Genomic DNA, 113,885 nt, shown 5'->3' with positions numbered 1-113,885 from the left:
GAAAATTACAATTCTGATAACTGCCTTTTTTTTTTTTGCAGTCCCATCACACTGCTAATTCATATTCCATTTCCAATCTATTTACTATTCCAAAATAGTAAATCAAGAGCCTTGATAGCACAGTGGTCTACGCACCCTGTTATTAACACAGCTGCCTGCAATTTACTGCTGGTTCGAATCTCTCCAAGGCTCAAGGTTGACTCAGCCTTCCATCCTTTTTAAGGTAGGTAAATTGAGGATCCAGTTGGTGGGGGCAATAAGCTGACTTTGTATAAATATACAAAAGTATGAAGGCTATTGCTTAACGCATTGTAAGCCGCCCTGAGTCTCCGGAGAAGGGCGGCATATAAATCAAATTTAAAAAAAAATTGTTTTCATATCTACTGCTACCTGTTCTGTACCTGTGCCTTGATTTTTGTTTTTGAAGTATATAAGTTTTTGATTTTATAAGACAACTGTGACCCATTGGGTCGTCCTTTGAGAGAAAGATAATGCAGAATGAACATTAAATTTTAGGTTAACCATATTACCCCAATGCTGGATGGTCCCATGATCATTAAGAAGGGTATATATCATAAATATAAAAATAATTCTAGTGGCAGATGAACTTCAATAAGAAATCAATATTTACTTCCTGAACAGATGAACTGAAAGACCTCAGGTGGGCAAAAAAAGCAGTGGGAACAAGAATGACTTCTGACTTCCTGCTGGTTTCCCATTGACTTCACTTATCAACTGGCAGGGAGCATCAGCATGATTGAGGAGATGCTGCAACAGCTAAAACTTTGCAAATAAAACTTATCTGAACATTGTGGACATTTCAATACTATCAGAGTCATAAATCCCAGATTTTTTTTTACCCATTCTTTAAGATAGTGGGTTTCAGATACCTTGATTCAAAAATTGTTGCCTTAAAGTGTACCATTAGTGTTAACTTGAGGGTACGAACAAATAAACAGTGAGAATTTTAGCAGTATATAATTCTGAACCCTTACCTCTCATGCAGAGGTGGCTTCACATAATTTAACCGGTTCGCCCACATGTGCACTGTGTAAAAAACACTGCAATTCGCTCGAGCCATCCACACCAGTGGTGAGTTGCCCCGGTTCGCACCGGTTCTATAGAACCGGTAGTAAAACTGGCAGGAGGCTCCGCCCACTGACACTGACGTCATCAAAACGCTTCTGCACATATGCAGAAGCGCTTGTGGCGCCATTGCAAATCGGTAGTAAAAGTAAGTAGAACCCACTCCTGGTCCACACATGTGTGCAGTGTCAAAAAACACAGTGATATAGGATGGGATTGCTCCCGCAATTACCAGTTCACCTGAATGAGTCCAAACTGGCTGAATCCCACCCCTGCTCTCATGCCTTAACTTTCTTTTGCATTTGATTTCTTTCTCTAGTATATTCAAACTGCTTTTGAATATTTTACAATATTAGGTATCCTACCAAATTTTGCACTACCTGAAAATCCAATAGTCATTCACTTCCCCTCTAAGGCACGGTAAAAATATTAAAGACTGCAGGGCCCAGGCACCTCTTTCTGCAGTTTGATAAGGGACCATTAACATGCTCTCTTTAGGCATGGTTTTTGAGCCAGGTATGCATCCACTTGATTGCCTTGCCAACTAGCCTTCACATGACTAGCTTGCAGCCTTAGCCCAAATTATATACCAAGAAAAGTTAAATTTATGCAACTAGTAAATTTTGAAAAATTAAGTGATAAATGGCTTGGGCACCATCAATCCTAATACTTACCTATCTGGATATTAAGACCTGCAAAATGGGGAGACTGAGGATTCCCCTTGTTTCAACAAATACCTGAGCAAACACCCCCTCCTCTGTCAATCATTCCTAGATTGTCCCTACTCTGCTTTTCCAAAGGCTGTTTAAAGAAATCATTTATATTTATTGCAGGTTTTGGCGGATAATTTCATTTTAAAAATGAATTTTGTTCATTTTAATAATGTACTATTTTTTTAAAATTGTCATCTTTTCAAAATAGGCAGTAGAATACCTTTCTATATAAATAGCATACAATATTTACATGTGTCTGCTTTAGTGCATCATTTGTTCTTTCTTTGTGACAAATGGAAATATTTACAATGTACAGAATTATAAATAGAATGTGTGTCTGTCATAGTTTGTTTATATAGTGTGTGTGTGTCTTAAGAATTTCACAAACTCTTGTCTGATACACAGACATGGACATGCCCATAGTTCTACTCCATAAGTAACTTTATGCTAAGCACTGAAAAAGTGTGTTTAGCGAGCACAAGTTAAAGGCAAGTGAAGAGAAGACAAATCTTACCAGATGGGGTCATAAATATTTATCTCCATTACTCACATTGGAGAATTCAGTGAGTCCTGCCCACAGTCCCTTCTGCCCTGATCACCTCCCATTTGGACTATTATAAACCTCCTTCCATGGGGTTGACTTTGAAGAGCATTTGGAAGCTACAGCTGGTACAAAATGATTTGGGAGATGCATTGATTGCCAGTTGGCTTTTAGGTGTGATTCAAGGTACTTTGCTTTTAGAAAACATTGCAAGTGTGATGTTTCATTTCCATCACAAGAACCTTTAATCCTTTAATCTTAACACTTGAGAGGGGTAAATACATGCTTCAGATGAATGAACTCAGTACTGTAGATCTATCTTTCAAACTTTCACTAGATGGCAGCAAAGGCAATAAAATATTTCTAATTGCATTCTCAAGCCAGGGCAGTTGTATAATTCTGATCCTGATTCTTAAAACAATTGACAATATAAAGTTGGGTATCATTAGTTTATAGGCAAGTTTTCAGTGGTTTAATGTAAATGTTAAAAAAGTACACACACTGATCTGACCCTTCCTTCCTTCAAAGCACTAACTGGAACTACCCATTAAGAAAGAAAGAGAATCACAGTACAACAAGGCCTCCAATGCCCAATTTTCACAGAGAGCCCAGAAGGACACTATGGTCAGTGCTACTGAAGACCACTAAAAGGTCTAATATGACCAGGAAGAGCAGGGGTGGTATTGACTTACCTTCGCTACCAGTTCGCAAATGTGAGCACGTATGCACTCGCTTTGCTCGCACGTGACACCTCTGCACATGCGTAGGACCTTCTGCGTATGCGCAGTGTGTCAAAAAAGGGATGTGATGGATGTTCAGGCGGGTGGGCAGAGCCTCCCGCAGCCACCAATACCGGTTTTCCCAAACCGGATTGAACTGGCTGAATACCACCACTGAGGAGGGAATACTTCCCTGGCCTAGTGGAATAACAATACTGCCAAGTATGAACACTATCTGAAAAAGGTCCAGATAATCTGCTTCCTCTATGACAGGGGTGTCAAACTCATGGTCTGCGGGCCGGACACGTCATGTGCTGGCTCCACCCCTGCCTGGTTTAGTGAAGGGGGAAAAAGTCCCGATATGTCATGTAATGCCACCGTGACGATGCGAGTTTGACACCCCTGCTCTATGACCTTGTATAGTTTCCCCCACCATCGTATCAACAATTGAGCCTCTGCAGCTCAACCACTAATTTTGAGGCCCACTCAGTGGTGGGATGCTCCTGGTTCGGACCGGTTCACAAGAACCAGTAGTAAAACCGGTGGGAAGCTCCGCCCACTGTCCCAGATGTCGTCATTGGCGATCTGCGCATGCGCAGGAGCGATCCTGTTGCGAACTGGTAGTAAAGGTAAGTAGAACCCACCCCTGAGCCCACTGAATAAGCCTGGTGTGGTGAGTAATGTGATGCCTGCAGGCAATGTAACCCATATGATTCTCGCAGAAAATAGAAGAAATGATTTAAATACCTAGCTAAAATGTCTAAAATATTTTGAGATTTTAATTGTCTCCTGAAATTTTGCAAAAGTCTAGATGAAAAAAAAAATCATCTTGTGAGATTGAATAATCGCATGAGATTTTGACTATTTGTTTAAAAAAATAAAAACAAATAAAAATAAAAATGTACATGAACAACCACAGTGATCCTTAAAATTCAGGAGGCAAACCATTTTTGTGGCAATCCTAAAATATCCATGTTTAAATGGGCCTCTTTAGACTGCATAGGTTAAATTGGGGGTGGCATCCAGGAAAAAAGAGGAATCCTTATAAAATGGGTCCCTTCTGTTATAAAGTCAGAAAATGGTGCTATTCATTCAGGTTTTTTTTTATTGAAAAAGTTTTTCAAATACAAATTCCCCCCCCCCTTTTTTTCCCCTCCTCCTCCCTAACCCCCCCTCCCCCTCCCCTCCCCTTGTGGCTTCTTCATAATAAAACCCAAATTCATAACACATTTTATAATACTTTACCGTCCCCTTACTCCATCCCCATATGCTGACCCTTTCTTTCTAATAATATTATCATATCCCCCTTATACTATACATTTCAAAATGACATTCTACTATAACATTATATAATAACTCCTAATTTAGCATAATAATATTATTATATCTCCCAGTTTAGCGATTTCTGCTCATAATCTACCCTTTTTCTACCCCCACATACATATATCTCTTAAATCAAATCTTTTATGTATATTAATATAACATTTCAAAGCAACCTTCCGCTATAAAACTATATAATAAATCCTAATTTAACATTTATTCAATTCATAGTCTACCCATTTCCTTCACCCCCATCGTTATATCTCTTAACTCAAATCTTTTACATATATTCATATCTAAACATAATATCCCTTTTCTTAAACTAAACAATCAATAAACTAACCTGTCTCCACCCACTTTCCTACAAGACTACCATACTTAATAATTCGTAATATCTTTATTCTTCTGCCCACACCACTAAAAAATATTCCCTTATGTAAATAAAATCCTCTTAAAAAAGACTTTAAGCTTGTAATCCATATAATATCTTCTGTAATGTCTTTCAGCTGGATTGTAAACTCCATCACCCATGTTAGGGTAACATCACATCCTAATTCTAACAGTATGTTCGGTATCTTCAGTTACCATCTGCCCCCATCAATAGCAAATATCTTCATTAAAAACAACAACAACAACAACCACCCGAGTGACTTTATATTTGTATTCCATATAGTGTCTATAGAGGTGTCTTTTATCCAAATTATTAATTCCAACCACCGTAATAGGGTAACAGCCAGATCATCTGCGTGCCCCAATTCCATAACTCTCTCGCCTTGTAGCTCAGCATAAACGTAGTATATTTATCAAAGAGTCCAAAAAAAAAAAAAAAAGATAGTTCCAATCATTTCAGTTTAAGGCCCTTTTCACATCCCAAAAGTACAGCACTGCAGAAGTCTGTCACTCTCCTCAGGATAATATTGCTGAGCACATTGTAAGCCGCCCTGAGTCTTCGGAGAAGGGCGGCATATAAATCAAATTAAAAAAATATATATATATATAAACCAATACTTCGCCTCAACTATCTTTTCATATATTCAATCATCTCTTAAATAACTGGCATTACACTGTTGTTTGGTTTAAAAGTTTAGTGCTATTCATTCAGTTTTAATGCAAGCAAGGTAAGGGCAGTGATTGGGTGCTGCATTTCCTTTCTCACCAGTATTCGCACTTCCACTTTGTGGGTGGGAAAAATAACTTTCACTCTTAATGTTGTTATATAGGTGTATGTGTGTGTGAGACATAAACCTGGGCATCAGAGACTTGGCACTGTTCCTGTTTTAGAGGGCATGGGACAACTTGCAGCAGCCAACTCACTATGGCCAACTCTCCGCTGGATAAGTGGCTATGGCCAACTCGCCACGGTATAACTTGCTGTGGGACAATTTAACAATTCTATTTAATTATTTAAAATAAATAAAAAAATATTTTAATTTTTGCCACTCGCATTTCATTCTGTCCCTCCTTTTGCATCCTTTCTTTGATATTATTGTAAATCTTGTACCACAGCAAGCTATCCTGCAGCGAGTTGGCCGTGGAAAGTTGGCCGTGGTGAGTTGGCCATGGCGAATTGTCATAGACCCATTCTAGAAGCTATTATATACTGTTGATAGTTTAATAACCATATTCAGAGCAAAATAAATATCCTCTGCCATCTTTCAAAATCACTTATGTAATAGGTGTGGAATTGCTCTCCACATGGACTGCCCTTATTCTAAATAAGTACCTACCGCTATTCCAATATAGCTTTAGATATATGTCCGAACCCCCCTCACCTGTTTGATTAGGTTGGTGGCTCAGCAAAGGGCACAGGATGAAGCAGGAGGGAGCATAAGAAGAGTCCGCTAAACTTCCTCCCTTTCTCTTCGTACTCAGGTGCCCTCCTTTTGTTGACAGATTGCTAGGAAGATTAATTGCAAGATTGCTATAAGTTTGCTGTTCCCTTCATTGTTGCTCCTGTGACATGCAATGGGAACAGCAGGAGAGAGTGAACTTTGTGATGATCTTACCAATGATTTGTGTAGCTAATATGCTGCTATGGAAGAAAGAGCTGAGTTGGCAGAACTGAGGCAGAGAAGGTAATCTTTCAAACCTCACAAACAGCAGCTGGAAACAGTCAATGGTGGATCACCATTAAATTTAAGGCTAGCCAAGTATTCAGGCAGCTGGGACAGAAAGGACTTTTTAATCATTAGTAATCAATAGCAATAGAAATTACTATCCATTCAGCACACCCCAGATCAGAAGCCTAAGGTAGCCATCTCACTCACTCACTCAGACGGTGAGGCTGGGCCTGCAACAGTTCGCAAGCAGAGTGCTGAGCTAGCTGTTTTATCTTTCAAAAAAGCTCCCTCAGGGCTACACTGCCATCTGGTAAAAGTGTAGATTCAACCTGCTTCCTGCGTCTTGCCCTCCTGATTTGCTTCCTTGTTTCATTATGTATCCCAGAGTTATTCAGAAATGCCAAATGCTTTGAAGTAGTTATTGTGGGTTTTATGAAGTATTATGGGAAAGATGTCTTGGCAACAAATATCCATGATTCTTAATTATATTTTTGGATGCGGGCAGTCAGAGCAGATATAAAAAGGAAACAGGAACAGATGTTACAACTCTTCTGGGCTGGTACTAAGCAATCTACTAAAAGGCACCGTGAAGGAAGTGGAAAGTTTCCTAGAAAAAATAAATATTGATTAGCATCTCTGCCCTGGCATGACTAAGAATCTCTAAATTCCAAACCAGGGGAAGGATGTATGTCTTGTTATTGTGAAACTTCAGCTTTCCAATAACGTTTAGGATATTAAAGTGACTATTCTCTTCCAGAGAATTTTGGAAGGTTTTTCATTGCCTGACATGAATGTTAATTCACCCTGCAGAGGTGAATGTTGGATCTTAGAATGCAATGCAAAATCCAAATGACTGCCTATCACACTGCCCATAGTCCCTACCATTCCAATATCTTGTGTCATATTGCATACAACCTGAGCGTGCAATGGTAGGCCCACATCCTTGGAATGGAGCTTCATTGAATGCATAGGAAGGATTGTGCTCGGAAAGGATGATTCATTAAGTGCAGAAAGGAAGGAAAGGGGGAGTATGAAGTATATCAGGAGCCCCATTATTGTTAGTTTCTAAATTCCAGTTGTCCAGTATTCACATTTGTATTTAGCCATGGTGGCACAGTGGTTAGAATGCAGTATTGCAGGATAATTCAGTTCATTGCAAAGTTCCTGACCGGCTCAAGGTTGACTCAGCCGTCCATCCTTCTGAGGTTGGAAAAATGAGGACTCAGATTGCTGGGCGCTTTGTAAAGCACTTAGAGAAGGCTGTAAAGCACTGTGAAGCAGTATATAAGTCTAAGTGCTATTGCTACTTACCTTTAAACTAATGAAGCAGCCATGCTGCCTTATGGTCAGGTAATATGAGCTGCGGTGGTGCAGTGATTAGAGTGCAGTACTGCAGGCTACTTCTGCTGATCACCGGCTGCCAACAGACTCTCACCAGGCTCAATGGTGACTCAGCCTTCCATCCTTCCGAGGTAGGTAAAATGAGGACCCAGATTGTAGGGGGCAATGTGCTGACTCTGTAAACCACTTAGAGAGGGCTGTAAAGCACCGTGAAGCAGTATATAAGTCTAAATGCTATTGCTATTGCTAGTAGGATGAATTATTTTAACATTTTAATGCCAGGATTCATGTCCATTTTTTGTCATGGACTCTTAAATTAGACCTGCCCTCCCAAAATGTATTGTCCTCCCTGGTGTGAGAGCAACACTATATGAAGAATATGATTCTGTTGAATATGGTAAATAGCCAATTCTATATTCAGTCTTCCATCCCTCCTAAAATAAAGATACTTCCTTGGGAATTCCCATTGACCTATTAAATCTGACTGAGTTACCCTCTTGAAAGTGGGGAAGGGAAATGCAGTAAAGTTGTCACACCATGGCTGTGTTGTGGCTAAGGCAGAAAACAAAAACTAGTTATTTTTCCACAAGAAGTGTAGCATAACATTGTTAGGCAGCCCTGGAGTAACAAGGACATTTTAGTTCTGAAAGAAAATAGCCTTATTCTGCAATCAGCACTGGGGAAGACAGACAGCCATCTCCCATTTGATGCCTCTGCTTTTGGTGGTCTTGCTTAGGGATTGGGAGAGTTGAAATCCAGCACATTTGAAAGGCACAATTGTCCTTCCTCATCTGGATCCTCCCTTAGACATCTGTGATTGGGGTAGCACACGGGTGTCAAACTCGCGGCATCACGTTGCCGTCATGTGATGTTGTGTGATGTTTTCCCCATTCGCTGAGGTGGGGAGGGCATGGACTGCGTGTGGTGCATCTGGCCCACGGGTCGCCAGTTTGACACCCCTGGTGTAGCAGTAGCTTTTAGGTGCACCAATCTTCTCAAAGCTGATGTTGTCCAGGCATGGTACATTATGTTCAGCATTTTGTACAGAAATGTAACCAATTTTAGTGTGAGTTTTACTGACAATTAGGCAGGATGAACAAGATGCTATTTTTATGAGGAACAATGAGAATTATTATGATAAAAATGAATAATCTCCATTCTCTCGGTCTTATCTTTTTAATTTATATCTCTCTTCTTCTACTTCTCAAACTGGCTGCTTTCCTAACACTGATTTTATATTGTTCTGCAGTATATACTGTATGCAGGTAGTCCTTGATTTACAACCACAACTGTGACCAGAATTTCTGTTGCTAAGCAGAGCAGTTGTTAAGGGAGTCATGCCTAATTTTAAGACCCTTTTTTGCCATGGTTGTTAAGTGAATCATTGCGTTAGGTGAAGCTTGTGGTCATTAAGAAAATCCAACTCCTCCTATTCCTTGTTGGAAGCCAACTGGGAACATCACAAATGGGGCTCACATGATTTTGTGATTCTGCAACTGTTGTAAATACATGCCAGTTGCCAAATGCTGGAATTTTGATGATATGACCATGGGGATGCTATGATGGTTATAAGTGCGAGGACTGGTCATAAGTAATTTTTTTACGTTATTTACTTAACTTTATGTAACTTTGAATGGTCATTGAACAATGGTTGTAAGTCAAGGACTATCCGTACTTCATCCACTAGGGGCATCCTCATCTTTTATCCCAGCTTTCCATGTTTCAAGCAATCTTTTTGTTTCACAAGACATATCCCAAATCTAGTTCATTGTAGATTCATATCTTCTAATAATTGAAAAGTCCTGCTCTCAGATTGCATTTTCCAAGCAATTCTTCTGTAAGCTCCTCTAAGCCGAACAGCATCTTTTTCCAATTAACATACATGGGATAAGGCTGCATATCTGCATTTAAGGTAACTTAGCTTATTGTTTAGCAGTGAACGGTCTTATACTTTCCCCCTTTTTATATAAATAACACTGTTTCCTCAGTTATGGCAAGATTACGGAGAAAGCATAGCCTTAAATGGTTACTTAGATCATCCTTCTCAAACACGATGCCCTTCCATATGGGTTGTGCCATGCTGGCTAAAATTTCAGGGAGCTGCAATCCCACAAAATCTGGAAGGTGCTAAGGTTAGGATGGCTAATTCAAATTTGGTGTCTCTTCAATGTTTCTCTTCTGCTTTGAACTACTATAAAGAGTCTAAGGAAAAATTATATTTATATCATAAAGTCCCTGGAGAAATACATGTAGTAATTTGGTAGTACTTAGTTGATTCCTGTGTGTGTATGTGGTTCATGTGTGAGTAAAATGATCACTAACAACTTCCACGGCAAAGATAATTTAAATCAAATTATAGAATATGTGACTGTGTTTCAGTTGAATATGTATTAGTGTCTTGATTGCCTATTGTACTGAATAGGCATGATAACATCTCTAATTACATGCTTATACAGTATTCCGTTTTTTCCATTGTTTGCTGGAGGCATAAAAATTCCCTTCCAACCTACTGAAAATTAGACCTGTTTTAAGCATCCAAATACTCATTTACTTCTAACCACAGAAAAACAAACCTTAGCACTTTGGGGATTGTTCTTTGTAACACTAGAGAGTCACAGGAGGATTCGTGGATTTGTGTGGGATGCTTGCTTTTAACCTGGTGTTAAAAGCAGGTTAAAAGCTTTTCTTTTGTACCGTAGCATTATATAAAACTAGTGGTCTTGGGTTGTTCGAGAAATCATAGGTTAAAAATCCAGTCTTACCTTGAACCCCACCACAGGTGCTTATTAAGGGAGAGCATATTGCTTTTCCATGGAATGCTTTAAGAAGAAAATGTCATCAGCTGATGTATAGTTAAAGCTAAGACTGGATTTTTAAACTATATATCACAAAAGAAACTATGCAAGAGGGGAGGGTCATAGGGTAAATGACAGAATGTGATAGACTAACTTTACCTCTAAAGCTCAGAATTCTGAAACATTGGATTGGCTGAAAACCAGCACATCGTTCAAGAGACCCTTGAAAAATGTGGAGCCTTGTTGCTAGGCACAGATGTTGCTATGATAAGAATGAACAGTGTGCAGAATCTGTGGTAGTAACACATCCCGTCTTGTTGCTAGGCATAAATGTTACTAGGGCAAGACAAATGGGAGAAGCATAGTAACTGGAGTAGTCTAAAATTCATATTCATTTGCTGAGTGACTTAAATGTTCTGAAACGGTTTTTTATATGGGGGTTACAGCTGTCTGACAATGCATGTTGAATAAATATCTTGACACCTATCAAGATCATGTTGTGGCTACTGCTGTTGTCAGCATTGGAATATTTTTTTTTAAAGGCAGGTTTCTTTTTCAGAAATCCACACCTCATTGGCTAAAAAAAGATGCATAGATAAATAGATTACAACAGATATGACAGTTTTTAAATGACATTTCAAGCTTTGGGACTACAGTTGCTACTACTGCAGTTGAAAATTAAAATAGTTTCCAGTCCTATTACAGCATTTCTTCAAAATAGTCGCATGATATGTATCAAGCACAGGAAAAAATAAAGTTGTTTAAATTCAGAGGTTTTTTGACTGAACTATTGCAGTAAATTCTGGAGACACATGATTTGCCTCTAGCCATTTAGTGAACTTGGGTTAGGTGTTTAATGGGCTTTAATGGTGAAAGATCAGTGGTACCATCAAAGAATAGTTTTAGCTCAAATTCCTGTGCCTATTCAGCTGGATGGAAAGGAATTGTTTATCACATATTAAAGTAAATACAAGTAAAGCTCATTCCGTCTCAGAAGAGAAAGAGGGAGGGAGGGAGGGGTGGTTCACAAGTGAACTTATCCAGGGGTGAAATCCAGCAGGTTCTGACAGGTTCTGGAGAACCAGTAGTGGAAATTTTGAGTAGTTTGGAGAACTAGCAAATACCACTTCTGGCTCGCCCCAGAGTGGGGAGGGAATGGGGATTTTGCAGTATCCTTCCCCTGCCACACCCACCAAGTCACACCCACCAAGTCACACCACGCCCACCATGCCCTACAAGCCATGTCCACAGAACCAGTAGTAAAAAAAAATTGAATTTCACCACTGACTTAATCCCTTTCACTTGGTTGAAACTGGTATTAGTCATGAACTAGAATAACTGATGTGTGCAATTCTGGAATAGATTAGTAGCAGTGATCCAGGATTCTGGAAATACCAATTGAACACTCTTAAGATAATCAATTTCTGATGCAATTCTTCTTTGGAAGCAGTTTGGAGAGATCCTAGTGAAAAAAAGCCACAGCTATAAAAATAACATGTAGGCCTAACTCTTCCTTGTTATTTCTAATTCTGACAACAATTTTATTCTTTTCATTGGTTTTGTGGTTTTCAATGCTACATACTGAAGAACCTCATGAGCTGCTTTTGATTAAGTCGCATAAGTTCTGTTAATAATTTATTTTAACAATGGCAGATCATTCAAATCACCATTCAGACATAATCAATTTTATTTTGAACCAGCATAATTGCTGAAATGTTGCCAGCAAATTTTCTGTGAAATAATAACAAATTAAAAACAATAGTTTGTGTATCCATTATGTCCAAAAGCTACTATGTGGACATAAAATTAGGATATAAGCAACTCAGCTGTTTCACACATTTCATGCAAGTAGTAAGCAAGATACAGAATACACATTTACACAGTATAATAGTTCAAATCACAAGATACCATCTTGGAAACGATCCACACTCAGTACATTTATTTTTGTTGTGACATACTATAATAACAACTGGTAATGAAAGATGCCAACTCCTGAAAAATAAGTTAAAGCTTATGTATAGTAATAAAAATACATATTTACTAAAGAGATGCCAGTCTCGGTTGTGAAGTTGCTGATAGATTATGCAAGGTACCATAGCACCAATAGCGATAAGTACATCAGTCAATAGATTTATAGATCAAGTGATGGACACTGACTGGCAGATATTTAAGAAGCTATATTTTAGGCAGAAACACACCATGTTAAGCAATAATTTGATTAATCATGGCTTGCTTAAACCACAGATGGGTAAATTCACACAACACAGGAAAAGCCATGTGGCAGAGGCCCCTTCTTAGTTCAGAAGCAAGAAGCAGGAAGCAGTCAAGCAGGTTCAAGAGTTAAGCTCTCAGGGCTACAGCGTTTTAAAAAAACCCTTTGAAGCTTCTGTCTGTCAAACTATAAATCAAATTATACCATCAAGAAAAAAGATAAGCCAGCTGTGGAGTCCTGGCCTTTTGGTCTTCCCTCTTCAAAGAGGCAAGTCTCAAATGTCAACCTCAGCTGAGGAAGCCCCTGTAGATAGGTTTATTTGCTTGTTTTTAACTTTCCAGCTGGCATTCCTCTGAGCCATGGTTAGCCCTCTTTAAAGGATGAGGAACTTTTCCTATAAGGCCTGAGTGGAAATCTCCTTGGCTGAATGACATTATATGACTGTAAACCACCTAGAGTCACTTTGGCAAGATGGGCAGCATAAATGTCATGTAAGTAAGTAAGTAAGTAAGTAAGTAAGTAAGTAAGTAAGTAAGTAAGTAAGTAAGTAAGATCCCAATCCCCCAAAAAGTTCAAAGGCTGAAACAGATGCTGAAACAACTGACACCACAAATGACTCTTCATTCCTGGTCTCTTTTATGGAAGAACCTGGCTAGGTGGGAAAACTTTGGTACAAAGGACAACCGCCTTATTCAGGCAAAGCACTCCATGCCTCCCCAAAGTTGCAGTTGATTTCCTGATGGAACCAATTCCTTGCTATTACTGGACTTCAAGTGGGAAATATAGTATATACTTCCCCTTCCTCCTGTGAGAAAAGCCAGGAAGTTTTTAATTCTTTCCATGAACTTCTTCGGAGACTCTTAAGCAGTAGATAATAGCCCTCTTTTTTTAGTACACTCTGCCCCCCCCACCTCCCCATACCAGTATTTCTCAGTGGAGCTTTCTCAGGTTGGATGATCCTCCCCAAGTCCCATGTCTTTTACATTCATCTTGAAACAACTGGCAAATACAACAGGGCTGCAAGCAACCGTCAGTGACTATATACAGCCATGGATTCACAGTATGAAGAGCAATCTTCCTAGCCCATTCTAAATACCCTTTTGAGATTGTTATTGCCTTCATTGGATTGATTTCAAGGTTATAATAGTTTGTTGGTTATTCATTGTTAGGCTTTGTGCCATATTTTGCTTTTTGATGTTCCTGTTCACTGCCTTGCTGAATCGTGGAAACAAATAAATAGGAAAGGTTCACGGTCTAGACTCTGTTTTTTATTTATTTTCCACAGTGTATCAGTTGCTCCAATTGAAACTAACCTTCAGCAGCATATAGTTCCCATCTTTCCAAACTTACATTGAAATGAAATAGTTAATAAAGGAAGAAAGTAATAATAATCCAAAAAATAATCAACAAACAATATGTAAAAACTAGAAATAAACACAGAAGCATTATGGTAATTTTGATTATGTTTGTTTGGTATTGTCCCAAAGGTGCTTTTTCAAGAGGCAATTGGAATTTCTGCTTTTTCTTTGAAGACGTTTTGCTTCTCATCCAAGAACTTGGATGTTCTTGGATGAGAAGTGAAACGTCTTCAAAGAAAAACCAGAAAGCCCAGTTGCGTCTTGAAAAAGCACCTTTGGGACAACATTACCTGGGTGACTAAGAATCTCCATAGACATTTGTTTCATATTGTACTGACCAATGAGTGAAATAAATACAAAAAAAAAGTTTGTCTGCTTTGTCAAGATATAAAATAATACTTTAGACATTTTATGGAAATACTCTATTTTCTTTAGTGGGGGGAGCAAAAATGGAGAGTAAATTGAGGATAAAGGGCTGAGATTAGCTATCTGTGAACAGAAATATTAGGAAGTGGAATATATGGTGTATCAACTTAATGTATTTATGGTCTCTCAGTCTAAACTCAATACATGAGGTCTTTCTTGAATGAGGATAATTAATTACTGTTGTCAAGAAAGAAGAATAGATCAAAGACCAATGAAAGAAACAAATGCAAAGAGTGACTGCATTTGATGGTTCTTCTAGAGAAAATAGTCCTTCAAAAGGCTCTTTAATGCCTCTGGGCTATTGAGCAAGACTTCTGCGATGTCTGGAATTCATTTAACCAAATTTGAATTACATAGCTTACTTGTTTATTTAGCAGTTTATGATTGGTTATATCACTACAAACTTTTTCAGTAAATCAGCTTTGTTGTTCAGCTGAACAAACTGTGTCCACAGTTTATAATGATCCATTTTCTTTATTCATTAGTGCTAATAAAAGCTTTGAATCTGATTTTTTTTCCTAGCACTATTCCCTTGGTGTTCTAATACCCCAACTGCAGACGTGTTTTACCTCTTCACTGGAGCTTTGGTGCAGCAAAAGTTTTATCAGTTTGTAATTGTCAGACAGTGAGTGACTCCCAAGTGATATCCCTTCCTGGTAAAGAGGTACAAATTGATTGTTAAACAAACTGCTTGTTTCCTGTTCTGGGAAGAAATACATAACCTCTGACAATTCCCATTTGGAGAAGGTGAATCCAAGAGACTCTGTTGACGGCTGGTAATAACATATACAGTTGTACAGAAAGGATAGACAGAACAAAAGCTTCTGTTGAATAAAAAGCTAATTTTCATTGCAGAATATATTAACTGCATGTTTCTGCGCACATCTATTGTGTGATGTATTTGTTAGGCAAATGGAAAACCATTAGTAAGCACTGAACAATCCTCTACCAAATATGAGGTTTAATGCAGCTTCTAGCTTTAATAAATAACTGCCCTATTTTGACTCTGTATTTTATAAAATCATGGTTCCATACCTACAAAGTGCAGACTCTTAGATTTTATTAGGTTTATATATCTACATGGGTTATACAATACGGGAACAGACCATGGATATCCACCAGATTTTCTGCCCATTCTGAATGTTTTTTAAAAATCAGTTGTTTTTAAATTAAAAGAAATAAGAAGGCAGCCATCTAAATCATCAGATTTTAGTCTCATTTCTATTCAGCTAGATGCAAAATGGATCCCTGGGGTATCAGACCTTAAAAATGGTGGATTGTTACAAATGATGCTTGTTTTGGGAGTGTGCCAGTCTTCCCAGAAAAGAAAAGAAAAGAAAAGAAAAGAAAAGAAAAGAAAAGAAAAGAAAAGAAAAGAAAAGAAAAGAAAAGAAAAGAAAACAGTGAATATAAAGTGGAAGGATAACAAGCAATCTATGGAAATATGTGAAGTTGAAGATAGGAAATTCTACAGTTTGGGGGTTTTTTTGTAAATTATTTGTGATGGGTCATATTCCCCCAGGACAGGCATTTTATAATAGGGCTTGTAATGTGCTTCCATAATTCTTGTGCCTGTGTGTGTGCCTTCCAACACACACACACACACACAAACACACACACCACCACCACCATCACCACCCTGGTCCCAAATGACCAATTACCAGTATATAATTACATGCTATATAATTCTATAACCCAGCATATCTTCTTCACCTTAGCCTTGGGAGCTTATTGGGCAATTTTCAGCCAGTCAAAATATTTCAGCTAAACTTCCTGCAGAGGTGTGTTATGATGGAGAAAATTCCTGAAAAAAGAAATACGATATGAATCCAGCTACAAATAATCCAATCTTCAAGCTGATATCAAATGGGTAGCTAGCATTGTACTCTCATTCTGTGCAGAATTGTGCAGTTCCACACGAGGACTTTGCATCAGTTCGAAGGTGGCTTTGGACCACTATATTCTCATGACAATAATAATGGAATTCAGACAACATATTTCTGGTTCAACTGCAGTGTAGCTGAAACCACAAGGAACCTGGGTTTGTGGGGCAGGGAAAGTATGTTTTATTGAGTTTATTGTTTTGTCTTACCTTGAGCAACCATGGCTTCATTTCTGCATTGGTGGGAACTCTTGCCTTACCCTTCGTTAGATTAGGTGTTTGCAATTTAGGCAAAACAAGGAAGGATGAAATTGATAATGCTTTGTCTTCTTTCCCCTTCTCTTGGATATGGGGGAGCCAGCAACCAAGCCACCAGGCTGCTATTTTTGAAAACTTCTTTTCCTTCATTCACTTTTCTGTAAGATAAGAATATTTGTGTTGTTGCAAGGGCTATAGCTATTTGGGCTAGGGCAGTGCTTTTAGCTCTTTCTTCATGACCATTTCAAGCTGGCAAAAATGCAGATAATCGTGGAGCATGCAGGGTGTCTGCCTGGGGAGGAGGGATCCAAAAAGTCATGTTGGTGGCTGTGATTGCATCATTTGCAATCAAGAAGATGGCAATGCCATCTTGTGTGTTCTTGACACACATCCAGACAGACTCCCCTATTTTGATGATTTAGGAAGTGGAAATGGTGGTAGTCTGGAAGTGTTAGAAAAGATGAGTTTCTTTTGTGTTGGAAATAAAATGGAATTCTGGTTTGAAGAAGTTGAACATTATTGTTCTGCTACATTATGTTCCAAGTTCTACACGTGGGAAAGAAGAACATGCGCTTGGTATGCATAACTCTACTGAGAAATGAATTAAATCTGCTAGGTAAAATGAGAACTTCCTCAGATACTTGTTAGAGTTAGAGTTGGGAGTTAAGGATGGGAAACCTGATGTTTTCATATGAAGTTGAGGCTGGTATCTTATCACTAGTAATGAAATAAGACTCAGCTGCCCATCCATTTCTTAAGTTATCCCTAGTTTACTTATCAGTTAACAGACAAAGTTAACAGGACTTGAAAATGGATTCTTCTCTACACCAAAGCTGCATTATTTGAGACTCAGTGGGTTCAAGTTGCAGTGAGGCATGGCCAATTCCATCAGGATCATCACATTGAAGCATTTTAGAATGGGGCTGTGTATGATGTCTAATCTCTGTACTAATGGCTATGATATGCAATGCCCTTAATCATGGGTATCATAATCTCACTGCATGTTGTCTCCATGCAAACAATGCTAGATTTTGCTCAATGATAACCAGGCCTGCTGATATGGGTAATCTGTGTATCTGAGATGAGATGTTAATTCAAAATGGCAGCTAATCTCACATGTAGGTATTGCATATCATAATTAAGTCATATCAAACTCTGGATGAGCTGCCCAAAGTCACTTGGCTGAGTTGGGCAGCTATAGAAATTGAATAAACAAACAAACAAACAAAAAATAAATACTTATTAAGAAACTGCTTCTTAGAAGAGACTGTATAAGGCAAACCTTTCCAGTAATTCTCCTATAAAGAACGAGACTTTCCTTACTATTGTCCCAGCATCATATACTGTAGTGAGATAGTTAAATTATGTATTGCCTGAATCAGTCAGCCCAGAGCCTCCAACAGTTTCCATGGCAATAGCTCTTACAGGGAAAAGCAGGCTAGGCTGGTAATAAGCATTCTGATAGAAGGAAAGGAATTTAGTATATCCACGGTGGAGTCATTGTGTCACTATAGAGTAATAATAAGATTGGAAGATGGAAATATTCTGCCTTCGTAAGATAGACAACAACAATGGAGCTTGGTAGGAAGAAACAAGAGAAAACAGATCTATATTTCTAGCACTTTAGACATTGCTAATTAACCCAACAATTTTTTGCAAAGGGTTATAAATGCAATAAATATGATTATATGTATAAGGCAGACAGAACTAAAACTACACCACGATAATAAGACAAAAGTTACTATCCTCAGCAGTAATAACAGGCTCAAATCAAGTAACCATGCTATCTTTATGAATAAGAAAAGCTTTTGCAGACCCCTTTGTTAGAATAAAAGGGAAAATGGATAAGCTTTTTGCCCCAAATGGGTGTTCCATTATAAAGGCAATATCACTAATTAGCCCCTTCTTGTTAGTGATAAAACTACTTGAATATTTTAGATAAAGGATCATAAGGAAAGTTCCCTCAATAATCTTAGCGGTTAATGAGGAAAGGAAATAGAACAAAGCACTTTTTAAGATTCACCAATCATGGAAGGTTTAGATCAGGGTAGGTCACTATTCAGTTTGGAGGCCTGAATTTCACTCTGCTATTGTTTCCAGTTCTTCCATTATAACTCAGAGAGAAATTGATCATATATTGTGTCTACTGGATGAATGGTCAATGGATGGAGAGGGGGAGGGAAGTAGTCTTTATTCTGTTCTTTTCAAATTTTCACATTGAAAATCTTCCAATACTGTACTCCCAGAGGTAGAGCGGCATGGTGGCCTAATGGTGAAGATGCTTGCCTCCCATTCAGACGGTTGAGAGCTCAATCCTAGGTAGTGACAGAAGTTTCTCTCTCAGGGTACAAAGAGAAAATATTTGCTACAACTCATGTAGGCATCAGGAAGGGCATCCGGCCAGTAAACTCTCAGCTCCATTCAGTTGCCCCGACTCTACCCTTAATTAAGAGTTATAAAAAGAAAAAAAAAGTTGTACTCACAGAGGTTGGAGGTTTTTAAAGAGATGCTGCTTCCTTCACAGTTTAAAGTAAACTGCTATCTTGAACATCTCTGTAGCCCCTGGAACATCTGTGTGCTCCAAGTTGGGGAGGGCTGTAGTAAATCTCAATTCTTACTTTCCCTAATTACCCCAGTTATTTTTATTTATTAGGTTTATGCCCTGCCTTTTCTCCAGGAGCTCAATGCAGCTTACATAGATATTTCCCTTCATTGCCTAACCCAAATATCCAATAAGGTAGATCATGCTGACACTGACTGGTCCCAAATGACCCATTATGTTTCTGTGGTTGAGGATGAGCTTGAACCTCAGTCTCTCAAGTGCTAACCAAACACATTAGCCACTTTACCCACACTGGCTTATTAAGCTTTACCCTCTTCATCTTTTTTTTCCTGGAAAAAATATTTAAATTGCAAGCTGTTTTGGACTAATAAAGATAATTGCCTTAATATAGATATGGGATTTGTGGAGGGATGTGGTCAGTACGATCCCCTTGCTTTTTATCTGAGTCCTGATAATTGTTCAAAGAGTTTGGTGGTTTAGTAGGATTTGAAAAAGGGGATAAATAATAAATAAATAATAATAAATAAATAAATAATAAATAATCTGCACTTCCAGGATTCATTATATTCTCTCCAAGTGATTTCATATAAACTGAATAACATGGAAATCAAGAAGGAGTTTTATATTACATTAATAGATGACTTCCCCTAACAAAATGTTTAGACAAAAGGGACAGAAAAAATACTCAAATTTTGGTCTCGAGACAGATGAGTTCAAACAAAACTGAACCAAACCCACAACAACAAAATCAGACTTTCTTCATCTTAGTTCATTCACAACTATCTGAAAACTTTTAATTTGATTCTGAAGGATGGTTCCCAAGAAATGTAGGAGCAAGAAAAGACTTTTAAAACACAGACAATGTTTACATACATGACCCTACTATACCTGACAAATGTCAAATACAAATTATTTTTGTGGGAAAGAACCTGCTTATTCAGTTCAGGGGTGAAATGCTCCTGGTTCGGACCGGATTGTCTGATCTGATAGCGATGGTGGTGGGTGGTTCGGAGAACAAGTAGCAAAAATCCCTCCCTCCCCCCCCCGCCTATGCCCAGCTGAGCCGTGCGATCATCAGAGGCTTTTTTTTTTTTTTACTTTTAAAAGAATTTTTTCTACAACCTCTTTGGCCAAAGTTGTTGTAAAAAAATGTTTTTAAAAAGCTCTGATGATCCCAGCTGAGTTGCCTGATCGTCAGAGGCTTTTAAAAACATTTTTTTTACAACCTCTTCAGCCGAAGCAATTGTAGAAAAAATGCTTTTAAAAGAAAAAAAAAGCCTCTGATGATCAGGCAACTCAGCTGGGATTGTCAGAGCCTTTTAAAAGCATTTTTTTACAACCTCTTTGGCTGAAGAGGTTGTAAAAAAAATGTTTTTAAAAGGCTCTGACGATCCCAGCTGAGTTGCCTGATTGTCAGAAGCTTTTAAAAGCATTTTTTACAACCTCTTCAGCCAAAGAGGTTGTTAAAACAAATGCTTTTAAAAGGTAAAAAAAAGCCTATGATGATCACAGATGAGCAGCATGATTGTCAGAGGCTTTTTTTGAGTGATCAGCTTTTTTTGAGTGATCAGCTGTGGCGCGCAATCTTTTTTTAAAAAAAAGATTGCGCGCCACAGCTGATCACTCCCCTCGCGTGCTGTTCTACTTACTGCATGCGTCCTTTTGGTGTGCACTGCGTGTGTGCACCTCACATTTGGTGCGTGGTGCGCACTACACATGCGCAGCCAGCGAACCGCTAGTAAACTGGTTCAGATTTCACCACTGATTCAGTTGGAATTTTTCTTCTAGGGAATGTGCACAGAGTTTCTTCCCAAAAAGCAACTCCACCCAATGAATGCAATTCCTTAATGATACTGCATCTTATCTGACTGTATTGCACATATTTGCATAAGACAAAGAACAAGCGGTTTTGTAGGTGCTTATGAATACTTGCCTATTTTCTGAGATTAAACTGCATACCTGTAGTGGCTCCAACACACACAAATACATATAATAACTGGATGCATTTGTGCATATAGGCAACTGCACATAATTCTAGCACTTGCTCACTTGACCAAAGTTTAGAATCCTTTCTTGCTGCAAACATTTGCAAGGATGTTAATTCGGCCTCTTACAAATGCCAAGTGAGACCAGAGATGCACGATGGTTGCATAACACAACACTTGACCCTTAAGCAAAAGCTCTTCACAGGCTGTGATGAGGGACTCTTAGAATCACATCACTTACTGTGTCTTCTGTTATGTTGGTTCCTGGCATATTGCCACCATTAATCACTTGACTTCTTTAATTAGGTTAGGAATTCAGGGAACTGAAGACTTCTATTCCACTTACCCGGGACTAAACCATATTGAACCTTAGTGGACCTTAGTTCTGAGTATATGCTGTATATATTAGATTGAGTATTCTTAAAATTAGGTGCCGTGCGAATACAAACTCCGTGCTGGCCAAAATATGACCTAATTTCCTATTTTTATCTTTTAATGATGGAAAGCATATGGAAAGCACCAAAAGCATGGAAAATCATTAAAACACTTATGTTTTTCATATAAAGTAAAATGCAGCCTTTTAAAACTTAGCTTGTTAAAGATCTGAAAGATTTGGCAGATTCAGAATTGGGTACAGGATTATTAGGAAATCCCAAGGCTGTGGTAGAGTTAAAAGATAGTAATGTTCAATCACTTCTGTAATTCTTGCCAAGAAAACATCGTGGATCTCTCTAGGTAGTCACTAGGAGCCAATTTTGACTTGAGAGTGTTTTTAATCTTAAGAAAGGTACCTGGGTGGTCAGCAGAGCTGATTGAAGGCCTAAGGGAAAGGCGATATTCTTTCCTCCCACTGCATATACCACCAGGCACTTTGAATCTTTGATACTATCCAACTTCTGCTATATGCCTAATGGTAGGAGAGACTGGAGAGAGAGAGAGAGAGAGAGAGAGAGAGGGAGGGAGGGAGGGAGGGAGGGAGAGAGAGAGAGAGAGAGAGAGAGAAGGGAGGGAGGGAGGGAGAGAGAGAGAGAGAGATCGATCAATATTTCTTCATTTGTAGTTTGTAGTTTACTGAGAACCATTTGGTGGGTACAATTATAGAGAATGGGAATTCTCTATATGGGTATGAGAATGGGAAGAGCTAAAGAGATTTTTATTTTTTCTGTTACTGTTTTTTTGTCTCTGATACCTCTGTCTACATTTTCTCTCTCTTACGTCTCTCTTTTTTTAGATGGAAAATGCAGCTGACCTAATATTTGGAAAGATTAAATTAATCAGTCAATCAAATTTAGGATGATAATCACATAAAGTTAAATAATGAGCTGCATTCATAAAAGGTTGGCTGTTTTCATCTCAGACCTAGATCTACCTTAGATTCTGGTTCTAGTTTGCTAATACCTTGTGTTTTCCCTTTGTTTCTGGAAAAGGCATTCCCATTCCAGTGTATGTTTCAAGCAGGACCGATTTCTAGTCAGTATCTGGTGAGGCTTTCTGAAATATATGTTATATGTTTTAAAAATCAGTGCGGGACAATCTTTTCCCCACACCTTTTTTCCCACCAAGATATGATTTTCACTCCTAGTCTCTGAAGAAACTTGAAATCTTCCAATAAGCCCTGACTCATCATTGAGCTATCTTTAAATAGGTCCCAATCAGGGTTTAAATGATATTCAAACAATTACTCCATGTTAGGAGAAGGTCAGGGGATCATGGAAAAAAAGCTAACTACATGGAATTTAAATTACGTTTCTCTTTCATAGTGTTCTAGTTTACCTTCACTTATTAATGCTGTTTCATTTGGATGTTTAAGGAGAGAAGAATATGAATCTGTTTTCTTTCTCCTTGAATGCAGGAAGATACATAAATTTTAGATCTGGAGTACAGATTGTCCAGCCACAATACTGTTACATTTTGCTCCAAATATACTTCAATTTTTTTTCAATGGATTCATTTGCTATTCAGAAAACAGTTTTTAATACCATGTGTATATGTGTTTGTGTGTGTGGATATATATGCAGTGGTGGGATTCAAATAATTTAACAACTGGTTCTCTGCTCTAATGATTTCTTCCAACAACCAGTTTGCCAAACTGCTCCGAAAGTTAACAACCAGTTCTCCGGAAGTGGTGGCTGAATCCCACCACTGTATATATGTATCTGTATCTGTATCTGTATCTGTATCTGTATCTGTATCTGTATCTGTATCTGTATCTGTATCTGTATCTGTATCTGTATGTATGTATATACTGTGTGTGTATGTGTGTGTGTGTGTATATATGGAAAATCAATTATGAATGTATATAGAGTGCATGTAAACTTCATATTTTCCTTTCAAAATCATGCAAGAATGCATTCCATTCTTTTTCCTTGTAACTCATTATAGTAATCCATTTTGAAGAGGAAATTATAACAAATACGTTGGCATGCTTAAAAATATGTGAATTTTATAGTCAATAAATAAATAAAAAGTAGTTAAATCTCTTTCCCCTCATTATTTTTCCATTCGGAAACATTAAAAAACCTGCAGTACCTTCTATATTTATCAACAATTGTAGTGTACTAACTAAACTGAAAAGTTCCCAGATTTGGATGCAACATTGTAGATTTATATTAACTGGGACCAAAACTTCCTGCTACGGTATCTAATGATACACTGACACAAAGTTGAGAATAAGAGGACCAAGGAGATTATATCCCTTTTGATATACTGTACCTGAAAGGATTTTTATAGAGGGTCATGACATTGCCTCCAGAAGTTGTGGGTGCTTCAATACTGGAAGTTTTTAAGAAGAGATTGGACAAGCATTTGTCTGAAATGGTATAGGGTTTCCTGCTTGAAAAGTAGGTTGGACTAGAAGACCTCCCTGGTCCTTCCAACTCTGTTATTCTGCTCACTTTTGTCCAGAGTACAGAAAATGGAAGAATGATTTGAAATTATGGAAAAGCATAGTCCAACATTAAGAAAAAAAACTTAACTGTTAAATAGTTGTTGGCCAATGGAGTTGATGGAGGTAGTGAATTCCCTTTCATTTTGATACGTTCAATGAGAGGCTCAGTTGATATTTTTATTTGGATCCCACATTGAAGAAGGGTTAGTGACATAAATGGAGGCCTGGCCTAACTCTCCTCTTTTAAATTTTTAATTCGTGATTTTATAAATTGGGTGTTTTAATCTGTGTTTTGGCCAAAATATTTAATAATTTTAAGGGATTTTTAATATTTGTATTATCTGTATTTTATCTTGGCTGTTCACTGCCCTGAGTCCTTCGGGAGTAGGGCGGTATAGAAATTTGATTAATAAATAACGAATAAATAAATAAATAAATGGCCTCTATCTACTTCATAATTCTAATGTCACTAAATACCATGTATCCTAGGATAGAACACAATTGTGCCATCTCTATAGATTCAGGACTTGAGAAAATAGCTTGAGAAACATAGAGTTCAGGTAAGCACAGGACCAAATCTTAAGAAAAATAGAAATGGATAGAGATTTTAAAGGATTGTGAAAACAAGATTTTAGAAGCTATAGATGGGGCCAAATAATTGCTTCTAATGCTTGGAGATTTATTGTGGATTGTAGTTCAGACAGACTGGAGTGCATCTTTTGAAAAAGGCTGCTTTATGTGAATCTTCTTTGTCTTTGATGGTGATGGTTCCCATTTAGGTGGAAATAAATAAGACTGAAATACGAGTGCCCCGCCTTCGTGAAAACTATAGCAACCTTAATTAAATGCAGAATAAGTTATTTTTGGTTACCTTTTCCTATTATCCTGTTTGCATTCATTTTACTTTACAATAAGTGGCATCTTGTTATGAGAATTTGTACTCTGACTTATGTTTATATACAGTGCTAAGACATCTGGTGTAATGCCCAAGTAGATGTTATTCTTAATTCTTTGCAGAATGGGAGACCATAAATATTCCAATTTGCTTTCTAGCGTTCTCTTTTGGCTGCCTTATTAAAGCTAAGAAGGAAATAAAAAGATCAGAACTTATTCTCCTCAGTAGCCAACACCCAAGTAAGCAGCAGCTACCACCAGACAAACAATCAAATAGAAAACAGTACCCTAATCAAGAAAATACCAAGGAGACAAACAATCAAGCAGAAAACAATATCCCAATCAAGGAACAAGTAATGAGAAACCACATCCCCCCAACATTGGCAGGGTAAACTATAGTATATAAACAATCTGGAATCTATACTCACCAGTGCCAATGATGTTACCTAGTCAGTGAATGAAACATTTGCAAGTAAACAGCCAAGCTTAGAAAGCACCAAGGACTTCATGGTTCAGCCCTGAGCTATATATATATTCTCTTATGTGTTTCTGACACTATGCAGGACTAGCTGAGAGGGAGCTCTGTCATTTAAGTCAAGCTTTGAATGGAATCACTCTGAATGAGAAAAATGTGGTTAGTTAAAGAGGATGATTCCCTCTAAAAGAGCATATGTCTGTAATGTATTGTTTTCTATAGCCAATGCCCCTAATTAATTGCTACAGATGTAAGGCTCTGTTGGCAAAGGTGCCTTCTTCGGAGAAGTGCATGTCCATATACTTTGATCTCTGTTGTTCACATCTGCATGGCAGATGTAGGTAAATGGTAGTCAAATGACCTCACGCATAACACATGTTCCATTTCTGATGACATGTTAAAACAACAATGAAAAGAGGCAGATCCTGCCATGCAGTTAGGCCTGAAGAGAATTGCAAAAAAGAACTCAAGGAAAAATATGGCACTCACATTGCCCCTCTGAGGGGTATGGAATAAACTTAAATCCTTTTTCTCTTCCCTACCCAAATGGCTTGAGATGGAAATACGCAAGATAGGGGTTTGTTGCTGAAATAGCTGATACAAAAGCTATTCCCAGCTGCTCTTTTACACCTGTGGGGACACAGGAGAAAATTGAAAAAAACTGAACAATCTTTCCACCAAAATACTAATGTCAGACTGCAGGATTAGCCAGTCTTCTGCTTCTCTGGTTAATGCTATCTATTGACAGAGGACTGCAATAAGCAATATGCAGTTATATCCAATTTTTGAAGACCAAAAGGTAGAACATTTTGCTTCACTTTGTACCAAATATTCATCTGCTTACATAGGCAGGAAGTATTGTGCAAGGTAGAGGTTGTTCCTGTTGATCTGTGAGCTTAGACTGAAGCACACTTTTTCTCTATTTTACAAGTCTCTCCAGTTGTCTTGGTATTAAGTATTGTATGGAAAACTAGGCTCCTGGGACTTCTAAACTCCACTTAAGCCTATACTGTGGCATATACCCTGTAATATATCTGATATCAAGAACTTTGGGGACCACAGGGTGATATTCCTGCATTCTCAAGCTATTTTCTTCCACAATCTCTTCTCAATAAAACTCAAACTGTAAAATAGAAATAACTAAATGCACAGATAAAAATAAATAAATACCTGCAACTGGGAATTGCTTTAAGACTATCTTTTCCTGAATCCTTCACTTTTTCCATAACATTAGAAGTACAGATGATTGTATATATTGCATTTAAGCAGCCACGAGTAAGGAAGGCTGAGATTATGGAACTATATTAGCACCAAGAGAAGGTCTGTGATGGTATGCATCTGCAATGAGTAACTGGATTAAATATTGAGGGGGGGGGGAAATATAAAATTCACAATTGAGAATTATCTCCAGAATTCTTCATCAGGCTAGAAATATATATATATATATATGTTTAAAATGGGGAACAAGAAAGATCTAATGCATCCAGATCTATTTTTGATCTTGAATCTGAAAGCAAAATCTGAAGATTTACATACAAAGAGAACTGAGTTGCTTCTTATAAGTCAGAAGTGCTTGGATGTAGTGCTTTCTGTTATTTCGGGTTCCAGATTCATTCTGCTACTGGCTAATTGGCCCATTTGCTACCTGAGCGGATTTGAAAATGATTTATTCCAGGTACTGCCTTTTGGTCTCCAAAGATCGGATATATCTGCATGTTGCTCAAACTCTCCCTGCCACACATTCCCAAACAAACATGGAAATGTCAGATAATTAATATTATTATGGAGAATAAGGAAGTCAAACTTATGAAGTTCTCCATTAACAGCAGCTCTAAATCGTTCCCTCTTTTTTATGCTCAACCCCAGAATTAAATCTTGGACTTCCTCCTCATTCCATTTTGAGTCAATTGACGTATAGTTGCTCCTTTACAGGCCTTGAAGGTTAATGCCACCTGCCCCTTAGTTACAAAATGGTATTCTCCATTATTAAAACTGATTATTCCAACTCCACTAGCTTCAACTTTTATAATGGTAGAACTCAATATCTGGCTAAATTCTGGATTTTTCTATTTCTCTGACCATCTTTTGTCTTTTAATGTATCAAGCCAAGGTAGCTGTTTCTGGGCCCCATTTTAATATGTCAATGGAAGGATAGTTGCTATTATTAGGAAAAGGGACATACTATGACTCTGAAAAAAGATAGGAGAATTACTTAAAATGATATGGTAGAAGAGCTCATGTGTTAATAGTATTTGAGTGGCTGGTGAACTCTGCACAAATACGATTAGGTCAAAGATGATTAAGATACTATTCAGCAGGATAGCTCTCAGCCATTCACATGGGGTGGTACTGTGTATGCATAACATATCTAGTACTGAGAAGTACTTTGGAACACCTGCTTTATGAAATGCTGACTTGACATTTTATCGCAGCCTTTATTGCAGTACAAGGGTGCTTAAGAGTGGACGCTCTCAGTTCTTGAGCCTGATGTTACAATTTAGTTTATAGATTGCTATTCCAGCAAATTGAATACTGGATCAGTTATCAGTCATACACATTGCACATAAGTTTTAATAAAACGGGTACAAACATTTGTTTAAGTACATACCTAGTCTTCATTTTGTCCATTTTCTTGCCAAATTATTTGAGGTAATCAAACAGGGGTCATGATTTAATGACCTTACAGCTGTTAGCTACCACATATCTACAAAAGTTGAGCTTCACTCATTTGAACTTGAACATGTTTCTGTATGGTAAACATAATTTTTATGAATTTATTCTAGAAAATAAAATATATTTGTTTTATGTACAGTGAAGACTAGATGTTTACATGTGACTGAGCCACATTACTGTTGCTCTAAAAATATGTTGCCTGCTTTTCCAACTGATGCACTCCTGTACTGTGACAAGAATAGTGATAATTGAGCAAGTATTCTGTGAAAGTGCATTTTGCCAGGTCGGTCCTAAAATAAAGAAAATCTTTTTCAGGATAAGCAGATGGCTGATGTATAAGAAAATGAAAGTGTTCGAAGCACTTTGTGCTTCAACAGCAAACACTTTGTTCCATTTATAAACACCATACTCCCCCCCCCCTTTCCTGCCTTTTCTGGCCAAAACTACATGCATCCATTATTGCTGACCATTTTTTCCTCTGAAATAATCATGTAGTTTGAAGAGATACTGTAACTAGTCTCTTTACAGATCTTGTTCAAAATATTTAGGAGAATAAAGCAAAAGAGTAGATTGTACTTTCCTATTCCACCCCTCCATTCTGCGCATGTATAAAAACTGAATGACTGGACAGTTGAGTATGATTTAAATAATAATCAGAATAATATTCTCCATATCACCCACAGGCTATAGCAGAATAGTAAATCCACAATCTTGTTACCCATCGCCTTGTACTTTTCTTCATTCTCTCCATCTTCTATCTGAGGTAGTCATTTCAGTTTGTTCACAGGCAGCTGTAATTTTAGAGGCTGCCAAAATTCTCCATGCTGACTGAGGAATTCTGGGAGTTGAAGTCCATATATTTTAAATTTGCTAAGGTGGAGAAACCCTGGATTAGAGGGTCAAGCAGGTGAACATACTTTCTTTCAATTGCAACTCCTCTCACTTTTAGATACTTGCTTTTACTACCTGCTCTGGCCTGCCTATCAAGAATTTGAATCAGTTGATCCTGAATTTATTACAGTTGCAGGTTGGAAATTTGACTACAAAATAAACATCGCCACCCCAAAAATGAAAGGCTGAACTGACGTATCCTGAAGCAAAACCATCTGTTATGTTGTATCGGGTGACGCTGTTCTTGGGATCCTGGAGAATTCTTGAAATTACCTGACAGTAAACAATTCTTTTCCATGATTTCCCCAGTACTTATCCAAAGCCAGCTGTCTTCTGCCAGTTTCACAAACAGTGAAATAGTTTCACATGACTTGCAAATAGTCATGTACTGCTTCTTCTATGTTTGCTTTTCTTTGGGAGGGTGAGAGAGATAAAATTATTGGAAATATTAATTGGTTGTTGAAATTCACTGAACAGACACTTGCGGAAGGAGTTATACAAGTTGGGAGGCCACTGCCTTTTTTTTTTTTTTTTTGGTAATGCACACTTGGGATATTTGAAAAAACTCACTGAAATTCTAAACAGTAAAGTGCAGTGTTTTAAATCCATCTGGTGGCTCAAAGTCAGTGACATATCTAGCAAGGTGTAGGTTGTACTTTCATAAAATGTTTATTTTTATTTATTTATTTATTTATTTGTCAAACATGTATAAGATAACAGATATAAGTATAAACATGTTTATGAGTACAGGAAATGGATACGAATAAATGGGGACAGTAGGACGGTAGGCACATTGGTGTGCTTATGCACGCCCCTTACAGACCTCTTAGGAATGGGGTGAGGTCAACAGTAGACAGTCTAAGGTTAAAGTTATGGGGGTTTGGAGATGAAACCACAGAGTCAGGTAGTGCATTCCAGGCATTGACCACTCTGTTATTGAAGTCATATTTTCTGCAATCAAATTTGGAACGGTTTACCTTGTGCGCTTGTATATTATTAGAATAGAATAGAATAACAAAAGGACCTTGGAGGTCTTCTAGTCCAACCCCCTGCCCAGGCAGGAAACCCTACACCACTTCAGACAAATGGTTATCCAACATCTTCTTAAAAATTTCCAGTGTTGGGGCATTCACAACTCCTGCAGGCAAGTTGTTCCACTTATTAATTGTTCTAACTGTCAGGAAATTTCTCCTTAGTTCTAAATTGCTTCTCTCCTTGATTAGTTTCCACCCATTGCTTCTTGATCTACCCTCAGGTGCTTTGAAGAATAGTTTGACTCCCTCTTCTTTGTGGCAACCCCTGAGATATTGGAACATTGCTATCATGTCTCCCCTAGTCCTTCTCTTCATTAAATTAGACCTACCCAGTTCCTGCAACCGTTCTTCATATGTTTCAGCCTCCAGTCCCCTAATCGTCTTTGTTGCTCTTCTCTGCACTCTTTCTAGAGTCTCAACATCTTTTTTACATCATGGCGACCAAAACTGAATGCAATATTCCAAGTGTGGCCTTACCAAGGCATTATAAAGTGGTATTAACACTTCACGTGAAATTGATTCTATCCCTCTGTTTATGCAGCCCAGAACTGTGTTGGCTTTTTCGCAGCTGCTGCACACTGCTGGCTCATATCTAAATGGTTATCCACTAGGACTCCAAGATCTCTCTCACAGTTACTACTATTGAGTAAGGTACCACATATTTGGTGCATTTTGTGCATTTTGTTTTTCCTCCTTAAATGTAAAACCTTGCTTTTTTCACTGTTGAATTTCATTTTGTTAGATAGCGCCCAATGTTCAAGTCTGTCAAGATCCTTCTGTATCTTGAGCCTATCTTCTGGAGTGTTGGCTATTCCTGCCAGCTTGATGTCATCTGCAAATTTGATGAGTTTCCCATCTATCCCCTTGTCCAAGTCATTGATGAAGATGTTGAAGAGCACTGGGCCTAAAACAGAGCCCTGGGGTACTCCACTGCATACTTCCCTCCATGTAGATGCAGTTCCATTGAGGACTACATGTTGAGTGCGATTGGTCAGCCAGTTACGAATCCATCTGGTGGTGATGCTGCCTAACCCACATTTTTCTACTTTATCTAGTAGTAGGTTATGGTCTACTTTATCAAATGCTTTACTGAAGTCCAAGTAAATTATATCGACAGCATTCCTCTGGTCCACTATTGTTAACTCAATTTTTAAATTACTTAATAATTGTGTATTATCGTTAACTCAATTTTTTGAGCATACCAGGTTAATTGAGCCATCGACTAATCTACATAAGGGTTTGTGCTACACATTAGACTAAAATGTGGCAATGGTTAATCTTTAGTTCAGTGTAACATACAAACATACACTTTCCTGAGATATATTCATCTCATTATCTTCAAAGTTAAACCTTGTCTGCTCTGCAATCATTATCTAGCTTTGATGTGCTTTTCATATGCAAACAGTAGATTCCCTAGCTTCATTAATTATTTTGAGGATAGGATTCACATTTTTTCACATAACATAAACCAATCAGAGCCAAGATATACACATGATAATTTGTAGTTTTAAAAATTGGGATTTTTTGGGGGGGGGAGGCAGGGAAAGGAAAGAAAGAGATAATGGGAACTGAGCATGCATAGAAATGAATTTAACCATTTCTTCTTCAAATGTAATCTGGAAGAAAATCCTATTTGTGACTTGAAACTTTATTTTTTATAATTTGTGGATGAGATAGTGGAAAATCCTTCACTGATGCCAAAAATAGCTTTTGGGAAAATTAAAATACATTCTTCTTCATGGTTGGGTTCAAACAAAGCATTAGATTGGGAATGCATTGCTGGGCATAGCAAGATTGGTGAGCAGAGCAACTGTGCTTGTTAACTTGGGTTTATGAAGTATGAACACATCCCAGGTGTACTTTGACTGAACTTTGTTTTGTGTTAATCCATGGTACTAGTGGAACTAATGGTTCTAGGGTCTCATCTTAGCTTTTATATTATCATGGATAACTCTGAACACAGGATAGGCAGAGACAACCTCAAGTGCATGATTCTTGGTGGCTCAAAGCAGTAAAAACAAAAATACATACAGAAATAGAACAAGAAATAAAATACACAGCAGCCAGAGAGTCATATGATGGCCTCAACATAGCCAAAAAACGTTCCTGTAATAGTCTGTGAGAATGTCCTTGAGAAGGCAGGAGTGAGGAGCTGCAGGCTAGGCGATGATCAGATAAGAGGCAGCTTTGCCCACAGAAGGAATGGGGGCATGGCAAGCATGTTAGAAGGGACTGATTTAAAGCTTTCACAACATCATGCAGACAGTCTGAGGTGGGGATATAAAACTGGGTATCACCAACATATTATTGTTAATGATATCTCTCCCCAGACCACTGGATCAGCTCACCCAGTGGCTTCATGTACTGTAGATGTACACTGGGAAATTTGTTCTTTCAGACTCGCAAAACTGATGCCAGCCCGCCCAAGTAAACCAGACAAGAAACATGACTAGATGAACTAATTTTACTTCATTGTAAGGTTACATTCAGTGGTGGGATTCTACCGGTTTGGACTTGTTTGGGCGAACCGTTAGCTCTGACTTTCAGCCGTGAGCGAAACGGTACTCTCTTTCTGTGAAGTGGGCCCACCTGCCCGCCCCTGTGTTATACTTACCTAAATTTCTGCTTCCAAAGCCCAGCTGATCAGGGCGGCAGAGTGGTTTGCAGCTCCTCAACTGTTTTCCTTGCTCTCAGCAACGCGGAAATTCAATTTTCTGCAAACTGCGCCACTGAGGATTCCTGCCTCTCTCGTCTGATTGTTTCTTAGGCAGAATCTCTTCCCTTCATTGTCCAAGATGACATTCCACTAGATTAAACAGGAGGGGAGAAATTACGGAAGTCTGCAGCACCCTAAAAGTAGAGCCTTGGTGCTGGGCCATTCCCTAGCATTGACAGTGATTTGAACTGACCCTGGACAAAAGAGAAGAACCAGAACAATAGTGTTCTGCCTACCTCCAATTCCCAAAACCAACCCAGAAGGATCTCATGATCAATGATATCAAAGGCCACCAAGAGCTCAAGATGAGCAAGAAAGGGCATCTCCATCCTGCTCTTGCCAGGAATGTGATCAATGATCTCAGTCTCATACCCAGGATGCTATTGCATGCACAAATTCAGAGGTGGGGCTTGGATTATGGCGTTGGGGGTACTATTTTGCCTGTTTGACCCCCCCTGCAAATGCCATTGAACCTGTAGTAGACAAAAACATTTTCTAGAATGTGCTATTTTATGAATAGTTAAAACCATAATAAATAAGTGTTTACAGATTTCTTCAGCAGAGCATGCTTCATTCGTATAAAAAGCCAGCACTGCCGTATTTTTCCAGCATTAAATTAAAAAAAAAAAAAAAACCTGCCCAGGAAAAGATTGGTATGTTCGCTATTTTGCTGGAAGCTCATCTCCCTCTGGTGCTGAAGTTAACATGTCCCCCTTGTATTTTAAAAGGCAGCTATTCTCTGTACATCAAAACAACTCCAGTATTGATTATGCAAAAAGTGGTATCATGTTATCGGGACTGGAGAAAGAATGAGAAATGGCACCAAAGATAAAATTGACCGGAACATACTTTATTTCAGATTATTAATACTTTCATAATCATTAATAAGTAACTGTTAATAAAAATATCAACTCCAGATTCATGAGATGGTCTTTCTGTATTTTTATAGCCTTGATTTGTTAAGTTATAAGACAATGTGGAAAATATGTGTCCCTAAAGGTTTTGCTGTCTGAACAACATAGAGAAATGAAGTTTATAGCTATAAGATACTTAAAAAAGAACAGAATGTTATGAATGGTACCTAAGCAACATCTGGAGGACTATACCATCCAATCCAGATATAAAAGTTTGTGTGATGCTCTCCATATATGCATTTATTTATTCTGTTAACCCATGGTTGCCCCTCACTGTATAACTCAGGGTTGTTATACAAACAAAAAAACAGCAAATAATAAACAAACATTAGAACATGCCACATCTGAATTCATATATTCAATCAATTAAAAACAGAGTCATATAATCTTTTGACTCAGCGCTTGTTAGTTTATGACTTCAGTCTTTGCCACAAAACTTTGTTAATAAACATATGCATGAAAATGCTGAAAGCACAGTTAACATATAAGGACCATCACATTAAGAAAGCTTGGCTTATAGCAATATCTTTTGGCAATGTTCCAATTATGCATTAGATTCACTCAAGCAGAGTAAAAATTGAGATGGATAAAGTAGTTTTTCCTTTTCTTTAAATTTGATTCTTGTTGTGGGAGGTCGCCCATCCTAGTCATTCTGCTCTTTTCTTATCATCATAAATCAGTGATATATCCAAATGGTTTCATCTCAACAGTTCATGTTTTTTCAGAGGGGACAGTTACTAAGGAAGTAGTTAATTGATCGGCATTAGAAATTAAGATGTTTCAATTTCTAGCTGTAAATACAGGTAGTCCTTGACTTATGACTACAATTGAGCCTGGAATTGAGCTGCAGCATCCTTGCAATTGGTCGTAAGGATGGGCAGATTGCCAAGTGCCCAAATTTTGTTCATATGACCGCAGGATGCTGCAATGACTGTAACTTTGGGAAGAGATCATAATTTCGAAAAGTCATGACCATATGGTCGTAAGTCAAGGAGTAACAGTAGTGGCAAAATTATAGCACCTAGTTTCAAAGCCAACATTAGCTAATAATGCTTAGTGGACCAATATTTAAGTCTGAGGCAATATGGCAGATGAAAAGTGTGATTTTAAAACCAATTTGCAGCTGTATTCCAAGACAACTGTGTTACTGCCAGGTCTTCTGACGCAATGATACAGTAGACAGATCCATTGATTGCTTTAGTGTGCTTTGCCAACAGCTGCTGTGTATAAATCACATGACTTCCTGAGAAACGCTGAATGCCAGCTTTGATTTACACTTTGAGAATATAACATTTTTGAGGTACCCAGCTACAACTGTTAGATAGCAACATTTCTTTCCAAGATAATTATTCCAATATTTTCCTAGAAAAATGGGCTTCATATTACCGGTATATAGATAACACAAAATTTGCTCGTCCAGAAGTTGCATCTTATATATGTTGATATGTTATTCCAGTTTTGTTCTATTGGCCCATTGTCTATCTTTCATGTATTGCAATTTTAACTGAACTCTTGGATAACATTCTACTTAGAACTGAAAGTGGACAGAAAAATGTATGGCAAAGCAACTGTGAAACTACACTGTGATTTCTTCATGCACTGATGTTTTTGTTTTGTACCACTAGTGGGGAACACAAAGAGTAACTGCCTTGCTAAGTGCACAATAAATCATACAGGACTCAAGTCTATTCAAGAGACCATGAATATTGGCTCTCTCGCGTTTTCTTTGGGAATTATTCATATAGTACACGGAGGACATTAGTTCCCTCGCATTAGTTCCACCACGACATTATGGGTGTTGAAGTAGAATATATCTGAAGCATTGGGGAACTGTTTTAACGTGTCTCTTTGCAAAATGGTCTGTTGTGAGGCAAAAAATGTAAGAGCTCATCTGAAAGCATTTTGTTGCTACATATTGGGTCTTTGAACTAATTATTTGTATAATCATTTCTGGACTCAATATAATGTCTTCCCCCATCCCCACTTCCCACTGAGGCTCAGTTTGAGGCATTTGGTTTGGGGAAGGTTTGAAGGAGATTTTGCATAATAGAAATAGCATGAATCCTTAGAAAAAAAATAGGGAACATATATGGAAGGCATGTTTTTCTGCTGAGCAAATTTTCAGCACAGGGGAAAAAACAACAACCATCTAGACCAGCGGTCACCAACTGGTGGTCTATGGACCACTGGTGGTGTGCAAGAAAATTTTGGTGGTCTGCAGAAAAATTATTTGCATTTTTAATATTGCATTAAACCAGGGGTCCTCAAACTATGGCCCCTGGGCTGGATACGTGCAATGAATGTTTGTGTTGCTGCAGAGAGTCTCTCCTTTTGGGGTCTTTTTGTGTGGGTCGGAGGGGGGCAGAAAAATTCCAACTTGGGATCTGTCTCCTGGTGAGGGGCTTTGGGCGAAGGCTGGAGGGAAATGCCACTGATGGCAAAGAACTGGAGGGCCTCATTCCAGTGGGACCGCATCATGGCCTGGAACTGGCTGACCATCACAGCCCACTGAGCCTGCAGGTGCCAGTACCTGGCCTTGCACTCCTGCAGGTTTTCCCTCTGCTTGGAAAGCCTATGCTCATAGTCTTCACTGAGGACTTCTGCTAAGCCTCCTTCTCGGTCAGATCCAATTTGAACTGAGCCAGCTGTTTTGCCAACTCTTTCTCGTGTGGCTGCTTAGCTATAACAACTGCTTCCTGTTGCGGCCCTAAGGAGCCCGGGCTGGCAGGTGAGGAGTGGGTGGGAGGGGCGAGTAGAGTCCCGCAAGGCAGCTCTCAATGTGAGTGACATTGAGTTGGCCACACCCACCCAGTCACATGCCCACCTAGCCATGCCCACCCAGCCGGTCATTAGGCAGATCATATTAGTGGTCCGCGGGATTTAAAATTATGAATTTAGTGGTCCCTGAGGTCCAAAAGGTTGGTGACCCCTGATCTAGAACCTCCTTTCCCCTTGCAGAAATACACTGCTCAAAAATAATAAAGGGAACACAAACAGAAGACATCCGAGATCTGAATGAATGAAATAGCCTTATTAAATACTTTGTTCGTTACATACAGTAGTTTTGTGTTCCCTTTAGTTGTTTGAGCAGTGTATAAACTACTGTATGTAACGAACAAAGTATTTAATAAGGCTATTTCATTCATTCAGATCTCGGATGTCTTCTGCTTGCGTTCCCTTTATTATTTTTGAGCAGTATAGTTGAACATTATTGCATCCTACACGCACTAGCCATTCCCTCCCTGGTCTTCTGTGCTACTCTGCTCACAAGTAGGGCACTGTCTTGCCTCAATTTCCAGCTGCTGAATGTTTTGATTTCTGCGGGGAAAATTCAATCGTTGTTTTTTTTCAAAGACAGGGAAAAGCGTTCTTTCCTCCTGGGATTAAAAAAAAAGGAGAATACCGTGGCTTTGGGGTTTGCTTGAGCTACATTTCTTATAATACCGATGTGCCTGACCACAAACACGCTCAAAAGCCCCGATCTTTTTTTTTTTTTTTTAATCGTTCCGACCTCCGCCAGACAGAAGCTCCTCATTAAGGGGACTTTTCGGGCTTTCAGGGGGCTACGTGGTGGTGGGTCCAGGCTTTGCTTCCAGGAGACAAAAACGGAGTCGAGGCGCTGCGTCCTTTACGGCATTTCTCTCTAGTCTATCCATCTCGACCCAAGATCGAGATCTGCCCCGTCGGCCGTCCGGAGAAGGAGGTCGCTGTTGCCTCGAGGATCCGAGCGCCCCCTCGGGCGCCTCACTCCGCCTTTTGTTCCCAGACCATGCGCGTCACCGTCTTCGCCGCTGGGCGGGGATACCGAGGACGACGACGACGAGGAGGAGGAGGAGGAGGAGGAGGAGGGAGCCAACCGAGGAACTGTTGCTGCTTGTGGGGCGGCGGAGACGAGCATCATCGCGGCGTGGCGGCGGATTAACGGCCAGCCCTAACCTGTTTTCGTCCCCCTCGCTTCGTTGCTTGGAAGCGCTTGAGCCATCAGGGGACCCAGCGCGGAAACGAGGGAGGCGGCTTTCCGGCCGGATCATGAGCGATCTCAGCCCCAGAAGGCTCCGGAGGGGCCAGTGAGGAGCCGTCCGGGGATGGCAGCAGCGCCGTGCGAGGCGGAACCCAGCCAGCGTCTCGCCTCGGCCTCAGCGCCGCTGCCTCCCGCGCAGCCCGAGAGGAAGAAGCTGCATCGGGCGCCGTCCCCGGCCAGACCCAGGGATGTGCCCGGGTGGTCGCTGGCCAAGAGCCGGCGCGGCAGCCACCCCGGCTCGCCCGTTTTCTTCCCGGGCAAGTCAGGAGCGGCCGGTGGACACTCGCGCCGGGCTGGGAGCGCCAAGGATGGCCGCGGCGAGAAGAAGGGCAAGGCCACGCCGCCGATGGGCTCGCGGGGCTCCGGGAAGGGCTCGGGAGGCCGAGCCGGGGCGAGAGTAAAGGGGCGGAGCCGCCTCTCCGGGGCTGGCGAGGGGGCAGCTGCCTCCGGCGGGGCCGGAAAGGTGCCGTCGGCGCGCTCCCAGCCGCCGCCTGCCTCCAGCCTGACAGACAGCAGCTCGGAGGTGTCGGACTGCAGCGCCTCGGAGGAAGCGAAGGTCCTGTCGCTGCTGGAGCTGGGCGGGCTGAGCGGCGGCGGCAGCGACACCGAGTCCCCACCCAGCAGCAGCGCCCCTGCCCAGCCGGCCAGCGCCTCCGCCGATGGCGTCTCCCCGCTGCCCGAGGACCCGTCGACGGGGGCCTCGCTGGCCAGTAGCCGCCTCCCTCTCAGCACCTCGCTGGCTTTCTCCGACCTCACCGAGGAGCTGCTGGACGCGGGAGTCGCCAGGGAGTTGGAGGAGCTGCGCTCCGAGAACGACTATCTCAAGGTGAGCGGGGTCCGGTTTGAGGGCAGGCTGGGCGGAGGAGAGAGCAGGGGAAAAACACAAAACCTTCGATTTTGCACAACGCAGAGTCTGCAGCGAATTGTCTCTCCGCCTCTCCCCCACCCCCCCCAAGGCCCCTTGGTCGCCCAGGCCTTCTGCAGCCACCCAGCAACAGCCGCTGGGACCTCGGCAGTCTTTGTAAGAGAGGGACGCCCCTTCCCTCAAAAGATGCCCCGTGGGTCGAATCTAATATGTGGCCTCCCTTAATACATACTGTTATGTGGAACAACAACTTGTACAATGACTTCTCCCGATGTGGTGCTCTCAAGAGATGATGTGGTGCTCTCAAGAGATGCTGATGCAGCGGCTGTACTAGTCTGAAGCCTTGGAAAAGGAAGGTTTAGGACAAGTCACCACTGTCATCTGGCCCCGGCCAAGTCACCTTGGCTAACTTACCCCTGGCCAACTCACTCCTGGACAATTCCACATGAGATAATTGGAACTAAGTGAATCTAGAAATACAAGAGTTACACACTAAGAAATGGTGGAATAGAATCATTAAAGAAAGGATGCTAAAGGAGGGACAAAATTAAACGTGAATGAAAAAGAATGAAAATAGTCAAAGAAACAGTGGCAGATAATTGTATAGTTATCTCATGTTCAGTTATCCTGTGTTGAATTGTCCCATGGCAAGTTGGCCCAGGTGAGTCAGCCGTCACGAATTGTCCCCATCTGAGACAATGTGGTGCATTCTGGAGAGCACCACATTGCAGAAAGCTGTTCTAGAAGGAAAACCTAGAAAACATTACCTGTGGTGGATGTTTTTGCTACTCATAGAGATCATGGCCCCTTAGTGTTGTTTAAGACATTTACTGCTAAATGTATGCAACCGCTCTCCTTCCAATCCTGTAGCAAAAATGGCTCATTGTTGGAATGGTCCTCTTTGTTTTGAAGCAGGTATTCATCAAAACCTATGGACCAGGAATGTCATGCCCTTTAGCAAGATCTGTTGCCATGTTGAATTCTGTAGCCCTTTCATTGAGGAGGAGTCTAGCTTTACTAGAACAGACACTCATAATAAAACAAATGTTCACCTTTGTAGAATGTTGATTATGCGCAGGACATGTATCTTACAACCCTAAAGACACACACCAGCATCCCAAAGCTCCTAATTTACATTCTTTTGCCTCAGGAGAATTCAGACTCCATGTTTAAAAGATCTGCATGCTTTCAAAAGATTTTTTTTCCTCCTAATTCTCCTTTGGCTTACTGAAACAGACGTTCTGCAATACAGTTTCTATCAGTCTTTGGATGTATCAACAACTACAATGTCTGGAATTTGAATCCTTTTGCAACTTATTCCCAAAAAAACATCCAGAAGGCATTGAGTTTGTTATGTTACTTATTAGAAATAAAGTACTATATTGATAAATTGCCTTATAACCACAGTTCTCTGGGTAATATGTAGATTTATTCTGATACAGATGTCTGTTCTTTCTTAGAAACAAAAAGAAAAATGTCTCTAGTCATATTTAATGGAAGGAATCATACCTTTAACATTGCAGACACTTCATGCAATGAAATTGACATAAGAGTTTCTCCTCTGTGGCGTCTTAGTTACATTACATATTCCTTATCCCATCAGTCGGACACACCATATCCTTAAGGAAAACATCCCTTTTTATGGAACTGGAATTACCTTCTCACATTTCATTTCAGTGTTTCAAGAATAGGACATTGTTCAGGTCTATGAAGCAAAAATCTCTTAGGATTTATTAGAGCTTGTTAAAGGTTATTTTATCTCCATGGGAAGCTGCTTCTCTATGGCAATCCCATATTAAAATTCCAACATCATGTCATCAGGTTCTGATTGGACAGAGGTTTTCTACAGGACGATTAGGTGCTCTCAGAGTAGTATGGCATTAATGTAGAGCAGAAGGGTAATTTATATAACATTCAGCTCTAGCTGTACTGAAGGGCAAGAAGTTGTATAGAATTATAGTTCGGTATGTGTGTATCTTAATGCAAACTTGTTTTTTCTTTGGAGTCCAATTTGATTCCCCGTAACTATATATGTATGTATGCAAGTATGTATGTATGTCTTGCCTTTATTTTTTATAAGTAACTCAAAGCAGTGAACATACTTAATACTTTCTTCTCCTATTTTCCCTGCAACGACAACAATATGATCTTGGCAGCCATATCCCTGAAATGTGCCATGGTAATGACAATGCCAGGAGTGAGAGGCCATTTTCAGGGGAGAAGTGATACAGATGTTTAATAATCTCATCTCCATTGATTCTCTCTCCCTCCCATTGAGAAAATTTTTGCTATCTCTAAAGTATGTTTCCTTCATTTAATGGGGGAAAATAGTGTTCTTGTCTGGGTACTCTCATAGAGTATATGAGTAATAAGAAGTAATTGTGTCCAAGATTTCAGAACTGATTTCCAAAGGCTGTTTGGAGTGGACAGGAACCTGGATGTAGGACCTCTCGGCAGCTTTTTAAAGCAGCTGCATCTTTTCCTGAGGCTGCATAGCTGCAATTTCTGTACTATTTCTGGAGGCAACACAGGATGGTGCATTGTCTTACCTTACATTGCACATAGCAAGTTATGTGTTCATATTCACAGTAGAGAAAGACACCTACGTTCCTGCAAAGGTTGTTCACTGTGTGTTCCATTCTACTGACTGAGTTAAATTAATTGTATGGAAAGCTACTTTGCTGATGTGCCCCTAGAGTGATTTACAGACTTTGCTGGAGTACTATTTGAATAATGTAAGAATATTGCTTGTTAGGAAACCCTGCAGTTTGTGAAAGAGAGGGAATGGGGGAGTAATTGGGTTGTTGCCAGATTCAGTTGCTTCTCTGAGCTATTACTACTGAGCAGTGATGATTTTATTTTTCAGGATGGGGTTGGCATGGTAACAGTAGTATGTATTTCCTGAATGGCTGCATGCAACTCTCAGCTTAGAGCGTCTATTAGATCCTAGAAAAGGCAGAGATTCTTACTGCCTTTGACAGATTTCTGATAGAAAGAATTCTATAAGTGTAGAATAATATAATTAAAATAATTACATGTGTATATACGTGTAGCAGATATTTTGTTGCTTCTTTGCACTATGCACTCAATGCATTTTTGTGTGAAAAAATGTAAACACTTCTTGGGATACTGAATAAAATTATTTCTCAAAGATACTTTGTCCATTTTAAGGGTGGGGGGTGTATCCTTACCACTGTTCACTGCTCTCTTCTCTGGAACAATATTCCCCTGATATCATACAGATTCTGACCCTGTTAGCTTTTTGCGAGGCAATTAAGTTCTTGAGGAAGTCATTTTAATCTTTCCTGATAAGAAAGGGGTCATGAATGTTCCTTAGTGTCGAACTTTTTTTTAAATTCCAAAGTTATTTTATTACATTGTTATATCATGTTATTGATTTTTGTTCCTATTACTATTTTGGAGGTCTGTAAGATTCTCAGAAGTAAATATGATCAGAATGCGATATAAGATTAGTAAAATAAAAATAATAAAAATAAATAAAATATTTTGATCTCCCTTACTGTAGTAGTTCTTAGAATTCTAAAATTAAAATACAAATTAATTGGTGGATACCTGAAATCTCCTACCCATGGTCCACATTAATATTGTACTTAAGTCAAACATACAAGCTGAGGAAGACAGCAGAACTCAGTTTCCAACATCATCTAATACAGGTGCTCCTCCAGGTATCCATGAATATCATTTATTTCTGCAGGGAGGATGAGGTTTGTGTCAGATGCAGCCTTCAGCAAACAAGGTTGTGATGCCAAATGTCCTGGAGGCCTTCATGGCTGCATGGCTACACAAAGACTCCATTCTGCAACTGCCAAGATGTGTGCATCTGTGTCAGATGAATGATGTCATGGATGCTCTCAACTCTGTCTCTCCACCCTCCCTCACTTCCTCCCAATGCCCCTTCTAATGATCTTGTGGATACCTAAACAGAGTTTTGTTTTTATCAAAGAAGCTGTAGACAATTGAAATTGACTAAGGAACATAGGAATGGTTGCTAAAGAAAAATGAAAGGTAACCCCTTGGGAGATTGCCATAGAGGACTGAGTAGTCTAGTGACTTTTTAACATTTATTTAGGATATACAGAGTACAAAATAACAGAGTTGGAAGGGACTTTGCAGGTCTTCTAGTCCAATCCCCTGCTCAGGCAAGAAACCCTATACCCGTGATGGCGAACCTATGGCACGCGGAGCTATATTGGTGGGCATGCAAGCGTTGCCCTAGCTCAGCTCCAGCACGTATGTGCATGCTGGCCAGCTGATTTTTGGACCTTCTGATTTTTGGAAGTCGGCAAATGGGCTGTTTCTGGCCTCCGGAGGGCCTCTGGGGGTGGGGGTGCGGAAGGCTATTTTCACCCTCCCCAGGCTCCTAGAAAGCTTCTGGAGCCTGGGGAGGGTGAAAAACGAGCCTACCGGGCCCACTGTGCCATCACATGCCAAAAGCGGGGAGGCGACGGGGGGGGGTCACATGCGCATGCGTGGGGGGAGGGCAGGGCGCATAGAATTATGGGTGTGAGCACGCACATGTGCAACCACCCCGCACTCCCCCCACTTTTGGCACGCGATGGCAAAAAGGTTAGCCATCACTGCCCTATGCCATTTCAGATAGATAGTTTTTCACTCTCTTAAAAACTTCCAGTGTTGAAGCATTCACAACTCCTGGAGGCAAGTTTTTCCACTGATGGATTGTTCTAACTGTTAGGAAATTTTTCCTTAGTTCTAGGTTGCTTGTCTCCTTGTCTAGTTTCCATCTATTACTTCTTGTCCTGCTTTCAGGAAGCAATGGATGGAAACTAATCAAGGAGAGAAGTCTATTGGTATATTTGCCTATTGGTATTTCTTGTCTGAGGCATCCCCATATTGAATCTTTGCTGTATCCTTGGGTGTCCCTTTTCTAACTTTCTATGTTCCTGCATATCCACATCTGTACTCTAGTTTTGCAGTATACAAGTATTTCCAGATATTATGTTCAGATAAATGTTGGTTCCTGCTTTGCCTGCAGGTAATCTGTACTGTGAGACAAAGATTGACTGTGTTAAAATCAAATTTAGCTGCTCTGTAGAAAATACTGTTCGATAGTCTAAATATTATACCACTGGTTTAGCATCTAACACCATTTAATATCTGCTTTGTCTTCCTGCAAGCCTTTCTGTGGCAAGAAAAAATAGGGATATCTTAATCAGAGAACTATAATGCTACAGGAAGTGACTGTGATGGGTATCAAGAAGCACTAGACTATAGCACAAATCTCCTTTGACTTACCCCTCATAGGCATAGTTTTTATATCATGGATGCCCACCATTTATTTTGAAACCTGAAGTTTAGGATTTTGAATGCTCAGTATTCAGATTGCAGAGATGTGATACAAAACCCATTGCATATATTGGATCAGCACAGTTTGTCCTGGTTTTGCAGGATGGTGAAGTTTTTGGCTCAAGGCTGAAGATTGGTTATGGGAATCCAAATAAAGCCAAATAAAGTAGTGAATTATACCTCCCCTTCCCTTCTAACTAAAGGAAAATTGGCAGGAAGTCAAGATTTCATTTAGGCTGGCCTTTCTCAATATTCTGATAGAAAACGGCTGCAGAGATTCAAAGTTGTCATGGCAGTGTAACAACATTTCATATTAATTAGAAATATACAAGGGCACTTATGTTACATTTTTTTGGTCATGATCCAGCCAGTGTTAAGAGCAATTAAAAATTAAAACTGTGTGTTTAAGAGCATAGTCATTTGCAGGTTTATGTAGAAGTAAATTCTAAGGAATTTGAAAGAGCTATTTTCAAGTGGTTACGTTTGTACTTTATATATGTATGCCTATATATGTGTCTATTGTACACATCACTTCACATATAAGTAAAAGTAAGTCCCAGTGAGTTCAAGGTAATTTATTCCTGTGTAAGTTATAACAGTTTGCATGGATTTGAGAAAGATTAAAATGCAAATCTTGATTAATTCCATATTAAACATTTTTAATTCTTTTCCTATTCCTTAGTGTGAGAATTGCTTTTTATCTGAGATTTGCTAATTCTACATTTGTACTATTTGTTTATTATAGTAGAAGCTGATTTATCCTTCTACTGATAGAATCCTGTTTATCATTTTGTTTTTAATAATTTTTTGCTCCCTGAGGTTTTTTGGTGCTGTCATTAACAAACCAAAAATGACACACAAACTTTGCAAGAGGTGCTTTACTACATCAGAACAGCATTTATTTGTCACAACTCAGTATTAAAGAATGTTATTAAAGTAAACTGTACAAATGTACTAGAATATAAAAATGAAGAAAGAAAAATCACTTCAATTACTTTCACAATATAGCTTACATGAAACATTAGAATGTTATTGCTTTCTGTAGTAGTGTAGTTCAAGAAATCAGAATGGAGGCTATTCAGGTTACTTCCAGCAAAAAGCAGGAAAGGAAGGGCTTCAAGTATACTTGAGCTACCAATGTTGGTACTGAAAGCTGATTCCATTGTAGATTCTCTTTTGAGTTCTGACAAAATAGAATTGACGTATCTATCCAGCATATTATACTCATCAGATTATAGATGTTGCATTGGGATGCAGCATAGGAAGCATGTTCCTTTTCCAGCTTTGAAAACTTTTGTTTAACTGATGTTGCTGTGGATGTTGTGATTACAAAATGTCATCGCTTTGCCTTTTCTGAGGTTAGGATATCAACCTAGTGGCTCCAATAACAATTGTTTTTCCTGGGCTAATGGATGGAAATAGAAAGTTTTTAATTGGGACTGCAATGAGGAGAAAACAATTAAAAATAAATGTTTTCTTTCTGGTTTTTTTTTTCCCCTAGCCAGTTCGCAGAATATGGGCAAAGAGGTATAAGCTGTTGCATTAGGCTTAATTTGCAGCTTTCATGTATCTGAGGTTGCTGTAGGTTAAATAATTATATTTCCTCTGGGAAAATGCACCAATGTCAAGATGCCTCTGTGGATTTGTTTCGTTCTATATTATTGATCCGAGGAGCACAGCATGCTTTGTGGAAGTTATGATTGGGCTTTGTGTTTGAGATTCCTTTCCTCATCTTACTTTACCAGTGGGGGGGGGCAGGAGGGAGCAAGTATGTATACTGTGCTTTGCTTTCCCTTTTTGGCCTCTCTTCAGAGACCTACTAGACAAAGCTGACAGGAGAATAGTAGTATTGGGGAGCTGTTATGCCTTTAAGAGAATAGCAGCCGATGGCTGCCTTGTCATCACAGGGTGTGGGGAACAAGAGCTCCGAGGCTCTGCTCAGCAGAATGGAAAATGTGAGATGTGATACGGCAACAGCTGCAGCGGGATGGGAAGACAAAGAATGGGCACTCAAATTCTATTTGAAAAAAAGGGCGGAGATAGCTGTAAGCCAATCATTTTTCAGAATAGCAGATATATGCATAGATGGGATTCAGTCTGGCAGTAGCCCAGGGGTAGCCTGCTCATCTTTAGTCAGGCTGTTCCTTCTTACTGTGATCCACCCGCTCCTTCCGCATGAACAATGACTACCGTGGGCCTTTTACCTAGTTCTCTCCTTCCTAGAAAAACAAAATAAAACTAGAGCTTGGGTATAAGTCTGCTTTGTTTTTCTCTTTTCCATAAGTATGGAACAGATATGGCAAAATAAATCTGTATATGTAAATACTCTTGTTTTCTACACATAGGCACATAAAATCTATGACACTGAATATATACCATGTATCCTGAGTTTTAAAGTTTCATTCGTAGCTTTCTCTCCCTCTTTATTTAACAATATCATAATGGCAATTGAACGTAGCCTTTACAGAAATACAATTTCTGTAATTAGTTTAGTCTGGAAAGCTGGGCATAAAAGCTTGCATTGTGTATAAACTAAGAGTTGTTGTTAAGAGATAACAGTGCATCTCATTGAGCAGAAAAGTAAAGATTGATACAGCATAATTGTAAACAATGTATCATTTGATTTATGCATAAAATAATATGTGATATATATATATATATATCTTACTGTATCTTGTATTGTGCAATACACAATGATAATATAGCTGGTAATATCTTTCCATTTTGAATCAATATATTTGCTTTTGTATGGCTTCAAAACTCCTCATTGTTTGACTGTTAATTAATTGAGGAAGTTGTAAATTGTTGAATGCCATTTCCTTCATTTCTCCTCTCCTGTTCACCATTATTTATGAGTGTGCAAAAGGAACATGGAAGAAAAGTGTTGTGCACTAAAGTATTTAGTTTTTATGTTGCACTGCATTTTAGAAAATTGATAACAGATTTCTTGAATTGTATTGTTAAACACAGGTGATGCACCCAGTGGTGCGCATTAATTATAGTTGATATCAAACAATAATACAATGGAATTTCCAAAGGCATGGTGGAAATACTATGCAGCTACAGTAGTCATATATTGCCCCCTCAGTCATAGAAGACAAAGCCATCACTTTATTGAATATACCTATGGAATGTTTGGGATGTTCATATCTATAGTTACAGTTGCATTCACTTCATATGCTAAACCGTGCTTACTTTTTTTTAATTGTAAACCTCTTTGAGAATTTTTTTAATTAAGAAGTGATATATAAATATTTTTTTATTTTTTTAAAAAATAATTTTTATTAAACTATTTTTAAAAAACAAACCAAAAAACCCCCAGATATTTACATCTTCTTCTTTTCAACATCTTCGCAGGCCTTGAGTTTGACACCCCTGGCTTACATGAACTTTAGTCTCATAATTAGCTGATCTTAAAAGCCTAAGTCACACTGAGCCTTTGAGTGGCTGTGATTTATCCCATGGCTGGTTCAGGCTGGTTGAAAAGCTTTTTGGTTCTTTGCTTACCTTACCTTACCTCTTTTTATATTAGATATTATGTTTTCTCAAACTATCTCAATATTTATGTGAACATATTATATAAACCTCTTCCTTTTACTGGACAGCCAAGACAAGCTGCATTCTAGAGAATTCATGTTGTTGGCCTATATTGTTGTCCACTTAAAATAGTTATAGGCAGTGGTGAAATGTAAAATTTGTTACTACCGGTTCTGTGGGCGTGGCATGGTGGTGGTGGTGGGTAATGTAACTGGGTGGGCATGGCCAAGTTTTTTTTTAACTTTTAAAAGCATTTTTTCTACAACCTCTTCGAGGTTGTAAAAAAAAATGCTTTTAAAAGGCTCTGATTATCCCAGCTGAGGTGCGCGATCATCAGAGGCTTTTTTTTAACTTTTAAAAGCATTTTTTCGGCCAAAGAAAAAAATGCTTTTAAAAGTTGAAAAAAAAGCCTCTGATGATTGTGCAGCTTGGGGGGGGGGCAGGGATTTTTGCTACCGGTTCTCCAAACCACCCGCCGTCATCACTACCCGATCAGGTGATCCAGTCCGAACCGGGAGCATTTCACCCCTGGTTATAGGACAAAATGCTAATATGTCATCCTATTGTACCCACATTATTGGGATTGAGATACATTATAAGAGAATAAAATCTATGCACAGAAAAGAAACAAAAGAAAGTTATCAAGAAACGGCCTCCAACTGAACAACGTTTACAAGTACATTTATATTTTACCCTCTCTCCCAAAGGTTACAACATAATTTCCTTCTTTCCATAATCTACTCTTTCTAGTCATCAAATCCTTAAAACCAAGTTCATTTTTTAAACAAAAACATTATACGAGGATTTAAATCACCAAAAAATATGGTTACTTACTTATTGTTACTTATTATTATTGTCCTTTTCCTCATCAGACAAATCAATTGTCATTTATTGTAAACCACCCAGAAACTTTGGCTCTTGGATTGTTTAAAAAAAAATGAATAAATAAAGTGGTCTGTTTGGGGAGTAGTAATAATCTACTTGACCTAGACTTTCTGAGAGCTCTGCGCTCATCAAGATATCTCTGCTGTAGTTTCTTTATAAATCTTTTCTTATTTTATCCTGGTAAATTATAGCAATGTTCCCTCTTCCTAGCCTGTGGTTGGAGTTAATTGAAAGCTGCTGCTTATGTTCTCTTTAATCTCTAAGGAAATGTTCCCTTGTCATTTCTTGAAGTCGTTTTCCTTTTTACAGTGAGAGATCATAAATATACAAGTTGAGCTATTGCTGATAAGGTCAGATTCATGTAATATTATATTTTACCTTTTTTTCAGTTCGAAGCCTCATAATACAGTATTTTTCTCCTTTTTTTCTAGTTTTGTTGAAGTATATTTCCAGTGACAGAAATGTAACGTAGGCGATTTGGCATCAGGAAAGTATTTTTAGATAGAAGAGAACAATATCTATCTATCTATCTATCTATCTATCTATCTATCTATCTATCTATCTATCTATCTATCTATCTATCTATCTACCTACCTACCTACCTACCTACCTACCTACCTACCTACCTACCTATCTATCCATGCCCACCAAGCCACGCCCACAGAACTAGTAGTAAAAATTTTTGAATCTCACTACTGCTATCATCTATCTGCCATGATGGCGCAGTGGTTAGAGTGCAGTATTGCAGGCTACTTCTGCTGACTGCCGGTTGCCTGCATATTTGGCAGTTGAAATCTCACCAGGCTCAAGGCTGACTCAGTTTTCCATCCTTCCAAGGTGGGTAAAATGAGGAGCCAGATTGTTGGAGGCAATATGCTGACTCTCTAAAACCACTTAGAGAGGGCTTTAAAAGCACTGTGAAGCAGTATATAAGTCTAAGTGCTATTCTATTTCTGTTTCTGTTTCTGTTTCTATTTCTATTTCTATTTCTATTTCTATTTCTATTTCTATTTCTATTTCTATTTCTATTTCTATTTCTATTTCTATTTCTATTTCTATTTCTATTTCTATTTCTATTTCTATTTCTATTTCTATTTCTATCTATCTATCTATCTATCTATCTATCTATCTATCTATCTATCTTCTATTTACTAGAAAAAGGATAGTTCCCCCCCTGCATTAGTACTGTACCTTGTGAAGACTGTGACATGAAATCCATGTATGGTGGACACATTTATTTGCTGATATAGTACAAGTTGACTCAAGTGGCTGTGAAGTACCATTTTGTTTGGATATTATTTGGAGTTCATTGAATCCCTGCATTTGGGATTAGCTACACAATGCTTAAGGAAGCCATTGTGCTTGCCATATTATACTTAGATAACATGTGATTAATTCCTACCTATGGAAGTCATTGACTTTATGCATTTCAAGATTTAAATAAAATGGGAGGATAGATTTGAGAGAGGAATCAGTCTTAGATGTATTTTTAAGATGGATAACCAGTGACAGTAGTCATTTGTTGATAGTTATATATTTATGGAGAGCCCGTTTGGGATAGTAATTAAAGCATCAGAGTGGAAACCAAGAGACCATGAGTTCAAGTACCACCGTAGGCACAAAGCCAGTTGGGTTATTTTGGGTCAATCACTTTTTCTCAGTCCTAGGAAGGAGGTAATGGCAAATTACTTCTCAAACACTCTGCCAAGAAAATTACATAAGAATTGGACACAATTGAATGAAAGAAAAAATATATCCAATGTTAAAATACTATGCTTCATTCTATATGAATAAATCAAATGTAAGTGTTCATCTTTAATTGTGACCTTTACTTCCTTCTGGTTCCTCTAGTGTCTAATCTTCAAAGTTTCATTTTATCATGTTTTTTTTTTGAAGAGAATTAAAAACAAAAACATTTTCCCATGAGAAGGTTTCTTAAGATTAATTCCAAAATCTTATTTTGAATCGAATGGGTTGCTTAGTCTATTTGTAACTTTCCAAAATTAAAATTCTACTCATCCTTTTGCTGCTTAATCAAAAGTATTTTTTTAAAGTCCTTAAATCTATTTAAAAATTCTTATCCGTTGCTTAAAATTGCCCATCCAAAGCTTCCTAAAAACTAAAGAACAGTTAACAAGCAATATCGCAAAGTAATTAGAAAAAGAAGTATGGGGACCAATGGTGGGTTTCTACCAGTTTGCCCCGGTTTGGGCGAACTTGTAGTGGTGGTGGTAGGCTCCGCCTACCCATACATGCGCAGAAGGGCCGTGCACGAGCAAAGCGAGCCACTCCCGGTTCTGAACCAGTAGCGAAGGTAAGAGGAACCCACTACTGATATGGGACCCAGTGACCTTATTGAAAGTGCCAACCGCAGTTGCAGCAAGTTGGTTATTCCCTCATGCCCCCAGAGCTCTATAAACGTGCCAGAGACATTGTAGTCTCCTTGCAAGGAACAACTATATAGAGCACTTGTTGGTGATCTCAAGCCTGCTCTTTGTCTAGAGAAGAATTTCAAAGAAATGGTCTACCCTCTGGCCCTTCGTTCCACCACAATTGTCATCTCTGCTTTAGCAAAGCTGTCTTCAGGTTGCCATTTCTTCCTTTGAAGTTCACTTTGAAATGATTTTATGTTCTGTCTGTTTCTTGAATCTGTCTATTCTCCATTCTCTCAATAGTTTGAAGAGATTCAATTCTCTACTGTGATGAAGTTGTTGGACTGGGAAGTCAGGTTCAAATTCACGTCTCAGTGAGGTGCTCAGTGGATGACTTGAGCCAAGCACATTTGCAGCCCAATTTATGTCACTTAAATATAAGAATTTAATGAGAAATGTGGGAGATATAAATACAGTAAGTAAGTGCTATTAGTGTTGATTTATTAGTATACTGAATGTTGGGATGCTAATAATTAGCCATTGATAGGTTCCTCTTTTGGAAACAGGTAGATTCCTGAATGATTATACTGTTATTTGCTTTTAACTGCTCAACAGAGCTTTGAGTAGATGTGCTTATTCTAATCTTATAATAATTTGTACAATTTGTCCTAATCATATCACCCTTTTGTTTCCCCTAAGATATCTAAATGCAAATGCCATTTATTATGTCCTTTTATTTATCAAAAAATTTGAACCATTCATGTATAATACAGAAATCCATGGATTGGAATTATAGGTGTATGAACATGTGGTAGACAGGCTGATGGATTTATTGCTAACATTTACAATTCAAGCTGATCCCATAGTCAATTTTGAATTTGGCCTCCTATTGACCTCTTGGCAATATGCCAGTACAAAGCAGCCTTGCATAGAAAGGAGCACAGAGATTTCTGGGTGGGTCTGTTATAAACAGCTGTTTGGAATTACAAGAACCAAATGGATACTGCCTTATTAGTTGCAGAATGCATTACATAACATATAAGTATGCATTCATAATTGAGTTTTGGCAAAGCCAATCTATGTATTTATTAAAGAAAAAATGGCTACCTAGAAGCTGCTAATAACTACGCAGCAATAGATGGACTACAGCTAATTCTTTTACCTTACATGAATAAAAAGTATTATATGTTAAACATTAGATAAATTGAATTAATCTGACAGATAAAAATGTGATTCTGATATAACTTAACACAAACTTTGAATCTGTTAAGTACTCATAGAAGAGAATATTTGCCATTTAAATCTTTCATTAGTTTATAAAAATATAAAAAACAAAAATACAAAGAAAAATGTAGGTAACGGGAAAATAGAGGAGGAAAAGAGGAAGAGAAAAAAGTGTAGGGTAAAGCTGAAAAAAAACCTTTTTTAAACCTTTCATCCACATATTTTTCCATTGTTCAAACATTATATTATATCCAAAGTTCTTTGCCCACTGAATCATACAATATTTTGCAGACTCATTCTCCAAGTTCAATTTCAATAGCAATTTATAAACCTTAGCAATAATATGTTCATCACTACCATACAATAGTTCAGTGATGGCTAACCCTTTTGCCATCGCGTGCCAGGAGAGGGGGGGGCGGGGGAGGGTCACGCACGTACACACATGCATGCGCGTGCAACCCCCCTCCCCCCCCACTCCTGGCACAGGATGGCCTGGTAGGCCTGTTTTTCTTTCTTACCTGGTTCCAGATCCTCTCTATTTATCTGGGAAGGGTGAAAACAGCCTTTCTCACTCCCTCAGAGGCCTTCCAAAGGCCTGAAAGGCCCCATTTCCCAACTCCTGGTGGGACAGGAAGTGACATTTTTTGCTGTCCCCAGCCTCCAGAGTCTCTCTAGGAGTCTCTAGGAGCCTCTCTAGGAGTCTCTGGAGGCTGGGGACAGCAAAAAAAGTCACTTCCTGTCCCACCAGGAGTTGGGAAATGGGGCCTTTCAGGCCTCTGAGGGAGTGGGAAAGGCTGTTTTTGCCCTTCCCATAAATAGAGAAGATCTGGAACCAGGTAAGAAAGAAAAACGGGCCTTCCCCACCCACCCCAGGCCCTCCAGAGGCAGGAAACAGCCTGTTTCCCTACTTCTGGTGGGCCCAGAAGGCCCGAAAATCAGCTGGCCAGCGCACACATGCACCCCAGAACTGAGCTGGCATGCCCACTAATATGGCTCCACGTGCCACCTATGGCACGCGTGCCATAGGTTCGTCATCACGGCAATAGGATTTCCAATTCGTTTTTTACAAAATTAAATCCATAGCTTTTTAAATTTAGTTTACCGGTAAATCTTTTTCTCAATTGTAAATATGCAAACCAATGGCAAACACATCCTTCTGATTCCAACTCCTCTTTAGATAGAGTCACCAAAATTGAAATATATTATTTGACCATAAGTCCACCAGTCTGGCTTTGCCACCATTTCTTTTCTTAAAAAAAAAGCTTCCTAGACACCCAGGAAGGGGCATCTTCTAATATAAGAGAATATTGGTACCCAAAGGAGCATCTTCTAATATAAGAGAATATTGGTAGCTCAAGGTTAACTCTGAGTTCCTTGGTGCTTTCTAGGTTTGGTTGTTTTCTTGCAGATGTTTCATTACTAAATTAGGAAACATCATCAGTGCTAGAAGGGAGTGAGGTTTGCTGCAGGGGTGAAATCTAAAATTTTTTGCTACCAGTTCTGTGGACGTGGCTTAATTAGTGGGCGGGGCTTGGTGGTAAGATGACTGGGAGGGCGTGGCTTGTTGGTCAGGTGGGCGTGGCCAAGTCAATGTCACTTTTTTGCCCTTTTTTTAACCTACAAAACACAACACAACACAACTGGCTCACCCACAATGTAAAAGCAGCTGTGCTAGACCCAAAATGGCCCCTGCAACAAGCAAGAACCTCACATAGCCACAAAAAGCCCAAAAAACCAACTTTCACACTTTACACACACAAAATTCCACATACAGCTTTGTGAGATTTTGTGTGTTTGTGTAGTTAGAGTGAAACACTACAGAAATACACTAAATGTCAGAAAGCTGCACAAATATTATTTTATTTTAATTTATTTTTATTTTTATATAAAAGCAGCTAAATTTAAAACTTCCTAAACTTTAAATGGCTAGGTCTAAAAAAAGAACAACTAAAAAAAACCCCCAATTAACTATTTTTTTAAAGCTCCCAAAGCAGGGGTGGGTTCTAAATTTTTTTAGGGAGGGCGGGGGGGGGAGAACCGGTTCGGTGACATCATATCGTCACCGCTACCGGCTTGGCCGAACCAGACTGAACCGGGAGGAACCCACCACTGTCCCAAAGGGGGAAAAAACTTACCTTAGAACAGGGGTCTCCAACCTTGGCAAGTTTAAGACTTGTAGACTTCAACTCCCAGAATTCCTCAGCCATCTTTGCTTTGCTAGCTGAGGAATTCTGGGAGTTGAAGTCCACAACTCCCTGCCTGCTTGATTGCAGGCAGGGAGATTCAGTTGCTTGCTGATGCAATGGATTGCAGGGATTACAGCAAGGCGTTGTGACCAGCAGCTAAGGTAAGCAAGCTGAGGGGGGGAGGGGGAGGGATTTTTGCTACCGATTAGCAGGCAACTCAGCTGGGGTCGTCAGAGCTTGGATCGTCAGAGCCATTTAAAAGGAAAAAACTTTTTTTCTTTTACATGGCTCTGGCGATCCAAGCTGAGTTGCCTGATTAGCAGGCAACTCAGCTGGGATTGTCAGAGCTTGGCTCGTCAGAGCCATTTAAATGAAAAAAAAGGCTCTGAGATCACGCGGCTCAGCTGGGCATGGGGGCGGGGGCAGGGATTTTTGCTACCGGTTCTCTGAACTGCCCGCTGCCATCGCTACCTACTCACCCGAGCCGGTCTGAACCGGAAGCATTTTACCCCTGGTTTATTGTCATTTTATATACAGACCAACAATCAAGAATAAACAATATCCCAATCAAGGAACTACAACTCAGACAAAGAAGGTAGCAGTAAACAACAGCCTAATCAAGGAACCACCAAGACCAACTCCCACCAACACAGAGCAAGCAACTCGTATATAAAATGAGAGCAAACCCCACTCTCTTCTAGCACTGATTATGTTACCTAGTTTGGTAATGAAATGTCTGCAAGAAAACAATCAAGCTCAGAAAGCATAAAGGACCTCCCAAACTGCTAATGCCCTACTCCCAATTACTGGCATCTTCAACTGAAAGAATCTGAAGGGATTTGAAATATCTCAGACAATCACATTATAATATCAGGCTAGTCACATGTTTTCGTGGTTTATCCCTACCTCTGTTTCCTCAATATTTGATTTTGAATGGGTAGACTTGGAACCACAAGTTGTTATCTACACGTGTATTGTTTTCCTCATCAGGTAGAGAAGCAGTCAGTTTCTTCAGAATCTTGTTCACAGTGAGAGGTTTGGAAAGAAAATACCACCATCTTCCACCTTTTCTGAAATAGAACAACAGAACAATCCTGTATCCAACTTTAAAAACAAAGCATCATATGAGTTGTTACCCCCAGTGTGTTTTGGTAAGAAGCAAAACAGAGTTGAGATTTTTTAATGCTAGGTGACTGGCATAAGGAGGTAGCTTTGAAGAGTAAATTCAGTTTCCCAGTAGCTGGTTGACTTAAAAATAAGGATTACATTTTTTAAAGACATTACATCTCTGATAGTTTATTTATATACCGGTAGTTGTCTTATCTACCCAAGGAACCCTAAGTCATAAATAAATGTAAAAACAAAAGCAATTCACAAACAGTTAACATCCTGGCCCCAATGTTTGGGGAAATAGCCAAATATTGACACCTGTCAACAGAGTAGGAAATGTCTGTACAGCATCTCAGGGGGAGATTATATTCCATAAGACAAATGCCATGACAGAGAGGGGATATTTCCTAGGGCTCACCCAGTGACATTATTTCATTGATGGAGTTGGAGTATGCCTTCTTTGCTTGATCTGGTGAGACTGGCAGAAACCATTGGAAAAAGATACTTCTGCAAGTAGCCTGGCCCCGTGCCATGTGAGGATTTAAAGGTGACAACTACCTCTTGAATCGTATCTGGATACCTAGCAGGGGCTAATGTAATTCACGAAGCAGTGGTATTTTATCTACCATTGCATTCTGGATCAGTTGAAACTTCCAAATGCTCTTCAAGGCCAATTGATGTAAAGCAGTAAGCCTTACTGCAGTTCTACTTAGCTTCTAGCCATGAACTGGGACCATTTTAAAGCCTTCATATAGAAATATCCGTAAGAACTATTGGACTTTTTTGGATGTTTTGATTTACCTCATATTTTGTCCATTTTCAAGTGATGAAGAGGGATCAAGTAGACAGGCAAACATAATGATGATGGCTGCTGCATGCTTTAATGTGTTAAGTGTTGGATCCTGCAGGTACCACAAAGATTCCAAAAAGGTGATGCCAAGATAAACAGGATATTGCACAGGAATTTGGGTATTTTCTGCTAGTGAGGTCTTTATTTAATTATATACCTTATATGCTTAGGTACATTTTTTTGGTACGATATTGATTTCTACTGAAATGATTTAGTACTTAACAAAGGGTCAACCTTTTAGCCCCGTTGCCCTGGTTCTGAGAGGGACTGTTTGCCAGTCATTAGTAGCAGCTCCATTTTAGGACCAACTTGTTTCTGAGGCAGGCTGAAGTCATAACAAGATGATCCAACAGGAAACTAATGTTTTCCAGTATAAAATGATACAAGTGGAGAGAACTGGGCTTCTGCCTCTTAATTTCCTGAAAGCAGCAGCAGCAGAAACTGCTGTTCTTACCCTGATAAGAGAACAGCAACTTGCCAGTCTCATTTTCGAATTATGGCACAGGACTATGGGGAGGAAAATGGGAGGAAAACACATGATTGGGGATGGGAGGAAAAGTATTCTGTAGTGCTGACAGATTGCTGCCACTTCATGCAATAAAGCTACAGACTATTATAAACAAATTATTTTTCTCAATCTTACATTGGAATAGCTCCCAAAATATTGTTGCCTTTATAAGTGAGTGTGCAAAACCCACCTTTGCTCCATTCTTAGACACTGATTACTTTTTCATATAACTCAAACCCAGATTTTAAATTCTAGATTGTTGAACAAACTAATACAGCTTGGTTTCCACATAATACTACAGAATGTTATAATATCCAGATTCACTCATCATATCAAACCAAAATTTGATTGAATGCATGAACATTGAGAATTTTTTTCTTGAATTGCACATGGAATATTCCTGAAAGAGAAATCAAAGCTGTGCCTTTAAGAGATAATGATCTAAGATTTTATCATTTGAAGGCACACCTAAAAACCAATGTCTTTTTTTTTAATGTCAATCTGTAATAGGAAGGAACTAAAACAATGCTTTCCCATTTTGAAGCACTTTAGTGATGCACACTATTAATACTGTATGTATGATGCATATTTTGTTTTCAAGTAAGAAGTGAGATTGTTTAAAGAAAAAGCCCATCATATGAAAGACCACAGTGTACATTACATGAACAGTTGGAGTTGTTTACAAAATCATAACAGCTGTTTAAAAAGAAGAATCTGACATTTGCTCACTGTCATAGATGTTTGTTCCTAACTGTAATGATGAATGATAGGCAATGGCAAAATATCATAATGTAAGTTTTGCCCTTTTTGTTTTTGCATTCCCACATCATATGCAAGAATATGAGGAGCAGTGTTTATCTTGTGGTTTTGTAACACATGTTTAACTTCAACAGACCTCCATATCAAATCATATCAAACCAACATTTCTGGCCATATCTCTGATAATAGTGGGCATTAGCCTAAATGCCCTGGTATTATCTGGTAAGTTGTGCATACTGTTTATATTTCCTAACTAATACAAAAAATATTAAAATTAAATTAGACATTAAATTAAATTAAATTATTAAATTAAAATTAGACATTTTGCATGCTGTATTAGTGCTTCCATGTGCATTAAACATTGCAAATCTGAACATTTAGGGCCACAGAGTTACAATTGTTTCAAAAATTGTGTTAATGACTCATAAAGAAACTGAACAATTGCTCCCATGTCACTTTACTTCATTTTTTAAAAGCCAGAAATGAGTGTTTGGTAAGCATAAACCAGTGCTGTGCTTTGTTCATGCATTTGCATGAATTTATCCCATAAATTATGTAAACTGCTTCTATTTGAGAAATGTTTAAGATCTTCTGTTGTTTACCTAAGTTTGCAAGTTAGTACAAAATGATATTAAATAAGCAATACTTTCTGTGATTGCATTTTGATACGATCTCCCAGAGAACTCATCTTATTCTTTGAGATAATGCCTTGTGTCATGATTGAATGTGACAGGCTGACTGGGAGGCTGATTTGAAAAGCCCTTGATCCTTTGTTCACTTGCTCAATACACAGGCTATCTAATGGATATTGCTCTGATTGGCTTCCTTCTGCAGATCATAAGCAGATAAAATCATTAATCCAAAGAAATTGGGGGGGGGGTTAATTTAGCTGCTCCCACCTTCCAAGGGCAAATGTACAAAAATCTTTGCACATCTGTCAGAAGGAACAAGGCATGTAGCCAATCAATAGAGGAAATAGCTAGAAAAATTCTGTCTTCTAGTAGGAGAACTGCTGCCAGGAATAATAGACATTGGGATGCTAGCAATAATGCTTGTACTACTAGCAACGGGCACCTGGACTGGAGAGAGCACAAACAGAGAAGAGTTTCATATTCTCCTGTGGATTGTGGAATCACCTGTCTTGTGAATACACGGTTTTCTGACACCGGTACAGAGAAGACATTTTGGAGTCTAATTTCAGTTTACAGTAATAAGAGTGGTATGTCCCTTGTTAGGTGGCAGCATCTGTCTGATCTTGGTGATCCCAAAAGCTAAGCAGAGCTCTTGAGCCCTCCGATTGGTGGTGTCATTTTTTTCCTTGGTGTGCCATCTGCCTAACCCTTTGCAAGTTTTACATACCGTAGTTTTATTTCCTTCTAATCTCCTAAAACTAATTAGTTGGATTGGCATAGGTAGGCTGTTCTCTTCTGCATGCTAGCATCAGAGGCCTGGAGGCCTCTCCAGTCCTGTCTTTTTTCTTTGATTAATTTTGCCTTTTGCTCAAATGTTAGAGAGCTGGAGTGTGAGCAGTTTTTCTTAGTGCTTGTTTATCTACACTTTGCCTTTCTGTACAAGTGACTGATGTTATATTGTTGGAGTTGTGGCACTCCGTGCCAGAATTACATCAATAATACCACTGTGTGCATGTGTCCATTCCCTTCCAGAGAAGAGAAACAGTTCTCTGAATTTCCTCATCTTTAACATAATTATTCACAGGCAGAAACATATCAGATGGAGTTGAGAAAACCTGTTTTAATTTGATCTTTGCAAACTTCACTACAAAGGACTCACATGAGCAAAAAATAGTACAAACTACTAGTAAAGGATATACATTACTATTTATTTTTTTAAAATAATGCAACATAAGTTTTTATTTTACATTAATGTAATGGCATTTATATTCTTAACTCTATGTGTATGTAGATTTACATACACATCCTATTTTATCTGCAGCTCTGAATATTTGAGAGGAAAAGGCTGTACAGTTAGTTTAAATAGAAGGATTGTACAGTGCTCATTTCCAGTGGTGTTTAGGAGTATGCAGGAGTGCAAATTTAACACCTTAAGTTGTTGTGTCTTTCTTTGTTATAAAGTATTGCAGAGAGACCTTACCTGAAGACCGAAGTGCTACATACCTGTTAATATTTCATGTACTATCTCAGAATAGATTTGTGGAGGTTGTCCTTTAGATTCCTCTTCCATCAAAACAGAGATTGTTTCTACTCAACTGAGAAAGACCTTCAAAGCAGAAAATCAGTATATTTGTTAATGCACCAACCTAAACTTGTTCTATTCCCCTAATCCATTTCAACATACAATAATCTGTATCAATAAATAATCAATAAATACAGGTAGTCCTCAATTTACGAGCACAATTGAGCCCAAAATTTATGTTGCTAAGTGAGAAATTTGCCCCATTTTACAATTTTTCCCGCCACATTTGTTAAGTGAATCACTGCAGTGCTTAAATTAGGAACATGGTTGTTAAGCGAATCTGGTTTCCCTCTTGACTGTGCTTGTCAGAAGGTCGCAAAAGGGGATCACATGACCCTGGGACACTGCAACTGTCATAAATGTTAATTCAGTTGTGGGGATGCTGCAATGGTCATAAGTGTGAAAAATGGTCATAAATCACTTTTTCAGTGCTGTTATAACTTTGAACGGTCACTAAATGAACTATTGTAAGTCGAAGACTACCTGTAAATATAAATGCACTGTAGCTGTTTCATGCACAGATCCCTCCCACTCCCCAATATTCCCAGGATGCAGCCTTGGTTACTTGTCTTGCCTTTCCTTTGATCACGGTGTTTGTCTTTCCTAGGATGAGATTGAGGAACTACGTGCAGAGATGCTGGAGATGAGAGATGTCTACATGGAAGAAGATGTCTATCAGCTACAGGAGCTAAGGCAACAACTGGATCAAGCCAGTAAGACTTGTCGTATCTTACAGTATCGTTTGCGAAAAGCAGAGCGACGCAGCCTTCGTGTGGCACAGACTGGCCAGGTGGATGGAGAACTCATCCATAGCCTTGAACAAGATGTCAAGGTAAGCCTGCATGTGCAATTTTTCTTCTTCATTAGAATGGAGAAGTCAGTTGAATGAACCAGGGATATAAGAAGTTGCTTTCTCTTGCGTTAAACTATTGGTTTTGCAATATAAGGAATGGGTTTGTACTATTTAGACCATTGCCTGTCTAGTCTAGTATTTGGTTGGCATCTATCCAAGATCTTAGACCAAAGGCTTTCTCCCTTCAAATGCCTGAAATCCTTTGGTTTGATATAAGAGGAATTGAAACTCTGTTCCAAAGTTGTTGGAACAGTATTGTTTGTTTCTGAGCTATAGTAACTTCAATAAGTGATTATAGTAGATTTAATGTCACATTTTAGAAAAAAGAGCTTCATATGGAAATCTTGTTGCAAAATTAATCTGATGATATATTGTCCTTAAAACTCACTGGAGATGATTACTTGGAAAAATTGTTGTACTGCTATACTGCATTTCAGACATTTCTCACAAGAAACCATGTTGAATCCTTTGAATAAACATAGTTCATTATTCTCATAGAGGAAAGATAATGACTGTTTCTCTTTTTGGAAAGAAAAATCCGTAATGGTTTTCATACAGTCCTGAATGGACTATTCTGAATATGCTTTGCAAGCCATTAAATTACATAGCTGCACATTATTTTGATACTAGGTCCCCCCCCCCCAAATATACTCAGTTGTAGCTGGACTGCTTGTCTCTCTGAATTCCTTTCCCTTTGCTTATAATCTCTTCATTGCAGTTTCTGTAGTCCTGGAGATAGATACACTAGGACAGTGATGGCTAACCTTTTCCAGACCGAGTGGCCAAAGTGCACCCAAACCCCCAAAATGCAATGCGTACACGCTTCTTGCATGCGCCCTGTCCCCCTGTGCGTATGCACACGCCCCCCACATGCGTCCCCCCCGCATGAGCACGCGCCCCCCGCATGTGCTGTGCCCTTCGCGCATGCGTGGCAGGGACCCAAAGACCAGCTGGCCGGCAGAAAGCACGTGCATGTGTGGCAGAGCTGAACTGGGGCGACAGCTCGCATGTCATAGGTTCGCCATCACGGCACTAGGGAGAGGTTATTAAAACATGATTCCTTGTCAACTTCAATTAGAATCATGAAAACTAAGCAGCTGACCAAAGAGGCTGAGTCCCTCCTTTGAGCTGCTGGAAGATCTTCATTCAGGATGATCGTGCAAGCCAGCTGGATGGAACATATGTTGTTTGGTGTGGCACTTTTTGTTGAAGGGCATGAGAAGGCAACATATTCCAAAGGAAGGATGCTTTTTCTGTATTTGGTTAGTAGGCCTGCTCTTTTTCTGGCATCCAGGCTACAACTCGTTTACCCAATGATATAGATATTCAACAGGTGATGGAAATATAAACTGCTGTGGTAGAAGAAATTAGTTCAGCATTCCCATGGTGGGTGGCATGACAAAGCTTGCATCTTTGGAAGCTCCTTGTTCAAGGATTACGAACACAAGAGTGTTGAGCTTCAGACCTTTACAGGGTGAAACCTCTAAGTCATTCCTTCTTCCCAAACAACACAGTTGCCTTTTGCACAAAGGAGTAAGTCTGCTGACAAGTACTCCAGGCACCAAAAATGAGTGATCCTAGAAATGAAACTTGCATCAGTTTGTGCTGGTTTGTATGGTGTATGGAAGCCTAGATTGAATGTGCAAACCAGTAATCAGACTATTGCTTCTCAAACCTTGAATAATCTGGAACATAAACTAAGTCTTTGAAGAGAGAAAAATATTACAGGTGTTCAAATGTTTGTGCGGCCATGAATTTACATATGAATGCTAGTCATGTTTAAGATCAACGAATCAGAATAACAGAGTTGTAAGGGACTTTGGATGTCTTCTACTCCAACCCCCTGTTCAAGCAGGAAACCCTATACCTGTGATGGCAACGTATGGCATGTGTGCCACAGGTGGCACGCGGAGCCATCTCTGCGGGCACACGAGCCCAGGTCAGCTGATTTTTGGGCCTCTGCCGGGCACGCATGTGTGGGGGTGGGTCACACTTGCATGCACATGGGTGGGAGGTGGGGGGGTCCTGTGCGCATGTGCAGGATGGGGGATGGGGGTGCGGCACCCCCCCGGTTTTTGTCCCAGGAGGCTTCAGGGAGGCCTGCTAGCACCAAAATGGGGGTCACACGCACATGCACGGGGGGGGGGGCGGGAGGAGCACAGGGGGTCGTGCACACATGCAGGGGGCGGGGCCTGCAGGGGAATTGCATTATGGGTGTCGGTGCGCGCATGTGTGCTTTTGGTACTCGAGGGAAAAAAGGTTCGCCATCACTGCCCTATACCATTTCAGACAAACAGTTATCCAATTTGTTCTTAAAAGCCTCCAGTGATGGAGCACCCATGGCTTCTGTAGGCAAGCCATTCTACAGGTTAACTGTTCTCACCATTAGGAAATTTCTCCTTGTTACTAGTTTGCTTCTCTCTTTGATTAGTTTTCATCCATTGCTTCTTGTTTTGACTTCTGGTGCTTCAAATATTGCAAAACACTGCTATCATGTCACCCCTAGTCCTTCTTTTTACTATACTAGACAGTCCCAATTCCTGTAACCATTCTTCATATGTTTTAGACTCCAGCCCCCTAATCTTGCTTGTTGATATTTTGGCAGATAGTTTTAGACAAGTAATCATCTCCCAACTTTCTATCTATCTATCTATCTATCTATCTATCTATCTATCTATCTATCTATCTATCTATCTATCTATCTATCTATCCATCCATCCATCCATCCATCCATCCATCCATCCATCCATCTATCTATTGGTTCGATTTATATGCCGCCCTTCTCCGGAGACTCAGGGCGGCTTACAATGCGTTAAGCAATAGCCTTCATACTTTTGTATATACCTGCTTAGTAGGGCTTTCGGCCCCCCCAAGCGGTGTTCTTTTTTATACAAAGTCAACTTATTGCCCCCACAATCCGGGTCCTCATTTTACCTACTTCGAAAGGATGGAAGGCTGAGTCAACCTTGAGCCTGGTGAGATTTGAACTTGCAGTAATTTCACGCAGCTGGTGCTACTTAACAGCACTTTAGTCTGCTGCGCCACCAAGGCTCTTTTATAATGTAAGGTGGTATTTCTGACTTACAGTATCTTGTACTGAACGTTACAGTATCTTGTACTGAAAGGATGTTTGTGAAAGTCTGTCCAAAATTTGTCATTTCTGTCATAAAGTAGTTAATTTGCTTCCGGCTTAATGTCGGACACTTTGTTTGTAAACAATAGTTTATGTCCTGCAGCATTGTTCTTTATTCATTCATAGTCCAGTGCAGTGTTCTATTTCATCCTGTGTCTATGTGCTTTTCTGCAGTTCTAGTTCTTTGTAAACAGTGTGTGTGTATGTTCATTGTATCACCACATCAGAATTAAAGTTTAATGTAGTTTAGAATTTAGTTGTGTATTTGCTATATCCAGATAGCCTGCTGTGCATTTTAAACTATGAGTACTAGATTTGATGTGATTTTTAAATGCATAGTGGCAATATTTTAAAAACTGGCATTTAATTTATAATAATTTTAAATAATGCATTATTTTAATGTGTTTGTGTGTTTAATGCTATTTAATGGATATTAATGGGTATTTAATGTTTAATGTAATATTTAATATTTTAATGTGAGAGATTTAGGGGTGACAGAGTTAAAAGGTAGAAACATTAGAAAAATCTAGTTGGTGTTTGAAATATGAATGTGTTAGTTTATTCTATGCCTATTAAAAGTGATATAAAAGCAAATTATAATCTCATTTGTATTATATCTAACTGAGGTTTTTTTGAAAATGCTAGAAATGTTGAGGTGTCAAATTTTGTATTGGCCACAACTAGTGTTTACAGATTTCAGTATTTATGTAAGACTGTTGGAATATCTTCCATTTGGAAACAACATCTGGAATTTAAAATGTGTTGTTTTCTCTAAAACCTTTTGTTTTGCCCATATTGGCCAATCCATAGAATGGTTCTTTTTAGAGTAGGACATAGGTCGATACTGTCCTATGTTTGTCAGGCTGCATTTTTTCCCCTTCTCTTTCCCTACAGCTTGTAACAGCTGCTTTCTGGTTGTCTCAGCTTTCACGGTGATCAAATGTTCTGCTTGAAGAAACAGGAAATAAGTGGAACAACCCCCGTCCTTTGGTATTGCTAGAGTTTCATACTAAGATGATTCTATGGAAATAGTTATGGTTTGATTTACTCCTCCACTAGCTCAATTTTCGGTTCTCATGGTCAGGATGTGACTATGGAATTTGTACAAATAACTGCAGAGGGTAAAGTACAGGCCAACCTCTTCCCCATCAGCTGCAGAGCCATGGCGGACTCTTTTTTTCACAGCAGGATCCTTTCTTCTCCCCACCTGTTATGGTGCAGTAATCCTTCACTAATGTCTTCACTGGAAGATATTTGCTTTTAATCTGAGGGCCTTATTCAAGACATTGCACTTTAAATACAGGGGCTTTCTGTGCTTGTCCTATATGCATAAAAGGCAGGGGTGGGTTTTACCTACCTTTACTACCGGTTCGCAACGGGGCCGTGTGCGCACTCTTCTGCACATGCACAGAAGCGTTCTGATGACGGGGTCAGTGGGCGGAGCCTCCCACCGGTTTTACTACTGGTTCTATAGGACCAGTCCGAACCGGGGGCAACCCACCACTGATAAAAGGTAAAGGTAAAGGTAAAAGTTACCCTCGCACATATGTGCTAGTCGTTCCCGACTCTAGCGGGCGGTGCTCATCTCCGTTTCTAAGGCAAAGAGCCAGCGCTGTCTGATGATAATTCTGTGGTCATGTGGCCTGTATGACTAAATGCCAAAGGTACACGGAACGCTGTTACCTTCCCACCAAGGTGGTCCCTATTTTTCTACTTGCATTTCTACATGCTTTCGAACTGCTAGGTTGACAGAAGCTGGGGCAAGTAACGGGAGTTCACTCTGTTATGCGGCGCTAGGGATTCAAACCGCCGAACTGTCAACCTTTCTGATCGTCAAGCTCTGTGTCTTAGCCACTGAGCCACCGCATCCCCTTTGAACATATTCCAAGTATAATACTATTTTCCTATTCTTGGAAAGCTTATGCAGAAAATAGTAGCACAACAACCATACAGGGCTCTACAAGGAAGCAGATCATTTGGAGTACTGCAAATCAGGGATTAGGCTAGGATACAGCATAGAAACTGCATTATGGTGTTTGTGGATGAATTTAGGAGAGACTGAGATTGGGAAATGCAATCCTCTTGCTCCTGGCTTTCCAGATCAGTGGTCCCCAACCCTTGTGGCTTGGCAGCCCGACTGGGGGCAGGGGGAGATGGAACCAGGCTGCGCGAGCAGCAAACTGGGGCACATGGACACACAGCTCAATTGCAAGTTGAGCTGCACATGTGCGTGTGCACTGGCCCACCACTTGCATGAGTTGAGCTGCGTGCACATGCATCTGCGCCAGCCCACTGCTCGTGTGAGTCGAGCTGTGTGAATGCCTGCCTGGCTACTGCTTGCACAGCTCAGTTGAGAATAGGCTATGGCCCAGTAGTGGGCCGCGACCTGGGTGTTGGGGACCTCTGGACTAGGTAGCCCTCCATTATGGACATATAATCCTGCTGGTGCACGAAACTTCAGCCGAGCTCCTCGAGAGACAGAGTTTGCAGGGGGGGTGAACTACAAGACAAACTGGCTACAAGACAAACGTTCATTCTTGATCGTATTTGAGATTCCTAGCTGCAATGGACAGCAAAGCTAGGGTTGACCCCAGGTGCTTCTCTTTGCTAACAGGCGGCCAAGCTAAGTGCCTGAAGGACCCTGTCCCATCACGAATTCGTATTAGTGGTCCGTGGGATTTAAAATTATGAATTTAGTGGTCCCTGAGGTCTAAAAGGTTGGTGACCCCTGACCTAAAGGACATAGAAATGGATAAAAATAAAGCAGAGACAATCCAAACTCAGAAATAATTTTGGAAGTTGATCAGATAGATGGAGTGGGAACCAAGAGAAGCAGAAGGCAGCAATCATTGCTATAGGGGGGAAAAAACCCATCCCAGCTTCGTTTGGCACCTTGGCTGATGCAACCAATGTGACTTATGGGCTCAGTGGTGTTTCCTAGGCTCCCTATAGTGGTTTCCTAATTTATTGGCAGCGTTCTTCATTGAGACCAGGATTTAAGGACCTTCAGAGTAAACTCTGAAATTTTACCATATGTTCCTTCTGCCTCTTGCTTTCAGTAAAATGATTTTTTGTGTAGAGGATAAAGTTAATTTCTTCTTTCTCAGTGAGGAGTGTCTTTTCTTTCCCTGCAAAGTGAAAAAATAACATCTATGCCCTTAATTATCAGAGAGTCTACATTGTGATTATGTTATCGCTGAAGAATTCAAAACACCAGCTATCCACAGTGCCAAAACACAATATGTGAGATGTGCCAAAAATCTTTTGTGAACATATGATTCAGCAGAGATGACACACTCTGTGCTGCTTCTTGGTGGGTGTAGGAATCTATTATTTATTTTTATTTATTATATTTATATCCCATCTTTTCTCCAAGAGCTCAGGGCAGGAGAATGTCCTTTCATTTTACTCCTACAATGAGAGAAACCTAAGATGGGTTGAAAATAAGAGACTAGCTTAAAGTTATCCAGTGAATTTGGTTAAGGGTTGATTTCAGCTTGAATCTCTCCAGTTCTAACGCAGCTTCTTGACTACAGCAGATATATCTAGAGCAGAGGTGCAAACTTGCAATTACACTGTAGGAAGAAATATCCTTCTGGGTTCAGCTCCAAGTGGGGAAAAAGACACTGGAAACATGGAGATTGCTTGGAAAGATGGTTTAATGGTGGACAGGATCACATGGCTTGAGTTCCTGGACAAAAAAAGGGTCGAGATACAGCGAGTCCCCAGGTTTTATGCTCCCTCTGGCTTTGAGCTTCTTGGGGCCCCGAAAGAGTATCCTGATTGGTTGTCAGACTCCCAGGGGGTGGGGGTCTTAGATAGCCTTGCTGGCTGATGTAATCTTCCCAGGTGCCATGTGGTGAGTTTCTGTTGCTAGATGAGTCCTATTCTGTTGCAGATGATGGTCCTTGACAAAGATTGAGTTTCTGCCTCTGGCCCATTGACAAAGGGTGGGGGCAGGAAGATGGGAGTTGCTTCATCTTTAAAACATGCTTCTCCATTTCTCATCCAGGGAAACATAATATTCTGCCTTTTTAATATTTCCTAAAATATTTCATTCTTGTAGGAAAGGGGTGGGTGCTAACTTCCTACAACACGTTGTTGTGATGTGACGTATCACAACTTTTTCCCCCTTCACTGAACTAGGGGTGGGCATGGCCAGTGTGTGATACCCAATGCAGGTTGTGAGTTTGACATCCCTGATCTAGAGAATTAAGGAGATTACTGATCAAGGAATTAACGCTACCATACCATGTTTCTAACATTTTAGGGTCCAGAAGGTTGGATAGTCAGAGGTTCTGTTCAGGTTGATCAGCAGATTCAAATTAGTGTATTTTCCCCACTTTTAGGATTATTAGCATTAGGGTGACTTTTTCCACTTAATGTAATGTAACAAAAGAGGAAAGAGGTAGATGTGGGGAAGCTATCATTAACATACACATTAGCCTTCGCCCAGTTGCCTTGGTCCCTCAATCTGCCCTTGATTAGATCCATCTTCCTTACTCCTAGGGCATTTAAGTAACTGATTTTGTAGGCAAATAGAGATTTGAGAGAATAGTTTAGCTGCCACAAATTATACAAAGCTGAGATCTGCATTCTAAAGCTGGTACTTAGTCATCAGTAAGTGGTCTAAGTAAATACAGATATAGAGGACAGGAACAGACACAAAGGTCCACAATTCAAGATCCAGCATGCAGCACTGTACAGAAATACAAACTCATACTTGACTAAATGTTTCTTGCCAGATTTCCCTTATTGGTTTCTTTTTTACAGAGTTTTCTAAATTTTAGGTCCAACCCTAACATAAAATCTCTTCTTAAGTTCTTTGCTTCCTTGCATGGGCCCCTAGTCAGAACATGCGAGAACAAAGAAAGTCCTAACTTCGAAAGTCCTAACTTCTTTTCTCCTGAATCTCGGTCTCTCATTAAAGAAGACAGTGACTGAGTTGAGAAAAATTCCCCAACCAGCCAATAATCCAACAGGCCATTCACAATTAAGACTCTAGTTATTCTACTACATGTGATCATTGGATTCTATGTTCATAACAAAACTGTACTTGTACTTGTATTTGGACTATTCAGTGCCAAAATTGCTAAAATCTGTATCCTGGCCATCTGTTCACATCAATGATTGTGAATCAATCAATAGCTTCTCTATGACATATGAACCTTTAATTCATGTTCTTCATGCCTTATTCTTTTTTAAAAAAAAGACTTCTGATGTATGAGTCCATCAAATGTAAGAAAATAATAGCACTATCAATTTGATTCCCATTCTGTCTGTGGACTGTAAGACATAGGAAGAGATGAACTTGGGAAAGCCTAAATGTACTGGAAATAGGGATTAACAGCTAGATTCCCTATAATTCATATTCAGAGCTGCTCATAAAACCTGCTGACTTGTGTATCTGAAACTTTCTGATGCAGCTTATAAAGATGTTTTAAATAGGATAGTTATTCCCTTTCCTGCAATGAGAAGAGGCACTGTTTATGCACCACTGTGGGTGGTAGGTCTATCTACAAAAGCTGTAATTTTCTTGAGCAGTGCAATGCAGAAAGGCATAACAATTGTCATGCATTGACTATAGAGGCACATTGCTTTTTGCAAAGAAGGAGACACCAAGAGGATGTGCAAATAACTCAATTTCCCCCTCCATATTTCCTCTAATTGCAGACATGATCTGTAAAATTAGTGTAAGAATAGCTCATATATTCCTTTTGGTAAGACACACAAAGCCTTGGCACATTATTCACAGACATGACTCACTTGTGTGCTTCCTGTTTTAGTGCTTGCTTTTTTGTTGATATATATAATATATCTAAAACCTCCAAGTCTGTATTGGTGCATACATTGTTGATTAACTTGTGCCTGCATGTTGTGTATCAGAATCAAGGACTGAGGTTTGCACTGTTCTTGACTGTTGTCTGTAGGTAGCCAAAGATGTCTCTGCACGTCTCCATAATGAACTTGAAGCAGTGGAGAAAAAACGGATTAAACTGGAGGACGAAAATGAAGACTTGCGCCAACGGCTCATTGAGAGTGATTTGGCTAAGCAAGTGTTACAGAATGAGATGGACAAGCTTAGAGAGGTAAGTTCATTCTTTGGGGGACCATTACTTAAGCATTTTTATTTACAATTTTTCTACCAAGGGCTTACGATCCAGCATCATAGAAAAGACCATGCAGTGGTCAGGCTGAGAAGGAGTGAGTTGTTCAAGGCTGTCCAGTGAGTTTGACATTTGAAAGATAATGCCAGCCTGTACTTTGTATTTTCAAGCCCAACATTTATGGATGTCATTAAGTTGGGGAAGGTTTTACTAGATACTGGCACACCAAATTATCCAACTGCTGTTTGTTCTGACAAAACTTCAGTGTTGTGATGTCCTTCAGATTCAAGCCCCAATCCATGCAGGAAATACATTGGGAAACCACAAATGATTTCTAAATGGCTCCCTAGATGAGTGAAAATATCAAATCATTGTTTTCATAGGTGACAGTTTAGTAGACCTCTCTCACAAAATATGTATGCTCAAGACTACATTTCTAGGAGAGGAATCACCTATTTCTGCAAATTTCTTGGGTACTTAATATAGTTTCTTTCAATCTTGCTGCTTTTGCTATTTCTGTCTGTATTCCTAACATATGTAGAGAAGTTGCTCAAACTGGCAAAAGATGTATAATTCTGACATCTGCAAACAACAGATGAGAATCTAAAATTTTATTCAAGATTGACAACTATCAGTGGTTATACCATCAGATTATTTTCTAGTTTGTGGCTTGGTATAATGGCCTGGCTAATTTATGGCTTCCTTTTAACTTTTCCCTTAATGTATATTTCAAGAAAGAAACTGGGAAACATAATGCAGGATACTCCCTTTGGTCAGGATGTCAGTTCTCCCGGACTCTGTTTCCAGAGCTATACATGGCTTTAGCCTAAATCTGTTTCCTTCTAGAGCATGGGTATCAAACTCAATCACGTCACATGACATATCGTGATGTATCATGACTTTTTTTGCCTTTGTGGAGCTGGGGTGGGCATGGCCTATGTGTGATGCATCCAGCCCATGGACCGCCAGTTTGACACCCCTGCCTAGAGAGAATTACTGATGAATGGGTGCTCCATGGGCTTTAATATTCTCTCTTTGGTTAGTCTTGTGCTCTGCTTTCTTCTTTCTTCTTTCCCACCCTTTTTTTTGTTTCTGCAGATGGCAAATGACATTTTGGACTCGTTTTAGAATTAAGCAGTTGAAACATAAACTGGGAAGATGAAGGGATGCAAACAGGGAGTCATTGTCAGAGACTGGCATCATTTTGGGAAATTCCCTTCATTCTAATTAACAGAGGGAGCAACCCTTTCTCCCAGCTTAATCAGAACAGAAGCACATATACAAAAATAATTATAATGTGCTAGCATTGCCTTTCTAGGATGAAATGGAAACTTTGAGCCAAGGGTTTGGTCTAAGTAAAATATTAATATTAAAAATATTAAATACACTAAAATAAAACAGTACAGCTTTCTAGGACATCTGAATCCCTGTATAAGGGGGGAAGAGAGCAGATGGATGTCAAACTAATAATAACCTAGCACCATGCTGTGTTTCTGAGCTGTCAGCAAAACATTCTTCTGTTATCATGATGCTATCCAGATCTATTGACACTGTAGTTAGACACTGTAAAGTCCCAAAGCAACAGAGAAATCAAAATTAATTTAGGCTTGCTGAAGTAATGACGACAAGAGTTCTTAAACTGGTATATTTAGCGAATCCCTTAGCTTGGAATACTATCTTAAGGAAGAGAATGCCTCTGAGCATGCAAGCATTGCTAGAAAATGAAGTTGTAGAATGGAACTATGTGTAAGATTGAGACAGAAGGCAAAAGGTTTGTATAGTTGCAGTCACAGCAGACATTTAGTATCTGCAACATGGGATTACTACCCTAATTGGGCCAGGGTTGGTTTGATTTGAGGTATGTGTGTATGAGTGAGTATGCTTGTGTGTTAAAGATTTTTTACCAGCTACCTTTGTGGGACACCCCCACCCCCCAAATCTATAATCATTTTCTGGAGCAGAACTCCTTTGCCAACTATTGCTGCTTTTATTTTTAATTAATTAATTAATTTATTATTTATTAATCAGATTTCTATACCGCCCTACTCCCAAAGGACTCAGGGCGGTGAACAGCCAAGATAAAATACAGATAATACAAATATTAAAAAATTCCTTAAAATTATTAAATATTTTGGCCGAAACACAGATTAAAACACCCAATTTATAAAATCACGAATTAAAAAATTTAAATTTAAAAATTTAAAAGATGGGAGTTAGGCAAGGCCAGCTTGCTGAAATAGAAAAGTTTTGAGAGCACGGCGAAACGTGCGCAGGTCCGGGATCTTCCGTATCTCTGGGGGGAGCTCGTTCCAGATGGTAGGTGCCCCCACAGAGAAGGCTCTCCCCCTGGGTGCCGCCAGTCGACATTGTTTGGCCGACGGCACCCTGAGGAGCCCCTCTCTATGGGAGCGTACTGGTCGGTGAGAGGCTATTGGTAGCAGAAGGCGGTCTCGTAGATACCCCGGTCCGATGCCATGGAGCGCTCTAAAGGTGGTAACCAAAACCTTGAAGCGCACCCGGAAGACCACCGGGAACCAGTGCAGCTCGCGCAGGAGGGGGGTCACATGGGAGCGCCACGTCGCTCCCATAACCACCCACGCGGCCGCATTCTGGACCAGCTGGAGCCTCCGGGTGCTCCTCAAGGGGAGCCCCATGTAGAGAGCATTGCAGTAGTCCAAGCGGGAAGTAACGAGAGCATGAGTGACCGTATTTAACGAGTCCCGATCCAGAAAGGGACGCAACTGGCGAATCAGGCGGACCTGATAAAAAGTCCCCCTGGCCACGGCCGTCATGTGCTCTTCTAAAGACAGCCGTGAGTCCAGGAGGACACCCAAGTTGCGAACCCTCTCCGTGGGGGCCAGTGACTCGCCCCCAATAGTCAGTGATGGCACCAACTGACTATATCGGGATGTCGGAAACCACAGCCACTCGGTCTTGGATGGGTTGAGCCTGAGTCTGTTTCTCCCCATCCAGATCCGCACGGCCTCCAGGCACCAGGACAACACTTCAGGGGCATCATTGGGGTGGTCTGGGGTGGAGATGTACAGCTGAGTATCATCAGCGTACTGGTGGTACTTCACCCCGAAACCACGGATGATCTCACCCAGTGGCTTCACATAAATGTTGAACAGAAGGGGCGAGAGGACCGACCCTTGTGGCACCCCACATCAAGGGGCCTCGGGGTCGACCTCTGCCCCCCTGTCAACACAGACTGCGACCGGTCAGAGAGAAAGGAGGAGAACCACCGTAGGACGGTGCCCCCCACCCCTAACTCCTCTAGCCCGTGCAGTATGATACCATGGTCGATGGTATCAAAAGCCGCTGAGAGGTCTAATAAGACCAGGACAGAGGAACAACCCCTGTCCCGAGCCCTCCAGAGATCATCAACCAACACGACCAATGCCGTTTCCATGCTGTACCCAGGCCTGAAGCCCGACTGGAACGGATCCAGATACGACGATTCATCCAGGTACTGGGGGAGCTGTCGCGCTACCACACTCTCAACAACCTTCGCAATGAAGCGAAGGTTGGAGACTGGACGATAATTTGCCAACACTGCCGGGTCCAGGGAAGGTTTCTTGAGGAGAGGCCTCACCACCGCCTCTTTCAAGGCGGCAGGGAAGATACCCTCACTCAAGAAAGCATTTATAATCCCCTGGAGCCAGCCTCGTGTAACCTCCCGAGAGGCCAGCACCAACCAGGAGGGACACGGGTCCAGTAAACATGTGGCTGCGCTCAGTCTGCCCAGAATCCTGTCCACGTCTTCGGGCGTCACAGAATCAAACTCTTCTCAGATAATACTGCAATTACTGCAGGTTCAAATCTCGCCAAGGCTCAAGGTTGACTCAGCCTTCCATCCTTTCTAAGGTAGGTAAATTGAGGACCCAGTTGTGGGGGCAATAAGCTGACTTTGTATAAATATACAAAAGGATGAAGGCTATTGCTAAGCACATTGTAAGCTGCCCTGAGTCTCCGGAGAAGGGCGGCATATAAATCAAAATAAAATAAAATAAAATAAAATATGATTAGCCTACAGAAAAAACAACTGAGAGGATATATGATAACAATCTCTAATATCTGAAGAATTGTCACACAGAAGAGAGAGCGGACTTAGTCTCTGCTGCTCCAAAGGACACAATCAGAACCAATAGGTTAAAACTACAAAAGGAAGTTTCAGGCTAGACATCACGGAGGATTTTTTGAATGTATGAGCTGTCAGCCAGGAGAACATGTTGTTACATGAAAGAGTGAATTCTTTGTTACTGAGATCTTCAGACTGAGGCTTAACAGTTACCTGTCTGAGATACTCTGTTGGATCCAATACCAAGCAGGGGTTAGACCTGATAATCTTTAGTATAAATGTCTACTCTATTATTCCCTGTGTTAATATTATAGTATCACAAGGAAGATCAAGAATGTGGAGAGAAATGGCAAAGCTCAATTATGCAATTAGTGACAGTAGTACAGAGGTTACGATGATCAGAAGACTGTGTAACCTGCACTGATTTCAGCAAAATTTTCTATTATATCATTGATGGATTAATTTTCCTGTTGGAATAAAAACAATTGTAGGTTTTTAAGGTACTTATATTTTTCCTAGTACTAAATAATGGGGTGGGAACTGGAGATTCATTTTTACCTGATTGCTGTTCCAGATTCAGGATTGGGAATAAGACCACAATAGTCTATGCAGATTCTCAATATGACCTGGATGACTGAGAATTCCCATAGACTTTTAGCTATGCCTTTGGGATGAACACCCTTTGAATGGTGTGAGAATATGAACGGATTTCCAGGAAAAAAAATTGCAGACTACAGGAATTATTTGTACTAGTTCCTAGGTGACCCAGAGGACACAGATAAACCTCCAAGTGCCTCAATGACTCTCTAAAAGGATGCAAATGGCCAGCTGTCTGCAAGGAGTATAAATCCTTCTATTCCCCACCATCCAGTCAGAGCTGAAGAAGCTTCTTGGATGAGAAGCGAAATGTCTTCAAAGAAAAAACAAGAAAGTCCAGTTGCCTCTTGAAAAAACACCTTTGAGAGACCAGAGTAGGCTGCACTCTCAACCTACACAAAGTAGATTGTCCTCTTTCTGGAGACAAGAATTTAACCATGAAATTGGATGGTGATTTTTTGGCAGCTGCAGTAAAAATCCATTCTTCTTTCTTGTTCAGCTACATCAGTTTTTTTCTCTATAGTTGCATATCTCCTTGCATGGTTGTATTAGGAGAATGTTAGTAGTGTTAGAAGAAAGCAGAGCAAATGACTGTGGCCAGTTTAGAAGCCGTAGTTCTCTTCATCCATGTTGGATAGGACTGGCAATGTTTCTTTTTGCTTCTCTTTCTAGGCAGCCTGTCCATACAACAAGCAATATGAGTGGACATATGATTGGCTTCTGCGCGGCCTGAGGGCATGAGCTGAATAGTAAATGGAGAGAGGAGCAGAGACTGCCAGTGAGAGATTAGGGACTGTAGGAAGGGGTTGGCTGCTATATGACTGGATTGGAATCACATGGTGTGTCCTTTCATAATGTGGGCTGCAATGTAGCATACAGATATGTATTTAGGCTTTTAAAATATTACTATATTTTTATGTTGCCATTTCTTTCCCTCTCTTCCACCTATCCTACCTCTAGAATGCATTTTTTTAAAAATTAGATTAGTATTCTTTTGGAAGAAAAACAGACTATGCACGTAAAGCTGTACTGTATATGATTTTGCACATGAAACCCTATTTATTGATGGGTTGCAATGCTGTTAGCACGGTAGTAGGGAAGAAAATACTTGAAATTATTCTTCCACACGATCGATGCTACCTTAGTGAAGCCTGCTGGACTTAAATCATAATGTTGTATTCAGATTCAACACTTTTTAGCCAAGTTTATTACGCCTAATAAAGACAACTTTAATATTGGGCTTTTCTAAAATACAAGCAGATGCTTTGTAACATTTGAAACAGAGACCAGAATGTCATCCTTCCTGCCCCCATATTTATTTTTACCAGTTAGAATGTTTTAAGTTTGCAGATACAATGCTTTTCTATTTTATTACTTTATTCCAGTTTTCAGAGCTTGTCAACGTCCCAATTCTAATGTTACCATGTTCCCCTTATTATTACAAAAAAAAAAAAACCAAAAAAAAAAAAAAACCAATGACATCCATTGCTTTTACCTGGACCTTTCCTCTTAAAATTATTTTGAATTTTGATAGATTTGGATTTCACAGTATCATTTATCTCTTCTTTTCAACATTGGATTCAATGTTGGTTATGCTGATCTTACATTCTGATTGATCATCTTTTTAATTGTATAAATTTAGCTCTTAAATTTGATCCCAGTGATTCAGCATTGTCTGGTCCATACTTTGCCGCTGGAAATGTGCCTTTTTAAAATTTTCTGTCCAAATTTCAAGCTCTATTATGCAGTTAATTTAATTCTAATGTTTATCTGGTGATGTCCAGATATAATGCATGTATTTATTGTTTAAAGCAGGTTCTGTGATTCATGGGTCTTATACTATCCTAAATGTATACATTTTTATAAAGTGAGGAGCTGCATTTTTGGTACTGGCTCCACCAGTTACCAGACTTAGTGTATCTTTGGGCTGACTATGTCATTACCTCTAGACCAAGAGCTTTATACTCTTTCCGTAATTAGAACAGTACTTTCCAATCTAATGGGGGAGGGTCTTATCACCTAGCATACAGACTTCTCTACACATTACAATTGAGTCCAGACAATTTTCTGGACAATGAGAGGTTGCCTAGATAGGTTGGTTCCTGCATAATTTGCAGAGCTTCATCTGCCCTCATCCTCCATTATTTTTAGCTTTAGCCCTTCTGTTTTGACCTAACCAATAAAGATACAATACAGAAGCTCCTACTAGGTTGCTTGCCAAATCTTATGCGTTTTCTGCTATGTCAAGGTAATAATCCCTCAGGAGGGTACCTACATACAAAATACACACACTCACACAAATGTTTATTTGATGGTTGTGAGGGAAGCAGTTGGGGAAAGGCTAAGGGATTATGTGTTGATTATTCTCCAGATGGAGTAAGCATCTCTTTTAATTGGTCAAATGGTAAGAAGGCCAATTAATTTTCACACCAATGGCCTTTTGCACCTGTGGCTTCATTTGTTTTGCAGCAAAATATTTGGAAGGGCTTGTTTAGGCTTAATGCAGAAGAGATCTTTTATGAATGTCTGGTAGTAACAATAAGATAGTTACCAAAATCATATTTGTTAGCTTTTCCTATCTGATAAGAATTAATTGCAGCATAAATATTTTGAAAAGATCTAGACAAACAAAGCAATACAGATAGTTCTCAACTTACAATCATTCTCTTAGTAACCGTTCAAAGTTACAATAGCACTGAAAAAAGTGACTTACAACCATTCCACGCGCTTACAACTGTCACAGCATTCCCACAATCATGTGATCAAAATTTGGGTGCTTAGTAACTGGCATATGATTAACGATGGTTGCATGGTCATGTGATTGCCATTTGAGACACTCTCATTGCAAGCAGAGACAATCGGGAAAGCCATATTCGCTTAACAACTGCATTGTTCACTCAACAACTACAGCAATTCGCTTAATAACCATGGCAAGGAGGTTATAAAATGAAGCATGAGTCATTTAACAACTGCCTTGCTTAGGAATGGAAAGTTTGGTTCACAGTTGTGGTTGTAAATTGAGGACTACCTACCGGTACACTATAAAAAAACCAAACCAAATCTGTGGAAATGGGATGGATTTTGACCATGCAGTGTAATCCTGGACATATAAGTAGACATGTCCCTTTTGTCAGCCTATAAACATGGGGGAGATCCAATTTTTGTTTTGCACAGCCTTAGCTTGCTCTTATCAAATTACAAATGTTATAATTTCTTAAATTATTGCTTCCAGAACTTATTAAATTCTGGAATGAAAATTAATGGGGGATCTATGTAGCTCTGATCCATGTATTGCGCTAAGACAAAGTTTATTTTGCAGTGTATTTTGCATTCAGCAGATTAATTTTAATTTGCATAATTCTACATTAAATAAATAAAGCTTCTGGCAGCCCCACAGAGAAACAAATACGAACTTTCAAGGGCATAAACAATAACTGCTGCTTTTATCTTTTTAATCTTTCACTTTCTAATCGTCACCATACACACTATAAACCACAAGCACAAGAAAACTGGAATTGTGTTGGAAGCTATGTCCAACAGTCATGATCACATCAAAATTGTGGTAAGTGCTAGTTTGAGCTAAATTGTGAGGGCTAGAAATGCTAAACTACCCAAAGGATGTCTTCACTGTGTCAGAAAGGACTTGGGCAGCATCCTCCGGCTGCTAGTTTGGGTGTTCCAAGCCATTCTTAAGAATCTGCGGACTTTTAAACAACAGGTTTGTCCTTAATAGGAGTGGCTTGGATCTCTATGCCTTGGCATAGGCAGCAGCTCACATTTCACAGCTGCATTCTTGGCTGCGAAGCTTTAACTCCAACTTGTGAATACTTTGGCACAGTACATATAGGCACAACAGAGTCCAAGGGACATCATTCTGACACACACTGACACACACACACACACACACACACACACACAAAATATATCAGTTTACTAAACTCTTTCTGGATGTGTTGGAACATGGAAGAGGCAAACCAGCTTTCCCCCTGTTTCTTTATAGAGGCTCTTTGATAATATTGGCTATATTTCAAATCACAGGAGGCAGGGCATAGGAAGAATATAAACAGATATATTAGAAATTGCTAGTCAACATTCACAAGCTTTTGAAGTCCAAAAGATGTCTCAATAATAATCTTCTTACATAGTGATTGAATAAATAGAGAGTACAGGTAGACCTCACCTTACAACCATTTGTTCAGTGACTATTCAAAGTTATAATGGTACTGCAAAAAGTAACTTATGACCATGTTTCAAGCTTACCACCCTTGCAGCATCCCCATAGTCACATGATCAGAATTCAGACGCTTGGCGACTGGCCATATTTATGACAGTTGCAGTGTCCCAGGGTCTTGTGATCACCTTTTGTGACCTTCTGACAAGCTAAGTCAACGATGAAGCCAGATTCACTTAACATTAATGTTACTGATTTAACAACTGCAGTGATTCACTTAACAAGTGGCAAGATAGTTGTAAAATGGGGCAAAATGTAAAATAACCCTAACTCTCACTTAACAACTGTCTTACTTAGCAAAGGAAATTTGGGACTCAATTGTAGTCACAAATTGAGGCCTACATATACCAGATGCATTGTAGCATCTGGTGTGAATTTCTTATTTTAGGAGGAATGAAGAAACGTAGTGATAGTGGTATACTTATTTCAGTCTACTTAATCCAGGGGTATCAAAATCGATTGCATCACAGGCCGTATTGTGCGTATCGGGATGTTTTTTGCCTTTGTGGAGCTGGGGTGGGCGTGGCTTGCATGGGCCAGATCCAACCTGTGGGCCGCCAGTTTGACAGTCCTGATTAATCCCTGATTGAGTTGGGATTTAAACCTGGTCTATATATGCCAAGACAAATGTAATCTCCCCTGGACTGAATTGTTCATCAGTTCAGTGGGGCATCTGTTGGCAGCAAGATAATACATGAAGCTGTTGAGAAGGAAGTTATGTACCAAGAAAAAGAGATTTGTAAATTAATTTTAAATTACAGTATGTATTGTTATTGACTTGTTGAAATCTTGGTGATGAATAGGTATAAATTCAGCAGGATTATATATTTACTTGGTTATCATCTTGCTCTGGAGGTGACATTCTTAACTGTCATGGATTGCAGTCATTAATATACTCCCTTAGCTATCATTTATCTTGTTAGTAGCCATTATATGAACATGTGATCATACTGCATAACGATCTCATTAGGTGAAAACCACTATATTAAATATTACATTCACTACTGGAAGTTAGTGGTAATTGGCAATTATAGCTGTATGTGTTGGCAATTTATTTTTTAAAAGGAAGTTTATATTGGTTTTTAGTTAGTATTACTTATAAATTAATGAACTATAACTGGATATTGGACTTGGGGAGACTCATATTCAAGAGCCATTTGACCATGGAGTTCATTGGTGACTTTGGGCTAGTGACTGTGTGTGTTTCTGTATGTGTCTGTTTGCCTTTGTTACTTAGTTGGTTTTGGATAATATTAGTTTTCATGACTGTGCATTATTATATAAATGTAACTGTTTTAATCTGATAGCTTCAATGCTTAATTCTTCTAGGATTAGTTTTACACTCTGCTGGAATTTTTAGAGGTACTTTGCAACAATAGAGATACTTTGCAACTATATCTGGGGGAAGCAGAATGGCAATAATTACTCCTATTTATTCATAATTAACTAGTTAAACATAGTTAACTATTATGGAGGTTGTGAACTAGACTGAATTATCTTGACAACCATTCCTATACCTTAAGCATCATTTTACTTTAAAAGTCTTAACTTTTTTGCATATATGAAAAGAGAAAAAATAGAAGCTGTCTTATCCAATTGTCAGTCAGGACAGGTTCTTTTAAAATATATTTCTATGTCAAAGAAAAGTTTTTAATAAAGAGCTGAAAGAGAAAGGGCACTCTTAGGTTTATGTAACATTAAGAAGTTTGTTTGCCTTTAACATCTTGAATTAAAACTGAAAACATCACTTCAATGCACAAGTGGAAAATAGAAATGTGGCGATTTGCTTGTTTGAAATCTCTGTATTAAGCTTAGCAGAAATATGTCTTCAGTAAGTGTGCAGCCAAAACTATTAACATAATAGTATATTTTAGGTATTGTTCAGGGTTATTATTTTTTTGCTTATAATCTGAATACACATCGCTTAATAAAGAAACTACAAAGAATTCCAATTGTTTATTACAAAATGCTAGCCTCTAATATATTAGTGATTTCATACTATTCCCACAAAGCTTATGTTTACTATTAATATATATGTAGGTTGCATTTCCATTACTCCCATTAAGTGTCAGTTATGCTCCTTAACTATTAAGGTTTGTAAATTCTTATAGTAGGTGGTTGCTATTTTTCTCCTTTGTTAAGGAAGTGAAAAACATTGCTATGTTTTGCTACTTTGCAGGAACTGAGCCAATTTAGAACAGAGAGATTTCCTTGAGAATTTTAATTACCATTGGTGAATTTCTTCTCCCTGAGTTAACATGCAGTGCTTGTGACCCTAATTTTATCTTTCCTGCATTACGTCACTCACACAAAGCTTGTTTCCTACTTCATATGCTGAACTACATTTCATAAAATAAGTTTTGTATTAAATCCTACCTGATATCACTGATAATAGTGAGAGGTATAGAACCAGTATGACTTAAAGGGTTGGACAGACAGTAAGGAGACTCAGGTTCTAGTCCATCTCAACTGTATAAATTCCCTGGATAGGTTTAGGCCAGTTATTCTGTATCAGCCATGAAGTTGTAATTGTGGGGATAATGTGTAGGGATAATTAGGAGCCCTGGTGGCGCAGTGGTTAAATGCAATATTGCAGATAAACTCTGCCCATGGCCAGGAGTTTGATCCTGATCGGGCTCAAGGTTGACTTAGCCTTCCATTCTTCCAATGGGGGAAAATTGTTGGGGGCAATATGCAAATAATGCTGACATTGTAAACTGCCCACAGAGTGCGGTAAAGCAGGGGTCACCAACCTCAGGGACCACTAAATTCATAATTTTAAATCACTAATATGATCTGTCTAATGACCAGCTGGGTGGGCGTGGCAAGGTGGTCATGTGACTGAGTGGGCGTGGCCAATTCAACATCACTCCCATCGAGGGGCACCTTGCCAACCTCTACTCGCTACTCCTCACCTGCCTGCCTGCCTAGGGCCCTAACAGGAAGCAGTTGCTGGAGCTAAGCAGCCCACCATGAGAAAGAGTTGGCAAAACAGCTGGCTCAGTTCAAATTGGATCTGACTGAGAAGGAGGCTCAGCAAAAGCACCTCACTGAGGACTATGAGAATAGGCTTTCCAAGCAGAGGGAAGACCTGCAGGAGTGCAACATCAGGTACCAGCACCTGGAGGCTCAGCAGACTGAGATGGTCAGCCAGTTCCAGGCCATGATGCAGTCCCACTGGAACAAGGCCCTCTGGCTCTTTGCCACCAGCGGCACTTCCCTCCAGCCTTCACCCAAAGCCCCACACCAGGAGGCTGAAGCAGACCCCAAGTCAGAATTTCTGTCCCCCTCCGACCCACACAAAAAGATCCAGAAGGGGAAGACTCTGCAGCAACACAAACCTTTATTGCACGTATCTGGCCCAGGGGCCGTAGTTTGAGGACCCCTGATTTAATGCAATATAAAAAATGCAAATAATTTTTCTGCAGACCACCAAAATTTTCTCATGAACCACCAGTGGTCCATAGACTACCAGTTGGTGGCTGCTGCTGTAAAGCACAATGGGACAGTATATAAGTCTAAATGCTATTGCTGTGATCCTGATGTAAGCTGCCTTGTGCTCTTGAGGAAGGGTAAAATACAAGCCTGGCTGATAAACAGGCAAACCAGCATTTCTCAACCTTTGCAACTTTAAGATACGTGAACTTCAATTCCCAGAATTTCCCAACCAGCAAACTACAAAGAAAAACTTACTTCTGCCTTTTTTACTTCAATTCCCTCCAAATCTGAGAAATTTAGTCAGTCTCACTGGTATGTATTGTTAGTGCATCAATTCTCGTGGGGAAACATATTTTTTGAAAACCTGGAGGAAATTAAATTCAACTCTGTGAAGCTCATTAGAAGGTGTGGACTTTAGTGATCAGAGCTACTTTACATTGTCACAGGAAAAAATGGTTAGATGATTGGTGGGTGTTAGCAGTGTACAGCTGCCATTTTTATAAAAACATTTCTCTCTTCTATTTCAGAATTCTTTAAAGAAAAGGGGACGTTCTCTAGGGAAGACAGACAAGAAATCATCTGTCCAGGTACAATAATTCCAATAATTGGTATGCTATTGGAATAGAATATCCAGTGAATACTTAACTTCAAAGCTGTATTCTTTATCTTTGCAAAAAATCCAAATTGCTTTTTGTTTTGTTTTGTTTATATTTTAGGATGGTGTTCTGATTTTTCATCTTCATCTTGTATTTCAATGACAGAGTAACATATTTTGTATGCAGAAAAGCCCCATTTTTAATCACTGGTATTTCAAGTAAATCTGGCCTCTGATAAGCAGAGTCAAGGAATTTTTTTGACTTAATGCAACAGATATTTGGAATGGAAATTCCATTAAATGCCAACTTAACTGTTGTTGCCAAACCAATAAGTGTATGTTGTAGAGCCCTCGTGTAATATAGGCACAGATGTACACTTACTAATGCCCTAACATGACCATCTGCTTCAACACGCACTATTTATCAAATGCAGCATGCACTGTAAATAATTTTCACTTGCTAACAAATGAAAAGACTATCTCCTATATCTTGTTCATATAGCTGATACTAGGTTGCAAAGGAACAAAGTTTGTGTTGAAATTATGGGGCAATAATACTTTTTGCTTTTGTTTCATTGCTATTTAAAAGCAGCCCAACCACATCTTTTAATAAAATATAGGTCTGATGCTCTTAGTATTAATGTTTACATGCTCTGCATGGCATTCACTGACCATGAATAGCTCTGCAATATCAGGAATATATTGTTCAAATCCTCCATGAACAATTGTATCACCAGAAAGATGCAGTTATACAAAGTAGGATTCCAGTTCATTGCATTGAGCTGGACTAATTTTTAAATTGAGTTTATGCTCTCTCCCTAAGGCCAAAATTGATGTTTTATTCTGGTTGCAATCCTTTGTTTGATCAATAGCTGGAAAAACATAGATGTTTCTCTTGAAACTAAGATATCTTCATGATTTAGGGCAGTTATATAATTTTGCATTATACCCATGTGTTGACCAGAGAACCAGAAAAAACAGATGTGTCCTTTGCAGGCTAGAATAGACTGGGATAGCAATAATTTTAGAATAACCTATATTGCGCTTCAGTTATCAAGATTACGTTAACGAGACTGGAATCATTCTGTTTTACATTCCCAGTGTTCTCGCTCTTTGAGTTTACATTGTTGTTCTCTTGAATGTTAAATGAAATTAAAATGACCCTTTTAGGAAAATACAAGAATCTTTGGTGAGAGAGTCCTTGATTCTCATCTACATGATGGCTTAGAAGGTATAAACCATGGATAATACAGCCAAATTTGAGCAGTCCTCTCTTATGGCCAGAAGGATAGATTCTGATCTTTGAATATAGAATGGAAATTTGAATAACATGTAGAACGGAACTCAGTTAAAATGCTCTGTGCAATTTTCTTAATTTCTAAAGTGATGTTTACTTTATTTTTAAAATCGTAATCAAGAGATTGAACATTTAAATATCTATAGAATGATTAAGTAGATATATGAATATAGGAACAGGGAGATTAGGACCTATTAAAAGAAATGTATAGTTATGTGTTATAGAAGTATTGTCCTTAACTGATTTATTGTACTCTTTTTTTCTATGGTATAGTTTTACTATTGTTTGGGATTTTTTTAAATGTAAATTACCATGGATTATACATTTATCTAGAATAATATAAGCTTTGAATAAACAATGCTGTCAAAAGAAAAAAGTAATATATTCCCCAAACACATTTTACTTCAAGCTCAAATAAGGTTGAAGCCTGATTCTGCATACTGCTGGGTTTTTGATTTTTAATAACCTTGGTAAGAGTTTCCAAATGCCCTATTATAGCATATTTCAAATTGAGGTCCATATTCAGAAGAATATGTGTTACTTTTATAGAGGAACTGAGTATGCTGATTGAGCACAGTTGATGTCAGCTAGTGATTTATTCCCCAAGCTAAATCCGTTATCATCTAAATTTACTGTACGTAGATTGAAGTGCTGGTTGCATGATTTTCAGCATGATTTGGTGCGCACAGCCATCCATGGCTGATCTATAAAGTCAAATAGGGTAGCCCTGAGATCCTGGAAAATTATGGTGTGGCAGTAGGAAAAAATGTCCTGGAAGAAAGAAGTATTTAGCCATTTCCATATTGCTACCAAACAAACTACATGAATGTGGCCACAAATTATCGTGGCAGATTATCTGGACTCTTCAGTTATAATTCAGACTGGGATATGGGACAGAAATAGCATTGATTGTCCCTTTAGATGAATTCTGCATGGGTGGGATGGGATAGTGCATCCAACCTCACCCTACTTGACCTCTCAGTGGCTTTTGATGCCACTGACCATTGTGCCCTTCTGGATTGGCTCAGAGAGGGTTGGGGATAGGTGGCATAGTATTGTACTGGTTTATTTCTTTCCTTTAGGCTCAATTCTAGTCAGTAATAATTGGGAAGGAGAGCAGAAGTTTCACCTGTAGCCAGTGTGTGTTGCCACAGTGATCAGTGCTTTCTCTTCTCCTTTTCAACATCTGCACGAGGTCACCACGTGGAGTAAAGGTATCATCAGTATGCTGATGATGCCCAATTATATATTTCTAACCCTGGTGAATTAAACAATGCCATGAACATCTTATCTTAATGCCTGGAGGCTGTAAATGTCTGGATGGGCAAAAGAAACAGCTTCAGCTGAACTCCGGCAAAATTGACTAGCTTTGTGTTTGGGGACTTCCAGCAATATACAGTCTTTGGTGCTGGGTGGAATTGCATGACCTCAGGGCAGATCCGGTGCACAATCTTGGGGTCCTCTTAGGCTTATGACTCTTGTCCCATATGCAGAGAGGGCAGCTGTGGCTAGGAGGGCCTTTGCATAGCTTTGTCTTGTGTGCCAGTTATGCCTGTTCCTGGATTAGTAGGCCCTGCTTATAGTCACTCATGCTCTAATCACCTCTAGACTGATTACTGCAATGCGCTCTACATGGGGCTTCGCTTGAACAGCATTTGGAAGTTTCATATGATGCAGCCCCCAAAGATTGCACCATTTAATTTTGACACATTCATGTTGCTTTCTTAGCAAGGAGTATGTTAACATCTATTTTATTTTTTAACAATCCCAAACCCCAAAATTGGTGGGGGAAAGAACCTTCAGACCACTTCCCAGTTGACGTTACATCATCACAGTATCAACTATGTTCCCCAGAGGTCAGACATTAAGCATATCAAAATGCATTTCCCCAGTGGAAAAAAAGCTAATTCCCCTGATTAACTCCATCACATTAGCCTGATTCCGAAAGGTAGCTCAATGTTTCATTTCAGTATTAAAAAGACTCCATTGGAAATTGGGAACTAATAAATTCAAATAAATAAATGAAGAGCAACAAACTGAGGAGAGTAGTTTTGTGTCTTTTTGCTGAAATCTCTTGATATTTGAACTCTTTAAAGAGATATCCAGCATTTGAACAATCGGACCCAGAAGCAAAGATCGGCTGGAGGCAGATGGAGGCATTTATTGAACACAGTTTTTAGGATATGCTCATAATTCCAAGGAAACATAACTACTGGCTTGCCTCAAAGGATAAAAGGAAGGGTTTTTTGATCTTTAGTGAATTTCTCTTCCTCCCTCTTCCAATTTATGCTATGTCTGAATCTGGTGCAACAGAATTTCTATAACGATAATGCAACAATGCAGTACATTTTAAGAATTGAAAAACAGTTGCTTTTTTTCAATTCTGGCTGATGCAACTTTAAGCTGTTAGTTGTAACTGAATGCTCATAGTGTATTGGACATCTGGAAAGAAGGTTTCAATGATTACTGGAGACATTCTTTTCTTCTGAGGGTTTTCTTAGAGCTTTCATTCCATGAGTTATGTAGGCAGGAAATAAACTAATTTTATAACGGTCTAACGGTCACTTTTAATGAGATAATGTTCCTCAAGGGAAAATGAAAATGTTATCCAAGAGGAACTGATTGGTTTAGGTTTTATGAAAACTTCCAGTTCTCAAACAGCAACCCCAACTTTGGCTTTTCAGTATAATATCAATATAAATATAATAAATTATTGATAGTAGGTCCATGTTTATCGTACTGCCACAAAAGAACAATAGTTTTTCTAATATACAGTGATTTGTTAAAAGTGCCATTTTCTTTTGGTAATGCTTGCACCATTTCTTTTTTGATCCTAGGAAGACAATGCAGATCTCAAATGTCAGTTACATTTTGCTAAGGAGGAATCTGCTCTAATGTGTAAAAAGCTATCCAAGTTAGCCAAAGAGAATGACAGTATGAAGGATGAGCTGACAAAATACCAGTCCTTGTATGGGGACCTGGAAAGCTCTCTCTCCATAGAAGAGTTGGCCGACTCACCTCACTCTAGAGAAGCTGAACTAAAGGTTCACTTGAAACTTGTTGAAGAAGAAGCCAATATTCTGAGCCGTAGAATAGTGGAGCTTGAGGTTGAAAATCGAGGACTGAGGGCAGAGATGGATGACATGAAGGGGCAGGGAGATAAAGACCTTTTGGGACAAGATATCCAGTTGGCTTTCTCCATGACAAACAATGGAGACTCTGTGGAGAGTGTGGCAGAACTCAGGCGGCACTTGCAGTTTGTGGAAGAAGAGGCAGACCTGTTGAGACGTTCATTGATGGAGCTGGAGGAACAGAATAAGCTCCTCATGAATGAGCTCAATAAGTACAAGTCAGATCATGATCTGGATATCACTTTATCTGAGGACAGCTGTTCAGTGATCAGTGAGACTTCTCAAGAAGAACTGGCCACTGCCAAGGTCCAAATCAGTGAGCTTAGTGGCAAAGTTAAGAAACTACAGTATGAGAACCGTGTGCTACTCTCCAACTTGCAACGTTGTGACCTTGCCTCTTGCCATACCACCCGGCCCATGATGGAGACAGATGCTGAAGCTGGTGATTCTGCCTTGTGCATCCCAACCTCGCTTTGGAAAGAAATTCCTAATGGGGGAGAAAATGATGCAAAGGAGAAAATACCTAGCAATGGCTTCAGCAAAACTCACGAAAACAGCCCCAACCAGCTTTTCAAATGTAAAGACTTTGAGACCCTCCTTGACATCCGAGATCAGGCTGCTCTTGTCAGCAAAGCTATTGATGTCCTGATTTCTGATGCCAATGGCTTTACCTCTAACCTCAAACTTTGCATGGACAATGACTGTGCACAGTTAGTTTTGAGTGAGGCAATGGACAATGAGAATACGACAGACTCTAAGCTGATCAATGCTATTTTGATGCGGCTTGGAGTCCTGCAACAGGAGCTAAACACCTTTATGAAAAAAGTGGACCATATTGGTGGCTGCTTGAAAGATCAGCAGGATTCCCTACCGGGTTCCAGCTCCCAGGACTCCACCAAAGAAGCTCTACGAAAAAGTCATGGTGCTGAATTCCAGGTGAGGGTTTCTCTGAGTTGTTGACAGTGACTCCCTTGCAGTTATGATTGCTTTATTTGCTGTACAGTACTGTTTTTTCTTGCCTTAACCAACCAGAACCTGACCCTGTTAATGTAACTTCCTTTTTCTACTTTCTCAGAGTGAAATGACAAACTAACAACTAGTTCACTGCATGGAACTGAGGCCACTAACAAGATAGGACTCTGGTTTAGCAGAGTGTGCATGGGACAGGAGATTGCCTAGACAAATGCATAATATATTGTAACCCCAACCCAAATATAGTTCATATGTAGGGCAGAAAAAATGAAATCATAACCCTGCCAGAAGAGGTTTACATTACAAGATAATCAAGATCATGTGCCATGACCTTGCCAAATCATTTCCGCATATTGATAGATTTGCCATGGAATGGAATAGTACCCATTTAAAGTAATTCTCCAAAGTCAATTCGGTAAGAGAAAACATTAGCTTCCAAGGTTTTTGTGTAACACTTAATTTTGGAGAGGTTTACTGAGATAACTTTGCCTTATAGTAAATATAATTTGAGTATTTGTCAGATGCATGCATTTTCCCTGTTTAGAATGGAGGGATGGAAGTATGATTGAAACTTCACCTCTGCAGACAAACTGTGTGTTTGTCTTGACTAAGATAATGCTTAGGAAAATTAAGTCTTGCAGACCAGACCCTGGTGTAGCAAGAGAAAATGTAGTGACCCAAGCTGGATATGAAATGCTTTGGCTCTTGTGGGAAATGGTTTGGGAGAATGGCTGGATTGCAACCTCCTGCAGCACACTCCAAATTTTCAGAGTTCTATTTTTGTGCATGCACTGGCCCCCTCCGTTATTCCAGCTAGCCACACCCTCACCCCTAGCACTGCATGGCACCATAACTGGTGTTTGCACATTTTTTCCCTCTCTCTCTTTCTCCCCTTCCCAAACAATCCAGCCCACGTGTCTGCTCATTTTGTGTCTCCTTTTATTTTCCACTTTATCTTCTGCCACAGTAGTGAAGCTCCTCTTCCTCTTCATCCTTTTTGTTGTCTTGTAGCTCTCTTTATTGTTCCTGAGACCCATTTGTTTTGTTTTTGTTTTTTCTTTTCTTTTCTATTCTTTTGGTTTGTTCTCATTAACTTGCCCATGCATGCAGCAGTCTGACTTTAGGGAGGCCCCAGACTGGGATGTCGGGGAGAGCAGGCCCTCTGATCTGTATCGCAGTAGCAGCAGCAACACTGCCACCATCAATTCAGAAGCCAACATGGGACTTGACCGGAGCTACAAGACATACCAACGAGAAGAGAAGGATTCTTACATGTCTGAGGTATGTGCCGATGTTCCGAAAGGAAGAGAGGATGGCTGGCTGGGGACTCTGGAAAGAGTTACTTGGCTGGGAAAATATCAGTTAATTATATATTAGAGGGGGAAAAAAATAAAGGTAATGTTCTCATTCATCCACCTTTGCGTTTTCATTTCTGCTAAACCTTTGGGAAAAACCAAATTGGAATATGTAGATACTAACATGTCGGAGATCTCAGTAATCAGCAGCATGTTAATTTGACTAATAACAAAATGATTCAATCTGGTGTCCATCCTATTTGATGGGTTGCATCACTTTGTTGGCTACAGATCATGGTGTTTGAGCCAGCATAACATATTGGGAAAGCACCATATTGAGGAAGAATGAAGTATAAAATAGAAAGGATTTGAAGGAAGATTTGCTGGCTTCTTGTGCAAGATTGCAATTTGGAAGTTTTCAGTTGCAGGATTACAATATGCAATAAAGCCCATGGGGCCATTGCTGACAGTTTTTCCAGGATTCTTCCTTTTATGTTACTTTCTAGAGTTCTCATATATAGTAATTAATATAGTAATTGTTACATCAAAGCATGTACACAGACGCCTCATTGCAAAGGACAAGTCTTAGATTTATGCACAAAGATACACAAAATGCAAATGTTGCTCCCACTATATCATATACAGGGTTTTTTTGTTTTGTTTTTTTGGTATCTTTTCCCAAATAGCACAGAGTTATTGGGGTAAAGTTGAATACATAGATAATAACAAAAAGATTCAATTTTGGGTGTCATGATACCTCGTCTGACTATTGGCTGTTATACCATTCTTGCAGATCAAGGAACTGCAACTAGTTCTTTCTGAAGCTAATGAGAGTTTGAGGGGCTTACAGGAACAACTTTCCCAAGAAAGGCAGCTGAGGAAAGAGGAAGCAGAGAACTTCACACAGAAAGTCTGCCAGGTTAGTGGGATTTGTTTGGAGTCATCTTCTGGGATGCAAGAAGGGCTTGCAGCAAACATATAAGAGAGCACTGGTGCAAACTTATCCCTTGTGCTGCTTCAACCATTTTGCATTTGGATACAAGCACAGAATAATTCTCTTCTGCCCCCTCCGGTTGCTAACAAATAAACAATGCTTTTAGTTGGTGTCTCTGCATATTGGAAATGTATTGCCATGAATCAGTATATAGCAAGTGTATAGTGATACTTACCTACTTGGTAAGTGTTTGGTGACTTTCAGGGGTTAACCAAAATTTGTGGAATGAACTCTGGATGCTTCCAAACATGATGTCTGAAACCTTTGGGTATTTCTTTCTCCCAAACCAGCATTATTCTGAACAACATTGCCCAGAATATTTTAATACCCTGTTTTCCCCAAAATAAGACATCCCGTGATGATAAGACCAATCAGGCTTTTGAGTGCATGGCAATAAGGCCAAGCGCTTATTTCAGGCTTCAAAAAAATATAAGACAAGGTCTTATTTTCGAGGAAACACGGTAGTTGAAATTGCTCTCACTATATTTTGTTCCCATATGCTTTTATCATTTTTTTGGTTTTTCCATACCAAACAGTTCAAATATTTTAAAAAATAAAACACTAGTGAAAGAGAAGAAAATAGTCATGCCTCCCATACATTAGACTTTTCTTGTCCGCACTCTTGCTTCCTTTGATTAAATGTGAACTGGCTTTGCTGGTACCCCTCAGCCCCACCTCACCCTGTTGTATAATGTTCTCAGTTTCTTCCCGTGTTTTATCAGCTAAAGGATGATCACCAGAAGGCCCTCCTGAGAAGGGAATTTGAGCTGCAGAGTTTGAACCTTCAGAGGAGGTTGGAGCAGAAGTTCTGGAGCCAGGAGAAGAACCTTCTGGTACAAGAATCCCAACAGTTCAAGCAAAATTTCCTGCTTCTTTTTATGAAGCTCAAGTGGTTTCTGAAGCACTGGAGGCAAGGGAAATCCTTGCAAAATCAATGCAGTGATTTCTTGGAGGTATAGTAATGTTTGACCATGAACTTCCACATCTATGTAATCAAAATCTTCAATTGACTTTAACAAAGATAACTGGGACATTTGCCTTGAGTGTACTTTGTTTTTTTGTTAATATCTTTTATCATTCTAAGACAAGGTTGGCTGGTATCATAATTTAGGCTCTGTCAAGCATGCAAGAAATGGCCTTATATCCATTCCTTTTTATCTTTTTTCAAGTCCTTCACTCTTTGAAGGCAAGAGTTATTATCTAGCTTTTGGCATTAGATAATTTTCTCTATACTTATCTTGGTGAAGGTCGGCAATTGAGATACAAGGCTTGAATCAGCATTGTTTAAATTCTTCATGTATATGTCAAGTCAACTTTGGCTAGAACATACATTCTATTTATCCTCCTCTCTACTCTAAAAATGGGGCATTTATGGTCTTTGACCATAAACTACAGCTCATCAACAAAGCCAGTAGTGAAATATGTTACACTTCAACATTTGAAAGGGTCCTTATTCCTGCTCTACTGCAGGAAGAACAATCACAAGTGACATAAAAAGCATGTGGAGACTTAAGTATGCATTTTTACTTTATTAAATTATGGTATGGGAATTAATCTGCAGCGAGGCTTTTTCGTGAATGGAGAAAGCATGCTGCTGTAAAAATAACTCTGTAGTAGCATCTCTACCCTCCTTTACATTCTGTTAGCCTCATTCTTGCCCGCCTCCATCTTATCTTCAACACTGGATGGAGAAGGAATTATTTTACCTGGCTGATAAGGTTTTATCGAGTTGTCTTGGCTCTGGATGTAAGGAGAAGAAAGGCCATGTTAGATGAACAAAACAGTCTCTCATCATTATCAGAGCAACATATTCATGCTAATCGAAATAGAATGCATAGTTTGTGTGCAGCTGAAAAATTTCAGGCTTGGCAACAACAGCTTCTTTATATGCCAGTTTACTGTGAAGCCCTAAAGGATGATTCTTTCCAGGCACAAATGTCTAGAAAGGTGCCTGGTACAGAAACATGAGTGAGAGGGTGATACCGAACATAGTTGTTATGACATGGCATGGAAACGTCTCTGTGTGGCTGCTGCTTATTGTAGCATCCCACTTTGAGTGATAGGTTTGGCCTGTTGACAGTTCTCAACCTGTCACCTCTGTTTGAAGGGTCCAGTAGGCTCTGTACTAGCAGGTTGTTTTCAGCCAACAAAGCTGGTGATTTAGTTATGATAGGCTCCTCCTCACTGTTTGCTTTTTTTTTTAAGGTGAATAGCATGAAAGAACTATATTTGCTGATTGAAGAAGAAGAACTAAGCCCACAGCAGCAAGCTGATAATAAGACATACACTGGAGATTTTTGGTCTCAGAACATGGTAAGATGGAATAGGAGACCAATGGAATGAGGAATCCATTCTGTATAGAACTTGTGATCGTTTACAGTTCCTCTTAAATACTTATTGTTTGGTACTTCTTTGAATTAGTTGAATTTGAATGCATGAGCTGAGCTGACTGAAAAATTTGCTGTCTGAAGTGATGTAATAGTTTTGCTATTGGCACCCACACATAACTTTCACATCACCACAAACTCTATGCTTTTGCTGATGGGTTGACCCATTCAGATGTAATCAATGTTCAGTTATCAAAGCAGCCTAGCCCATAATGTTCTCTTCCCATCTGGGATATGATGAAAAAAATCTGCAGAAACATTTGTGGAAAGAAAAGTTGCAGCTGAGGAGTGACATGGTGAAGGTGTAGAGGGCTTGCCTCACCCCTCTGCTGCTCCTTGTTCTTTTTTGTTCAGAGATTCAGGAATATATAAATCTGCCTTGTTGTTATCTTTCATTGTTTTCTTTCTGAACCAAAAGCTTCATTCACATATTTATTCAATACCCATTTATATCTACAAACTCAAAGTTTAGCTTGGCAGATTAGTTTTGAATTGTTCTCAGATTTTAGAAAGAGTGAAATACAGTGTCCACTGTGCATATTACCTTATGTAATGTGCCATTCCCATTTATTTCTATAAGTCACAAAAAGGCTTGGCAAGTTCCAGATAATTAGCTTCTCATACCTTTTTTGCACTTTGTAGTTGAATGCCATCACTTGATCCAGTTCAAATGTTTTTGGAACCCCTTTGTGTTTGGAAAAATATATCTTGTGTTGCCTTAGAAGTCTTCATTCCATAAGTTGCAAATTATCACAATAAACATCTGTTCCTATGGCATGCTTTGGGGGGGGTGTCTTATGTATTTCATCTTTCCTATATCTCCATTCACACCCAAATGCATAGGAGGCACTGCGCGTATTGCATATGATTCAAATAACTGAAAATGAATACGTATAATAATTACATGGGATGTTGGTAACAATATGACGGTAGAGATAGAGTACATTTGTGACATTCTGATGGTCCAATTTTCAATCTTGACATTGCCAGCCAAAAAGATAGATAGCCCATATAAAGTTGCATGTAAATGTTTAGGCAATTCTGGTTACATTGGATATTTTAGTGAACCTCTAAATGAATACGAGCTGGCTCAATCTCTATATACATCTTTTTTGCAAACTTGAATGCATATTATTATTATTTTTTTACTGAAGTTTTACAGAAATTTCCCCCCCCCCAATATTCCCCCCACCATTTTTCCCTCCCCCCCACCCCTTCCCCCCATCCCACCCTCCCCCCAGACTTCCCAGAGCAAAATACAGGGTATTTCAGTTAACAATCATAAGCTAAATTAAACTATCTATCCTTAAACTACCAAATCCCCCCCTGAAACCTTAACTCCACTATAGATAACATAATACTTCTAAAATTTAACATTCATTCATAAGCTATTTGATATTTTCTTGTCTGATACTTATTTTGAATATAATCAATCCATCTTCTCCATTCTGATATGTATCTTTCTTGTGTATAGTCCTTCAAATACGCTGAAATTTTCGCCATTTCCGCTAGGTTCGCTACTTTGATTGTCCACTCTTCAATAGTAGACAAAAAGTCCTTCTTCCAATATTGCGCTACCAACAGCCTAGCTGCTGATATTAAATTTAAAATCAATTTAGTCTCTAATGCTGTACAATCCATAGTTATACCCAATAAAAACAATTGCAGAGTAAATTTCAACCTTTTTTTCAGGATGTTCTGCATCACCCACCAAATTTTTATCCAAAATGCTTTGATTTTCTTACAAGTCCACCATATATGATAATAAGTTGCATCATCACATTCACATCTCCAACATTTAGTTTGCAAATTTGGGTACATACATGATAATTTTTTAGAATCTAAATGCCATCTATAAAACATTTTATAAAAATTTTCTCTTAGGTTTTGTGCTTGCATAAATTTAACATTTCTAACCCAAATCTTTTCCCATGTTTCTATCATCACTGGTTCCTGAAAGTTTTGTGCCCATTTTATCATACAATCCTTAACCAATTCCGCTTCTGAATCTATTTCCAGTAGTGCATTATACAACCTTTTAATATGCATTTGACTTTGATCTCTAATCTGTTTTACCAAATTTTCCTCATTTTGCATAACACCAATTTTTTGATCTTCCCTCCATCTAGCTTGAAGCTGACCATACTGAAACCAAGTGTAAATTATCCCTTCTTCTTTCAATACATTTAAAGGTTTCAATTGCAATTTACCCCTTTCCATAAAAAGAAGCTCTTTATAAGTAATCACCTCCTGTTTTTGTTCTATACTTATATTTTCTATTGCATGTCTGGGATTTGCCCATATAGGTATCTTGTAGTTTAACTTATATTGATACTTTTTCCAAACCCTCAACAAAGCATTTCTAAGTATGTGACCTTTAAACACCTTATCCACTTTTTTTCATATAACAAGTAAGCATGCCGTCCATATAAAAGATCATAACCTTCTAAATTTAATATTCTCTCTTCAGTTAAATTAAACCAGTCACTAATTTGTGATAAAACAGCTGCTTCATAGTACAATCTTATATTAGGCATTTTAAGACCTCCTCTCTCACGTACATCCTGTATAATTTTCAATTTTACTCTTGGTTTTTTCCCACCCCAAATAAAAGTGCATAAAAGAATGCATATTATTTAAGCATCACTCTTTTCAGATTTATAAGAAAACAACAGTTTGATGGTGGTGTTGAAATTTTTATGGCAAGGAGGAAAAACCATGAGTTAAATGTAAGCTGCTACAAGAGGAGGATTGGATCTACCTGATTTTAAATTATATTTTGTATCTTGTTGTTTAGTTTGGATGAAAGAGAGGGCATTGCTGAGAAACAGAAGGCCTTCGGAATTAGACATGATATGAGATTTGAGTGGCAGGGATATTTGTAGCATAACAAAGCTAAGGTTAATGTAGATTTTAAAAATCATTTTGTCAGACATGCCATATTGATATAAATACAAACCGAGGTGGTGCCCAAAACCCCTTTATAGCTTTCTATACAAGAAGCATTTTATAGAGGAGAAATGATAAGTAAACACAAACGGTTAACTTATTACGAGATATTAGAATTCTTTCAAGGGGTCTGTAAAATAAAATCAAGGGGAAGTTTGGTAGCAGATGGATATACTAGTCAATGGATTTCTTACACACAATGATTATAAAGATTTAAAGTAGACAAAATAATGTATGATTTTGAACACTTTGAGTCTGATACAAATACATACACTAATTTAGAGGAACTGAAAGATTAATATACAATTAAAACCAGAGGCTTTTCTTGTGGGATTGATGAACGAATAGCTGGAACAAAACCATGGGACTTTTATATATGACTGCATCAATATTATTATATGTAAAAAAGTGGAAAAATTCAACACTAGCCAATGGAGGAATGGTTGGTGAAGATGATGAAACATGCAGAGATGGCTAAATTGATGTCCTTAATTAAAGAGAGGGAACATTTATGTTTATTAATGATGGGAAACCTCTTTTAGATTTTTTTTGTGCAAAACAGAAGAAAATGAACATAAAATTATGGTTTTGATGATTGGAAGAAATAGATAATAGGAAAAATATTTTTTCCTTTTAGTCACAGGGTAAGAGGTAATTTTTGTTGGTACTTATCATTGCTGTAAAGAAAATCAGAAGCAAAAAATGAATAAATTGCATAAGATATGCCATGCAGGCTTTCCCCTACCATGTTTAAAAACTGTTTTTATATTTATAGCCCACCCTGTCTTTAAAGAATTTATAATGATAAAGAATGTCTCTTTCCTTGAATAGTAAACCTTTGAGATAGGTTAGTTGAGAGAGAATGATTTAATCAAAGAAATTTGAATTTGGGGCACTTTGGTCCTAGTCCAACATCATACCACACTGTGTTTCAACATTTCTTTTGGCATGCTGAGCCTTCAAAATGCTTTTCTTTCTGAAACTGATATACCGTATTTTTCGGAGTATAAGACGTACCTTTTTCCCCAAAAAAGGAGGGTGAAAATCTGAGTGTTTCTTATACTCCAAATGTAGCCCCGCCAAGCTTCTCAAACAGAGGTTTCAGAGGCTGAAAAAAGCATCAGAAAAGAAGCTTCAGAAAAGAAGCCCCCAAACAGAGCTTCAGAGGCTTTTTTTCTGAAGCTGTTTCGGAGGCTTTCAGAGACCGGAAAAAAAGTTTTTCTGAAACAGAGTTTCAGACGTTTCAGAGGCAGAAAAAAAAAGCAAAAAAAAGAGCAAGGCACAGAGCTCACAACCAAGGAACCTGTTGCTAAAATTCACCTCTGGGAACAGCTGATTGGGGGTATTCCTGGAGGCCATCCACCTACCAATCAGCTTTTTAAAAATTTTCTTCCCCAAAAACTAAGGTGCGTCTTATACTCCGGTGCATCTTATTCTCCGAAAAATACGGTAGTTTGGTAAGTCTTTCTTGTCCGCTATATTGCACAATATGACACGAACATCGTATTTTTTTCCTTTTTGTATTTTTTTTAGCCTAATGAATATACCAAGACCTTGTCAGATATGAAGGTGATCTTGAAGGAGCTATGCACAGAACTACGGGAAGAGAGGAGAGGCATGAACGAACTGCAGCAACAGTTTGCTAAAGCCAAAGCCACCTGGGAGATGGAGAGAACTGAACTCAAGAGTCTTATCACTCAGGTTAGAATCCATGAAACATGTTTAGAGCCAGATGCCAAGTTGATCAAAAAGCTACGTTTGTAATTGCTGCAAAGAAGATTGAAAGACGCTGCTTTAAATATTTTTCTTTTCTTCCTTTTTTGTTAGTGTTTATTTATTATTTGTTCTTTTATAATCTTTTCCTATTCTTCCATGTTTCTGTAGTTTTTAAAAATCTTTATAAAATCTTCTTTTAATAAAAGTTTTTAAAAAATGGAACATATGAATTGAGTCTTGAGACAGCATGGATAATTTTGAGGGTCCTGGATATAAGAGTTCTAGTAAACCATGATTCTCTGCTGTCAAATCCCTGCCTGATTGTGTTGTTCTTATTCAGGAGGAACAAATCTGAATCTTCTGCTATAAAAAGGAATGCAACCAGGATTCTTTGGTGGCCACAGAAGAGGCTTAAATGCTCTTTGTTTTAAAATAATCTTTTCTGTTGAGAAAACTGGTGAGCAAAGTTGTGGGCAAAATAAGCAAGTAAAGCCAGAGACTGAAAGGAGTAACTTGAAGAGAGAGCATTTGGTACATTTACACAGAGTAGACTGAGGAGGCTGCTTAGATTAACATAATAGGAGATAGAAGAGAAATCCTCTTTTCCACAGTAGTCTTGAATAGTGGATGCGACATTAACTGTTTTCCCCAGCCAAGCTTACTGCCTTGAGGTATACTGTCAAGCCAGGAGTTGTAATCTATTAGACAGGAAGCACAGCAAACTGAGAAAGGCTGTTATATGGTTATCTCAGCATGTGGCTTACTTTTTTAGGCATTGGGACAAGAAACCCGCATGTCATCATTGTCAATATACATCTTGTATATTGAAATATATGCTACATATGAATTATACAATGTATTTCAAGACCTGCAAATATATAAAGCTGTGTACTTTGGATATTTTGAAGATATTTTTTTTTAAAAAAAATGTTGGTAGAAAAACAGTCATTATGTACAAAACCTCTGTAAATGCTTAGCATAGTCAGTGTTGTAGCCTTTGAATCTAGAAGCCTTGATAATTACTTGAGAGGTAGCTAACTGCCTGCCTGTCTGTTTGCCTGATTTATGAACATTAAAAAGCTATTCCATTGCATGAACTGGAATATTTTCAAACATTAAAGATAGAGCATCGGAGATAAAACAAACAGAATAATTGCATAAGAAAACTGTAAGGAACCATATAAATACTATAAAACATGGTTCAAAATATCAATAAAGCAGCAGACAATAAAATTTAGAAGAAAAATTGTTTATGTGATAACAAAAGCAAAATCTCTTGTCTATTTCCTTCCACTCTCCCACCCCAGCATGAAGTTTCCCTGATGGATAAAATTGCTTTGTGGTTCATATAGGAATTGATCAAAGTTGCTAATGGGCTGTAATGAGGTAGAGGAAGATTGAAAGATTGGGTTTTTTCCTCATATGTTTTAAGCACAAAACCAGAAAAGAAGCAACTTCCATAAGCAGAGATTTCCTCCCCCCATTCAGTTAAGACGAGCAAATAAATTTTTCACTAATGAACTTTAGGTTAGGTTACTCACCTCAGTTGAGAAATTATCCATAGGGTGTCTCTGCAGTGGCCAGACTAAAAGAATGAATATCAGCCTGTTGTTACAAAAAACAGATGCAAGAATATAAGAAGAGCCTGAGAAAAACTGTTAGGAAACTTCACCTTGGGTTTTGGGAAGATTCCTCCTTTTCAATGATGGCATGCATGGGCCATACTGTATATTGCGTAGTGTACGGGGAGGTTTGGAGGTTGCAATGTCTGGTGAGGACCTTTTTTCTAAACCAAAACTATTTAGCTTGTGCTACCCAACCTGCATTACAATTCAGATGGGAGTTGACCAAGGTTGCTAATGAGTTATACTGTAAAATGGTAGACAAAGCTGCAAAAGAAACAAGTAATTTCTACATGTAGACAATAGTGAGAGCAGTCTAGAACATAGTAAAATGGCAGAAGGTATTTCAAAATGCTATGGTCGGTTGTACTGTATTTGTAATTCTTCTGAAGGTTGGCTCTTATTTATTTGTCCAATTTTGTATAGCCTTTCCCTCTATGCTGGTATTTGATAAGTGTAGGCACTGTTGCAGACTTAGTAACTGCTTGCAACTTATTGTTTTTCTGATTACACACAAAGAAAGAGGTGATAGTGAGACTCTTGTAAACTGGTATTTCTGTCCCTTTCAACAGCTGCCTGAAGGTTATAATGATGAAGCCCCAAGAAATGACCCACTTGTTAGTAATTTACTCTGGAGATGCCATTATTAGATTTTTCGTGGATTCCCCCAGATGCCTGCTACCAGTTACTTACCCAGAATGGCATCTGCATTAAACTGCTATTATTCATAAATGTAACTATCTTGTCCAATTATTATCTGAGTAGAATAATAATTTTCTCTTCAGCTGTCTGAGCTGTCAGTTTGCAAGAGAGCCTAGGGAAAAGTCTTTTAGAATTAATTCACTCTTCTACGGAGCTGCAGCAGAAGTGCAGAGCTGTGGCCTTTGCAGCTAGTGTTTCAACCCCTGTGTCCTTAACATCTTAGTCTCTGGTTGCACAACTATACCATGGAAAAGAATCTTTGGATTATTCGTGATTTGGAAATTCCTTATTACTACTTTGCTTAGCTTGATTAATCTCTCACAGTGAGAGCAGCGGTCAGACAAGAGTCAGACTGTTAACCTCTCCTCCTCCCCCCAAGAATTCTCCCTATGTTCAAGCTAATCTTCCTAAGCAACAACTTATTGCATTTTTTTTTTTGAGATTTAATTAGCTTTACTCCTAGCCGTTAAATCAAAGGCTGCAATCTCATTTTCATCAATGGATTTCTCTTGACTTCTGGGTGACCATATCTCCATTCCATTAGGCATATGGCTTGCGGTGAATGTCATGAGTTTGGGGATTTGCCTGCACCAAGAGAACTGATTGCTTTAATGAGCTCATCATTCCTAAGACTTCATCACATGCTCTGTTTAGGATTACTATTTGCTTTAGTAATGTCTTCCTTTTTAATAGCCTTTCTTAATAGCTGCAGAGATTTACAGTTTGATAGAAATATGGATTTAGGACTCAAATGGATCTATTCTAATTATTTGTTACTCATCACTTTTCTTCCCAATTAGGTAGTGGTCCTGTTATTTGTGGATTTTGCTCACAGTTTATTAAGAGTTGGAAACTAATTCCCTAATAAAAGCTTTATTTCCATCTGTTACAGGAATAATGTTTTTGTGTGATATCAGAATCTTGTCTGTTATCTGAGTATTCTGAGATAAAAGCATGTATTTTTTTTCTCCTTAATTTCCAAGATAATCAAGCTTTTCACATGATTCCTATCAGGGCAGGGCAAGGAAGAAATTTCTGGTGTGTGTGTGTGTGTGTGTGTGTGTGTGTGTGTACATATATATATATATATTCTTTTGGTGAACAGACAGGAATTGTGAAGGAAAAAAGAGGACATGCATAAATGGATTGCTTTTACCATTCATCTTAAAACATGAGAAAAAATTCTTGCAGTCCAGTGGATTATGGGACCTCTGAAAGGCTTGAGTCTTACCTCATTTTGACTGACTAATCTACTTTTCTTTTCTGCTTTGGAGAAATGCTCCATCTCCCTAGATCCTAATCAATCATTTTTGCCATGAAATCATGGAATCAGTCTATTTTTATTCCTGTCTGACTTTCTGACTTCATGAAGGACAGCTCCAGCTTAGTCTTCCTTCGAAATCTACAGAAAATATACGAACTTAAAAATCTGTTATTGCTATTGAAGATTGAGGCTACAGACAATTTTTTTTATTTCATTCATAAATTTCCAGGAGCTCAGAAACTTTAGAAATGACATAAAATCTTATAGGCATGAGGGGAAAGGTGGTAGAGCAAATTAGCAGCATAAAATTGAATTTGGAAGAAAGAAACTTGAGAGAACTAGATGGATAATCTTTTTCCAACAGGTGATTAAAGCAATCCTAATCATGGTGCTAAAAAAAATGAATTACTCGAGGAAGTGGATTTGGCAGTTTTTGTGCCACTCAGCTACCCAAACTATTCTCTGTACTGTAGGTAGTTAATGCTATCCCAATATGGTGGGATTGCAATGCTCAGAAGTCACAACTTGCATAAACTACATCATTTACCAATATCATTGGGGAGTAGCGGTTCTACTTCTTGATTGCTGGCTTAGTTTAGCTCTTCCCACTCTAATCCCAGGATTTCATAGACCTTTCCCAGCCTGCTGCCACATCACATATGTCAGACCATATCATTGTAATCTAGAATGACTGCTTGGATGGGACTAGGTCAATAACGAATGCTTTAAAGAGGGAAATAAGCCAGAAGACTGAAATGGTTTTGCTCTTCCAAAACTTATTTTTTAATTTTATTTTAGGAAATGTATATTGCTGCCTATTCACACATGGTCACTCAAGGTGGCTTACAAGAATATAAAAACCTCATATAAAAAACAATAAAACTAATAAAAGAGAATCATATAATAAATTAATAAAATAATATAATAAAACAACCCCCCGCCCCAGCGACAACACATCACACGAGCCATTTAATGGGCTCCATCCCACTCTGTGTTCCCCAGGCCTGCTGGCAGAACCAGGTCTTCAGTGCCTTCCGGATGCCTTAGTTTTAATTCATTTTATTTTTTGTCCTTGCAGTTAGAAACCAAGACTGGAAAAGGTCCAGCAGAACGTGCTCTTTCTGAGTGGAAAACTGCTCTGAAGAGGGAACGGGAAGAGCATCAGCATCTCTTAGCTGAATCGTATAGTGCTGTTATGGACCTGACCAAGCAACTTCAAATCAGTGAGAAGAACTGGGACCAGGAAAAGCTGGAACTCTTGGACCGTTTTAAGGATGAACAGCAGCAGGCAGAGCAACAGGTGAAAGAGCTGCAGAATAAAATTAACCAGGTAGGAACCAAGAATGTGTGTGAAATCTATCTTGTCCTCCTAGCTCACATTCTTTTTACAAGTGTGATTTTAATACTGCATACTGGATGAGAGTCATGTCTCCTTAAGAATATGCATAGCACAAAATGACTTCTTGAATTCAAACAACTGTTTAGCATTGGAGTAGTAATTCATAATTTTTGGATTCCCATTTTTTGTCTTCCTACCCAGCTTCTTAGGATTGTTGTGAGGAGACAAACCACATGATCCCTATTAGAAAAAAGGCAGGATGAAAATACTGTATAAATAATAACAAACAATGGCAAGGAGCTGGAGCAGGCATCTCTGTGGTAAAAATAAAGTGAATCACATTGTCCAATTCCTGTGAGATCACACAAAAGAATGCCAAAATGGTGCATACATTGGCTATATAGATTGCCAGGTGCACTTTCAGTAATTATGGCTGTTTTTTCACGATATGGTTAACCTAGTTCATCAATCCCCTTTTTACACCAAATGCCAGTAGTACATATAATAGATGCACAGTGAAACCAGGAGTTTCACCATCTACCTCAAAGATAGCTGAATGAATGTCACTTTCTAAAGATTTTTTTTTAACATTACCAAATGACTAAAGTAAAAATCCTACAATTGACTTGATTGGAGTTGGAGTTGGCAGCCCCATGGGCAAAGTTGGGAGAGGCTTACTTCCTCTTTCTGAATCTGTTTGATATGCCATGACATCCTTCTGCTTGTGAGCTGAGAGAGAGACAGAGAGAGAGACAGAGAGAAAGAGAAAGTGATCCTAAAGCAGTCGTGATTTTGCCAATTCAGGAGGTCTCCGCAGATACTGTTGAAGCAGATAAGAATATGAAGGACAAATAAGTGCTTATGAACCAGCTGAGCATTTGATAACTTTGTCTTTTAAACTATTCAGCTTCAGAAAGGTGCCAACCGATGGGCCTTAAAAGCCTCTGAAATGGAGAAGCATGGTGGTAGCTGGAAAGAGGTAAGCCGAATAAACATATTTTATTCCAATTACAAGATCAATAAGAAGGGCCAACATTGGGCTTATTGTGATTTAGTGGCTGCCCAATTCTGGATGGTGTACCCTTTAAAAGCAGGAAAGATTAAAATAGGAGTACATATCATAGGCATCCAGAAGAAAAGAGCATACATGAGTAATAAACAGAAATCATATAGGGACTCGATAACCAACCTCAATACCTGGGACAACAACCAGTTTTCAATCACTTTCTGAACCTTTTAAGTGTTGTTAAAAGTGTTGCTTTTAACCTTATAGTGTTGTTCTAGAGAGAGAGAGAGAGAGTTGGATATAAGCTGTAATCATAGGCTGGAAATAAAGGGTAGGTAATGATCACATCCAGAGATGTGAACTTTCTAATGTCTTTTGACTAGATTTCCAGCACTAGACAGATTTTAGTATGATCCAACAAGCATGCAAAGTTTAAGATTCTTTCTAAGAAACAGATAACATTTTGACAATTCTGGATTTCTGGTTTATACTTCCATTACTCATGTAAGCATCCTGTGTCTTAGAACTCTTTTTTGACTATTTAAGGGCAAACAAGTAAATTTTAAATTGACATAGAGAACTGATATGACTCTTACTTTATCTGAGTTTCTCTACACCTGACACAAGATCATAAAAGCACAGTTGATAAACGCTTCTTTTATGTATTTTCAGACCCTCAATGAGAAAATCACTGACAAAGAGACAGCTTCTGAAATTGATATCAAAGGAAGTAATTTAAAAAGGTAGGATAACTGTTGACAGACGACAAGTCTATTTTCAGTGGACATTCACATTTCATATTCAAAAGCATATTTTAGACTGAAGATATAGCATTTTTATTATTTTCTATAAAAAAATCTGTTTTACTATGACACCATCGGTGATTTGTATATTAGCATAAAACTGAGAATATCATTTTTGTGATAAAAAGCAAGTGGCATGTTACCAGGTTTTTTTGGACCAATAACCCAGAGCATACTGCTGCTTTTATTCTACTCCCATGCTGAAAATGTCATTTTGATGATGGCACTATTTTTAAATACAGAATTATTAATATAAGCATTGAGTTTTCTCATTGGCAAAATAGAATAAGACATGAGAAATTGAATCAGGCCTGCAAATTCCACCTACTTTGTATCCATTCTCACAATAATACTTATTTTTGCTGCATCCTTAGACGTGTTAAAAGATTAATTGGAAAATGACAGGGAAATTGACAGAATTGACAAAGGGAAAAAAGTAGATATCTCTTAGGTAGGGCCCAACCTACCTACCAAAATTCTTGGTCCAAAAGTTAGGTTGTTACTCATTGCTTTCTCTTGTCTATTTAGGACAAAGTCAGTTTCCTCCATGTCTGAATTTGAAAGTTTGCTTGACTGCTCTCCTTATCTTCCTGGCAAAAGCAGCACTGTGATCATAGACAATACCCATAACAGAAAAGGATCTCCAACTACACAGAAGTTGCCAGACCCTGCTGGGATCACTCCTGAGAACTTTGCTTGTGTGAACAGTAAGCAGCCTACACCTGAAAACCTGGCCTCAGAGAAGCTGGATGCTTCCCCTTGTGAATGCATTCAGACAAATGACTTACCTATATTGGAACAGACCCAGAAACAAATGCAGAGGAGCTATACGGCTCCAGACAAGACTGGGATCCGCATATACTATAGCCCACCTGTCGTTCGCAGGTTGGAAGCGCCTCTAGTGCACAACAGAGAGGAGAAAATCATGGTTGAGCCTGGTTTCCTATTCACAATGGCTAAGCCCAAGGAGGAGTCAGACAGCTCAGAAAACATGTATAGTCGGTGGTTGTGTAACTTCTCCAAGCAGCATCGGGAATTACTTGATGGTAGCCCTGTTAGTGAGAAAGCTGTAACTCCAGTGTCCAAATTCCCATCATCTCTGCATGGCCTTGAAATTTCTGGCAACATGAGTGATGATATGAAGGAAATCACCAATTGTGTCCGTCAGGCTATTCGTTCCAGTTCCCTAGAAAGAAAGGTTAAGAGCACCTCTAGCCAGACAGTAGGATTGGCCAATATTGGTACCCAGACTATACAGACGGTCAGTATTGGTTTGCAGACAGACATACCCAGAGGAAGCATCCACAGTAGTAAGAGCTGGTCTCCACGAAGCTCCTCCCTTGTGTCAGTGCGCAGCAAGCAGATTTCAACATCTCTGGACAAAGTCCATTCCAGGATTGAACGGCCCTGTTGCTCTCCCAAATATGGTTCTCCCAAACTCCAAAGAAGATCATCATCTAAGCTGGATAATTCCAAGGATCGAAGCTTGTGGAACCTCCATCAGAGTAAGCAAAATGGCTCAGCCTGGGCTCGGTCCACCACTACTAGAGACAGTCCAGTTCTAAACAACATTAATGATGGCTTGTCTAGCTTATTCAATGTTGTGGAGCATTCTGGGAGCACAGAGTCGATATGGAAGCCAGGATGCCAGGAAATTAAAGCCAAGCCAGAAGCACCTAAATATGGCATAGTGCAAGAGTTTTTCCGAAATGTGTGTGGTAGAACTCAAAGTCCCACTTTGGTTCCTGACAAGAAAGACCCAGTTGGAGGGGAAAACAGTAACAAGAAGCCAGAACCTTCCTCCGCAATGCTGCAGCTTTTGGAAAACACCTCCAAAAAAGCTACAAAGCAGAGCTGCAATGAGGAACCAAAGCTGTCCACTCTAAGCCAAGGTGGCAAGGACAGAACCTTAAAGGAGACCGATGCTGTTTCTGCTACTATTGCCAATGAGGTAATATTTATTACAAGATATTAAATATATCCCTTAATAACAGAAGCAGAAGCATATGAGTTTCTAGCCCCCTCCCCAACGAATTAAAGTATAGCATAGGATATTTTCCATCTACTAAAAATGTGAAGGCCAAAATACAAAAATGTCAATGACTTTCATATTAGTTTGGTATGGACTGCACAGTAGTTTAAAAAGTTCAGATCAATCTAGCAATCATATTTGCCTAGGAGGCTCATGGAAGACACTTATTCTAACTGCATGAAACCAAGGAATGTATTAATATGTGCCTTTGACACTTCACTTTTTTCCAGATCAGGATTCATTTATAGTCTAGACATTTATTTCAATAGCTACTCGTCTTCTTCTTTCATACAATGTCTGTTTTAGGAATGAAGTTACAGGCAAGTGATTTTTAATAACCTGAAGTAAAGCTAACTAGATATCAGGACATATGTAAAATAGAAGTTGGGCATACATTGCACGCTTAATTATCTTTTATATATTCCATTTTATTTGTTCAGAATAATTGAAGTATACAAATATTTGACAAATAGATCTAATTTCATACTGGATATATGTGATGAGATAAGAATATTGTAGTAAGCCTAACTCTTTCCAGTTTTTTCCTGTTTCTCCTCTAGGCTTCCTTGCTATATCTATCAATTTTTCTAGCTGGGCAGCCCCACAGAATGTCTCGATAGTGCATTAGTTTCTCTCTCTTGGGACACTGCTACCCTCTGTTTTGCTTTGGGGTTGCCTTTATTTCCTCCCAGCCTCTCCTGGATTGTCTCTTAGATTAGATACTAATTAATATCTAATTGGTACTAGAGTAGATACTGTCTATTATCAGTTGGCTTACATGTATATCCCCAGCAACTCAACAGTAAGAAGAAGGTGGTTTCTAAAGAGCAAATTAGCCAACAATAAAATTTAACACCAAACAAGCAAATTTTTAGCCTATAGTAAAGATTATACAGAATAAGCAGTCGCATTCAGGACAAACCATTTTATACCGAAATATAAATTTCGGTATTCAGTGAAATATAAATTTGATATATACTCAAAGAGTGACCTTAGTTTGTCACTCTTTGAGTTAATGTCTTCCTTCATAAATTATTTTAATGAAAAATGAATGCTTAGTTATAGCTGACAACTTTTTTCACTGGACAGTTCTATCTCTTTCTTTTGGCTATATAAGTAGTTGAGTACAACAGGCCTTTATGCACAGAGTCCTGCATAAAGGAATTTACTGCTACGGGTAACGTGAAGATTCCTGCTCTTAACCGCCATCTCAAGTCTTCATTTGAACCTGTTCTTTTTCACTCATTGTTTCCCCCCTCCCTCTTTATAGGATATTGCTTGTGATTGCAGCTCTCAGTCCTTGACTTCCTGTTTTTCTCGGTCATCGCGTTCAACTGTCCGACATTCCCCTTCTAAGTGCAAATTGCATCCCTCTGATGGCAGCCGGGTGGAGGAGAAAATAGTGCCCTCAAGTGAGTGAGAGGACTGCAACAGATGATGGAAGAACAACTCTGCCATGAAGCTACCAATCTCTTCGGCAGTTCTAGGACTGGCTGTTCCTGAGCCAGCCACAGCTAAGGAATAACACTCTTTCATGGTTGGAGCAATATCTTCTACCTTCTTGTAGCTCATTGAGGAGATCTGCAATACAGAACCTACATGGCATAGCCAGGGACAGAATGAAAGCCTCTCTGGGTTATGGGCTGTTGTCCCTGGAGACCTTTCTATTCCACCTGCCCGCTCGCAACAAGAATTTGAGCAGTGAGAGAGCTGAATGCTGTGCTGTGGTTCATGATGTTGGATGTTTGCATGCCTGCAAGCGAGTTCTATTTCCCAATTCAAGGAGATGCCTTTTTTCATTTGGGAACGGCATTATGGGAAAAGGCATCTGGGAATCTTATGAGCTGGTGTATTGTGCTGACTGGCCCGCCTGCTCAGTCTGTAGGAAAGAAGGCACCAGAGATTAAGAGGTGCTGCTTTCAAGAATCAGATGCTTAGAGAGAGAGAAAGAGAGCAGACGGAGGAGAGGCTTTGCTTAGGAATTTTGCTATAATATCAGGTTGAATAAGCAAGCTGAACACAGATCAATTCTGTTTTGTCATTATATCAGGATGGATAGCTTTCCTCAGGCATGATCAGCCTAAAACACTATTAAGCCTCACATCCAGCCTGCTAGATACTGGCCAGTTTTAATCTATTGTAGTGGCACCAGCAATCACATCAGGTCTCAGAAAAAAAAAAGATGTGTGTGTAGTGGTGGTAGGGGGGAAGAGGGTCAGTATTTTATTGTCCACTTTTAGCAATCTACAGTAAGCACCGGCATCAGGGAAAAAATGGCACACCTTGCTTTCCTGGCCCTATGCATCAGACTTCCTGTGACAACTGAAAACGGAGCTGGATTTTCATCTTTAGGTAGCAGGTATCGTCTTTCTAGTTTAGAACAAGTATTGGCCACCGTTTCTGTGCTTGAATGGCCAGAGTATGGGTAAATCTAGGAAATTTAAAACCATGAAATGCTGAAACCTTCGTGTCTCCACACTGCCTTATTTCCCTAATGCAGATGATGGTGCTATAGTTCTTAAGATAAATTATTTCAATCTTTTTCTTATAAAAATGCCAGTATCTTTGTGATCCACAGACTTCTGTGTTTTAAGGCATGGTATGAAATGACAAAATGCAGAGCTGAATAAGCACAGGCCTGATAAAACATTCCAGATTCTTGGGAAGATTGTGTGCAGCTGTTCACCTTAGGACAGACATCTCACAGTAGTCCCATCTAATGCTCTGTTCACTAAACAACCTACTGCCTAGCAGATCCTTACATTCCTTTTCTGCAAAGAGTTAAGACAGAAGGGGAAATAGTACTCCAACTGAATTTGTAGCACAGTCCTGTTAATGCAGGCTCTTGTAAGTCTTCTTTAGGGTCCCTAAAACAAAAAGAAATCACTTGATGACCTCAGTACAGGTAGTTCTTGGTTAACAACTGTAATTGGGATTGGAATCTCTATTGCTAAGCAGTGTGCTGTAGCAACAGCAGTTCTGGCCATCCCTAGTTACCATTGTTAAGCAAGGATCTCATGTGATCACAGCTTCCAACTTCCCACCAGCTTCCCCATTGACTTTGATTGTGGGAAGCAGAAAGGAAGGCTGCAAATCATGAACATGTCAATGGATGAAACTTGCTGTGTCAGAAATCTGGGCAGGATAAAGACTGCACAGTATACCTTATGGATTCTCTCTAGCCCCTTTATTAATAGTTCTGCTCCAAATAGTTTGACTGGAGGAGGTCAGGTGCATTAGAATGGAGGGGTTGGCAACACAAGCTGTTGTGGCTGAAGGTGGGAAGCCACACAATTCTTTTAAATAAATACATTTTAAATAAGTAAGCAACTTAAGCTGCTCTCTAAGTGCCTCTCCCATCAGGACACATTGTGGGAATGTCATCAGCCAGTGCAACCGGCTCATTTTCAAACCCTTCTGCTGGCTCCCTACCCACTCAAAATTGGTCTTACTATGTTCCACTTTCAGAGAGTTAGCCTACAGTAGGGTAGACAGAATCCTGATTACTTTTGCGTAATTTCTCTCTAGTATTCCAAATATCCTGCATATAGAAAGCTGTAGGTCAATGGCAAATTTAGAATAAAATTCTCTCTTGACTTGACAGCTATTGCAAATAATGGAACTTTGAAACAGTTTTCTAAACGTGCTGTAATCCCCAATTGCTTTCACATGAAAAAGGACACATTTGCTCATTTCTTACAAAACTGTTCTTGAATAAAGATGTAGTCAAACCATGATTGGTTAACCTACAGAGAAGGGGGGGGGAAACATTTTTTCCTGGCTTTTCACATTACTAATTAAGATACAGCTTTGGGAAATCTAAAACTAAATTGCCTTTCAAAATCCTTGCAAACACTTTCTAATGCTCTTCTTCTAGAAGTTGTACAAATTTTGAATGATTTTCAATACATTGCTTCATTTATATCTTGCACTTCATGTTTTTAATTTTTATTTCTAACTACTGTGAACAAATACTTTTGTCATTTGCATGACAAAATTCAGGAGTTTTAGGTCCAGTTCACTGTCAAAATAATTAGAACTATAGGAATTAAATACCTCTATCATCTTGTTATTAATGGGTTGCTTTGAGCGGGGGCTTGTCTGGTGAATGTTTGCAGTCATACAAACCCACTCTAAATTCTTTTGCAATTTAGCCTGGATTTTGCAAGGTATAAATGATGCTGAACATATTTATTTATTTTACCTAATTTATTCTCAAGTAGAACCCCAATGGGAAGGTTATGTATTGGAAAGTAGAACCTCTTTCTTAGCCCTTGGAGAACTCTGCTGAGCCAATCTTCTGTCACCTCAGTGTTTCCAGGATCACCCATTATCCACATCTTTCAAGCATGTCTTCACTTCCCCAAAGGCTAAAAGTCTGTTGCACTGAACATCCATTTCAGCTGTAACCTTAATAGGAATACCAGACCACAGTCCAAATACAGAGAATGATGGAGATTGTTTCATCAGCTGTTTGCCCCATTTTGCATTTTTCTCTGAGAAGCAGTTCCCTAATAGCTAAAGTGGAATGGTTGTGTATTTTTCTACTACAAAGTCATTTTTGAGGCTTGGAATTCTATGTGAGTTAGGTTATCAGATAACAGCAGTTGCTTTGGTTCTTCTGAATGTTCTACAGTAATCCGTTCTGTAATTCTTTGCCTCCACCAAATATTAACTGAAAGAGAGGAAGACTCAATTCACAAAGTAATTAAGGAAGGGATTGTTCCTCTGGGACTCCATTAGGGATATCTAAAAGAGTTTTCTTGCTTAGCTTTTGCCCACTGAATGATGACTACCTATTCTTTCTGCAGCTTACCTTCCTATTTGGACTCAAAGGTCCAGGTGTTCCTAATTCAGAAAGTGCTTTAGAAAGCGTAACCTGCAGCTTCAGCTGTGTATATTTTCTCAGAAATAAGTGGATGCCATAGAATTTACTTGTGAGCAAATTTACTATATTATAGCTGAAGATGAAAGAGGAAAACAAAATAAGTTAGGGAATTTGATAAATTTACACCAAGTAGCATGAATCTTGAATTCAAGCAGAAAAGTGAAATTAACTTGGTTAATCTGTTTCTAGCTGATACCTTTATTATTCCAGGAGTCTGCATATGGCTTGGTCAGACTCTTTGAAAAGAAGTAGAAGAAAAAAATAAGCTATAACCAATCAAATTTGTTTAATCCCCCCCATTCCCCCCCATTATCTGTCTTTAAAAGATATTAATCCTGACATTTATTTGGTATTTAAAAGTAACTCTATAATCATGCTTTCTAATTGAACAGGTCATGTTCTGGACAGTACTACAGCCGAGGAATCCCTTATAACACTGAAAGAGTTTCTTTAAATAATGGCATACTCTGAATTTACATTAGGGTTCATGAACCAGATAGAAGATAACTAAAACAAATATACCTATTTAATTATGGATTTTGAGGTGTAGAACAGTAGTCGCAATCTTGCACATCAGTGCATAAACTCACATTTTTCTCAGGGAAGGCAAACAACTCCTAATATCAAAGTGGGAGATTCTTTCAAAATATTAGAAAGGATATTGAGGGAATCCAAATAAAAATAACACTGTCAAACGCCTTTAGGTATCTCTGGATAAAAGTCAGTGTTATTTGCAAAGGATGCCGCAAGTCATTGCCAGCTAAACAGTAGTGAGGCTCATGGGCATCATTTGGGGGAGGGGGTCAAAGAAGGGGCAAGGGATTAAACTGCAAACATTGCAAGCTAACATATTTTCATCAGACGTTGGGCTGCAAGCATCATCCCAGTGGAATTTGCATCAATTGTGGCTTGCTAAAACTGTTGCTAGTAAGCATGTAACGCTCTCTAGGGAAAGGGAAACCACCAGCATTATGTTGCTTACACTCTTATAGAGTCAGTTCCTGTTTTACCTTAATTGCATTCAAGTGCAAAATAATGTGATGTTTTCTGTATTTAACTTAAAACATTAATAGCTTGGGATATTCTTGGATGAGTTTTTATTGAGTACTAGACAGCAAAACTGGAATAATGGGCAGCTAATGAAGGATAGTGGGCCAAAACTGAGGAAACTGCATCAGAGAAGAACTTCAAGTATATGATCCTATATCCTCCGATCACATGAGGTCCAGTATATTGGTATTCAAGTCTTGAGGGCTATAGGCTCACAGCTCAGCCTCATTAGCTTTAATACCAGTGAACAGTGATCTCCTGTATCTAGGTAGCTGAGGAAAATTCTTTGGCAGGTCAGCAAGTTTCATACAAATCTCACACCTATGGCCTTGTTCTTTATCTACGCCCAGTTGAGGGTGTATTCCAATTGCTACTAGGAATCTAGTGGCTTTTGACATCCTAGGCTGCACCATCTTCACCAAGCGCCTACTGTTCCAGGAAAACAAAGATACTGTCCACCTAGCTCTTAATATTGTTATCCACATACAGTATTGGATAGAGGCTGAGTCTGTTTTCACATGAAATACAGCACACAAAGCAGACACTAGCAACTAACCAATAACAACCCAGCCTGGATAGGTTTTCTAGGGCAGCCTCTTTCTCTTTGCTGCATGAGTTTGTAAATCGGGGTGGGCAAGGGATGGAATTTACAATGATTACTAACTTGTGGTGTAAATACTTCCTTTTGGGGGGTGGTTTTTAGTATTTTCATTGGGAACCCCTTCCTTTTTTACTTCTACTTTGAGGGTTGTTTTCTCTGTTTTTGTTTTCATTTTTTATCAATGCCTTTTAATTATTTGTAAATTTTAAAAGTTTGTCTTATTTTGTAAATAATTGTTTTGAATATTTCTGAGTATGGAATTAATGGAAACTGGGACATTTTTGTCATTTACAAGTAACAACCCTGTGCCTCAGACAAGATTTGTTTAGCATCCCTTTTGCCAATAAAGTCTGAATCACCAAGATGTCTTGATGCTTATTCCATTTGCATGTTGCCTTAGCAGAGTTGATGGAAACCTGGTGACCAAAGGCACCCAAAGATATGGACAGTGTGCCACCCAAAGGTTTTCATGCAATGCCCTTGTCATTCCCTGATTTGGAAAAAGAAATTTCAGCAAAATCTGTACCGCATCTGCACATGATAGCCATTCTATCCCACTGTCCTATCAAAATTGCATGGAGGTAATTCAGGTACTAGATTTCTTCCCTATCCGGCAGATTACGTCAATCATGTCCTATTTTTCTGCACCCCACCCTCCAAGGAAGTATATCTGTACCCAAAGGTGTTGAAATTTCTCTATTTCACATCTGCCTTAGATCTCAGTTCACAGCTTCCTTTTCTGTACCTGAATGTGCAAAAGAATCCTTGCTAAACTCCACATGTATATACTGTTGAAAGGTGAATTTGATTCATTGTCCTCTTTTCATTTTCACACCTCTAAGTATGGATACCTTTAATTTGTGCCTGAAGAGAACGTACAATAAGTGCATGTATGAAGACAAACTAATTTCAATTGAGTTTTGTGTTGCCAGATGTTTAAATCTTAAATCAGGCACTTTTAAAAGGCAACCCAAGAGCTGAAAAAGTGCAAACATTCTCTTTTAAGATATTTTCCTCGTTGTTACCTCCCTGTTTCTCTTCCTGCAGAGTACCACGTGCATATGGAAACCCCTGGCATAAGAACAATGTGGGGAATGCATTATTTAGTGGACTGAGTCAAATTACAGACTTCTGAGGTGGTTTTTAATTAATGAGAGTGAAAATACTGCACTCGGCTTTGTGTTTGCTCTCGAAAACAAGAGA

At 39.1% G+C, this 113,885-nt stretch overlaps 1 protein-coding gene across 4 annotated transcripts; it reads left to right on the top strand.

The window, feature by feature from the left end:
* The first annotated feature begins 37,258 nt into the window (after window positions 1-37,258).
* Window positions 37,259-113,044, top strand: MTCL2 (microtubule crosslinking factor 2). Of its 4 annotated transcripts, none has more exons than XM_087889241.1 (15): window positions 37,259-38,590; window positions 60,207-60,431; window positions 69,516-69,674; window positions 82,567-82,626; window positions 86,769-87,998; window positions 89,148-89,315; window positions 90,123-90,248; window positions 91,046-91,276; window positions 92,529-92,636; window positions 97,193-97,360; window positions 102,042-102,293; window positions 103,210-103,281; window positions 103,981-104,051; window positions 104,640-106,062; window positions 107,414-113,044. In XM_087889241.1, the coding sequence occupies exons 1-15, from the start codon at window positions 37,829-37,831 to the stop codon at window positions 107,561-107,563; spliced, it is 5,205 nt and encodes a 1,734-aa protein (XP_087745367.1). In that variant the 5' UTR covers window positions 37,259-37,828; the 3' UTR covers window positions 107,564-113,044. The 4 variants fall into 4 exon arrangements, with proteins under 4 accessions (XP_087745367.1, XP_034269967.2, XP_034269968.2 ...); XM_034414076.3 differs by having other exon boundaries at window positions 91,025-91,276; XM_034414077.3 differs by having other exon boundaries at window positions 89,145-89,315.
* The last annotated feature ends 841 nt before the right edge of the window (window positions 113,045-113,885 follow it).

Source organism: Pantherophis guttatus, chromosome 3 (genome assembly GCF_059756535.1).
Source record: "Pantherophis guttatus breed Tessera chromosome 3, ASM5975653v1, whole genome shotgun sequence".
Lineage (NCBI taxonomy): Eukaryota > Metazoa > Chordata > Lepidosauria > Squamata > Colubridae > Pantherophis > Pantherophis guttatus.
Note: the sequence above shows the minus strand (reverse complement) of the source record. Positions and strands in the feature narration are given on the sequence as shown.

Excerpts from the sequence above, each read along its gene's own strand:
- MTCL2 (XM_034414075.3), top strand. The coding sequence starts at position 37,829 with ATGGCAGCAGCGCCGTGCGAGGCGGAACCCAGCCAGCGTCTCGCCTCG. Across the intron at positions 60,432-69,515 it reads GCCTTGAACAAGATGTCAAG|GTAGCCAAAGATGTCTCTGC; the intron begins GTAAGCCTGCAT and ends TGTTGTCTGTAG. Across the intron at positions 87,999-89,144 it reads GTCATGGTGCTGAATTCCAG|CAGTCTGACTTTAGGGAGGC; the intron begins GTGAGGGTTTCT and ends CCATGCATGCAG.